The 118,024-nt window shown below is 32.0% G+C and overlaps 3 protein-coding genes and 1 non-coding gene across 6 annotated transcripts; 2 read left to right on the forward strand and 2 right to left on the reverse strand.

Annotated features, from left to right (window-relative positions):
- Positions 1-2,421: 2,421 nt before the first annotated feature.
- On the reverse strand, positions 2,422-28,685 carry LOC118191366 (uncharacterized). Of its 2 annotated transcripts, XR_015042210.1 has the most exons (7): positions 28,388-28,685; positions 21,737-21,857; positions 11,834-13,420; positions 10,694-10,835; positions 9,672-9,803; positions 5,093-5,164; positions 2,808-2,862 (listed from the first exon to the last, which is right to left on the reverse strand). XR_015042210.1 is itself a non-coding variant. In XM_035362172.2 (6 exons), the coding sequence occupies exons 1-6, from the start codon at positions 28,445-28,447 to the stop codon at positions 2,775-2,777; spliced, it is 2,070 nt and encodes a 689-aa protein (XP_035218063.1). In that variant the 5' UTR covers positions 28,448-28,684; the 3' UTR covers positions 2,422-2,774. The 2 variants fall into 2 exon arrangements, 1 of the variants encoding a protein (XP_035218063.1); XM_035362172.2 differs by lacking the exon at positions 9,672-9,803 and having other exon boundaries at positions 2,422-2,862; positions 28,388-28,684.
- A 6,170-nt stretch (positions 28,686-34,855) lies between these two features.
- LOC118191364 (tetraspanin-4-like) lies at positions 34,856-78,228 on the forward strand. Of its 2 annotated transcripts, none has more exons than XM_035362170.2 (7): positions 34,856-34,938; positions 39,518-39,591; positions 43,488-43,679; positions 44,434-44,508; positions 54,879-54,983; positions 58,595-58,747; positions 65,700-78,228. In XM_035362170.2, exons 2-7 carry the CDS (start codon positions 39,535-39,537, stop codon positions 65,841-65,843), a joined length of 726 nt encoding a protein of 241 aa, XP_035218061.1. In that variant the 5' UTR covers positions 34,856-34,938; positions 39,518-39,534; the 3' UTR covers positions 65,844-78,228. The 2 variants fall into 2 exon arrangements, with proteins under 2 accessions (XP_035218061.1, XP_085677028.1); XM_085820902.1 differs by having other exon boundaries at positions 39,533-39,591.
- Positions 78,229-86,396: 8,168 nt separating this feature from the next.
- TRNAS-GCU (transfer RNA serine (anticodon GCU)) lies at positions 86,397-86,478 on the reverse strand. Its single transcript has one exon. It is a non-coding gene; the product is annotated as a tRNA-Ser (tRNA).
- Positions 86,479-95,623: 9,145 nt separating this feature from the next.
- Positions 95,624-100,200, forward strand: LOC118191365 (chitin deacetylase 7-like). Its single transcript, XM_035362171.2, has 4 exons — positions 95,624-95,780; positions 97,424-97,630; positions 98,501-98,834; positions 99,283-100,200. The coding sequence occupies exons 1-4, from the start codon at positions 95,717-95,719 to the stop codon at positions 100,121-100,123; spliced, it is 1,446 nt and encodes a 481-aa protein (XP_035218062.1). The 5' UTR covers positions 95,624-95,716; the 3' UTR covers positions 100,124-100,200.
- The last annotated feature ends 17,824 nt before the right edge of the window (positions 100,201-118,024 follow it).

Genomic DNA, 118,024 nt, shown 5'->3' on the forward strand with positions numbered 1-118,024 from the left:
AAAAAGAGAGATTAATAAATATATACCAAATTCAATTAACATTGAGGAGCTAAAATTTTGAGAGCTAATTTTTTAAAAACTACTCATGTGATTTTTACAAAACTTGGTAGTTTGGCATAATATGAGTTGTAGAATCAAAAAATGCAAAAAACTGGCATGTCATTTCAGAAAAAGTCCTATTTTTTGTCAAAATACCTGTATTAGAACAATGCTGTATACAAATCTAATACATATCCCAAGTGGCGCTTTCGAGACATAAAAAATGCAAGTTGAATTTCATCAATCGAGTAGAGCAGGAGGTATAGTACTGCCCCCTTTTTTTCTTTGTGCAGTATACATCAACTTGAAATAAAATATCAAATAATTAAAAATAAAATTTAAATAAAAAATAAAAATAAAATTCCTGCTGTTAAGAAATTAAGTGATGAACATTTCTATGTAGATTACAGTGATAAAATATCGGTGAAAATATTTTTTTTTTAAACGTAAATCTTACACAATTTATGTTCACAGAATCTTACACAATTTATGTTCCAGAAAACACTGGCAGGCACTGGTACTGGTATGCAGACAATTCTTAATATCATTTGCATTAATTAGAAATGAAAAATATGAGTTTCTGTATGAAGAATCATTATTTTAAAGCAATAAAACTCCATAAGAATATAAATAACATAATTTTAAACTTTGAAAACTCATAAACTAATCCTGTGAAAAATTGTTTGGCTTACCAAATGTTATGAAATTATAAATTAAAGACACTAGTAACACAAAAAATACCACTGTATGGCTTTAAGGGGAGGTTCAAATTACTGTTTGCAGAAATGAAATTGTGCTAGGGGAAATGGATTAATAATGATATGGAAAGTGCTAGAATTGAACTACTGGATTTTAAAAAAATACATATTTCTCTGCTTAGCTTGCCCTGCTCTCTGTACCCCAAAAGTTTCTCATTTTGGACATCAAAAAAATGTTAAAGAGTCTGTTTTTGAAAACCTATCCTTATTCACTCCTAATGCATCTTGTAAAAAGTAAAAAAAGGAACGAAAAAGAATGCTATGAAGTTTAAAAAAAAAAAAAAAAAAGGAAAAAAGAAAAGAAAAAAGAAAGCTACAAAGTTAATTTAAGTTGCAGTTTTAGCAACAAATCTGCTGTTTAATAATCTGCATTTATTATATATACATATATTTAAAAAAAGCACTTATGCAGGCATTAAAAATGATAAATAAACTCAACAAAATCACCTCTTCAATCAAAATATGTTACAACCACAGTATATTTTTTTTAAATCATTTTGTATGTACATACGAGAAAAGCTGTCGTTAAATTAAACCTGCTGAATTTCAAAATTTTGTTCATTTAAATTTAAAACTGAACACATATTATAGGTGATATCAATTAAATATATATGAATTATTAGAATTTTTCATTAAGGGATGTTCATTTAGTCAACATTTAAACTAAAAGACAAAAGAAAGAACTAATCTATCTTGCGACATTACAATCATGAAAAAATAAGTCTTATTTGCATTTCAGAGACAGAATTACACACACACACAAAAAAAAAAACTACACATTTACAATAACATAAAAAAGCACTCTGAAATAACTGATCACATGATAATAAATATACCTCATAAACACATAAAAATACATGGCCAAGTAGCACCAAGATATGTTTCATTAAGAAGAATTAACATTTGGTAGAAACCAAGTAATTCAAAAACAGTTAATTTCTTAAAACAGCCATTAGCTCGAATGGATTTCATTTAATACTAATTTCAATCACACTGAACATCATATATTTTATTATTATTTCTTTTTTGGTCAAAAGCCATCAAAATTTATGTTTCTCAAATCTTTTTTTTTTTTTTTTTTTTTTTTTTTTTTTTCAAACCAACAATACAAATTCATGGCAAAATCACAAAAAGTTTTGGTTGCTTGACACTGAAGAAATTTTTCTTAGCATTTTATTCTTTATCTAAGATCTTATATTATTTAGCATTTCGTTCTTCCTCTAGGATTCTTATTATTTAGCATTTTATTCATCATTTTAGATCTTACATGCTAGCAAATGAATCTTATGTAATAGCATATAAATTTTGAAAGCTTGCATTTAAAATGAAGAAATTGTATTCTCTCATTTTGCAATTAAAAAATAGAAAAAAAAAATTTTAATGTGACTTTTCTAAAAGCTCTAGAAAATATTTCAGTAAAAGTGCAAAATACTTTTCAAAAATGAATAATAAAAGATTCACCTACAGATTCAAACAACAAAATTTGTTAAATGCAACTTATCCTAAAAATCCCTTAAAAAATAAACTGAATACATGGATAACACATTCTTATATGGTCATATGATGCCGTATGGTCTTTTACTGGTCACAGATGCTGAATGAGATGTTATTGGAGAATAGAAAATAATTTGATAAATATATTATTTATTTATATATATATATTTATATTTATGCACAAATATATACAAAATGGAATAGTCTTCTTGTCATGAATAATTGGGCCACAGAAGTGATGCACAAAGAATTTTCGATGTCACCTTCATGAACAATTGGGATACAAAAGTAATACACAAATAATTCTCTAGGTAATAATTTAAAAAATAAACTTGAATTGTGGTGTTTCAAAATACCACAATGAAAGCAAACTTCAACAGAGAGATGATCACAAAAATTGCAAAATTATAAAATATATATTCATATATAAATGAATAGTCTCATATTCCATAGGAATAAGAATGTGCAAAATTTTCACTAGGGTTATTTTTTTAACTTTTTCTTCTTCCTCCTTTCCATTTCTTGCAGCTTTCGTTCTTCTTCTAGATCTTCAAGATAACCAAGTTTCGCACTTTTGGTAAAAAATAAAGAAAACAAGAAGAGGAAAAAATTACCAAAATATATAAATATGAGAAAGAATTTCTAAATATATATACTTTCATCATTATATATTGCTTCATCTTTATATATTACAGTGTTTCAAATAATTTTATGTGAATTACATATGTCCTGAAAAATTATACGTTTAGTATTTTAAAGTTTAGAATTTTAGCTTTACAACTGCAACTTAAAGGATTTGCATGCACAATAATCAAATTATCTAGAACTATAAATAATAGACCAGGGGGTCATAATGTGTATCATATAATCATGTGAAAGGGCTCCTTAGATCAACAAAGTTTAAAACCTACTGCCCTGTACTTGTTTAAAGCCAATTCCTTATTATAATTATTAAGTGCTATACTATTTTATTATTAAAAGCATATATTGTAAGTTGTTGTTTTTAATATCAGTAAAAATGTTATTTTTAATATCAGTCAACTGTGAATGCAAATTAACGTATTTCATTTCTTAAAAATAATAAATAAACCAATTTTTATCCTGAAAATCTACACTTTAGTTAACCTATCATGACATTTTCATTCAGCTATCACACACATTTTATTCATTTACATTTCATTCAAAAACAATCTGATATCTCAAAACATATTTATGAATAAATTTAAAGAATCTGAATGCAGAATTTAAAAGTTTGGATTGTCCAAAAACATGAAATAACAACTTTGCATGAATATTACAGAATGCTTACTGCTGAACAAAAATAGGACAACAATTTTCAACAAAGAAATGCAGAATAATTAATGAATTCTATTATTTAATTAAGCAAAATATGGACAGAGTTTTAGCTGATTTAAAAGGAAACTTCTTAGAACAGTAAATCATATTTTTTCATGCTTTTAAATTCACTAAAAATGTTATTGTTCTCTGTTAGTTAGAAAACAATGAATTCATAAACAATACTTTTAATGTACTATTTAATACTTTGGGGAAAGTATTAATCATGATTAGATATTTTGTTTGCCAAACATTAAACATCAATCCAATAAATAATGCATAATTAGCATTATGATTTAAATAAATAATTAATTCCCCCCTTTTTTAGAATTGTATAGCTATAATACTTCATTTATTTTTGGGTCTCATTACAAAGCATAAGATGAAACTTGTTCAATTTTACTTTGAAAATCAATGCACAATTATTTTGATGCAGTGAGTGTACTAAATTTTAACATTTGGAACATGCCTAGTGTTGCAACAATTTGACATTTTCTGTAACAAACAACGATGCTTTTTAGAGGGAAATTTTTAGAATCACATGATTTCTATACGTGCAGATCACAATCACTAAAAACTACAACAGTTTTTTTTTTTTTTAACCTTGATGTATTTAATTTGAAAGGTAGATGGATATAAGCCATGACTATGCAACAACTTCAATATTTGATGAGCAATTCAATACTTATGATCCGAAATTCTAGCATGGAAAATTCCCTGCATAAAATACATCACGTCAAGGCTAATATTTGCCAGATATTATTTTTAAAACACAATGCGATATGTCTCCTTAAATTGTATTTAATGATACACATGCCAAAAAATGAATTATTTTCAAAGAAAAAAATATTATTCATTATTTAAATTTCCTGTTTTAACTTAATGTTTTTTCTATTACTTTTTCTAATTTTTTAATACTGAATTACACTTTTTACCTTCTCCAAATCATTTACCAATGTTTATACTTTATATCTTGTACTGTTTGTAAGTTTGGAATATAGAAATATTTAAAGTTTGAAAGTTCAAATAACTACCCTTTAATTAGTGCTGCATTTATCCATAAATAAAATTTATTTGAATGACTAAATTAGCTTTTATTACTTAGTTATTAGTTTCAGTTAGATCTTATATCCTGTTAATAAATTAATACACATACACATGTACATTTTGTATGTATGAATACCTATTTTTACATAGCATCTTAATATATAAAAGTGAAACAAATCTAGAATTATTTCATATTAATATTACTTGTAATCACATTTATGTTTTAAAATACCTTACAACAATCAAACCAAATTCTGAAGCAGCAAAAAATCCAACAGTTCAAATAAATATAATGATTACTTTAAATATTTTCCACAGCTCAAAGAGAATGCATTTGATATCCAAATCAAGATTCAAGTATGCCACCTTATGGAAAATGAAAGTAATCAGGCATTTGGAAGCAAGAATAAAAAGCATACCTTCTAACTTCTTCTTTCATCTGTTCAGCAAAGCTGCTCTCTGGGATATCTTCATCATCATCATCAATGTACCTACATTAAGTGATAAAATTTAAAATACAGAAAAGATTTCAAATATATTTAGTACACAGCTAAATTTAGCAGACATTTAATTTTCTTTTCAGAGAGAGAGAATAGAATTAAAATATTTTATAACTTAATACTATTAGGTTGTCATGAAAATAATGCAGGTTTTTAACCTATATCTTTAAAGTATCATAACTCAATTCAAAAACAATTTTATTAATCAAAATAAGCACCAGTCGAATCAATGCATTTTTGGCAACAAGATATAAGTTTATTTATGCTTATAGCATAAAATTCTGGATGCGATAAAGTTGTCAAAGGCGTTTTTGACCTCGTTTGGGTTTTCTGAAGCATTTCTTCTGTGGAGTGTTATTTAGATGTTTGAAAAAGTGGTAATTGGTTGGCGAGAGGTCAGGCGAATATGGGGGAAGAGGGAGAGTCTCGTATCCCAATTTGTTCAATTTCTGTAGGGTCAGTTGCACGACGTGCAGCGGAGCACTGTCATTGAGAAGAACTGGTCGCTTTTTGTTGATCAATGCCGAGCACATGTATTGCAATTTTTGGTGCATTTTGTTGATTTGCTAACAGTATTTATCTGCTGTAATCATTTCGCCCAGATTTAGAAAGCTGTGGTGGATGAGACTGGCCGCAGACCACCAAACAGTCACCATAATTTTCTTTTGGTGCAAATTTGGTTTTGGAAAGTGTTGTGGTTTCTGACCATGGCCCGTCTACTGTGCCGAATGTGACCAGTTGTTACAGAGAATCCACTTTTCATTGCACATAACAATTTGATCAAGAAAAGGATCATTTTTAATGCAGAGAAAAAGAGCAGACGACACTTCAAAACGGCGATTTTTAAAATTTTTGCTCAATTCGTAAGGCACTGACTTTTCGCGCTTCTTTGACTTTTCTATATGATTCAAGTGATCAGAAATTGTTGTTTTGCTTATGCCAAGCTCCTTCGCAAGCTCTCAAACAGTTTTGCATGGGTTTGTTACAACTTAAGTCTTCCAATCACTGTCAACAGCTGAAGAGCGTCCATGATGCTCTTGATCTTCCAGGTCAAATTCTCCATGACAAAACTTTTGGTACCACCGTTGAACTGTAGATTCATTAACACATTTCTCGCCCCATACTTCGTTGACATTTCGAGCCGTTTGTGCTGCACTGTGGCCTACTACTACTGTGGCCAGAAAATCCTGTTTCGACATCTAAACAAAAACACCTAGTAAATATTTTTTTAAATAATTTTGGAACAAAATCATTATTATAGAAATATAGAGCAAAAATAGACCTTTAAAATGATGTATAAACCAGTGTAATTAAAAATATTTTTGTTGCTAAAAATGTACAGGAAAGATAAATAATTGCAAAACCTGCATAATTTTCCGGAAAACCTAATATTAAACGTTCAGCTCTATTTTTTGACATCAGTGAGCATTGCACTTGAGAGAGAGAGAGAGAAAGGGGGAAAGAAACTGAACTCTCAAATATTTATGAAGATAGCATAGCTTCCAGCCTTAAAATATGAAAAACTGGAAGATTTTTCACACAGAAATCGAACTTAAATTTATTTTAGAATGCATGAAACAGGTTACTGAACTATTCATACTATTATCTCGATATAAAGTATATTTATATTTAATTAGATATTTTAAATTATGTCTTTTGGTTTATTTAATTTTGTAAGTCCTTACATTTTGTTATAAGAAAAATACTGAGCAGGGAAGGAAAGCTCTTATTCATCAAAATACTTCTAATATGACGAAAATAAAAAACTAATAATTTATGTACATACTGTATGGATCAACTTGTACCATATAACATTCTATCTTTATAAAAAGTTCTATAAAGGTTTATAATAGATTGAAAAAATTCATAGAAAAATTAAATAAATTATGTCAAAATTCACTAAATATCGGGAAAATGGAATAAACACAAATTTTAAATTTCATTAATTCAATAAATCTCATTTATTGACAGGAAATATTTTCCATCTACTGAGAGACCAGGAGATGTGATGAAAAACGGCGAGTCTCTTACTAAACCCTGGAAAATTGACAGCTTTGAGAAAGGTATCTACAGTCAAAAGTCGTTAATCCGGACTTGTCGGGACTTTGACGATTCCGAATTAACGGTTTTTCCGGATTACAGATCATCAATTTAAATCTGGTAAAATGGCATGCAGAAATTATAAAATTAAATATATGAAACCATAATTTATGAAATAAAGAACAATTATGATCTAAAGGGTATCAAAATTTACAAAAAAAAAAAAAGCTTAATATTTATTTGTTTACTTTATTAAACATTTCTTTCAATGTAAGTTCTTTAAGTTGCTTCATTTTTTATGTGATAATACTTTCTCTTTAATTCTATAAACAGACATAATTTCTTGTTCAGTTACAAAGTTCCGCTGTTCAAGTCCTATAATTGCTGTGTCGAGAATACTGACTAATTTGTCAATTGAAATTTTTTCGTTTTCAATAACCTCTGTGTCACTTTCTTCGCTATCGGAAGCGAATTATAATGACGAGGAATTTAATTTAAATCATATCAAAGACGGAGTACATTGAGATGAAATACTACATTTAGTAAGGAATTATAAGCCAAATAAAATAAAAACATCTGCCCTGAAGATATGGATAGTGCTGACAGATCAACTTCCAGTTCATTGTGCGCCGTGACGTTCCCCCCCCAACACACACACACACGCAGAACAGCGTGAAATTGATAAACAGATTTCGGAATGGGGATATGCCTTTATCCATTTTTTGCAGCAATTCCACTTTTTGTTTAATGGACTTCGAAACATACTTTCGCTTTGTAGATCCTTTACATATTAGTAAATATATATCAGAAATTCTATTTGACATAATCGAAAGTTCAAGCTTACTTTTATAAAATTGCTTTAACAGTCTGCAAAAAATAATAAGCTGGATCAAATTCAAAGATTAAGGAACAACGCAATCTGCAACATTAACTGAATTAGATAATTTTAGCTTAGCTTATACTGTCTGTTATACATTAAACGAGCATTCATAAATGTATTTTGTGCATACGCACACGCATATTCGCAGCCGTAAAGGTCTTACGAATTAAGTCAACGCGACACAACGCGACTCATGCGCAGAAAGTTTGCAGCTTTGAGGTCCGGATTATGGGTGTCCGAATTAACGACTTTTGACTGTATTACAAATTGGGTAAATGAGATTACCATGTTTGATGATTAAGTCTCATAGTACTAAAAATTAACTTTCCAGACACTTAATAACATACACTTTAAAATAGGACTAAGTCAAATAATAAAATTTGAACAGACTTTTATTCTTGAAGAAAGTATTGCCATATTTACTTATGCATTTGTCACCCTAATCCTAGTTCCCCTAGCACTAAGTCCTCAAAATTTTTTCACATAACTTTCCATTTCAAGACCAACAGAAAGCGGGCTTGTCTAAATTTAAAAATGGATTCATCAATATAGTGATTGTTTTCATCTTACTAATTGATTTGCCTCTGGATTTGGGGTACAATTTTTTTTTTTTTAATGATTAAGCAATAATAGTGAAGAGCTTTAACAAAATAAGGATATCTTAATGTTATTGATAATTCCTGAAGATCATTGCATGTGAGAAAACAAATTGAACAGTGCCGAAGACAATGAATGACAACAGTAACACCTGCAAGCTGTAGCAAATGACACAGACATTACTTCCAGCAGCATTAAATGACTTGATGCCTAAGGAGTAGCATAAGATAAGAATAAGAGTAGGTGAAATTCAAGATATAAATAAGTAGAAATCAAAATACCTTGTAAGATATTGTTATGCTAATATTATTGTGTATTCTTATTGGAATGAAAGTTTTCTTTTAAATAAATAATACTGCGATTGTTACCAGTAATTTTGCATAGAATATTTTCTTTTGTTTTGTTCTTACTGTAACTGTGTCCTTTGGAAATTACATGATTTGCACAATTTTCCCTTCTTGATTTTCAAACAATAAAATTAGTAAAAAAAAAGACAACACAAATAAATGAAATTTTTATTTTTTGAAAATTATCTTCTTATTCTATCAAGCAATATGGCAAACACTCCACTAGACTTTGATATCATTGAATTCCATCTCAGTTTATTTAATCACATCATCTAACAGCTTTTGTAAATATTCCAGAGTCCTATCATGGTTACCCCTCCTATTTTTTCTTCAATTTTACTATACTTCTTGTAATCTTCTACAGATCTTTTTTGTAAAAATACTTCATCAAGAATACCTTTGTCTATTGAAATTCTATAACCTTTGACGATCTTTTCTTTCTCCATTCACAGTTTTATGCTTCACTTATGTATTCAAATCCCTGAACAATTCAGAAATAAATTCCAGTCTAATACTCTCCAATACTTTTTCATCACATTCAGCACCATTACAATTACTATAAATAATCAATATGTTTCACCAGTACTATTCAACTCAATAATTTTTCAATTAAAAATGAAAAAAACTTTCATACTTAATATTGCTAATGGTTCATTAAGTTTTTAACACTTCAAACACCATTTTCAGAACTTTTGGGAGACATAATTCAGGGATGACAGCAGAATGTTTTATAAAGGAAAATATTTTCATGAAGTTAGTAAAAATCCTACAAAAATTATAACAATATATGCATTACATTAACATAATAAGCCACATGTATATAACATTTGTCAAATATAAAATAAACTATAACATAATTTTCAATAAGTATAATAAAAATAATTATCAAATTATATGTAAGGTAGGTAATTAAAATATCTCTTGTAAGAAAATAAAATGTCGGTGGGCATATTACAATGAAGAACTAGTAACCATCTATCAGCAATATACACACAGTATAAACATCTAAATTTCATGAACAAAATGCTTTAGAATTCAGCAAATGAATCAATTGATCAGCAAATGCATGACAATTTTCAACATCAATGACATGCATTACTCAGAAGGGAATATCAAAGCATTAAAAAAAAGGGGAGGATAGATAGCTTTTGATAATATTTGTAAAGTTGCTTTAAGTCTAACAACCTTAATGTGCATAAATTTCTCAGCTACTACATTTAAAATTTGATTTTCTATAAGATCAATCCATAAGTTCAAGAAATTTTTAATTTTCAGTGTTTCTGCAGCCAAAGTAAAGTTCCATAAAATAAGCAGACAGAACTTCAGATTGTTTTTATGGCTAACATAAACTACTTTTTAAATTAAAATTTTTATTATTTAAAAGTTTGGTATTTTATGCATCATTTAAAAAATTTATATAGTTTAATTTCTTAAAAATAAAAATTAATGATCCAGAAGACAAACTGCTACCTAGATGATCAAGGTTTTCAAACCTAAATTAGGTAATTGCATTTTAATTAAAGTAATAGTTATATTATGATATGGCTTCAGCAAACCAATTATAATGCTTTAAAAACAACAGCAGAAAGTAAACACCATGTAAAACATTTCTGCTTTTACAATAATTTTCAAGATAATTACACTAAGATACAGTACCTATTGCGATCATAGCCAAATATCTCTTTTATGTATTCAGAATAATTTTCATCATTTTGGGAAGGCCCATCATCTATGAAATCACTCATATCATCATCATCATCTTCATCATCACTTTCAATTCTTCTCTTCGGTGGAGGCTCTAAAAGATAAATTTAAATAAACAATAATACTTTAAAGTTTTAAAACTGTAATAAAATAAAAAATATTTCATAATAACATGCTTCACTCTCTTTCAATGTGCTGGAATCTTCAAATTTTAAGACAGATTAAGTACATAATTAGCTAAATTATTAGAATAAAAACTGACAGTAAAAAAAACCTTTATCTTGCAACAAATTATTTCTTTTTACAAATTCAAAATTTAAGCAATCCTGTAACCCTTTTAAGATTTTTCAAAAATACAGATGTTACTTCAAAACTTTGAATATAATTTAAACTACATAACTAATAATTCAAACTTCAGTTTCAACCTCAGTTCCCATTTCCAGCACACTTTATGAACAATAAAAATATTTTTAATAACAGAAACTGAGGAGCATACTTTCTTCAAAACAATAGAAAATTATAAAAAAAAAAAAATCCCTCAAAATATCCCTCTATTTTGACTCTCAAAGGCAGCTTCATCACAACCCTCCCAAAAAAAATTAAAAGAATGACAGAATCACCACATTCAATTTTTACTATTTTTTAATGGCTTAATGCAAATAACGAAATAAAAAATAAGAAGCAATTAAAATTAAATTCAGAAAATTATTCACATATATATTTTATGTATTACAATGTTGAGTCTCACATTCAACTGCAACTCGAATTCAGAACCTATATTCAAACAATGGGAGTTGAAAAGAATACATCAGAGTTTACGACCATTAATTTCCCTAATGATATGTTTTGATAAGTTAAAACAGCCACTGATAGCAAAATAACCTCCTCAAAATATTTCTAACAACATAAATTCCAAATTGTTATATATTTCTACATTTCTTTTACTTAAATTTTTAATTACTGTGTTTTCATTTATAATTATGCATGCAAGTGGATCTAAAACAGCAGTTTAAACAAGGAAGTATTTTAGCAATGACAGGTAACAGGAATTAACAGGTAATTAATTGAGGTAGCTGGAATTCTCCCACTTACTTGGAGGTCTCTGAGGCTCTAACAACCTTCTTGGTGGATCCAAATATGGATTTTTATGAAACGGTTTCTTTTCAAGACCTTTTTGAGACGAAGCCTTTTGCTTCATGCTGCTCGTTTCCATTCCTGCTTTAGATGCTAAAGGCCTATTAGTTTGCACTTTTGGAACAGTTTTACCATTTACAGGCATCTGTATCTTTTTAGACTCATTTGAAGGCTTGCATTTTTCAGATGCTTTCTTATCACTCACCATATTCTTTACAGGTTGATTCTCTGAGATGTCTTTATTTACATTTAAACCAAATTGAGCAGCAAATTTTTCTTCCAATTCTTTTTTTATCTTCTGTTCTAATTGTTCTCGCAACCTTTGTTCAATACCTTTTGCAATAGCATCTGTATCAATTGTTGGCACTGGCACAGTTTGTTTTACAGGTGAAGAAGAAATAGGAGCTATTTTTGTGCTGTTCTTCTTCTGAAGTATAATTTTCTTTTTAATATCTATATTCTTTTCTCGTACAGGAGATTGACTATACTGCTTTGATGTTGACTTTTGGGAGTTTATCACATTTGACGGACTCTTCTGTAAATTTGCTACTGTATTAGATGATGTTTTCTGTACATTTGGTATTGAATTTGAAAGTATCTTCTGAGAGTTTGATACTATAGTTGATGATGCTTTTTGTGAAACTGATACTTTGTGATTTTTCTCGTGTGATACAGCAGAATTTGTTTTCATAGATGATTGGATTTTATTTATATTTTGATTAACTGGTTTTGTATTTGAAATATGTTTCATACTTTGAGCCTCCTTAACACTTTTAGGATTTTTAAATTTTGGTGGTTCAGGTAATGATTTTGAACCTGGATCCTTTTCAATATGTATCACAACTGGACTCTTTGTGCTACCTTTTCCAGATGAGTTATTTTTAGGTGTAACAGATGACTGCTGACTATTACCATATATTGTAGGTTGTATGCCCTTATTTAACATTTCCTGCCTTCTTTTTTGTTTTGCTAATTCAAGTTCCATAAGTTTCCGTTCCTTTTTTGTCATAAGCCGTTCTTCTTCTTTTTTCTTCACTGGTATTTCAATAGGTTCGTATTGCTTCTTTTCAGCAACTTTTAACAAATCAGCAAAACTCATAGCAGGAGCAGGAGGTCTTGAAAGTCTTTTAACTGCATTATTTTTTTCAGAGCTGAATTTATTAGATGAAATTCTATCATGATATTTTAAAGTGGATTCAGATGAATCTCTATGTCCATTTTGATATTTTTCATCTAAACATGGGTCCTCATCTACCTCAGTTACCTCAGGGTTTTTAGATTTCCGTTTTCTTTTCCTTGGCATCAATTTTTCTCTTTCTTCCATTTCAATACGAGCTTTCATACGCTCCACTTTATTTGCCAAATGCTGCCTTTGAAGCTCGGCTTCTCTCTTCTTTTTGGCTTCAATTTCATCTTCAGTTAATTTTATCTTACTAAAATCATTATCTTTAGTACGTGATGCCATGATTTTGGCCTTTTTACTGTTTTTTGAATTTTGTGCTCTAAGTGCTAGTAGCTGTTCCTTTTGTTTCTGTGCTTCAGCAGCTAATAAAAAAAAGAAATTGTCATATAAAAAGAAAATGTAAAAAGCCAGCAATGATACTCATAATTCAGTTATTTATTTATAAACTGAAAACTACACAAATGAATCAATAGTCTGAGAGACAAAATTACATATTAAAGTCAGAACTGATTAATTTATTACATATTTATCAAGAATATAAAATTTTCATTAAGAATAAAAGTCGGTATTTTTTCTATCACTTGAAAAAAAACTAGACAAGAAATATTCCTATTACTGTCACACAAAGAAAAATAGTATGTTATGTATGTTATATGAATTCCATGTATGTTATATGAATTACTAAATTATGACAAAAACATAATAATGATGATGATCATAAAGATTACAGTTATATCATCAGTGTGCATAACAACACTCTCCAAAAAATGAGAAAACAAATTGATAAAATAGCATTATAATCTATTTTTAAAAATTAATTTCACATTAAGTGGGCTTTATGAATTAAATTTTGTCAACTGAGCAGATTTTTTTAACGAAGTTTTGTTAATTCTTTATCACAGAGAATTTTTCTTTTTTTTTTTTTTTTTTAAATAAAACATTATGTCTAAAGAAGTTAAGAGAAAGATGAATATGAAAGGAATGTATTTTTGAAGAGCAGTACAGGAAAATTCTAATGCAATTATTGCCAAGAACCAGAATTTGATCCTTGGGTTCCCGGTGATGATGTGTCACTTAAGAGAATGCTAAATCCCCTCTACTTTTTTGGGAATGCTATCTGCAGAAATTTATTTTATTTATTGATTGATTTTTGAATTTGTTGGCAAAGGTTATTCTTATATATCTTTGTTATTTGGACTTTAAAATGGCAATATTTTATCTGGGAAGGTTAAAAAGAAAAGAAAGAAAATATATTAAAAGGGTACTTTCTGACAATCAACACTCCTACGCAAAGTTGTTGACTAATTGGCAACTTTATGAGCTACTGAGAAATCCTTTTTTTTGGGGGGGGGGCTACCTTTATAGCTCATATACATTGTTCTGCTCATAAATAATAATAAAATGAAGCATTTTCTGAGAAACAAAAAATTTTACTGCGAATCTTTATAATACCCATCACAAATTATACTGCAACTTTGTGAGAGAAGTAAAGAGTAAATGATAATGGACTAGAACCAATACAAAAAACATAAGCAACAATTACGGAAAATAAATGTCCTTTCTGACTGGAACAATACTGCTCTACTTTTAAATTCTCAAAATCAAAATTGTTAATCACCAAGGCCATGACAACCACTGCAAGACTTGGCTATTGCAGTTCCTTGCTGGGTAGACACCCAGTAGCAAGTGCTGTCCTTTCTTTCAGTCTGGAATATATTAATACTTCATTACTTTATTTTGGAAAAGTAAGAGAAAGTTTGAAGATGCTGCTGCCAACGACATGAGTAGTGGTATAGGAATATGCCAATATACTTGGATCTGAAGCCTTTTGCAGTTTAAAAAACATTGTCATCGAAAATATCGTGGTGAAAAATAAATCACCTACAAATTATCGCACAATGATAACATTCCAGACATGCATTTTTCAGGCTTTAAAAGTTGTAAATGTATATTTGCATAATTATTTATGAGTGGAAAAAGGAATATTTTAAATTTTATATCTCATAATTTTGAAGTAACTAATCTTTTTATTGAAAAAATAAGAAGGGAACTTGAGCATTTAAAAACTGAAAATGAGTAGAAAATGAATGCAACTCAAATTTTCAAAAAAGAATTTAATAGAATTTTAAACTTGCAAAGTCAATAAAAGACCATAAAAAATTAAATCTTTTCTTATAAAGTTCTGCTGATAATTTTCATGAACAATACAGTCTAAAAAAGTTTAGAAAAAGGAAGTGCATGAGATTCCCTCCAGAAAAATTGTTTAATTAATTATCAATTTTTTTTCACATCTGTTAATCTGATATTCTTTTAGTATTTATGTCTTGTTTTGTTTCCATTTATTCTTAAAGTGTCATTAACATTTTCATGTACAGCGTGCAGTCAATCATTTGGATGTAGGTTGGCTAGTTATGACAAAAGCCAGCTACGTAATATTTCAGCAGGGGATTTGAATTTATTGGATTATGCTGAAGCATACTAGGGCTAACGAATGTCAAACGATGTAAGGGGAGGGAGGCTTTGTAGAATACTTTCTTATTAACTACCACATATCCATGTTACACATGAGGAAAATCACAAAAATGTCATGCAACAAGCTCATTCGCTGGGTCAAAATTTCAGTGTTCAACAACTTTACTACTAGGGCACTTGTGGCCAATTCAGCAGGAAATGTTAATGGAAACTAGTTCATTTTTTGCATCAGTCACTGGATGATTCAAAATTAAAATTAGACACAGAAAATTTAAATGCATTAAAAAAAAAAAAAGAAATAACATACAATTGTGAACTCTCTCAGAAATGGTGGTATCTCCCTGACCAGCATTTCTGAGAACAGAAATAAACATAGGTTTTAATCATTATTCAAGATGACTGAATCCACACAAGATTAAAAAGATACAGAATCTTGAATGATTGCTTTAATGAGGATTTCACAATTATTTTTTAAACCATTCATTAAAAAATCAATCACATATTATTTCCAATTCCAAAAAATGTTTTCAAAGCTGTAGATGTTATATATACCACCATTATTCTTTCAGAGGCTATATACAATTCTAAATTTAATTTTGTATATTTTTTCAGATTAATGTACAAGTAGCAGACATTGTCAATGAGAGAAAGATAAAGAAAGACAGTGGTATGGCCATTTGTCGGGGAACTGGTAGCAATGGGGAATCAATGAAACAGATTTCCAAAAGCAGATTTGGACAAAAGTACAGTACTTTCAATCATCCTACCAATTTCATTTATTTGTATACCACTTATTTTTTTCACTTCCTCATATTCATATGCACATTTTGTTATTTACATAAATTAGTTTTATTCTTTAAATGCATTAAATTGAAAAGCAAATTTGCATAATTTTTATATTTAAAGACAAATTTTTAAATTTAATTCGTTAGATTAAAACATGTTTCAGAAAAATTTGTTAATTTCTCTTAACGATCTAAAAGTTTAGAAATTTGGTAAATAAATGCATGTAGCACAATTCTGAAAATACACTGTCTGAAACTTATAGAATCAAAAAAATTACTTAATTTTAAAAATCATGTTCCTCAGATTCAAAATACCGGGTTTTAAAGTTCCCTGCCACTGCAAATATCTGCATGAACAGTTCGTGCTGCCATGTTTAATCATATTTTGTCAAATGATTTTTGGTATTTGAAGGAAACAGACTTGGTTCAAAACACTGTGTTGTGAAATTTGTAAAAAAATATTGTTATCATTAAGTACAAGGTGTCTGAAATGGAATTATCATGCTACCAGATTAGAACCATCATTTACTTCCAGTTCTGCAGCAAAAAGCTATAGAATGCTACCAAATCATATGTATAGCTTTAGGAACTAATGTTGTATCATATGACACAGTGAAAGTTTGTTACCAAAAGTTCAAAAACAATGACTATGGCACTTAAGAAGCAGAGTGCTCTAGCCGACCTAGTTGATGAGGCCATCTGCGAGAACTTGTGAAAGAAGTTCTGTATGCAACCCCTCGAGAGCTTACTAAGGACTTAGACATTAGTGACAAGACCATTAGTCATGCTATACGTTGCATAATCTTGATGTACAAGATCAATTGCTGGGTTCCGCATGAACTGACTTATACAGATAAGGGTAGACATGTTCGGACCTGCACTAATCTGCTTGAATATTAATGCAAGGACAAAATTCTGAACTAGATCATCATTTGTGATGAAAAGTGGATCTGCTTCAATAACACAGGGTGAAAAGGGTGTTAGTCTGAGCCCGGTGAGCCCATCAGCAGCATCGCAAAGCACAATTTGACTAACAAAAAGATCATGCTTTGTATCTGGTGGGATTGCTGTGGTGTTATCCGCAAAGATTACATGAAAAAAGGTAAAACCTTAGACAGCAAAGTGTACAGTGAGATGCTAGTCTGTGCTGCTGCTGCTATCAAGGGAAAACGTCGAACTGAGTTAAGGCGCAAAAAGGTAATATTCCATCACGATAATGCAAGACCACATGTGTCTGCATTCATTGGCTAGACTTTGTACAGACTCGAATGGGATATATTGCCACACCCACCATACAGACCCGACATCGCTCCTTCGGACTTCTACCTTTTTTCACACCTGCAGCCACATCTTGCTCTTGCTATCTTCCATTCTGCGTAAGATGTCCGAAATGAGGTTAATTTGTTTTTGGACTCGTGGTCACGAAGTTTTTGATCTGAAGACTTTGAAAAACTGCCAAAACACTAGCAGAAAATTATAGATTTTAGTTGAGTACTACCCACACTAAAGGTACTACTTTCACGTTTTTTTCCCTAACTTTATTAAGAACGTATTTTAGCGAAAAACTTTCATTACAACCAGATATTTTCCCTTCTCAGCAACAAAATTTGAATTTATGATATCTTCTTTCACCTGTATAATGTGGGAGTTTTGCCTTCTTGATCAAATACTGTGGCCTTCTCAACACCTGTATTATGACTTCCTTTCTTTATTTTTGAGAAGTATCAGAAAACTACAACACTGATGTTAAAAATGAGTAGGATCAGTTCATAAGAAATGATTAAAACTAATATAGAATAATACAATTTTATTGTTTGTTGCTTAGTACTGCTTAAATAAACAACCCTCTCTTTTTGTTCAAATTCTGCATTAAAAATACCAGGTGGCTGAAATTACACCATCCTTCAAAATTTTATTTTACTTTAATACATTATTATGTCATAACACTTACTAAAATTGGAAAATTTGAATATTTAAACAAAGCTGTAAACCATACGTTTTAGAAATGACAATATTTCTCCTTTCGGTCGTGTCTGAATTATCTAGCTGATATCAGGTGTTAAAAAGGTAGCAGCAGATGTCAGTTTTCAGGAAATGAGGAGTACTGGCAATAATATTATATATGATTAAAAGTAATTAACCTAAGAACATTAGCATATTACATGAAAGTAACATTCTTTCATCAAAGAACATTACGCCGAATTCTTGATTATCAGTGTGCGAAACATCGATTTTACAAATTATTCGTTCACTGTCCCTCAAAAAGCAAATCTCCTCAAATTATTAACAAAGGCAAAAAGTTTACATTTTTTTAGAAGAAACTCATATACTTGATGAATTGAATCACAGCCTAAAATGTAGATCCTAAAACATTACATGGCTGGAAAAAAATGAATCCTGAAACTAATCAGGTTGTTTAAATGAAGAAAACAATATTGGGCTTCTTTGAAATAACTTGTGGTGTTTATGATTGGAAAATATAAATGAAGAAAACATGAAGTGCGAATTGAGGGGGGGGGGAAAAAAAACTGAAAGGTTTCAGATTTTAAATTATGTCCAAAGGGGCTTTTTCTTAACATTTTGTGTGTTACCTTTATTTATTAAATATCATGTTCTACGTACTCAAACTATAAAATTCAGTTCAACAGCAATATCGCAAATTAATTTTAAAATGAGAGCATTTCTTTAGAATTTCCGATACAGAGTCTCGCGTGCTTGAGATAAAAATGTTTTTTTTTTCGCACAGTGCTGTCACTACTCACTCTGAAATAGTTTAGTTTTTTAATCAAAAATTTGTTGAAGTGTTACAAAATCTGAAATCGATAATAAAACAAATTACAAATTCCAATTAGGGCTTCCACATGCCCATATTCTATGAAAGATTACATTATTCAAATTTTGACAGCTTTAGGTACCGTTCTTTTATCATAATGCGAGAAACATACATACATTTATGCAGATTCTCAATTATTTAATTTCTTTAAATATAAGACAGGGCGATAATATATGGTGGCAACAATTTGAAAAGTGATATAGCCTTTTAAAGTTTTCGATGCAAAATGCCAAAAAGAAATTAATGGTCCTTCAGGACAAATTGCCCCTTTGGACTAATAAATTTACAGGTTTATTTCAGACCAAGACAGGCGATGCAGTGAGTCAAAACAAAGTAGTTGCAAATAGTGAAACAAGGAAAAGGAAACAGAAACAATGGCTAGATTGGGGTTTTGAAATGTGTAGAAAAGTTGTTAACCTGTATAAGCGATTACGTTAAGTTCAAATTCAGTAGTATGATAACTTTGTTTAATTATCTCATAAGAAGTGTTTGTTCAGTGCCCCATATTGTATGAAAGAATATCAACATGCATCCAGAAAAGGAAAGAAAGAATGCCATAGAACATTTTACACAATAAAAAATTTTAAATAATCTTCATAAAATTTTGACAACTATTTTAATTAAATTCTGTTTTGAAGATAACATAGTATTCTTTGCAAAACCTTCTGCCTACAAATAACTTCTTCATATGGTATTTAATAAACTCTGTGTATGAATATATATATTCAAAAGAGGCAGAGGGCTTTATCAAGATACAAACAAGGCATGGCAATCCAAATATGTTTGGTAAACTCTAGTGGAAACTTCAATTTTTTAATTATTTTCATTTCAAACTGCACACCAACTGTAGAAAATACAAATACTTATTTAGACAACAGATGAAATGCTATTTCCCTTTGTTCACGTGCTGCTAAGCTCATGGCGCACCTTCTGAAGTGACCGGAATGTTCAGCTGTCTCTTATTAATGAAATAGCCTTTAGCGCATAAGTGGAAAGAATTCCAAGAGTTATGCTTGATCTCTCGATGACTCACACGTTCTCGTGCCTGCCAACTCTCCTGCACTAAAGGGGTATTACAACAAAGGTTGTTAGTAGTATAATTAGCCGTAAATGATTTCCTCTCCTATGTTACTTCAACCGATGGATACAACATAGATGTATTGTATAAAGATCCCTCTGTAGCATCTTATCTAGCAATTTTTTTTTCATCATTCTGCAGACTACAGGATATTTAAAAAAATTAAATATGTTTTAAAAAATGAGATACACAGTAAAAAGGAAGGATATAAACTGTTCAGAAGAATATATTAAAAATTTTTCGTATGAAAAACAGTGATTGTGATTCTTCAATGGGTCTCTATACGTAATGATAAAGAAATGAGGAAAGAAATGTGAGCTTCTCATTTTAACATGGAATAATTAAGGTAACACTGCCAGCGAAGACACTGATTTTGTTTTTTAACTCAATACTCAGAATTAAAAGCTGGAAGCATTAGTTTCCTGAAAATTTGCTAATTGCTTTCATCGTGCACACTGATTCTCACTTCTTTTTAAAACAAATATATGCTACTATTAAAGGGGGGAACTTTCATCTTATGCTTGCCAAATGCTGAGAACATGGGTGCAGATAATCAGAAAGTGATATTAGAAGATTAAATTGTACTGTCATAATGAGTATGCTTTGGGATGTTTTCTGCTGCCTCCCCCCTTACACACACATTCACTACAACTGGGCCTGTCGAATTTTCATCCCTTCAGATTACTTTAAAATTTTTTGAACAGCCTGGAATTAAAATCTTTGGAGATAGTTAAATGGCATCTTGATAACTTCTTTTTTAAAGAAAGAATTTTCCAGCTACCGGAGACAGAGGAAAATGGCACAGAACAAAACGGTGTTTATGCGATTCAATGAAATTCTCTTATGCCTTTGTACTGCTTCATTTGGTTTTGTCATTCAATTGTCTGTGCAAAAAAACCACAGACCTTTCAAAATAACCCAAAATAAAGTGTATAAATCCATACGCAAGATATCCACTTGCATGGGTTGGCTGCTCTTGTATGTGAACTCGGAAATACACCAAAAACGTGGCAATTCTGCAGAAGATTGAAATTGAGGGTATGAATAATCACAAACTAAAGAAAATTAAGTTGAATAAATTATTAAAAGTCTTCCCTAGAATTTTAATTAAGAGAATATTTTAATTAGTATTTTCTTTAACTAAAATGTGTTTATTCTTTTCATTTCAAATTTCTTGTCCATCATTTTTGTCATTTTAAGGCTTTATATTTCTAGGATAGCATCAATACTAATTACTCCAGCTGTGGCACTGGCCTAACATTTCACCAACATTTATATATGAGATAAAAAATTATACATGACAATTAAGGTAGTTCTTGTATGAAATATATTTCTCCCTGCTGTACAGTCCCTGTAGTATGTCTCTGTTGTACAGTCCATGTCCTTTCAAGTGGCAAACTACTACTTTAAGTTGCATCTTTGACAAAGATTAAAAATAATACTCACATAAATAACAAAAGTATAGTTATTCTAAAATGATCAATAAACAAACACGGGAGAGGAATATTACCTTTGGCCTCTTCTTCTGCTTTTTTCTTTTCCAAAAACCTTCTAATATTATCAGACTGAACTCCAGACTTGGGAACCTTTTTTGGTGGAGGCAGAAGAGTACTGTATCTTTTGACAGAGGTCTGAAATGTAGAATAATGAGCAAATTCAATAAAACAGTATTCAATAATGAATTCCAATTTTTACTCAAAAGCATAAAATATTTTTGAAAGCGAAATTAAATACAGCAACTGTTTATATTAGCTATTACTTACGCTTCAAAACTTAGCAATATTTATTAAATTAGCTTAAGTAATACCTATTCATGTCATGATGATCTATGTAAATGACTGAGATGAAATTATGAACAATTACTAAAATAAGTAAATATCATAACTTCAGCAGTCCATCTACTTCATAAGGCGAGAAGACTATGACTTCTCATTATGAAAAACAATGTTTAACATTTCTTATTAAGTTTACCATTAGCACAGTGGACCACAAATTCACAAACACTCAAAAATATTTTGAAAAAAGAGGGTGTTGAATTCAAAATTGTGATACAAGTTTTAGATATCGACTGGAATACCGAAGAGAAGAGAAAAGTAGTGTTTGAACTGAAAACAAGGAGGACAAATATCTAGGACATCTGGTAAAATTTCGTTCCATTGGTGCCCAAGTAAAAGTTACGCAGGATTATACCTATTATCATGGTCTTCAAATTATTATACTTCAGAATCAAAAGCATCTAAAAAGCTGCCTTCTGAATCAGCTCTCGATTCTTTGAGACTTAAATCCTCTTGTTCAGTTGATCTACTCATTTTTCAAATAAAAAACACAAAAATATAATGAGCACAGAAACTGAATTTTTTCAAAATATGTTCTAACTAAATTTTTTTCCTAAATCTGCATACTACTCCTGTATAATCAAATTACAAATACTGTGCTGCCATCTGTGAATCTACTTTGTAAATAAAATTGATATGGGCATGATAAAAATTAGAATTCCCATAACTTTTTATTGCAAATGCACAGCCTGTGTGAGAGACAGGCGAAACAGAATTTACTCGATCCGGTTGCCTGTATTAGAGACGGGTGTGATGACTAAGAGGTTAGAAAAGTTTATACCATATGGCTCTGGTAATTATTTTCAGGGCAATTTCCCATATCAACAGTATTTAAACAGAATATTTAATAAGCAGTTTTTATTTGGACTAAATGCTTGCAAGGTCAGCCACTTAAAATAATTGTTTTAGAAAATATACATAAAGTCTGAAATCTGGACACAGCCCTCCTCCCAAAATAACAATAATAATAAATCCCCCTTTAGAAAGTTTTAAGAATGGAGAATATGATAACAAAAGGAAGGTGTATTGTATTTTTCTCTACACTGACTAAGGTTCTGAGACCACCACTTTCAAACATCTGCTGGCTAGGAAGCTGCACCATGACCAACAACAATGCATTGATTGAAGTTGTATTGATGTTGACCAAGATTATATTTTCAGTAGTTGTAGCGTGTGCAGGGCATTTTGCTGCAAAGTGTAGATAAATTCTGCTGCCTAGTACCTCACTAAATTCTAAAAATTTTGCCCCCCCCCCTCAGTGCCTCTCCTAAATTTTAAAAATTCTGCCATCTCTAATTTTTTCAACTTGGTGCTCCTCTAAATTCTAAAATTTTTTCTACCCCTAAATTCTGACACCAGGCATGACCATGCTGTTTGCACCTGTTTTGTCACAGGCTTGGCGAGGGGTTGAAGTTCCAATGAGATAAAAATATTTTATTAGAGACAGTAGCAACACAGTAGCAGTGATCTTGATTATGTTTTGGCCACAAAAGAATTTATTGATGACACTGTGGCCCAGCATGCTACTGGTAATTTCTTTATAATCCAATGTCCTGCCAAAAATACCAATTGTAAAGACAAAAATGCCATGGAAAACATGGAAGATTACTTTGACTATATAACAGATATCTTCTGACAGCTTTATATCGTTCTCAGACAGTTCAATCATGCATATTTCATCATTCGAAATATATTAATTACACAATTGTAATTCTAATATATTTTCAGATTACAAATACATGAATTTAAGTGTTTATTTATCCATTCAAACTATCAGTGTTACAGATCAAAAAGTGAAATATTACAATTGTTAGTTATACTGGAATTCCTTCAAATGTGTTTAGGCAGTATTTCTTTTTGAAAGCCTTTCTGAAGGAAAAGTACTAACAGAACCAATACTACTACCACTGCACTATCACATTCTAATAATATCTGATAAGCTTTGAATACCTATTTAAAGGATTTCATCAAGACAACCAGCTTACATTTATGTTATAAATGTAGGAAATTACAAAAGCTATGCAGCCACTAAGAACTTAAGCCAGTATTCTATAGTTTCAGTGGTTAGAGTAGACTTTAAGGTACCCCTTGTATTATGGCGAAGTTGTTGTTTCATTTATCGCCAAGTTGTTGTTTCATTTATGGTAGCCTGAGTAGTTGAATGTTATGGAAACCCTATTGTGAGGTAATCGGGTGCATGATTCTGGGAAATTTTGAATCATGGGATGTTTCAGAAGTGCTTTTGTGGTGTGTGTTGGTTTATTGTTTAGACGGTAGAATGTAGTAAGATTAATTTGAAGTTTCTGTATGATTTGGAACGAAAAGAGTGTTAATTGACTGGTGTGTAAATGAAGGTTTACTTAGTAGCCATTATAAGTGTCCTGTATGTAGAAAGGATATGCATCTAGTCGACGTAAAAACCAGTTAGATGGATTTGAATGGGTTTGTAGGAAGGAAGATTCAGATAATTTCAGGAAATTTTTGGATGTTGTTAAGAAATTTTTTGTGCCACAGACAAAAGACGAAGGAACTTCTAAATAGGGTAAGTGAATATTTGCTTTTTGTAGTGCTTAAATGTATAACATCTTTTTCCTTTTTTATGTTATTTTATTGTTTGGTTTAAAATTTATTTTATTGAGATTATGTATTTTTTGTTTGCCTATATTGTAGACTTTGGTGCTCCTTTGGCTTTTTAAGTGAAAATATATCGATGTGTACATGGACAAAGTAAAGGGAGTGCGCAATGCAAGTTTGTGCAATTCTGTTTTTTTTTTTTTTTTTTTTTTTTTTTTTTTTTTAAGTGAAAATAGGTCGACATGTACATGGATAAAGTTAAAAGAGTTCGCAATGCCAATTTTGTGCAATTCGGGATTAAGTGAAAATAGGTCGATGTGTACATGGATAAAGTCAAAGGAGTGTGCAATGCCATTTTTGTGCTATTTGAGGTTTTTTTTTTTTAAGTGAAAATAAGTTGATGTGTACATGGATACCGAGTTTGTGCAATTGATTGTTTGTCTTTTATTTTGGCTTTGTGTAGTGGCGATTTTTGGCGCAAAAATTGCCTCTTCGCAAGCCAAAATAAAGAGTCAAAGAATTGCACAAAATCAATATCCATGTATAGCCAAAAATCGCCAAGGGGTACTCTAAACTATACTTTTACCCCGAGTTTGTGCAATTCTTTTGTCTTGTTATTTTGGCTTTGTGTAGCGGCAATTTTTGGCGCTACACAAATCGCAAAAATCGCCATTATGCAAGCCAAAATAATAAGTCAAAGAATTGCACAAACTCGGTATCCATTTACAGCCAAAAATCACCAAGTTTCGCCAAGGGGTACCCTAAAATATACTTTTATCGTTTCAGCCTCTGATAAATCTTAGTGTAACTTACTCTACACAAATGACAAATAAAAATACTTTATTTTAAACATTATTACTTGTTTCATATATAAATTATACATCCCTGTAAAATTTTGTGTTAATTAATACAGTTATCTTACTATTTTACATGTACTATCAAGTCTACCTTTGTCAACTCCCATCAAGATACAAATTTGTTGATACAAATAAGCACATAGTTCTTAAAGTTTGCGTCTTTTGCAACTATCACTGACTGGTTCCTCTGTTACATTTTCCCACCACTGAAGTTTTTGCCAGCTTTAACTTCACTAGCTGTATTATCTTATTTAAATATTTGGGCTGAGCCAAAACATATTTAGGTACGTGTTATTTTGCATTTGAAACTTTAACTGAAACATTTATTAGCCATTTTCTCACGGGTATTGGCCTTTTAATTTTTTTTTACTATATAGCAGACTGACATATTAATAAACAAGGTTTATTTTAAATCTTTATCTGACTTTCTGTTTACTGCAGTTTAAGAGTAGGATGGAACAAGGTTGCTTGTCAGTTCTAGGTATTTACATTTAAAGTAGTGTAGAAGAGTACACAATATCCAAGAAGAAATTTTTAAAAGGATTACTACATCATTTGTACATAACATATATTTTCATTTAGCTATCCAAAGCTAATATTGGCACATGTATTGCTAGAAGTTAATTTTCTAAACAAGCTTGTTATATCAGTTTTTTACAGGTTCCTTCAAATGTAATATATATATTAAAAAAAAGCAAAGTTCCCTTATAAAGTATTTCAAAATGTTCTCCCCCCAGGAAAAAAATCCTTGTCTGCACACATTTAATTAATTAACCAATCATTCTATAACATATTAGATTTAAAATTTCTATTACATCTGTTCTTTATCATTATTTAACTGACAGAAGAAAACTTTCAGATTCTTCAGTTGGAATAATGAGATCTTCTACTCAAACATACAATCACTACAAAAATTATAAGGAAACAAATTTAAGCATCTGTGAATATTGCCTTATAAATGCTTTAAACTTATTTTCCCCTAAAAATCAAAATACAATGTCCTTTGAATAAATATATCACACTTTTAAATTTATTGAAGACAATGAATGCATCACACATAATTAAAAAGAAAGGGAAGCATAATTTCAAAAACAGTACATGACCCATTTTTAAGTCTATCCTGGAAATCTTCATTGCAGAGAGTGGCAACATACATACATGCTTGCTAAGCCTGAGGATAAGAACTTGGAGCTTTTTTGGTCAAGACTTACTTCTTACTTCTCACCTTTGTCTGCCTGTACATGGTTGATATCTGGCATTTTTAATTAATAGCATTTTGAACAATCGTTAGAAGTTTGTGATTCTTAGGCCTTTCTATTGACCTTCTGATGGAGTCTAATAGCGATAAAACATTGCCATAAGTCTTTTGCAGTAATCTGCACAAATGATAAAATAATTTTTACAACTGTAATGCACATCCGACAGATTTTCCAAAGTGTATTAAAACTTAAGACAGCATAAATACATCATTCAAAATAAGTTATAACAAAGTCCTAAGAAGGTTTAAATTACCTTTTTATTAAAACTTTAAATTAAAAAGAATGAACCACTTGTGCATACAAATAACCTCCATCACATGCAAATATTTAAGATAATATAATTTGAAATTCAACTCAATTAACAACTCTCAACATAGTCAGAGATTACGCAAAATGATCTACTTAAGCTGGCTCAAACGATTTAACAGCCCATTTTAACACTGGTTAGAAAAAATAGCTAGAAAGCCAGAACAGGCAGAGCTGGTGATAAGATGTAAATTGCATGTGACATTGCCAAACGTTTTAACGTTAAAAACATTCATATTCTACAATTAATTTGCATTTTGATACGGACCAAGCAAAGAAGTTATAGTAAAGGTTTAAATCACAATTATTAGGGGTAAAGTGCAGAATCACCTACTTATTTGTTTGGCACTTTTTACAAGAGTAAGAAGAATTGGATTTTTGTCAATTTTCTTTGACTTTTTAAGTGAAAATAGGTCAATGTGTACATGGATAAAGTCGAGGGAGTGCGCAATGCCATTTTTTGTGCAATTCTGGAATATTTTTTTAAGTGAAAATAGGCCGATGTGTACATGGATACCAAGTATGTGCAATTCTTAAAAACGTGCCAAGCAGTGGGTGATTCTGCACTTTTCCATAATTGGTTAATTAACATAAAATACCTTATACTAGTCCCCACCTACCTTCACTTTTCCCTACATGATTACTTATCAAATATTAAGGTCTGAAAGACTATGAATGAGATCTTAAATTCTCAAATCGAAAAGCTTGAGCCAACTCTTCCAAATCTCATTTAAGTTACTATTAATGCTTATGCCTGAAATTACATTTTCCATTGTATTTAAACTCCATATCGCACCTTCGAACAATATTTTTTTTCAAGATTTTCTTTCTCTCACTTCTTCCTCCAGATTCTCGGAAGGAAAAATAGTTTAGCAGAGAATACTTTAAGCTGAAGAAATATGCACGAAAAAGAATGACCTTTTAAAATTCACGTTTCCTTTTAATCTCTTTATTTCAGTATCGCGTTGGATGAAAGAGTGCGTAAAATCGAAGAATTTTAATAAGTTCTACCTGCAAGCATTCCTACATCGTTAAAATAATTAGGCACATCAGACGTCACCAAAACCCTTTTCCAAATCTGTATCTAATGTTATTAATTTAATTTAACTTGAAAAGCAAATTCATCATTCAAAATGAATTATTTTAAAATCTGTAGAACTAAAAATACCGTTTTGTTAGTGGAATATTACAGATTTTGGCTAAAAATCTGACACATGTAATGACATAATTGTGGCCGATTTAAAAGTTTTCAAGGTATAATTACATAACACAATTCTTCACTTTAGAAAAGCATTGTCTCCAGAGTTCAAGTAAAATATAAATTTTTTACCTCATGTTTTGCCTCTTCTCTATTATAATCAGCAACATCTAACAGTTCTTTAAAATCCATCTAACATATGAATGATTATGTATTCATGTGAAGTAATCAAGTTATTCTTAAAATTCTTGATTTCAGGAATTATATCTATTGTACCTTAGATCTAAAAAAATATGACATATAGCTTCAATCTCCATGAAATGCATTAAAAATATATTACAATGTTTCAAATTCATTGGCTACGTTTACGTATGCTTAAGCATACTTAACGAGAACTAGAAAATTCATTTACACTTCCATTACTTGCGGTTGCCATTCTACGCACAGCAACTCTGTAACCAACACCTGGTAACAATATTATTTGTAAAATATACTTTTGCTTAATTTCTCATATTAAATAGCAAATTTATTGATGATAAAATTCTATCCAGCCTATTTTTAATTTTCAAGCGGAATGTGCCAGTTAAACCAAAGTAAATGTGATAGATAACACCACATTATTTTTAAAGAAATGGCATCAATCAAAATAGTTTGCATTTTTGTTTGTTTTGATTTCAGTTTTTTCTTTAGTACGTAAATCCTTTATTTGTTATTTAATATATTTTTGTAATTCTTCAAATCTCTACTTCATTGGCATGTAAAAAATCTTTCATTCAGGATTAATATATTTTAAACGAATCAGTATTTTACTGCGTTGAGATAATGCATAGTGTAAGACTTTTTTTTCTTAAAAAAAAGACATGTAATGCAGCAGGCTGGATCAAATTTAGTATTATAGATTCTAATATATTAACATGTATCAAGTAAGATTTTAAATTTGCGTTTTAATTGTGAAAACTAATTGAACTTTTGTTGGTTGTTAAATACGCAGAAATACTGATAACATAATGACAAAATAAAATAAATCTTATCGTTAAGTGCTCTTAGAAAAGTAATTAAACGTAGACAAATATGTTTAGTTCAATATTATGAATTTCAATGTATGTATTAAAAATTTAGTGTCATAAACATTTAATAAATTATATAATATGAGTGTATAGTGTAATACAAATAAAGTGAGGTTATCATAATTTAAAAAATATATATACAAATTAATTGTCAGCCCAAAACAGTAAATAAAAATGAAATACTGTTAAATGCATATTTTACTTTAATTTAGCCTTTCCTCCTTTTCAGAAGAGTAAATTTTCTTTGTGAACTTTTTGTTTTTTAGTCGTTAGTTAAATTCACTCACTAAATACTTTAATGCTGGGGCTGCCGTTGAGGTAACTTTCCATTCCCCATCCTTTTTTTTTTTTTTTTTTTTTTTTAATACAACTATGATTGCTGGCAAAGCTAATCATTCACTTAAATGATTTTCAAAGATGTCTCTAAGTAGTAATCAAGAATAGTGGAACAGTATAAGATTTCTGAGTGCTTCTTTATTAAAGCATTTATAACATAATCTTTTAGCAACATTTGAATTTTTTCATATTTAAAAGTAAGCAATGAAGTTCTGTAATTTTGGTGACAAACTGTGGTATTTTCTTCAATAAGGGACTATCAATCTCAATTCTGCACGAATTTAAAAAACGTGGTTTTATTGTGGATAAAAGATAATAATCATGTATAACAATACTGTTTTTATCAGTGTCTAAATTTTCATTTTTATATATCTGATTTTACTTTGAAAGTGCATCTATATTTTAATTGTAATCATTTGTACATATAGAAAATTATGCAGATTAATTGTACCTTTTTCATCAAAGCAGGGCCCACTTCAGTCAGTTGCCAGATTTAATTCTTGTATTTTTAACCTGCAATTGATTTGGTTTTCAGTCTGTTTTTATTACAATATTTTCTGCAAGATGTATTGATTCAGAGTTTCTTTTTCCTGTACAACGTGTACAATTGTTAGCTTAATCAGCTAGAAAAGAAATTATAATTTTTTGTGATATTTGTAACTTTCAACATATTTGATTTTCATACTCACTTTAGAATATTGTTCTTTCATTAATTAGTTTCTCATAATGTTGACCACTTTCAGCTGTCCAGTAATTGTGATTCTTCATGGCATTGTTCATTCTTTCGTAGCCTTTCCCCCCTCTAAAATGCTATTTATATTTAACTTCCCATTAACTAAAAAAAAAGCAGTAATTCTTTTCCTGAGAACAGAAGTTTTGCATGCTGTGCAAAAGTGAGAAATTGACCTCCAAATGAAAATATTTATTAGTAAGCAAAGTATTTGAGGATAGAATGTGAAAAGTTACGGGAAAAAAAGGTGGTCTTCGTACCAGTAATTGGTTGTGGTAATCATTTGGTATCACTTTTAATTAGTTTTTTTGTTTTGTAGATGACACTATTAAAATGCTGTTTTTAATTTCAAACATTGATAAAAATAACATGAGAAAGAAATGATTAAAACGAATTATTTTTAGTGCCTCTATCTAAACAATAAGTAACCACCTAAAAGTGATAGATTGAATACTGTGTGATTACCTTGATTTCACAGTTCCAGGAATCTTTTTCTTAATGTTTTGTACTTCCTATACTATTGAGCTAAAGAACGTTCATCAGATGGTTCAACAGACAGTTAAATGTGAATAAAAACATAGTTATTGATTGGAGCAGTTATATGAGAAGAGTTTATAACTTGTTTTTGATCAAACACTTGAAAGGTAAAATTTATGCTCCTGAAAAAATCTTCAAGGTAGATGTCAAGAAAGTGAAGCATAACAATGGGTTTAAGGAGGAATCTGGAGTAGGGGACAAATGATTTTTGTAAATGTCAGATAGGTACTAAAATTCTAACGGAGATAGTAAAAGAACATATACTTGAGGGAAATACAGTATACAGTCAAAAGTCGTTAATTCGGACACCTATAATCCGGACCTCAAAGCTAAAAACTTTCTGCACAGGCGTTTTACGCGTGCGTGTAAGACCTTGACTACACTACTGCGCATATGCGTGTGTGCAAGTGCAGAATACGTTTTCGCCTGCGCGTTTAATGTATAACGGACAGTGTAAGCTAAAATTATCTAATTATCTATTTCAGTTAATGATTGCGTTGTTCCTTAATCTTCGAATTGGATCCCGCTTATTATTTTTTGCAGACTCTAAGAGCAATTTTATAAAAGTAAACTTGAACTTTCGATTATGTCAAATAGAATTTCCGATGCTGGAACTTCCAAAGGATCTACAAAACGAAAGTATGTTTTGATGTCCAACAAACAAAAAGTGAAATTGGTGCAAAAAATGGATAAAGACATGAAGAATGTGACAGAGATGTTAGTGAAAACGAAAAAATTTCGATTGACAAGTTAGTCGGTATTCTCGGCACAGCAATTAACGGGACTTGAACAGCGGAACTTTGTAACTGAACAAGAAATTATGTCTGTTTATAGAATTAAAGAGAAAGTATTATCACATAAAACGAAGCAACTTAAACAACTTACATTGAAAGAAATGTTTAATAAAGTAAACAAATAAATATTAAGCTTTTTTTTTTTTTTTTTTTTTTTTTTTGTAAATTTTGATACCCTTTAGATCATAATTGTTCTTTATTTCATAAATTACGGTTTAATATTTTTAATTTTAGAATTTCTGCATGCCATCTTACGAGATTTAAACTGATGATCTATAATCCGGAAAAATCGATAATCCGGAATCGCCGAAGTCCCGACGAGTCCGGATTAACGACTTTTGACTGTATTTGGATTGCTGGCAAGCTTCAATGTGGAGCATTAGTTAAGGCCAGCTTTTCAACAACTTACAGTGAATCATAAGTACAACTTTGTAGATCTAGCATCTGGCAAAAAAACACAGAAAACAATTATAACGAAACACAACATGCAGAAGAATAGTTTGTGAGCACTGGATTCAAATTTAGAATTTATATGATAGCATTATGTAAGACAAGAGAAAATATTTGATTAATGTAAAAACAGAAACTAATTATGGCTTCCACAAAGATAAAAAATATTATCTTTTCCCTGACACACATTGTGATTTTTCATTTTCTTAAGGTTGCTGTAGTATTTTCTAATTTTCGCCAAATTAATTTTGAATCTGGCCAAATTTCACCAAAGTATATCTAGTGGCTGCTTTAATAAGAAAGTTTTGAAAGTATAAGATCAATATCAATTTGTGCATAGTTGTGAGTAAACATGGCTGGTGCTAGGCATTTTACTTCTGCCTGGTGCAATCTGTGCAACTTATTAATTCCACCTCTCAGGCTATCCCTAAATTCTAAAAATTTTTCCATCCTTAAATTCTGATGCCTGATGTAGCATTGCTAACCCTTATATAAGAACAGGATTTCAACACCTAACTTTTTTTTTTAAGTGCTTCTTGCTATAACTCTATATGAACACTAGTTTTATTCAGCCTTCTTACTCTTCCAGAATTAGTATGGTATTACTTGCACAGTATGATACTTGGATTTCTTCTGCAATATGATATTTATGCTCTTTTGCCAAAACATCGAAGCACCTAGAAGGAAATTTGCAATTGTGATGAAATTTGGTATGCAAAAACATCTTGATCGAACATGCAAATGATCAAAGTTTCAAGGCAAATGAACAGGAATTGGGATCATAGCGCACATTTCTAGTGCGCAATTCGCAAAGTATAAAATCAGTAACAGAGGCGGAAAATTTATATTTTCTGTTGCTGCCATTGTATTTCCGTAAAGATGCCATTACTACGATATTCGAAGATCTTACAGACACCTAAATAACTTCGAACGTGGCTGCATTGTAGGGTTGTGTGAAGCTGGTGGTCATACCGAGTAATAGGTCGCCACCTGCAGCATATTGACACTGCTGTGCTAAGATGTTGGTAGCAATGGTTGCTATAAGAAAATTGCCGACAAAATGAAGGCTCTGGAATGCAAAGGAGCACAAATACGAGGCAAGATAAGATGATTATTCGCGAGGCCCGAACCTCTACAACAGTATTGTCGACTATTCAACTCACTACAGCCATGTCTATACTTCCCGTATACCGTCCACCATCTTACAGCGCTTGTCTGAGGTGGGATTACGCTCACAGAGGCCTTTTAGACGTTTGCATTTGACCTCACAAAATGGGCGGAGTCATCTGGAGTGGTGTTGCAACTGATCATCATGGCTGCCATCAGACTGCCAGCAGATGACCACCGTGTTCATGTCTGGAGAGAACACGGTTGGCGGTCCCAATCAGCCTTCGTTTTACAAAGGCATACAGCCATAACCCCTGGTGTGATGGTGTGGGGTGCTATTTCTTATGACAGTAGGTCATCTTTAGTCATCCTTTGTACATTTTTAACAGCTCAACGATATGTTGATACCTTTCTGTGGCCGGTTACATTACTATTCATGGCACGCCATCCTGGGGCCATTTTCCAAGAAGTTAATGCCAGACCACATACTACTCGCATATCTCTAGACTGTCTCCATGCGGTTGATATTTTTCCTTGGCCAGCAAGGTCACCAGACCTTTCACCAATCGAGCATGTCTGGGATATGGTGGGCCGCCAGATTCGGGCACCACAAAATTTTGCAGATCTGGAGCGACAACTGATGAATGCCTAGCAGAATGTGTCACAGGATGACATTAGGAACCTCTACCACTCCTTACCTCGATGAATTCAAGTATACTTTGTTGCCAGGGGCGGTTTGACCAACTACTAATTTGAAAACTCAATGAGTGATTGTGAGCCGTGAGCAGGTACTATGACCTTGATTTTTTAAGCATTTTATTAGCTGTGTATGAGCTATACACATATTCAGTTTCATCAAAAACAACCACTTCCTTCATGGTGCTTCGATTTTTTTGCAAAAGAGTGTATTTTTTATGCTAAATTTTTAAGAAGTTTTAATTTTATGTTGATTAATAATATTAGCTGTTTTTCTAGTAAACTTGTAAAATTCTTTCAATTGCATTTTAGCATTTAAGTAAAATATTTGTATTAGGACTAGTACAAATTTCACATGTAATCCGTTAGAAAACGTCTGTAAATGCATTAACAAAACTTCCACATTTTGAACTTTATGAGAAAATTTGAAGCTCTTTTCTATCATAGGACAACACGTGTGAAACGGTTTTCTTCAAAAAGATGCATGCATCAACCTGATACATTCAATGAGAAAATATAATTTTGTCATTAGCATATTTCAACTGTGATAAAAATTTTCGAAGTGTAAGAAATTTTAGGTTCAGTAAGCAACAACAAGGTTAGATTCAATAAACAAAAACAACAATTGAGAAAATACAGTAATGTACTTTTTATTCAGAATACTTACTTTGAAGAACACTGTTACAAGAGATAAGAACATGTATAATCTTGAATGTAGAATAAAATTTTGTTCTTATACTCTTCTAACTATACTAATGATTAGTTCTTATGCTAATCATTCTCTAAAAAGATTATTTTTTTGTTATATATGTATTCTATGCTCTTGAATAGAATAATTAAAGCCGTTCTAGTATTTATTAATAAGATCTTGCTTTACTTCCAGTTTTTATTTGTTATTTAAGTGGAACTTGGTGCTCATGAAAAAGACATGATGATGTCCTAGTCTTTTATATTGCAGTATTAAGAGTGAGTTTTCTTGTTTTTTTTTTTTTATTATTATTATTTAATTATTGAATAAAGAATATCAAACTAGTGCTTATTAAAGAGAATGTATTAAGTGAAAGCCAGAAATTTTTTAAATGTTCATGATAAATATCTAAAACCATAAATTCTGAGGTTTCATTACATTTTATTGAATAATACAGTCAAAAGTCGTTAATTCGGACACCCATAATCCGGAATGATCTATAATCCGGACCTCAAAGCTACAAACTTTCTGCACATGAGTCACGTTCACGCATGCGCACGGGCGTTTACGAAAGCGCGTAAGACCCTTACGGCTGCGAATATGTTTGTGCGCATGCACGTTTAATGTGTAACGGAGTTATACGCTAAGCTAAAGTTATCTAATTCAGTTAATGTTGCAGATTGCGTTGTTCCTTAATCTTCGAATTGGATCCGTCTTATTATTTTTTGCAGACTGTTAGAGCAATTTTATAAAAGTAAGCTTGAACTTTCGATTATGTCAAATAGAATTTCCGATATATATTTACTACAAAGCGAAAGTATGTTTTGAAATCTGAAATCTGTTTATCAATTTCACGCTGCTGTGCGGCAGAGGGGGGGGGGCAGAAACCTCATTATTAGATTATAATAAATTAGAAAGATTATGTCAAATAGAATTTCCGATATATATTTACTAATATGTAATTTGTATCTACAAAGCGAAAGTATGTTTTGAAATCCGAAATCTGTTTATCAATTTCACGTGGGGAATTGGAAGTTGATCTGTCAGCACTATCCTTATCTTCAGGGCAGATGTTTTTATTTTATTTGGTTTATAATTCCGTACTAAGTGTAGTATTTCATCTCGATGTACTCGGTCTTTGATTTAAATCAAGTTCCTCGTCATTATAATTCGCTTCCAATAGTGAAGAAAGTGACCCAGAGGTTATTGAAAACGAAAACATTTCGATTGACAAATTAGTCGGTATTCTCGACACAGCAATTATAGAACTTGAACAATGGAACTTTCTAACTGAACAAGAAATTATGTCTGTTTAATAGAATTAAAGAGAAAGTATTATCACATGAAACGAAGCAACTTACATTGAAGGAAATGTTTAATAAAGTAAACAAATAAATATTAAGCTTTTTCTTTTTGTAAATTTTGATACCCTTTAGATCATAATTGTTCTTTATTTCATAAATTACGGTTTCATATTTTTAATTTTGTAATTTCTGCATGCCATCTTACCAGATTTAAACTGATGATCTATAATCTGGAAAAATCGATAATCCGGAATCACCGAAGTCCCGACGAGTCCGGATTAACGACTTTTGACTGTATAATTTTTAAATAATAATTATTTTTATATTTAGCATAGGCTTAGTTAAATACAAACTTTCATCAAAAGAGATAGCAAATTTCTTCAGTTTTAGGAAATAACATACATATTAATAGAACAGTGGTTATAAAAAAAAAACTTTATCATTTATGTTAAAACACTAGCTCTGTTATATGTTCCCATCCAACATGATAAATATGGGGAAGAAATAAGCAAAATTTGCAGTAAAATCCAGGCGAGAAGTATATGGATAAGTGTGTGATGAAAGTGCTGTATTCTTATTCTCTTACTAAATATAAAGTTGGTTATAAATAGAAGATATAAAGGTATTAAGTTAGTTATAAATGGAAGTAACTTTATGCTAAGTATGAATATAATTATCTATAGAATCAAATTCCTTTGATATGTCCATATTCGCTTATGAGTTTGTAATGCTACCGGAGCTTCATTCTATAACAAGGGAACAAATGTTATTAAATTCAAAATAGGTGCAGTGTTTATTCCATATGCTTCAATCTTTTAAAAATTCATTAGTGCTTGAAGCAGTTCTATTGATCTAATTTTTCACGCTACAAAAATAGGATTGAAATACAAGGCAATGTATTACTTATATACCTCTCTGTAATCAAAATCTGTGTGATTGAGTAAGGAATGTGCAGAAAGCATTTCCTCTTTACATTTTAGTAAAATTAATCAAAGATTTTTCAGTTATATAAAAAGCATCCACTTTATTGAAAATTTTTGTTTTAATTTGTAATTAAATAGTTTTAAGGTTGATCTTTACATTATGGTAACTTGGCGATTTTTTGGCGAAAATTTGGCAACCAACTCTCCTACAGCAACCCTCTATTTTTTTTTTCCCCGCCGCCATTTTGTCTTGACGAAGTAAAGACATGTTTCTTTTCTTTTTATCTACTGAACACTTCTTCCAACAATCTACTAGCCGAATTACACTTATGCTAGAAATTTTATCAAACAAAACTGCTTAATCATGACAAATATTCACTGCAAAATTGGGAAAAAGTGCACAATACCATACTCCTTACACGTTTTTCAAAATAACACATACGCATAAACCATGTACACACCGACTTATTTTTACTTAAAAAAACATCCCAGAATTGCACAAAAATGGCATCGCGCACACTCTTCACTATATCCATGTACACTGCTTTTTTCTCATAAATTAGAAAAATTTCACGAAAATACATGACAATTTTCTCAATCTTTAAATCCGGTAAAAAGAACATATATGAAATTACCTGATCGCGAAAAAGTATTTACCCTTTACAAATATGAACATTTCCACATATAAAATAACAAAAATATCCAAAAACTTTTACCTCTAAATCATCTATTACATTATACACGTCACCAACGAATTCATACTGCAAACATTACAAATACTTAGTATCAAATATTTAAATTATTTCCATGCACGTTTATTTCAACTTAAACATATACCAAATTCCTACAAACATAAAATTCACAAAATAACTATCATTTAATTAAAATATCACTAAACCATGTACACGTCGACTTATTTTTACTTAAAAAAACATCCCAGAATTGCACAAAAATGGCATTGCGCACACTCTTCACTATATCCATGTACACTGCTTTTTTCTCATAAATTAGAAAAATTTCACGAAAATACATGACAATTTTCTCAATCTTTAAACCCGGTAAAAAGAACATATATGAAATTACCTGATCGCGAAAAAGTATTTACCCTTTACAAATATGAACATTTCCACATATAAAATAAATAAAATATCCAAAAACTTTTACCTCTAAATCATCTATTACATTATACACGTCACCAACGAATTCATACCGCAAGCATTACAAATACTTAGTATCAAATATTTAAATTATTTCCATGCACGTTTACTTCAACTAAAACGTATACCAAATTCCTACAAACATAAAATTCACAAAATAACTATCATTTCATTAAAATATAATTAAATTCAAAAACACTACTTAAAATATAAATGAGCACATACATTAAATTAATAAAAATTAGCTTACAATCCTAATTACTTTAAACTAAATCATTGCTAATAACAATTTTCCCAATAATACCAAATTCCTTTCCACCTTACATTTAGAGCAATGCATAAAAATAATATCCTCAAATAATTAAAAATACTAACTTACCTAATCTTCTTCAGAATCTTGATTACGTGGCGGATACACTTTTCTAATTCATTCAATAAAATTATTGAAAGATTTTTTTCTGCGAATTTTTCCTCCATACTTCCTCCGCTAAATAAAAAGCAAACTTCTCTTTATCACAATGCCTAAATACCCATTTCGAATTTACTTTAGTTAGGGCCGTGGGATCCAAAAATTAAACAACACTGTTTCACACAACACAGAATAAAGCTAAATACAAAATTTCCACATTTTTTCCCGATTTCCCCCCTTTTCCGTTTAAAGAACCGTAATTCATCCATTAATATCACATGACATATCCCATGATCTCTCATTTCCCTCACGCAAAATAATGCGTAATCGGAACTGAGTACCAAAGTCCCAGGTAGTAACCTTTATCGCCTCCAAAATGTCGCCAAACTACCAGTTACCATATTGTAAAGATCAACCGTTTTAAATATAAATAAACTATTATTATGAATCAGTTTAATGGAATAAATAATTGCAAGTATGTAGAAAAGAAGTGCTTTGCAATGTCTATCTGTAAAAGATTGTGAATAGAAAGCTGAGTTATTAAACTATGCCATAGTTCATTAGTAAAAATAAATAAATAAATTTATAAGGTTCTTTTTTATTATTTTCAATTAATTGTTTACCAGATTTTTCCTCACATGAGCTTAAGTTAAAAAATATTTGAGCTTAAGAAAAAGAATTTTTTTTTTTTTTTTTTAATTCTTGTATAAAATACTGGCATTTTAGTAACATTTTATGAAAGTTGAATGAATGAAATTTTTAGGGAAATGAAATTTATATATAGATGTTTATGTAATGTTATGTTTAGATTATATTTTTAAACCTTATAAATTAAGGAGATTTTCAAAAGACCTTTGTTATATAGTTAATCCAAGGTCAATCTGAATTCTTTAGAACTAACATTAGTCTTCTGTCACAGCAATGTCTGTCTTATTTTAAAAGGTTTAAATTTCTGAACTTCAGTAGGATTCAGATAAATATTTGATACATTTTATTTTCTGTGTATATTTTTGAAGATGATGATGTTAGTTTTTATTGATATATTTTTTATTTTCTATAATTAGATCCTTTTTACTTAGCTATGTCAAGTTTGAGTTGTATTCGTCAAGCATTATGCTGTGTGAATTTGTTATTCTGGGTAAGTATCTAAGATTAGTTAATGAATGTTACTATTTTATTTACCGATTACTGAAGTAAATGAGTTTAGTTTGAAATATTAAGGTATATTTAATAAGTTTAATAAATATTTAATAAAGAATAAATCTCTTACTAATTCCTGTTCAGATTTTAGTAATTTGCATTATTAAATAACAATAACCTGATCCCTGTTCACAATTTTTTCTTCAAGACCTGATTATTCAGTGAGATAATTGAAATATAATTGCTTAAATATTGAGTTTCATTAGAAAACAGAGACTATATAGTAGTTAGGAGAACCAGCTGCAGTACTAAAGGGTTCCGGTTTGAATCTCGGAGAAGGCATAGATGTAAATTGTCTGTAATAGGAGGTAATGGTAGCTACCTATTAGGTGCTTTCATAATTAAATGACCACCCATTTTGGCCTTAGTACTGGCAAAAGCCTAAAAATGGCTAGTGCCCACAATAAAAAATAAATAAATAAAATAAGAAAATAGATGTTTTGATTATTCATTCAACTAATCAATATTGATAACTGGGTACCTGTGTATGTATTAGTGCAATCACCTTAGTAGAAGTCAGCAAATATTCAGAATGTTCCAAACTCTGGCAACCATACACATAACCATTTGTCTGGCAATCATGCTCATAACAATTCTTCAGTCAAGAAACGCCGTCATTTTTGTATGAGTACTTTTTGTTGTATTTCAAATTCCAGTGGTTTTTATAAACAAACTATGATATATTTTGCCTTAGTTTTAAAATATGATCTTGTGGAATTTACCAGCAATGGAAAAACTGGTGCAATGACGAGTTTGTGCAATTCTCTGATGTTTTTTTTAAGTGAAAATAGACCGATGTGTACATGGACCAGGACTGAGAAGAGAAGGGCTAGCTCATAGAGCTTTTCTTCCCTAAAGCAGAAAGTGAGTCGTGATGACACTGAGTGCGCAGATGCAATTCACAGCTTGAAAATTAGCGTTTTTGAACTAGCATTTGAAATGAGGTGTGTGTGAAAGATAACTATAATTTGGAAGAGACAATGTTACTGCTTTATGCATTTTAGACTGAACCATTAAAAAATTTAATAATACTTACTCAATTTAAAAATAATAGATAAAATGTGCTACTCTTTTAACATAAAGTTCCGTGGATTTTTTAAAATTTTTATTTGCAGGTTTTTTATTTAATGCATGTTTATTTCTAATCATTTCTTTATCTGCATGTTAACTGAGAGAATTTTACTGCTTCTAAGATAACTATAATAGCAGCTATTTAAATTTACTCAAAAAACAATTTTACATTGACATAGTTTTAAACATATATGACATATATGGCAACATTTCTGCTAACCTACGTTTGATTTTTTGCCTAATTGTAAATTTTACATTGTTATAATTCTCTTCTGATTCAATATAATAATAGATATTTTTTAAATAATTCTGTAATTTATACTTATATATTACAATTAAATAAATGTATGTAAGATTGTTACCTTAATTTTGACAAAATAGCTTTACTCAAAGTACCTAATACAGTTATTTAATTTTTCAAAAGTGTGAGTAAAGGAAGCAAGTCTTTTTATGCCAATTATTTTGATGTTTTATACTATTATATTTTATCTAGAATGCTAATCTAGCACAAAATCTAATCAATAATTAGTTACAAAGGATACAATAAGAACAACTTTAACAAGTACTTAACAAAATTAGTTTGTTAAATACTTGTTATTCTTGTTAGTACTATGTTGGTACTATTCATAATACCGAAGATATTATCGATTAACTCATAGATTCTTCTCAATCTCTATTTAAAACCTCTTTAATAATATCAAAATTTAAAACATTTCCATCTTCTAACACAAATCCTTTATCTAAAACGTGGTTTCTCAGTAATTTGAGGCAGAGCGCGAAATGAGACCTCTGATTAAAACAAACTGCACATTTTGAAAAGAACCGAGAACTTGGTCCAGTTTAGAGTCATAGCAGAGCTTTTAATCTATATGCATTTCGTTGAAACTGAGAACGCATATTTTTTCTACAGAATACAAATATTCGCCTCTTTCCTTTTTTAGAGTAAGAACATCACTTTGAATTCTTGGACTACACTAAAATTTAGCGTGTTCATTTCTTTAATTTGCTAATACTAGGTAAAGATATTCCAATTTTTTTCTTAATTTTTTTTTCTTTCCCAAAATCATAGCTTTAAGATGACAGAGCTCTTATGACAATGCAACGTGAAATATCTTCACTAGTCCACCTGATTTTTTCCTTCTTTTTCAGTAGTACATTAATCTGCGTCTTTATAAAAATAGGCTTTAGACATTTTTTCATATTCTCGGATTTGTGCTCCCCCCCCCCCGAAAAAAAAATTTCGAGATTTTAATTTCTGATACCAATTTCTGTCTATATGTCATCCACCTTCTTTGCCACTGAACAAACATTCTAAAATTTTTCTTTTCTCTATTTTTCAATACTTTAATACAATTTTCTAAGGATATTATTTTGTTCTTCAAATTATCAATGTATTCTTGTTTATCCTTAAATATTCAGGGCATTCAGGAATATCTACATTTTCATTTGTGAGTTTTATTTCAAAATCATTAAAATTTGATTTATTATTGTCATCATCAATTTCGATTTATTATTGTCATCATAATTTACTTTCGGCACAGCATTCTATTTCAACAGTTTCTTTTTGTGGCTATCCAAACAAGCGATTTTTCATATCATCTTCATAAACACTGCATAGAAAATGTTCGCTGCAGATTTTTCCGCTCTTCACATTAATAGAATCTTGTCTTTGACATTTGTGTATCCATTCTTTCGTCAAAAGCAAAATCTCATTTGGATCCTTTGGTCCCATGAAATAAAATATCTCATCCTTTCGTACTTCTTAAGTGCTATGGCACGTTACTACAGCGCAAAAAGCCATATTACGTAAACGGTACTTTACAATATAAAATTTTAAATAAAAACTGACTAAAATTACATATATATAAATTATTTTAAATATATACATTATTAGAAAACAGATATATATATGATTAAAATTAAGTTGGGATATGTAATCTCTAGAAAATCGTCTTGCAGCTGAATGAAACTACAGTTTTAAATGCAGGAAATCAGAACAGGTGGCATCACAGTGACGTCAGATTACTGCCTGTTAAGTCCCCCCATTAGGCTCGCATTGGCGAGGAGTCGAACAAAGAAATGAGCTAGCCCTTTCTATTTATCCCTGTACATGGACACCAAGTTTGGGCAATTCTTTGATTTGCTATTTTGGTTTTGTGTATTGCCCATCATAAAACTGTACTTTGCTGGCCAATTTTTGCGAATCAGCACCTTAAAATATATTTTTACCAGAAGTGGTAATTGGTTCGAGAACAGTCATCTGCCATTTACAGGCAGATTTATATACTGCTGGAATAAGGAATTAATGAGTGGTTTTTCATTGCTTCAAACCTATTCTTAAAGATATCCGCTATGTAATTTCCGCCAGAAGGAAAAGAATAAAAACCTATTTACAAGCAGTTTTATAAATAAATCCATGATATTTATCATGGAAAATAATTTATAAAACTGTTATATTTATAGAACTAAATAGAACTGTTCTATATTTGTAGAACTAAAATTAAAATATATACCTAATATCATGCATGATATGAAATAAATAACTTTCTCTGATCTGAAATTACCATTCTTTTTCTTCAAAAGATTGCTGATTTGTAACAAGGTGATTTGGATAATACTAGAGTGTGTTGTCTTTTGAATACGTTTTAGGATTGGGCGGGAGGGGGGAGGCAGATAATTAGAAAGAACCAAATTTTTTTAGTATAAAAGTATAAAGATTTAAATGCATAAACAAATAACTGTTTATTTATGTATTTATTTAAGGTCCTTGGTTGTGGTATGTTAGGAGTAGGCATCTGGCTACATCTGGCATATCAAGGTTATTCCAAATTGCTTTTGACTCACCAGATGTTGAGTGGTGACAGCTTGGCTATAGTGGCTGGAGTTCTGACATTTTTACTTGGATTTTTAGGCTGCTGTGGCTCTTGGTTTCAAAGTAAATGTCTTCTAAGAATGGTGGGTATTATCAACTTCATTTTAGATTGCATTAATTTTTTTTTCGGTTCAATAAGATTTCTAATATTTGGCATTTTTAATCTTAAGAAGCCCATCATTATTTCTTTTTTATGATGAGGAGATACTATTAGATGCTTAATTAAAACTCTGACCTTTCAGTGATCTTTAGCTGTTTTTATTGTTACAGTATATTTTTAATTTGTTTAAAAATTTCTTTTTACTTTTATTTCAATGCTGTTGAGTATTTTTATGTATGTTATGCATGTAATATACCAAGGTGTATTATCTAAAAATTGTAAGAAAATTATTTTTCTTTTTATGTACTAATTATCAGTAGTATTCATTGAGTGTATGTATTTAATACTTTACCCAATCATGTAGGTGTGTTAGCAAGGTTGTATCTCTCTTGCATTTCCTTGCATGATTTCTTTTTAACATCTGTTCTTTAAAATTATTTTGTAGTTTTTAAAATTTATTATCAACAATATTATAAATTTCTTAAAATTTCTCTCTTCAGTGTTTCTGAGCGAGTATGCTGAAAGGTATGCGTGCAGCTTTTTCATACTGAGAATTAAAAACCTCACAGAAAGCTGTTTCTTAAATATAAAGTTGTTTTAATTGATTAATATAATAGTATATGATATTATAGCTTGATTATTTTAACTATCTACTTATATTACTGATAGCTGTTGTTTTATACATTATATCTGTATGTGTTAGTTTAATTTGACCATTTGTTTTCATATTTTTTCAGTATTTTATAATGGTCATACTCATTCTTTTGCTCGAATTTACTGCAGGAACTCTTGGTTTCATTTATAGAAAACATGTAAGTATAACTGTTTCAGAATCATCAAGCATTTTTTTAGCTGACTGTAATGCATTCTAAGTTTATTGCATGGATTTTGCAATAAAAATGTGAATACCTAAAAAGTATGAATATATATATATATTTGTGTGTGTATTTTTACAACTTATTCATACCCCTCAGTGAATATGCCCATATTATTTGTTTCTTCTTAATGTAAGATATTTTATTGAGTTTCATTGTTAATTTATAAATTTATTTGACTTATCTATATTAAGGAAGCCTTGTTTTGTATAAAACTTAAAATATATGTTTTTTACTAAAAGAATGAGAAAAGTACCTTTTTAAATAAACTTTTGTAAGAGATGGCTTATAAATTGAATCTCTACATTGGGTGTATTTTTTAGCTTATTTCACTATTTCATTGCAATACTGCTCATATATTTTTTTTTTTAAGAGGTTAAGTTTCTTCAAAAATGTGCTTAGCATTTGATTTATGTCCTGGTAATTTCTTTGCAATATTTTTGTGTCATTTTTAAAGGTATTGCAGTAGCTTTTACCTATGTAATAATTATCATCTTAATATCATCAGTAAAGTTGTCCTCAGGTAAGACAATTTCAAAGCACTTGCTATTATTATTCATTTCCACATCTTTGTCACTCAAGTCATTATCATTCTCCCTTTTTTTAGTCCAAAGGGATTTGAATCCCGAAGGACTATTAGTTTCGTTTTGGCATTTTGCGTCGGACTCATAAATGTCGGTTCACTTTTCAAACTGTTGCCACAAAATGTTAGAGTCCTGCATTATATTTGAAGAAATTAAATAATGAAAAATCTGCATAAATGTATGTATATTTCTCGTATTGTGATAAAACAACGGTACATAGAGTCATCGAATTTTGAATAACGTAATCCTCCAACGAATATGAGCATGTGGAAGACCAAATTTGAAATTTGTTTTATGATCGATTTCCTATTTTTTAAAACTTTGACAAATTTTTGATTAACAAACTCAAGGATTTCAAAGCGAGCAATGGCAACGTTGTGCAGAAAAAACATTTTTATCTCCAGCGCGTGAGTCTCTGTATCGGAAATTCTAAAGATATGCTCGTTTTAAAACTATTTTGCGATATTGCTGTTGCACTGGATCTTATGGTTTAAGTGCGAGGAACATGATATTTAATAAAGAAAGGTAACACACAAAATGTTAAAAAAACGCCCCTTTGGACGTAATTTAAAATCTGAAACATTTCAGATTTTTTTTTTTTTTTTTTTTTTTGTTATCATCTGTTTTTAATCTGCTAGATGTCAGAGAAAATGTCATTTTACCTTTAATAAAGTTATTTTTGTGGACAGATATCCTCTTAAATCACAATTATAATAAAATGTACATGCACAAAACTTAACACATGTAATTACAGAATGCAACACAAAAGTGCTTCCATATTAATAGTCACCATTTCATGCTACAGTTGCAGATGATTGAATATTCTAAATAAAATAATGATTTTTCTGTAGGAATTGTGAATGAGGTTTGACTAAAGGAATAATGATTACGTCATTTCTTTACACATGCAATAAAAGTTCAACTATCCTGAAAGCTTAGGGCATGCTGAATTCTTCATAATTGAATGCATAAAAAATGAAATTTTGGTAGAAAAGTCAAATGACTAGAAGAAATTTCCAATGTAAAATTATAGTTATCATTGTATTTGTTTTAACTTTAATATCAAAAGCCTATGTTTAAAGTTAGAGTAGAGGTTTTTAGAAGGAAATGTATTTCAGACTTCCAGGAGTGTAGGAAAAATCTGCATCACTTGCGAAAAACTCAAAAAGTGTGCAAATAATGTTTCATGTGCGTGTTTTATGTAAAGACATGTAAAATATGTTCATGTTTATGTTACAATAAAATAAACTTGTAAGATTAATTTTATGCTGTTTTATTAGGATTAATAAATTATTTACACTTAATTACTCTGAAAAATGGAATATTTAACAAAATGTAGAAGAAAGATATTGCAACGTAAATTCTACATAATTGCAGCCATATTACATGTACTTAGATGTGTATATGCTTATTTAAGGATCACTACAGTATTTAGTAGATCCTCCACAAACTGCAACGACAGCCTTTCAGTGGTCCGACATACAAGATATCAACTTTAGAATATAAATAACCCTGTGTCATTTCATGCAACCAAACCCTAATAATGCTTTTCTGCAGTTTAATCGTAAGGCCTGTCTACACGTAGCGATTTTCTCGGCCGACTTAGCTGGCCGACAATATCTAAGATAGCTCGCCTGTCCACACGGAACGATTTTCTCATTAGTACAGGAATTCACTCAGCCAATCACCATGAAAGGAAGTGTTCCTGCCCTCTACAGCGTCACACTGTCTACGATTTGTAAACAAAGTCTTACGGTGTTGTCAGATAGTCAAAATAATGGATGACTTTTTTAAATTGCTACTATAGATACAGCTACAATTTTAAACTTAGCTACTGCAACAGAAGGGGGAGAAGAAAATGTGTTTGGACCAGAAATTGGGTCAAACGACGAGAAATTCATGGTGCCTTCATAATACCCTGCTCCGGGAGTTGCATATTGAAGACACAATACAATTCGGAAACTATTTGTTGATGATTCCGCATGATTTTGATTTTTTGCTAAATTTAGTTTGCAGCAAAATTTTTAAAAAATGTGCTTTTCCTTTGTGTACTGTGTACATTTTATTTTATTTATTTATTTTTAAATTTCATTTTCTGGCACTCCTATTTGTGCACTTGAATCTTGAAATAATAAAATAACCATGTTTCAGAAAAAATAAGTAACTACTGTGCTTTAAATCAAAATCTTTATTAATGAATAAATAGACAATATGAATATCAAACCAGTATGAGTAAAAAATAGTATTAAAGAATAAAGATTGCTACATTACAAAGCAATAGTGTAATTTCAGTTCAAAAATTTCATATAAGAAATATCATAAGGGTGCAAAGTTTTAAGTAGTATATTTATTGAACATTAAAAAACTAATATCAGCATAATTAAATAACTAACACAGTCTGAAAACTATGATCATATGACTCTATCAGTTAATCAGCTAATAAAATGTACAATATTGTATTAAATTGGGCTGTAATTTGTTTTCGCAAAACTCAATTAATACAAAACTGAGTTTGTGACTTTTGACTTTCTTTTGACCAGTAGATCTAAAACACGTGCCAATGGCCATTCGAAAAATAAAAAGAAAGACGTTAAAATTCAATAAACACCACGCCCGTAGGCGAAAAAATAAAAAGTGACTTTTAAGCCATGGAGTTCGAATTTAGTAATGGAGAAAAGAAATAAAGAGTTCTTGCTGGTGCAGAAAGTCCAAAATTAAGGTGGGGGATTGAACCCACGATCTCGATGTGTGGAGAAAATCTGCTCTGTTCTTGATTACTGAGCTATGATCGCTTGTGTAGAAGGTGTCGGAAAAGCTATGTACTTCGTCACCTGATTAACTCCCATTTTCGGCAAAGTCAATGAGTCTCTGCACTGCTTTAAATTTTTGATTTAAATCGGCCCGTAATTTCTCGACTGGAGATTTTGCTTTCTGAATTTTTTCAATAAGTGCGACCACAGTTTCAAGCAGTTTCTGAATATTTTCATCTAGTACCCATGACATTGCGTCATTAACAGATTTTGGAACATTTCTTCGGGAAGTTAAAATAATTTTCACCCCGAATAGAAAATATTTGAATATATAAAGTAATGGGGAAGACAAAGCTTACCAAAATAAGAGAATCCCTTAATTTTTTATTTTTAAAATTTACATAACTCGTGTCCCACAACACAACATTTTCTCTCTAGAAATCTATTAGTTGAAAAATGTGAGTTTCGCTCCAATGAAATGCAGCCATGTTTATTATTACAAATGAGGAGAAAAGCACGTGATCATTCAAAGCAAACTTATCGACTAGAGACTCCGATTTTATCGTGCGCTAGTGAGAAGTGAACACCAGTTCTGAAATCACGGCAGAGAACATGACCGATTTTTGGTGCATGCACAGATCTTTAAAATTGTTGCTCTACTAGAAAGTTGGCCGAGAAAATCGCTTCCTTTAGTAACAGGCTTCTTAACAGCAATTTTTTTACCCATTACTTGCCAGCAGTTTTCACTGGGATTCAGATCAGAACTACACTGGTGTGCAAAAATTAAGGACGAGACGGTTTTTTCAATATAACTTTGTACAAAAGCTTTCCAAATCAACACATTTAATACCGTAACATCCCCAATACATAAGGACATGAGTAATGTAAGCAACACTTACTAAAAGAGAAATCAGAGGGATAAAAAGAAGCTTTATTGAAAAAGTAGCATGGAGCGCAATGCGACTGAAGGCCGAAACATCCCTGTGATGGGTGTCCAGCAAGAAACATCTGGTCTTTAATAGGGGATATGATCTCATCTGACTGCTAGGCAGGTCTCACAGCATCTGCCCATGCTGAGAATGAGGGTGTCAATGAGTTGTTGAGGCATTGCTGCCCATTCGTCTTGCAGCGCCAATCGAAACTCCGGAATCGTTACTGGTGGTAAGATACGAGCTGCCAAGCGTCTGCCTAGAAAATCCCATACATGCTCAAATAGATTGAGATCCGGAGATCGTGCCGGCCAATCCATACGTTCAATATCCTCACTCTCTAAGAGCTGTTCGGCAGCTACTGTGCAATGACATGGTGCATTGTCGTCCATGAAAAGGAACTGCGGACCCATAGCGCCTCTAAAAAGACGCACATATGGAAGAAGAATCTTGTTGCAATAACGGGTCCCGTTGACTGAACCTGCGTCGAAGATGTGAAGGTCTGTAGGACTACCAAGCATGATGCCTCCCCAAACGAGAACACCGGCACCTCCATACCTGTCCCTTTCAATGATGTTCGAGGGATGATTGTGGCTTCCCCGCTCTCTCCAGATGAGTATGCGATGAGAATCGCTACTCAGACTGAATCTGCTCTCATCTGTAAAGAGTACTCGTCCCCATTCATTGTCTCTCCAATTCCGGTGTTCTCGGCAACACAGAGAACGCCTTCTCCAATGGGCAGGCGTTAGAGATACACACCGTACAGGGCGGCGTGCAAACAGACCACCACCGTGCAGTCTTCTGGCCACAGTAAAACGCGATATCGGCCGTCCAGCCTCCTGTGTCTAGCGATTTCTCCCGCCGTCTGCCGCCTGTTTCTTCTGGCCTGTAAGGCAATATACCAGTCATCTGCAGGTGTGGTTCCTCGTGGACGACCACTACTAAACCCCCAGATAGCTGTTCCTGTAGTTTGAAATTGTCTCCAAAGTCGTGAAACGATGCTGTGAGCAATTCCGAACTCTGCAGCCACACTTGTCACACTGCGGCCTTCCTCCAACTTCCCAATGATTCGACCTCGGGTAAAAGCATCCAGATGTCGTCTAACAGATTGATTATTCGCCATTTCTCGCTGAGGCAGCAACTCGGTGTGATTTTAACTGCTATACGGCGTGCAATCTCTTTGCCAGAAATACTGATCTTACACCAACAACATGCTTTATACTACTCAGACACTCCCCCATTACGTCTACCTGCATATCTGCGCATGTGCTACCATACATCACCTTACTTAATCTCCTGATTGGTCTTTCTGTCCGCTCTGCCTCTTTGTTCAGCTGATATGCTAATTTTTCGACTTCGTCCTTAATTTTTGTTGACCAGTGTATTCTCAGGCTACTCCAAAATGTTAAGACCAGATTTTGTCACACAGGTTCACACCTAAAGGAGGGAAATAGGGGGGAAATTACTTTTGTAATAACCGTTAAACTGTGGAGATGAAAACACTAAATGAGGCAGAAAAGTCATGTATGAATAATTTAGATCATACTTACCAATTTTGTTATGCAACAGAGTGCAAAGTCCTGTTAAAAAATGCAATTTCTATCACCTTTAAAATTATCTTGAATTAACTAGTTTTAAACAATCTTCCAAGATCTGGATATAAACTGATGCATTTTAGGTTCCAGTTATAAATTTTCGGCAGCCAGTGCCTTTGCTGAGTGTGCATTCCCAAATAATTTGGTGTGTTATGGATTTCATATTAGACAACATGCAATCTGGATGCTAAGCCTCACTTTTACAACTTCAAACATGCTACAGTCAAAAGTCGGTAATTCGGACACCCATAATCCGGAATGATCTATAATCCGGACCTCAAAGCTAAAAACTTTCTGCGCATAGGCGTTTACGTGTGCGCATAAGATCTTTATGGCTGCGCATATGCGTGTGCGCAAACGCAGAATACGTTTTCGCGTGCGTGTTTAATGTATAATGGACGGTATAAGCTAAAATTATCTAATTATCTATTTCAGTTATGTTGATGATTGCGTTGTTCCTTAATCTTCGAATTGGATCCGACTTATTATTTTTTGCAGACTGTAAGAGCAATTTTATAAAAGTAAACTTGAACTTTCGATTATGTCAAATAGAATTTCCGATGCTGGAGCTCCCAAAGGACCTACAAAATGAAAGTATGTTTCGATGTCCATCAAACAAAAAGTGGAATTGCTGCAAAAAATGGATAAAGATATGAAGAAGGTGACAGAGCGGTTAGTGAAAACGAAAAAATTTCGATTGACAAGTTAGTCGGTATTCTCGGCACAGCAATTACGGGACTTGAACAGCGGAACTTTGTAACTGAACAAGAAATTATGTCTGTTTATAGAATTAAAGAGAAAGTATTATCACATAAAACGAAGCAACTTAAACAACTTACATTGAAAGAAATGTTTAATAAAGTAAACAAATAAATATTAAGCTTTTTTTTTTTTTTTTTTTTTTTTTTTTTTTTTTTTTTTTTTGTAAATTTTGATACCCTTTAGATCATAATTGTTCTTTATTTCATAAATTACGGTTTCATATTTTTAATTTTAGAATTTCTGCATGCCATCTTACGAGATTTAAACTGATGATCTATAATCCGGATTCCCCGAAGTCCCGACGAGTCCGGATTAACGACTTTTGACTGTATTTACTGTCTGATCCATGTAGGTTGAATTTAGATTTATCTGAAAAAGTTACTGAGTCCCACTAAACATACTCTTTTGCTTGAGAATGTCACTTCTGCATTATTGTTTTCGTAAGTAAAGGCTTTTTCTTGTGTCAGTATGCATGCAGACTGCATTCTGCTAAGTGTTTTTTGATAGTTCGTGCAATTAACACCACAGTCTTTCTCAAATTCAACTTTTAAATCAGCAGTACTTCTATAACGATTATGAAGAGATATCCATTTTAGGTATCAGTCATCAGATTTTATGGTCAGCTTCTTTCAGTCTGATCCATCCCTTCTCTCAACCATTTTCATGCTCCAATTTAATCACTATCAAAAATGTTGATTGATTTCAGCCAATTTTTTTAACAATCACATGTGTCGAATGTCCTTCTTTATCTAAAGCAACTGCCACACAGTTTTTTCCCCCTTTCATCAATTGACCATACGGAGCCATTCTTTCAATGCTTAAAGAACAAGGTGAATGACTGTTTTTCCTCACTGTTTATAGAAATTGGATTATACAATACATTGGAAGCACTGTATAATGCAATATGAATATGAAATGATCTCATATCTTACTTTGCAGCAAGTAAGATAATTTTATGTGAACGAAATAATGTGTTAACATTACAAAATATTAATTTTTCTAGGTGATGTAGATTTTTTTTTTTTTAAAGTAAGATAATTTTATGTGAACAAAATAATGTGTTAACATTACAAAATATTAATTTTTCTAGATGTAGATTTTTTTTTGTCTGCTACTGTATTTCATAGTCCTTAAACATACAAAAGTACAAAACATCTTACCCAATTATAAAATCCCATTGATATTAAAAGTTAGTGGCAGTGTTGCCAAACTTTTGCCAAAAAGTTTTTTGTTTCTTCTTACTCTTATATATCTCACTCTCAAAGTTTGTTCTTCAGAATCTTTGTTTTCTAATCATTTGAAATCATTTACCTTTGACAGAGGATTTTCTCCCATGATTATTGATAAAGCCTTTAAAAACTTTTCATCTTACCATCAAAGAAGACATTCCACTTTTAGAAATAATGTTAATAATCGTGGCATCATTCCTTGCAATCTTTAGGGGAATTCAACTTTGTCAGTGTATTTTTAGATATACAGTCAAAAGTCTTTAATCCGGACATCCATAATCCGGAATGATCTATAATCTGGACATCAAAGCTACAAACTTTCTGTGTATGCGTTTACGCATAATGAGTCTACACATGTGCGTTTAACCCTCTGAGCGTTACGGGTTTAGCCCTGAAATTTCAAAGTTCCTCAAAATGTCATGAATAAGTGATATTTTCTTGATTTTAATTAAAAAATGACTCTTTCATTTTGTACCTTGATTCCTTTTCTTCCAATATACATCCAAACTGAAATCAGATACATTAAAAACTAGCAGAAATTTTCATGTATAATGAATGAATGTGGAAGGCAACCTTCTGTACAGAATTTTCCAGCCATAACGCTGAGAGAGTTAATGTATAACGGACAGTATAAAATAAGCTAAAATTATCTAATTATCTATTTCAGTTAATGTTGCAGATTGCGTTGTTCCTTAATCTTCTAATTGGGCCCAGATTATTATTTTTTGCAGGCTGTTAGAGCAATTTTATAAAAGTAAGCTTGAACTTTCGATTATGTCAAAAAGAATTTCCAATTCTGGAGCAGCCAAAGGATCTACAAAGTGAAAGCATGTTTCGATGTCCATCAAACAAAAAGTGGAATTGCTGCAAAAAAAATGGATAAAGGCATATCCTTTGTTTCTCTAACCATTCTGAAATCTGTTTATCAATTTCACACTGCTCTGCGGGGGGGGGGACGTCGCGGCACGCAATGAACTGGAAGTTGATCTGTCAGCACTATCCTTATCTTCAGGGCAGATGTTTTTATTTTATTCGGCTTATAATTCGTTCATCTCGATGTACTCCTTCTTTGATATGATTTAAATCAAATTCCTCGTCATTATAAATATCATGAATACACATCAAAAAGTTTTCTGGTTGCAATTTTCTAATTTCGACTATGTGTAATGTATGCTTTACGCATGCGCGCGTTGAAAGAAATGTTTAATAAATAAAACAAATAAATATTAAGCTTCTTTTTTTTGTAAATTTTGATACCCTTTAGATCATAATTGCTCTTTATTTCATAAATTATGGTTTCATATTTTTAATTTTATAATTTCTGCATGCCATCTTACCAGATTTAAACTGATGCTCTATAATCCGGAAAAACCATTAATTCGGAATCGCTGAAGTCCCGACAAGTCCGGATTAAAGACTTTTGACTGTATCAACCAAACGAGCATTACAATTTCATGTCAAGGAGCACAAATCTTATATGAAAAGGAAATACAAACAAATCTTCGATAGCTAATCATAGTTGGAAACTTAATCGCAATTCTGAGTTTAGGTCTACAAAAATTATTCATGATGTTTCTTCAGTTGGTGATTTGGATTTCCTTGAAGTTTTTCACATTAAAAAAGATTTTTTTAGGTAATGACATTAATTTCAATCCAACCCTTCCTGGTGCTTTTAAATTTCTAATATCTTAATTTTTCGTATTTCATTGCCATTTCACTTCTAAAAAAAATTAGAAGAGGCACTTATGTCTGATCATTGCCATCTAAACTGATAGAATTTTATTTAAAATTTGCAGGTTATATTTTGCATAATCTTAAGTAACTTTTTTTCTCTAGTTAAGCTGAAACAAAGCAATGTATTTCATTTTTATTCTAAAACTGTTCCATTTTAGAAAGAAAATAAAATACTAAGATTTTATCCTGGAGGAATGGCAGCAAAGCTGGGAAATATTTCATCATTTTCCTTATAAGTGATAAATCTGAACTGGTTTGCCTTTTTTCAAAAATTATTTCAAAAGCCAAATAATCGTTGTGTGATTTACAGTAATATATCTAAATTAAGAGGCACCAAAAGCTGAGCTGGTATTTTTGTAAGTCTAATGAAATAATACAAATAAAATCGGAAATACTTTTTCTCTATGATTTCCTCTTGCTCTTTTTTTTTTTTTTTTTTTTTTTTAACTAATGTTTTAGATCTTTCTGCATTTGCAGTGTCATGTATTTACATAAACTAATTAATACTTGATGCATATTCTAAAAATATTATTCTTAAGAATTGCCTCTGGCATTTACATATATTTTCTTTCGTAAGAATTCTTTTGTTATTTTTATGTATTTCAATGTGTTAGTATACATACAAAGCAGTTAATGTTTTTTTCTTATAGAATAAATTTTAAAAAATTACAGTTTTTAGTTTTTGATAGAAATTTGAAATTTAAATATTAATTATGGATTTCAGGTTGGAGATGTTTTACAAGATGAACTGCTGTTGGGTATACAAAACCGATATACTACTGATAATGAACATGGTTTGAGAGAAATTTGGGATCATATTCAAGATGAAGTAATGAATTGGATTTTTAGTTGATTCTTTTCTAAGTAATTTAATGTATTTAAATGTAAAACTTTTATTTTTATTATGTTAGCCTATCCTAGTACATAAAGTTGTTGCACCTAGTACTTAAAATAGTGAATTCACCTTATGTGGTATTCTATGAAATATCATTTAGATAAAAGTAAGAAAACAATTACTATAACCAATTCTTATAGAGCATAAATTTATATTGTGAAATACTTAATAGTTTGTGCTACTCGAATTTATCAATTAAAACTACTGGTATTCGTAATGCATATATCAAATTTGTAATGCATATATGCAAGAGAATTCCTTCTGATGAATTGTATAACTGAGAAACATTTCTTGATATAGAAAACTATAAAGTTACCTTTAAAAGAAATTTTAGCACTAAAAGAAGTTTTAATATTACAGTATCTATATTCTGAATGTGCATTGTGTACTTAAATTCTGATAACTCAGAAATTCTGGATTAGTTATGAAAATACACGTATGGTGCAAAATATAGTAAAGATATTATTTTTCAGGCACAGATATGTTTATTCTAAAAATAACTGTTAGGAACAAACATTTCTAATTGAGCCTAGAGCAGTGGTTTCTAACTTTTTCCTCCTTGCAAAACCCTTTTAAAATCTAAAAGAAATTGTCGAATCCTGTGGGTGGTCATTAGTAACAGGTAAGAAAACAATAAAATTTGGTAGAGCATTTATTTTCCATGTTGCACAATAATTATGGTAAGAAACGAAAACATAATCATAAAACATCTAGGTACAAAAATGAATTAATATATAAGGTATTTTCTCATACCTTCGTGTTGTTCGTGTTCTTCAGGCTCTTTCTGCATATCTTCGTGGTTAACAGTAGCACACTTGACATGTATTTAAGAGATGTGTGTTCAAGTCCCAGTGAGGGCATTGCTCATTTTTCACATCTGTTGCTTCAAAATATTCTATTGACTCTACAGTGGTGCCCAAATAAAAAAGGTGGTGCCAGGATTTGGCGAATGGATCCCCTAATCCCCAGTTCCTCTATTCTTTCTAAGGTATTTTCTCTTTCCTTTCTATATGCTTTATGGTGTAATTGTAGCACACTTAGCGCATATTCGAGAGGTCCAAGTTCAAGTTCCAGCAAGTACTGCTTATTTTTCACGTCTCCTGCTTCAAAACATGCCAGTGATTCTACAAATAAATACTAAAATGATAGCTGCAAGAAAAATAAATACAAAATTATTCAACAAACCAACTAGTTCTTAGTTGAGGATACATTAAATTTGAAAACCTCTTAATGGGGTATTTGTGATTTCTGATGGAAAAAAAGCAATTCAGAGTTTAGCTCAATGTCTGGTAGTTTCAATCTTAGATCAGGTTTTTAACTTAAGTAAGCTGTTTGTGCATTTATCTTTCAGGTAAGTAAGTATATGTTAAAACATATACTTTCTCACATAGATATATTGTGCAAGAGTGGCTTTTAAAAGTAGTTTTTAGAGAGCTGTCACAGGATAACTCAATACTTTTTTCTTTTTTTCAGTTAAGTTACAGAGGCTTCTAAGCTTACATTTCCTTGAAAAGGATTATGTATCCAGTTGGTTTATAGCGATATAGTATATCTATTTGGAAAATATTCATCAGAAGTTAATTGAAGATGTTTCAGATTGTCACATATATTTAGTTTAATGTTTTCATCAAGTTTATCTGATTTGAAAGCTGCTGAGAGAACCAAAACATTCGTACTCATTCATTTGCAGACATTGTATCAAAAAGTTAAACGTTTTTAGCATGGCTTCAGTTCTATCATGTACACTAAAAATGGTGACACCTGTGCCTTTTAATACCATATTTAGTTCAATAAAAAATGCTTAAACCTCAGACTTCAATTCAAATAAGTGCAGCCTATCAGTAGCCAAACGGTAAAGTCTCTGAACAGTGGTAGTTCTGATCTGGGTTTTTGATTCCATGCGAACGGCTGGTTGCATGGCTGTTTTCCCCATGTGTAAGATTTTTACAAGCCAGTTTCCCTTAGAAAATCCTCCACAAAGGCATCCCTTTAGGCAGATAGCTCTTGTGTGCTTTGCCATAATTAAATAAGCTAATCTAACAGGCATATCAAAATTTTGCCACAGGAAAGCCATCTAACTTCTAAGTAGTAAGGAAATATAAAAGCTTCTAAAGTCCTCACAAAGTGCATGGAATAGATGGCAGTGCAATTTTATAAAGTTTAATATTTTTACAGCATCATTTATAGTAGTAGATAATTCTGCAAGAATGTGCTTACATGTCAGTGCTTGTCTATGAATGCAGCAGTGAATCCATTCATTTTTCTTATTGAGCTTCTTTAGTGGCACCACAAAAACACAAAATTTTCCTGTCGCTGATTTTGCATCATTTGTTTACATATCCACATACTAAGACCAGTTTATTCCATTTTCTGCAAAATAAATTTTGACCATATCGAAAATTGCGTCTTGAGTTGCGTAGGTTGTTAAAAGTTTTTGCGAATAGTGCGTCTTTTTGAATGGAATTCTTAAAAATATATTTAAGATTGACAAGCAATACGGCAGCATTTATTACATTGGTTGACTCATTAAGCTGGATCGCAAAATAATTAAATTTTATTGAATTTATTTACTTTATAATATCTTTTGTTCCAGTTAAATTTTCTGTCATTGTATGTGTCTGTAAAGATCTTAAAATTATGTAGCTAATTTGAAATGATGCCTCAAGGGTTATTTTACTATCTTTATTTGAAGTAGACAGGAAAGAAGAGCCACTTTATTTTCTATTATTTAAAGTGTTGCCCATTCTCTCTTTCAGATTGCTTGGTTTGGTATCATCAATTCATTAAATTTGTATAAAATATGATATAAATAAAAAAACAAATTTAAAATTGGGACTTCAAGGTGCTCATGTTCAAGCGGAGGACTACATGTATGAAAGATTAGGCCTAGGCGCCATCGTTTTTCCACGTTGGGAGGAACATACGTACATGCATACAGATTCTTCATTATTTATTTATTTATTGTTAAATAATACATGGTGATAACATTCGGCATCGACAGTCTGAGGTGATTTGGTTAAAAAATATGATATGGTTAAAAAGTGAGTTTTGATGCTAATAACATTTCTGGTATTTGAAAAAAACAGAGAGAACAAGAAAGAGAAATATTTTTGTTTGAATAATTTTATTCTGTTTTATATACTTTACATATTTAGCAAGTTTATTATTAAAATATATTTTTTTAATTTTAAAATTAAAAAAAAAAAAAAAAAATGTTTTTGCTTTGCTTGTTTTTCCACTTTTTGGTCATATGGCTCGCTTGTGCTGGCTAGGAGGATCGGGGCTGTGCCCTATAATGATGATGATAATGTTACCCCAGTATGTTCAGGATTTATTGCCCATTTCATTTACAATAAAATTATTTTAATTATTTTCTTGAAAATATTTCATCTTAAAAATTGAATTTTCTACCATATTAATTCAAAATAAGCAGTATTTATTGCTTCGAAAGATACTGCACTACTATCAATACCTTGCATAGCATTTAATAATTACTTAGTATTTTCTATAAATTATGTGAAAGTAAATTTATATTTTCTTTGTAGTTTATGTGTTGTGGTGTAAAAGGATATCAAGATTGGTTTCATGTATCAGCTTGGCCAGATAAAGAATGGGTTCCTTCTAGTTGCTGCCTTCCAAAATTTTCTAATCTGACCTCATGTGGGAAAATGGAAGATGCTTCATATTTCTACCAATCAGTAAGTTTTATTCTCATCACTAAAAAATTTAGATGGGAGAAATCATTTTTATTTGCCTTTTGAAAACAAAAAAAATTTCTTTGTAATGCAATAAATTTATGAATTTTAATATTTTTCAAAATAGTGTTTTATGTATGGAAAAAATACTTCAGGATGATGGCCATGAATTAGGCAGTTAAATTGTTTGTTGTAATTAAGAGCCGTTTGTCACATAGTCTTCCATGAGAGTGGATAATCAATTTATTATAGTTTTTAAAAATATAACTGGTGATATTATTATCCAGTGCCATGGACAACTATATAGAATGTGTTTTACTTATTGCTGCAAAGTTTATTTCTAATGATTAGTACTTTTCATTTATTTAAAATTAATTTTTTTAGTTATTAAGTAAAAATAACGGCTTTAATTTAATTTAAGAAAATTATGGTAGTATTTTTTTGCTAATGCCTTATTATTCCAACTTATGTTTGTGTTATGCATTATTTGTCTCTAAATGTTATGAGTCACAATCATAAGCTATGCATTTCTATATAGCTTGCAATTTGTTAATGATTCCATATGCCTGTATGCATTTGTAGGGTTATTACCTATAACAGCACACAGAATGATCATGTGCATCATATTTGCAATACATTGTCATAACGCACGGATAGTAAGCTTATAGTATACACATTGATAGTATATTGCTTAAATTACCACTTATTCTTATCTTTTAAATAAATTATAATAAAAATCCTTTAAATGAACTCGTGTTTTAAATGATACAGTCAGTAAAACACAAGCTAAAGACAACTAAAAGAAACTACAGTTTCAGGCAGTACTGCTAAAATGTCTGAGTAGTTAACAGTCCTAAGGAAAAATTTTACATGTGCATGAGAAATCAGAGGCATTTTTCATGCAATCATGAAACTTCAGGGAAGATCTTGGAAGTATCGAAAAGAAAGAAAGTGTGATAGACCTTTTTCTGATAATAGAAGGAATAGATACTGAGATTCATCAATGGAATAGCAAAAGTATATGAAGAACACTGCGTGTCATTTGCTAGAGCAGACATATATAATCCAAAAGATTTTAAAAATACATTTTATTTTGGCTGGTGGTGTGGTATATATAAGTTTTTTTAGGTGAAAATTTTAAATAAAATACATTATTACTATAGTTTTTATTATTATTCAAAATTAACAGTAGAACAGTTAAATATTTTATATATAAATAATTATAACAATCAAATAATAGTATATTTACTATAATAAGTGTGATATTTGTTTCTCTTTTCTGTTTAGTTTTTTCCTCAGTACTTGTGTTTGCCCATCGTAATTGATATTGTAGGTTTTCATCAATTAAGGACATCCATGATTTATGTTTTGTTATTCTATTTAAAAAAGATAATTCACAGACATAAGTTGATCCAAAAGCACTAACAGCTTTTTGTGCCAGATTTCTCAAATGAAACAAATTTCCTTTTGTTATTTATTTATGTCTTATAAAATTCAGCTTTAAATTCTGCTGCTTCAAAAATGTGCTTCAGTTCGTCATTACACTGTAAATCCATTACCATAATATTTAGTGTCCCAAAACAAGACCCGATCATATGTTAGTCTTTGCTGCTAAAGATATGCTATGGCTTATTTTCGGGGAATGTCTTATTTTTCATGCACAATAGTTAACATTTGTTCATCTTCAAGAAACATATCATTTCTTCAGGTTCAAAAATACATTTATTCAGATTCAAGAAATGCATTTATTAACATTCAAGAAACATTCAAAAAGGAACAAAATAATTTATCATTACACAGCTATGTCATAGCTCAAGATATAGAATTCCAGCCTGATTTTTCCCAACTTCATTTCCTCTATGACCATTAGCCCTAGGATGTTATTTTGAACAATGTTGTTGTCCTGAACTGAGCTCTTTTTGTTCATGTAGCTTGCTTGTAGACCATTGGCAATGCAACTGCCTGTTATTTTTTCCTATGCATTCTTCACTCAATTAACGCCGTTTTGTAGCTTAAACTTTGCAAAGTTTCCTTATTGATTTCTCTCCATTTTCATTATAGTCATTGATTTCCATGTGCAAATGATCTTTAAATGGCTTGTTTATGGATATATCAAGAGTTTGGAAATATGCAGTCATTCCTGTGGGAATCATTATATGATCAATTTTTCTTCCTGTAAGAAATTTCGAAATTTCTTCGTAGTTTTAGCATGGTGATTGCTGGTAAAATTTCACACTATCGTACCTCTTTTGGATACCTCCCAAAATAAATCAACTCACTTTCATATTGCTGCTTGTGTGCACCAAGTTGTTTCAGTCTCAAGAACATAAATACCTGAAACACATTTGATTCCCTCTTTCTTGCTCTTTCAGATGATAAGAAGGGGGTATATATATAATGTGTGCACTTTCGTAACCAATGGAGGGAATGTATATCACAGAGGCACCCCTCTGATCAGAGGTAATTTGAGAGCCCTGAGCCATAAACACTGCACTTTCATCCATAGCCATCATTTCAAGAGTTTGTATTTAGAGAAGTCGATGCCATCAATGAAACAGTTGAATGCAAGTGCTTGTTTAATCACTTCCGTATCTTCCAATTTGAACAGTGTTGTCAATCTTCTTAGAGGCAGTTCATATCGCTGAAAGAAGTCATCCACTCACTGTTGTGATTCTTTGCATTCATCTGGAAATATGTTGTGGTGCCATTTCAAGGGTAAATGTTTGAATATCAGCCCTGCGAACAATCAAACACTTTGCTCTTTTGTCAACAATCCATTCACAGATGATGTGTTCTAATTCAGGAAATAGTAGATGCCTATCTGATCCACAAAAATGCTTTGTGGCATTTTCCTCTTCGACCTATTCACTGCGGTTATTGTACTATGATCACCATTTTTGGATCATTCTTATATCCAACTTCTACTATTTGCAGAAAACTGTATGATCCTTGGAGTTGTCCACAATTCCTTAATGAAATTCCTCTTTTTTCCTGCACTCATTTTACCTTAGTATCAAAATTTATTATTAAATCAAGTGCTAAATGTTCAATGCTAATGCAGTGTACTGTACAGAAGATTCCAATTTGTCACAACCACATCCATTTGTTTCAAATGTGCATGTATGTTGCATCTGCACTTGGTTATTCGGCAAAATGCCGTCCATCTGGCTGATGATCTTAACTGGAGATTATTTTAAGAATAGGGCTTATATTTTACCATGAAAAATCACACTAGGGCTTACTTTTTGATTAGGTCTTATTTTTGGAAAATCGCAAATAGCTTCATTTGAAGATTTTGCAGAGCCGATCCAGTATCTGTGTGGAAGAAAATTGAATATATATAAAATATTTTATTGTGTTTGCTAAAATTGCTAAATTGACTGTCAAACTGAAAAAATAAGTTTTATTTTTTTAACATATTTGGAATTATTATGATATTCCGAATTTTAAAATTCTTTCATTAATGGCACATTATTTTTAATTTAAATTCAAATAACAGCTTCTTTTAAAATGTTTCATCTGGTTAAAAACATCGATTTTAAAATTACCTTTCCCTGGTAAAAGTATATTTAATTGATTAAGTTTTCTGTTTCCACTAAAAAGCATAAATCCAACATCCACTCATCATTGCTTAAGTGTGGCACTGGTTTTCGCTTCCCATTTATAAACAAATCAGTTTCCTGACATATAAAAATCACTGTAAACATATTCCCCAACCTATCCACCTGACATGACTGAAATATATAATGTCACCATAGTCAGTATTTAATTCTATTAGAAATTCTTTACACTGTTTATGCAAAACTGCATGTGATCAAATGTGACCACTTGCATAATATAATTCATCAATAATACTTCAGCACACAAGTTTTGTTGATAAATCTAATAATGGATAATTATTAAATCTTTTGTTTTAATGCCATTTGTTTCTAATTTATTTAGTAGTAATTTTACAGCTCCCTTATCTTTACTAATCATAACTGCCCTGCCATCATTTGATACTCCAGAAATAATTTCTAGATGCAAGTTGTTTTTGTATAAACATTTTTCGAGGGCCTGAAAAATATCTTCCCCTATTATAATGTGTATCAAACTGATTAGGTTTAATATTTCTTCAGTTACTTGAACTAGTTCATAAATTCCATGAACGAATACTACAAGATGAACTGTAGTCGAAATATTTGTACTGATCCAGTGCCAAAGCGTAATATTTGAAATCTCGAATTAGATTGCACAGATTTGTGACAATATTATTTGAAAAGTTAGTAATTTGATGACATACTGTTTACCAAGATAAACTAATGTTTAAAAATAATTTACTTTTATCAGCTACAACATCTTTTGCAACTGCTTCTAAAAATTCTCTTAAAAATTCACCATCTGAAAAAACTGTTTAACTTTTTTAGCAGTAAAGATAGAAAATGAAATAACTTGCCATCGCAATATTAGATGGCTTTTGTAATACTGAACTAAACATTGTTTTTTTTTATCTTTTAATTGCGATTTAATTTCTGTCAGTTTTGGTTCTTTTATATCTTCTCCAGTGTCATATAAGATCTATGTTTTATTTTATGATGTCTTTTCACATGGTATTCTTTTAACACAGTGACTGTTTCTTGACAAATTAAATGTTTAGAATAATAAAACAGTGCTTTCTTCCTATTTGAAGCTTAGAATAATAAAAGAGTACCTCTTCCCATTGTCCCCTGTTTTCACCAAAAGTTGTCTTTTGTACTCGAAAGATTTACTAAAGGCATGGAGCAGTAAATCTAATTGTACATGTGCATCAGGGCTGAAAATATCAAACATGATCGCTCCAGCCTTGTCCTTATAGCTTTTTGAATCAATCAGAAGACGTAGCATCACAGCTCCAACATGCTTCTGTTGACAGGTACCATCATTGCCCATGTTGTTTTTACTCAGAAGAGTTGGAACATATTTCTTAATTTTTGCTGTGTTAACAGAAGATATTAAGTTATAAATTTCATGAATTCTGCCATAGGCTGCATGCTGTCTGCAGGCCTCGTGTTGGCCATCTTTATGCTATATTAAGGGAATGGTGCCAGCACTTTAAAGGACAGTTGTCTTTGACATATGATAAACATTATGTGTTGCACTAGTGTAGTGGTAAGAAGCTTAAATTTCATGTGGACCAAAATTTGTGTTAAAACAAAGTTAAAAGGTTTTTCTAACAAAGCAAAATTTTTTAAACTAAATTTTATTTGCCGAAAATTTATCAAAACATGCATAAACATGAATAATAATGAAAAAATTTAAATTTTTGACATAATTATTTTCTGCCTGAAATCTAAAAGTTGGGGTCTAGAAAAAATTTCTTTTGGTACACTCTGTAATCCAAACATATTAACTTCTCACTAAATTTTTAGACTGGTATTTATTTCAGATAGCTCTAATGCATTAAAATAACCACTAAATAATTTACTTTTAACTTAAAATAAATAAAATATTAAAATTTTCCAATGGCACATAACTTGAGAATAAATAATGACAACTTATTAACATTTCTTTTTACTTGCTAAATTTTCTTTGACACATAGAAAAAATACATTTTTTTCTATGCGTAAGACATACAAAACTATTTGTATGTAAATAACTTTAATAATAAAAGACATACAAAACTATTTGTATGTAAATAATTTTGTATGTCTTTTATTTTTTACTAAATGTTTCAACTGCAACAAATCATGCCATTTTAATTTGTATGAAATGGTAACTTTGGAGTAAACTATTTTCATCATAAATTGTAGGTGTTCCTTGACCAATCTGGCTCTTTTCATAGACGTATCAATTTTCAACTATGACAAAATTTGGCACTTATGAAGGTATTCTTAAACAAAGTGATTATTTTAATTGCAAACACTCGTAACTTAGGGTATTTTATCTTTTGACAAGTTTGAAAAAAGGTTAATAGAATTTGTATTTCCAAAGCTTTGAATAAGATTTATATAATAGTGTGAATAAATTAGCTCTATTTTTAAATTTGCTGGGTATATTAGTCATATCTGTTTCTAAATATAATGGGAAATTGGATTCCAAATCATTGAATTCTTAAACTTTTTCTCCAAATTTTTGTCATAATAATGCTAATTAATTTATGGGAAATATATTCACTGAGTGTGTAAAATTGCTTCAGGGACAGCATTTATCCCACAGGGTGCCAGTTTGAAACCACTGCACTAAAGTATTGTTACAGATGCTGAGCAAATTCAGCAAAATCCTTTATAACAATAGAGAAAATTTGCTTGAGAAAGCTGTGCAGAGATAATTCATTGGAGTGTTAAATATGATGGAGAAAGTTAAAAAATATTATCAAGAAAAGCTTTAGACTTTTACAAGAAAGTTAATGTATATTTGATATTCAGCTGGAATAAATATATAAATAATAATAATAAATATTTTGGGGGTATAATAAATCATTGCTGTTATAGAATCTTTGGCTGATTCATAAATATCTGTGATAATGATAAGCCACCAGCCTTAATGTGTCCCAGCAGTTCATAATGTTAACTAGGTGCTCTTCTGTTATCGGGACTGGATTCTGGAATGTATGTGCACATCTGTATGTTTGTATGTTTGTGCGTGTACACATGTATGCATATACATGCTTATATACATGCATACATGAACACATACATCTATACAAACATATATTTCTGAATCCGATCCTGATAACAGATGAGTACCATTAACTTATATTACCAATGTCTGCAACAATTATAGTTTTAAAGTACTTCATGACAAAAATTTTTATTCAAATGCATTACAAAGTCATTTTGTACATACATTTAAAATGCAAGTGATACATGTAAGTATTGAAGAGGTATTTGCAGCCATTAGAAATAATATGAATAATTATTTTACATAAAGGTTACATTTATTTACTGTTATCAAGCAGTTTTTAAAATGTATTAATTTTTTTCCTTTCCCTTTTCAGGGCTGTTACCCTAGAATACATTCATGGCTTATGGAAAGATTATATGTAGTGGGCATCATCAGTTTAGTCTTTGCTTTTGTTCAGTTATTTGGAATAATATCAGCTTTATTCATTGTATGTTCTATGACTTCCAAAAGAAGATAATTTTTTGATTCTACAATGACAGTGGTACTATTGAATTTCCTCCTCCCCAAAAATGGTTTATTGAGCATTTTGCTATGCACCATGACAAAGTAAAAGATCTTGGAATTATTCAAATACATTTCCTGTGTAAAATGCTGAAGCAAAAGAAAGAAGTCTTTCACAAGATTTTTTTTATATCTCTTAAAGTGCAAAGAAGCCCTGTATTGTTAGGTAAATGGTTAGGTAAAAGTATGTCCATAAACATATCTGTGTTTTCACATGTGCCTATATCTAGACTGCCTTTTAAGCCTTATGTACTGTATTATTGCTGACAAAATCCTTTATGAATAGTATAATTTTAATTTTTTGTATTACATTAAAAAATGTATTAGTCTCATGCACAATATTTGAAGTTGATACTTTCTGAAGCTGTCAGAATTAAAAGCTCTTTACTCAGAACTCATTTTTGCATACAGAAATTCAGATTAATACAAAATCGTAATTTAAATTAATGGAGTTTAATGAAAAAAAATTGTGTACTCTTCAATTTGATTGTATTTATATATTAATACATATTTTGTTTGAATAATATTATTTTATTGAAAAGTCAGATTTAAGTAGCAAAAACAAATTTTATTTTTAAAAAATACATTGTTATTGTAAATAGTATATTTTTATGCATTTGTAATTACCATATATAATTTTCATGTTTTTGCTATGTGTAAATTAGTGTACTTGCCATAAAAAAACTGCATTTTAGGTGCCTTTATTCAGGAAAAGTATATTTCAGGGTACCCCTTGGCATAAATGAAACAACTGGGCAATAATGCAAGGGGTACCCTAAAATATAGACTACCCCTTTATTCTCTTATGTATCATTTCAACATTTTTCAAATAGTTTGATACATATTTTAAAAACTATTTAAAAACTAGATATTGTCATTTCAAAAAAATTGGAGAGGCTTCTGAATGCATTATATTGTATTCTGATGTGGAAATGATGCATATAGTGCCTTTATATATATATATATATATAAGGTACTGCCTATACAAAAAAAAAATTGCATTTTTTAAGAAACTTACCGATTGAGCAGTATATATTTTTTTTTTTTTTTTTTGTGTGTGTGTGTATATATATATATATATATATATATGTATATCTTTCTATTTCACTGGTATTTATACAAAACAAATTATGAAATGTAAGGGAAAGTGGCAACTAAAACAGTATGGGAAATATTGTCAGAAAATCACATTTCACAGTATATTGTCTCTAATTTAGTAATTGTGATATGTTATCCTACCCACCAATTAAATAAAAGTGAACAATTCCAGGGAGACAGTGAATAATATCTGTGTGTCATTATAAACTTTGCATGCATAAACTTTGTAAGTCCAAAAGAATGAAGTTCCATCATTGTAAGTGCATACTTTATTTCTAGAACATAAGGTAATTATTATTTTTTCATCAAATTTTTATAATGGTACAAATTTTTTAAAATGTGTATTTGTTGCGTTTCCAGAATATGAGTTACTTTTTTTTTTTTTTTTTTTTTTTTTTTTTTTTTTGTTGTTGTCTGTTTTTGCTGATGCAGTACATGTTTATTCCTAAATATACCATTACATTAGTTATTATACTTTTCTCTGGAATTGTCTTTTGTTCATTTTTATTATTTTTTATGTATTTTTGTTATTATTTTTACTGGGTATACATTGTTGACATATTTGCTTGCAGACTTTCAGAATTTTCAATGATGAATTGCTTTATAGCAGTGGTTCCCCATCTGTAGAGTATCTGGAGGGCAAGATAAAGTTTTATTGGGGGGGAAATCACCACTCAGTCAGCTGCCAGTGTGTAAACAATGAACAAAAATTTTCAAGAAAGTGGGGAACATAGAAATGTTTGGGAACCCCTGCTTTATAGTACAGTCAAAAGTCTTTAATTCGGACTCATGGGGACTTCAGGGATTCTGGATTATGGATCAGTTTAAATCTGGTAAGATGGCATGCAGAAGTTATAAAATTAAAAATATGAAACCATAATTTAAGAAATAAAGAGCAATTGTGATCTAAAGGGTATCAAAATTTACAAAAAAAAAAAGCTTAATATTTATTTGTTTATTTTATTAAACATTTCTTTAAACGCGCACATGCGTAAAGCATACGTTACGCATAGTAAAAATTAGAAAATTGCAACCAGAAAACTATTTGATGTGTATTCGTGATATTTATAATGACGAGGAATTTGATTTAAATCATATCAAAGACGGAGTACATCCAGATGAAATACTACACTTAGTAAGGAATTATAAGCCAAATAAAATAAAAACCTCTGCCCTGAAGATAAGGATAGTGCTGACAGATCAACTTCCAGTTCATTGTGCACCGTGACTGAAAAATCTACCTTCTTGCTCACTAGCCGAATTGTTGTTTTTGTATATAAACATGACTTTTAATTATAAATTTTCTTAACTCTTTTAACTGTATTTGGTGTTTTATGTTTTTGCATATTCTACAATTTTTAATGAAGATGTTTTGAGTTTTTATGTATTTTGCCTTGCTGCAAAGTGAGAACTGAATTAATTGAATGAGGAATATATGTATAATAAAATTCAAGGAAATAAATTTAAATGGAATGAAGTGTATAATTTAATAGGGCATACAAGTCAGTCGTGGTGTCCACATCAATTTTTTTTTAATTAGAATGCATGAAAACATGCGTACTTTTTAAAGTTGCAATATACAAATCATATGTTTCCTATATTCATAGAAATGATTAACTCGAAATGAAAAGTCTGATGCATATGAAATGGCTTCAGCTTCTTATTTTTTTCTGCAAGTTGATGCACAGTAATAAAAACTATCACACCTTCCTTTCAAGTGTTACGTTTTTTACTGTGAAAAAGTTTTAATAATTCATCTTTCAATAATATAATATTAATACTGTCTTCAAATATTTACTGTTAAATTTGATATAATTTTGTAATGTTGCTCAACTATTCTTAGGCCGTTAAAAAAAAAGTCAGTTTCAGTAGTGCAGCTGAATGAATATTCATTTCCAGATGTTTTGAGTTCAAGTTTTTAATGGAATAAAAATTTTACCAGTTTGTTGACTACATTTGACATCAACTTGATATTATTTGATAGATGCATTTAGCTTGTCTTCATAAACATTATGAATTGTAAACTGTGAGAGAATTTTATATAATATCTAAATTATGCTAAATTTAAATACTGGAATAATGCTGTATTTATTATTATTTTAAGGCCATATTTTTATACACTAGATATTTTAATGAAGAGAGCAATAATCAAATATTTATTTATATACAGTACATTTATTTCCATATAGTACATTTATTTCCATACAGTTTGTACAGCATATTGGGAAAATATTTATTTCTCTATATGCTGTAAAACAATTTGTTCTGTGTTTTAAATATTTGCATTGTCTTTTCAAGAAGATGTGTGTGTGTATCTACCTATAAGTTGAGGATTTCCAATTTATTTGCTGTATTATTATTATTATTATTGTTAAGTTTACAGCTGTGTAGCAGACAAATTTATGCACACAGCAATTATAATCCATTGGAGTGTACATTTATATATGCTGGCATTGTTTCCTCATGGATTATTATTAATGTATATTTTTTATGTGGAAGAGAAAATATTTAGAAAGTATTATTATACTTTCATAGTATATTTAGTTAACTTGGTGTAATGCTGTTGCAAATGATTTATTGCACTCTGTGCATTTTAATGGCTGATAATAATATCATTCTTAAGAATGTATGTTGTTTTTATTTTTGATTTGTTTTTAGATGTGTTGATTTATAATCGTTATTATTACTTCCTAAGTGTATGTATGTAAGGGTAAAAAGTGTTCTGTTTGTAGTGTACTGTATTTTTTAAGTGTTTAACACCTCTGTTGGTGTTACGATGTTTATGTATTGAAGCATATTTTAACTAAAGTTCAGAATATTAATTTTATAAATATTTTCACATTTCTTTGCTATGCTTAGAATATCCTTTGCTATTTGGATGTATAGGTGTGATAATTCACAGTTTTGATGTGTAACATTGTAGCTATCTTCAGGTATTATTTATTCATTGATGTTTCACAACGTTTATTCTGAAAGTCTTTAGAATTTGTATTAAAATAAGTAAGTATCAAAATATTTCCCATTACATTTTCCTTCCTACCAAATACAGGGCCTCATTAAGCTACTTTGGGATAGCTGGCGTAACCTCTTTCAGAGGCCCTCAGTGCTCACTTTTCTTGCTTTTATAAGGGTGTAAGTTCTTTACTTTTGTTCTGTTAAACTAAGTGTTGAGGAACCTAATGAACTGCTAAGCAGGTGACGGAGGACGGGGACGCCTGGCGTATAACATAGGTAAACAGGCATATGTCCCACGTCCTCCACTATCTCGAAGAAGCAACTCGCTGGAGCCCCGTGAGGCTGCACCGGGAGTTTACATGGCCATACAGATGCTAGATGTCGGGTAGTTTTTACATAGGACGTTGTTAATAACACAAAGTAACTTAAAAAAGAATATAAAGGATAGCATTAAAATACTAAAACACTCATATAAGCTGAAACACATAGATATACAAAATTAAACGTAAAAGCATAAAAACATACTCGTTATTACGTAACATAAAGACATAAAAACACACGCGAGAATACATACCATGACACATAGAATACATATGGAAACACGTAGAGCACATAAATGCAAATATTACACACAGAAGAAACATATGAGACGTAGTAACGTGTGCGTAAAGCAGTAGCGCTGTGCGGAAATATGCTCAGTTCACATAATACATAATGTACATACTTTCATTAGGGGCTTCTGTTGCATGAATTACATATTTCGTTGCATACACTACATTCGTGCATTGTACGGATATTATATATTTCGATTTACGATAACACATCATTCCATTGGGTGCCCAGTGCTTTACACTGATAAACATGTCAGTAACATTATTTCTGCAAGTTGGTGGCTATTGAAAGCAGATGTTAACACGAGGCTTGAAATTGAATGTGGAATGTGTATTACAGAATGTGTACTACAGAATGTGTACATACTGCGAATATCTAATCGTTGAGTACATTGTCTGCAGTACCATGCTACTGTGGCAAATGTCTTGCCCTAGGGCATTGATTTGCTGTACAACTGCGCAGATACTCCTTATAGCTGGCGGGTGTTTGATTATGAAACGATAGTAAAGTGTTCTATCATTCGTTGGATGTGGTAAGTGGTGGTTTGTTGTTAGACCGCAGTCAAATAAGCAAACAATTGCTAAAGTCCAACAACAGAAATGTAAACTCAAGAAGGCTTAATTACCCTTTATTCATTCAGAATAAGATTAACAGTTGGCCCCCCTTCTTAGGGCATACAGCAAAGCCTCCACTTGGACTTCAATTCAAAATTTAAGAAATAAGAACTAACTAATGACTAACTAAAGAGAATTAACTGAAGCTAACACAATTCTAAACTAGTTAACCTGAAATATTAAATTAACCACTGAACTATCAAAAGGCTCATAATACGGCAAAGCTGAATAACAGCTTTAGAGTCATAATGCAAAAGCAAATGTGTGCTTCTCAGGAATCGTAGTTCTCTCTGTCCAAGTCAGTTGAACTTGACTTAAATAATAGTCTTGTTTTCATTTGCATTTAACACTATTCTAAAAACTCATTCTGGTAGGGAGTTGTAAGTTGAAGCTAGAAAAAATGGGAAAGAGGCATAAACTTAAAATAACTGTCATAAAATTAAAATATTCCTTGCAGGAAGGGGAATCCTTGCAGGATTATGGGAAATATGTGACCAAAAAAGGGGACTAACCAAAATCAAGGTCCTAGCATGGCCATAGGTTTTAATCAAGTCATGGATGAATACAATTCTCATCCTTTCAAAGTGATTGTTAAATTACTGTTGCTCGCCATTCTTCTTTTGGGTTGCTGTTCAGCAGATTCCCTACTGGTCGTCATAACACTTTCAGATGAGGCAAATCTTTGCCAACAAATATTTTCCTTGGCTCTGTTAAATAAAGACATTATATGGAGTTGAATCTGGGATAGTATAGGTATAATGACTAAGAGCTTGAGCCTCTAAATTTCCTAGAAACTGAATGTTTATCTGCTGAATGAATTGCTGCATATTTATGATGCAGTGAATTTCCTCACAGTCCAGTTTCTGATTATCTTATTCTTACTTTTTTTAGTCAAACATTCTATGACAGTTCACCAGTACATGCAGTGCCTTTTCTTTAATTTTCTCACATCAGTCAGTCAGTCTCCATGAGTTCTTCACATGCATATCCACTTAGGGGAGGTACAACATTTTAAATTAATTAGTTTAACCTTCATGAAATAGTATGAATATTCAATATGAATATTCATAATTAGTTTAACCTTCATGAGATGATCTTCAGCAGGAAAAATATGTACAGCAGGCATTTGTGAATTTATGGCTTATAGATCATATTTATAAAGACAAGCTTCATTATCTAATATGATGTTAAAATTACTTTTTAATGCTTTAGTCCTAGTCTTATACATGTAAGAGGTATACGGCCGGTTGCGGCCTTTACCAATATAAATTTTCACAATCCACTTGGGAACCTAAAAGAAAGAAAAATAAAATCTGAGAAACTGCATGTCTGCAACGACAGGCACAATTACGTCCATTTTTGTTCAGACCAAAAATGCTGGAGAATGGGCAAGGCCCGAACTCATGATGACAGGAACTGCAGAGTCGTGGGTTAAACCCATTCGGCTGCTAATTACTTCAGATAAGCATGGCATTTTTACCTTCAGACAGTAATGGCATTAATCTTCTGCGAATTTGATCATCATCATAGCTGCTTGAATGGCTGCTTTTAATGTATCTGCTACTGTTTTAGCTGATTTTATTTTAACTATTGAGTGATATTACTGTACTTCAAAAGTTCATTATTTTCTCGTCTCGTACCCAAGAAATTGCTTTATTGAGATTATCAGGAGGAGGAGTTATTTTTCCCTTTATCATTGTAAGAAATTTTCGGGAGGTTCTGATTTGCAGGTTTATTTTCATTAATTTTCATCAGAGAGAATTATTTTAATTCAGAAACTTTTGGCTCTGGTTTTGTATTTTTCTTTTCAAAACTTTTCTTGTGAATGCTACATCCTCTGTAGCTGCTGACATGGTTTCTATTGCAAAATATACACTTTAGTTTCTCTTCTGGATTTAACTGACATTGATTACCACATTTACAGCAGCGTTCTGAATTGTTTCAGCATAACTGTGAATGTCTGAACTCCTGACATCAGAAGCACTGAATTGGTCTCTTCCTTGGCGAAAACTTCTTGATGGGAACATTAAAGGTGAACATGTTATTCAGGTTGATAGCTTCTTCCTTAACTGAAGCTGGGAAAATTTTAAGAAATAACTCTGATAGGTTTCTCGCTCTGGAGAAGGAAGGAGTGGAACGGAACGTTTTGCTCTAGTAGTAGTTTACTCGTGGTTCTGTAATCCTTAATGTTTTTAGTGTAGATGAAGATTGATTTATATTCCTGCATACAGTTTTTTCTTAAAAAGTTTCTTCTATTTCTAACCAATCCACTGCATCATGTTGAAATATAATTGGCAGGAGCGTTTCTTCAGAGTTTGCTCTTCCTACATCATTATCCACTGGTTGGTTTTGTAGAGCTTGAAATCAATTCTTCTGTGCTACTCCCATTGATTCAGGAATTTCTGGTATTTTAGCAGTCTTTTTAGGTGATATCCATTCTTTGCCGTTTTTTTTCATCTGCAGTTGGCTCTTCAGTACGAAGTTTTTTCGTTACCGACTGACCAGCATTTGAGGCATTTTGTAATTACTCTTATGCCATTATCAGCTCCATGTCTTTTGATAATTGCTTTTAATTCTCTATCAAAGGCTTCCTATTGTTCCTTAGTGCAAGTACTTCCGTTTCATTGTTGAACATGTTAGTGGATGTTTTTACCCTTGCCTTTCTTCTGGACTGTCAGGCTTTTCATGAACTCTTCAGGTTGTGAAAAATTGTCTGAAAAGTTTAGAAAATCAGAATATTAAGGAACCACAGACCTTACGTGCAATATATATGGCTGCTTACTGTGCTTATTGAATGTTTACCATTGAATTTTGAAGCATTTTAGCAGAAGATTATTCAAACCTATTTTTGTTCAATAGCTAGATTATGAGAAATCTAACATCTCTAGAGTTTCCTATTGAAGAAATATTCTTCATGAAAATTAAGTTTTTTTATCAAAAATATTAGCTTCTGATTCAATATTTAAAATGTCTTCAATCTGTGCATAACTTCATGATTATCTTCTTTTAATGTTTTGTCCTTGAGCATGGTATTTCATCAATTGCAGCAGCAGCTAGTTGGCTAGAGTGATCTCATTCTCTTACAAAAAATTAACACACTTATTGTTGCTTGAAAAGAAGGAGATTTTTCCTAAAGCAACATGCAAATGCTTAAGACACTAGCCATCACATAGTCCAACTTAAACCTATTGCATAAAATACTCCAAATTGGGTTCTATAGTTTTTCAAAATGAAGTGTCAGTTGAGTAGAAAAAAAGGAAGAGCACCTTCTTGATGAATTGCAGCTGTTAAATGATTCTTGCTTGTAGTCTGTTCAGTGCTTGCACTCCACTTTCTGCCACATAAACAGTTCCATGCATAGAAGTCTTAAAACTTTTAGAATGACCTGCATGTTATGTATAGCACAGTATAATACTTTTTATATATCAGTACAGTCATCAAGATAGTCATCTTGAAATAAACTTCAGTGATATTAAAAGGCCTACTATTTTGGGGGACATTTAAAATTAAATTCTCTTCCCATGACAGCTGGAAAGCCTCTCTAACAGGGTTCCTTCTCCCTTTCCCTATCCCTGTGTTTTTATTGTTATCATGTTTGTTTCTATACTTTTATAAGGAAGGAATATATGAAAATGTTGTTTTTAATTATATCTCAGAAAAATCAATAAATATTTCAGTTTTATTTTGTTCTCCCCTCCTTCCAAGTATCTTTGATTGTGCTGAACTTTCCCATTGAGCAGATCTGTATTTTTACAGGTCTTAAGTCTTGTAGATAGGAAATATTGAAAGATATTCATATAGTGGATCATATGTAATGATAAATCATTCCCCAGTCATAGTTCAAACCTTTGTTCTAATATTTAATATTATTTTAATATAACTGATATGTTGAAGGGGTTTACCCCCTCCATTTAAATTTCTCCTTTTTTTTTTTTTTTTTTTTTTTTTTTTTGAGAGAGAGAGAGAGAGAAAGAAGAGTTTTGTTTCAGGTAATGAAAAACATTTTGGCATAAGCTTTGAAATGAAACATCTTATTGTGCACCTAGTCTTTTAAAAACTCTAGCTTTTTTGTTAGTATTATGATGGTCTGCATTGATACTGCTTATTATCATATAAAATTGATTCCCTTTATTAATTTAGCTATAATAAGGTTGTATTTCCTAATATTTGCTTGTATTGGGATTGTTATTATTATTTTTTTTTGGTACAATTTTGTTGTGATATTTTAATTGTATTTTAAAACAGAGGTTGTAATTAGTGTGCCATTTGTTTATATATGTATATATTCATTTATTCTTCATATGAAGGAGTGTTTATTCAAGAACTATTTTTTCATGGAATTTTAGTATTTGTCTAGATGTATCTTATTTTTGGGGGGTAACTGAGAAAATTATCTCTCAGGATTGTCTGTTTTTAGCCAATAAAGTGGTGATTTAAAAGCAGTTAAAAGGAAATAAAAGAGTTACTTATTAATTAGATATTGCAAATTAGTACGGTATAGTTAAATCAACAAGTATTTAAATATTTTGGTTCTTTAAAGTGGGCATCGTTGGTAAAAATTGTCTGCTATTTTAATCGTGGAAGTTCCGACAAAATATTAGATCTTATTTATTAAAATAAAGATTTTGTCTTATATAAATGAAAGAAAACGTGTGCAGTACACACTAAAAGAATAATTGGGATATGCATTTGGTAAAATGTACTTCATGCAGTGATTAATAGAGACTCTGAAATCATTAATTTATTTTGCCCATTTTATTTATGTAATGGTATTTAATTATTCCTCTTGGTGCCTTTATTGAAAGAGTATATGTATTTTACTGAATAAGGTCTTGAAATCATTACTTTTAAAAGTGACAGCTGTCAACTGTACGGTATTAATACCATAAATATGAGATATTTGTATATGTAAACTATTATATGAAGATTTATAATGAAGATTTCATATATTGCTACTTTAAAGCAAAAATAAGTTTGGAATTTTTCATTGTAGTTTTTAGATATTATCATTTAAAAAATTCATATTTAATAAAGCAGTGTACTGCATGTCTGATTAATGAATATTTATAATCAGTAAAATAAGCTGTGTAATTATAATTTTATGTTTATAATGAAAAATGTTAAAATATCTCCAAATGATTTCATACAAACTCCATTTGTATGACTATTTATGAAGCATACAGTAGTGCCTCATGTAACAAATGCAGTCTGTTATAGGATGGTGTTCATTATGCAGGATGCTGTTTTTCATAGGTTGTTATGGTATTGCTGTTAACCTAGTTTATTATTTATAGAAATTTTTATTAATTTATTATATATAGAATCTCATAGCTTTTCAATTCAGTTTAGTCTGATTTCTCTCAGTCATCTGTTGGAGGCAGGAAACTCAGCTGTCCTTAAACTTTTTGTACATCCATCTTTAAATTTTTACAAGACTGAAATTTCAAAAAGTTGTCTAATGTGGTTTGCTTTTTTAGGAGTATCTAAAGTAATTGCATGGCATTGTCATTGAGCTGATCTGCCACTCTGTTCATCTTATATAACATTAGTTGAGACCTTGACCTCTTCCCTTTTCTTAGGTTATTTGAATATGGTAAAACCATAAGGGCTATCTGCCTGAAAGGAGAGATGTCTTTATAGAGGGCTTATTTAAAGAAACTGGCTGGTATTTATGTTACACATGAGGAAAATTACAAAAGCTAACTATGCAGCCAGCCCATTTGCCTCGGTTCCAACCCGAAAATAATTATCACTATTCAGCAGTCTTAACCACACAGCCACTGGTGGGTCCCTCTTTTTTTTTTTTTTTTTTTTTTTTGTTGTTGTTGTTGTTGTTGTAGGTATTGGTCTTTTTGATTTTTTCTAATCCTCCCTGGAAAAGTTTTCCCTTTGACCTTCCTCATATTGAAGGAGGGCTTGCAGTTGTTCAGTAGTAAACTCATTTCAGTGGTAAACAGCTTAACTGTTGAGAAGACGCCTTCCTTATATATTTTTTTAATATTAAAATGGCTGTTTTGTTTCTTCTCTCTCTTCGTGTCCAGTGCTGTGGAAACCATCTCTTCCACCCTGGATATTGATAAATCTGCAAGCTAAGTTTATTGTCCTTTTGAGAGATAAGAGCCATTATGAAGCAACAAGCACTTTCAGTAGCAAGACTAGATTAAATATTTTTCATACTTGATGCAAAGACTTCCACAGTCATTTTTTTAAGAATGATTGAATCAAGCTTTAAGGCAGAACAGATTTAATATCCTGCAGTTTCCTTTTATAGATTCTCTGAGTGATAAACTTACTTAGATTTCAGATTCAGATCTCCATTTGCATTAAATGAAAAGAAAAATGTTTTATAGGCTTAAAGCAAATTTTTGTTCTTTTCTGGTTTAGTAGATTCTAATTGGGCAACATTTTTCGGAAGAGACCAGTTTTGCCATCCAAGCTGTATTATATTGAGTTCATAATTTGGGTTATTGTCTAGCTAGTGGTTCATTTTGTGGGACTGTTCATCATGCAAGGTACCACTGTAATTTCATTTTTATAATTTGTTTACTGCAAGAACTTCAAATTTTTTGAGTCAATGATTATGCTTGCTGTAATTAATTTTTTCAGTTTATTTATTCATTTTAATGTTGTTGAAAATAATAGCTAAATTTTATTTTCAAATTAAGAGTTAAAATGATACTTAGAATGACATTTTTATAATATATATTTATTAGTGCATTTGGAACTTATCAGCTATGATTGCTAGACATTATCTTCATGACACTTCTGCTTTAACAGCATTTAACTGCATATCATTTAACATAACCTGCAGTTCATTTAACTGCATATTCATAATATTGTATCTTATGTTAATGAAATAGTACTTATGTAATTTAAAATATTGTGTCTTATGATTGAAGAATTTTTATATGTGTATTTTTGTAATTTACCAAGAAATCTTATACATATATAATATTTTTTGAAAATTTGTAAAATTTCTGTCAAATTAATATTTTTATATATGAACTCAAAAATATTTTTTGAATGAAACTAATTCTGTATTAAAAATACTTAATATTAAAATGGCTGTTTTGTTTCTTCTCTCTCTTTCCTGTTAAAAATAGGATGATTCAGATATGCCCTCTTGTGCAGTGTTAGAAAGAACCAATCAGAGAACATTTAATTACATATCAAAATACAAGACATAAAATGGACTTTCCAGTGAAATACAACTATGGGAACTTGCCCACTACCTATTTGCTCACAGTAATTAGTCACATGTATTCATGTTTCAGACCAATGTGAAGTGATGGGAAAGGGGCTGAAAATGGTGCTTGTGGAACATAATGTCTCTTCTCAGATTATAGACCACCAATCCCACAACTTCATCGTTCATGCCCTTGCTGAATAACTGTAAATGCCATAGAAGTTGCAGTGTGGCTATTCACAATCAGACATTATTTGATCCATTTTTCATTATTTCTGTACCCATACCCAGTAGGAAAAGAATGATTTTATGACCCTTTGTAATAGTACTTTATATTGGTCACTAAAAGACACTTAACTTTTTTATTTAGGGCGGGGGATTGTTGTTGTTCTTTATCTTTCAAGGATCAGACTTAAATGCCTAATATTAATTTGATTGTATTTTCCATCAGTTTTTTATGCAGTAGTTTCCTTCTCTCATTTTAACCTATTCCTTATTGTAGGATACTCGGTTTCAAATTGAAACCATTATGAAAAGTGTAAATTTATATATTTAATGTGCGTAATTCATCTATATGCACACTTTGCACAAAAAGAATGAGCCAGTTCTATATCTCCCGTTTTACTGGGCTGATTGACAACATTTAACTTGCATTTTTCGTGTTGCGAAAACGCAACTTGGGATATATATTAGATTTATATCTAACCTTATTCTAACATAGGTATTTTGATGCAAAATCGGACTTTTCTGAAATGGCATACCAATTTTTTTCCCATATTTCGATCCTACGGCTCAAATTATGCCAAACTGACAAGTTTTGTAAAAATCGCACAAGCAGGTTTTAAAACATTAGCTTACAAAATTTTAATTCCTCAAGGTTAATTGAATTTCATGTGTACTGTTTAATAATATCTTTTTTTTTTATTAAACTTAAGATTCACAGATATTTTCAGATTTGTTTTTAAAATTCGTATTTTTGAGTAATTTTTTAAAAATTTTCAGTAAATTTTTTTTAATTATAAACTATAGAATGTTTATCATCACCTTAAAGTAGATGTATTTCTAGGCATACCTGCAAAAAATTATAAATGTTTATTGAAAATTTTTCAAGATGTACATAAATGTATACATTGACGTATTTTGAAATTTGACATCTTTGTTAGCAATAATGATAGCAAATGTGGTTTACGCACTTTATTAAAATTATTTGAAACAAAGAACGATGCTTGTGCACTGTAAAAGGGAAAGGAAAGTAGGTATCTTAAATTTAAAATTTCGCTTGATTAAGTAAATTATTCTTGGCGCAGACTAAAAAAGTGCTCCGAGATAAATTTTCTAATTTCTCAGTAAATTTCTCACTAAAATTTTTCAAATTTAATATTAGGCATAATTTGAGTTCTAGAATCAAAACATGGAAAAGAATCGGCATATCATTTTAAGAAAAATCCGATTTTGTATCAAAATACCTATGTTAGAACATATATATGTATACGATGTATAAATCTAATACAGTCAAAAGTCTTTAATCCGGACTTGTCGGGACTTCGGCAATTCTGGATTATAGATCATCAGTTTAAATCTGGTAAGATGGCATGCAGAAATTATACAATTAAAAATATGAAATAAAGAGCAATTGTGATCTAAAAGGTATCAAAATTTACATTAAAAAAAAGCTTAATATTTATTTGTTTACTTTATTAAACATTTCTTTCAACGCGCGCATGCGTAAAGCATACATTACGCATAGTCGAAATTAGAAAATTGCAACCAGAAAACTATTTGATGTGTATTCGTGATATTTGTAATGATTAGGAAATTGATTTAAATCATATCGGAGCTCATCGAGATGAAACACTACTTTTAGTAAGGAATTATAAGCTGAATAAAATATAAACATCTGCACTGAAGATGAGGATAGTGCTGACAGATGAACTTCCAGTTCATTGCGCGCCGTGACGTTTCCCCCTTCCCCACCCCGCAGAGCAGCGTGAAATTGATAAACAGATTTCGGAAATGTTAGAGAAACAAATCACCTCTCTGTCACTTTCTTCATGCCTTTATACATTTTTGCAGCAATTCCACTTTTTGTTTAATGGACATCGAAACATGCTTTCGCTGTGTGGATACTTTGGCAGCTCCAGAATCGGAAATTCAATTTGACATAATCGAAAGTTCAAGCTTACTTTTATAAAATTGTCCTAACAGTCTGCAAAAAAAAATTATAAGCCGGATCCAATTCGAAGATTAAGGAACAACGCAATCTGCAACATTAACTGAAATAGATAATTTTAGCTTAGCTTATACCGTCCGTTATACATTAAACGCGTATGGCATGCGTAAAGGTATTGTGCGCATGCGTAAACGCATTCACGTTTTCGAAACATGAAAAACGCAATTTCCACAAGGGCTGCTGTCTGGAATAGCCCATAACCATTCCTGTTGTTTGTACCTGTATCTTACAAAGGTTTGATATGATACCTCTAAAATGTTGTATTACAGTACATTTCTATAAGATAAAGGTTTGGAATCCGGATTAACATCGTTTGCACTGAAATGTATGTGCCTGCCTTGCAGTTTGCATGTATGTAGTATATGCTTCTTTGTGGATTGAGCAATTTAAATCATGACAGTGTTGTATTAGATTATTTGAAGATGGCAAAATACATGAGGGCTGTCTTCATAAAGGATGGGTAGCTCATATGATGAAATGTTAAGATAAAGTGGATTATACTCACATTATACATAGGAAAAAACATAAAAATACTCAGCCAGCTAGCTTATTCAACTGAGTTCGAACTACTAGTATTCAATAGTCTTAACTGAGGGCCCACTCATAAGGCCTAGAGCAGTATAAAAAGTTTCAGTATGGCTAAACAGAAAGGGGGTGAGCGTTTTATGTTCAAGTTTTTGTATCTTTAGAATACTTTCAGATCGCCAAGAGATAGCCATTGTACTGTCTCATTAAATAAACATTCTGTAGAAAGATAAAAAGTAGTAATTCATTTGATAAAATCAAGAATGCTAAAGATGTTATGGTATATGTATAAAGGATAGATGATGATGTCCGCTTTTTCATAACAGTTAGAAGAAGGCGTTATTTCGACACCTGTCTAAATTTGATTGCAGTTTATTTATTTACAAACTTACTTTTAAAGCAAACCAAGAGAAAGAAATCAATTTTGCATTTATTATTGTGTAACTTTCTCAGATATTCATTTCTACATTTTCGTTTTCGGGCAGTACCACCCGAAAAGTTAAAGAATCCCCCCCCCTTTTTTTCCTTGGTTCATTAAATTTCTCTGTGTCTTCATTTTCTGTGTATAAAATGAATTGGTTTCAAAACATTTAATCGGCATGAATTCGGGGAAATAATATATTGAAGTTTTCTAGAATGGGCATTAGTAAATTATTCATTCTGACGTAATTCTGTAGAAATTTATTGCATACTTTTACACTTATTATTTTACAACTTAAAGCACTGAAATATTGCTTTAACCCATTAACCGCCAAAACTGCAAGGAATGTTTCTTTTCTCGTGAAAATAATAACAAATATTAAATTAAGCATTTATAACATAAATTTACATTGAAAATAAAAAAAAGTGCTCTTACCTGTGGAAAAAGCGGGTGTTGCGTTCGTGCAACGTCAGCGGAATGAGACTACGGATGTACTCGTGTGATGTTTCTTTTGATTGGAGCGCAGGATTACTTTTTAGCTGTATAACGTTTTATAAATATATAAATCACTTTACTTGTAATTAATTTAATATTAAAATATACATGTTATTTCTTTTGCAAATACAGATCATTTCATTTGAAAGATTCAAGCATGAAAAGCTTGATTACAATCAGGGTGTAAAGCTACATTACATACTTTGCATCTATAAACAGTCTGGCTATGGTACTCTTCACTACAAAGTCTTTTGTTATCAACGGACTTTACGATAAAATGTCTACCATTTCCATGCAATGGTTTTTGAATGCTGAATTTACTAGGTCTTCCTGTTGTTGATCTATTTCTAATTCTACACTCTCAATAGGAGTTTTCAAAAGGAATAATGCATTCTCGCGTCTGAAATCTAAAACAGACTTTATATTTCTAGTAGTAAAAAGTGGTGATATTTAGTAAGTTTAGATACGGTCTCACCTCATATAATTTATCAGTATTGTCAATTTGACTATTGTCAAATGCAAATTCTGCTTCATATTCCTGTACTGCAAACGTGATATCAATTCTCGTACAACAGGAATAGAAATGTCCTTATCAAAAGAACAATACATTTTTTTCTTGAGGTGAAAAATGATATCCTATAAGCAATAATATTCCAATAAATCTTCTCATGTAGGCTTCAGATGCAATAAATTCTGAGCTTTTCTCTTTTTTTTTTTTTTTTTCCTGAGCGTATATATTTGTCTGTTCAACGAGAAGAGAGTAAATGTCTAAACCAAAAAGAAAATCGAAAATCTGTGCACTAGTTTTACCTTTATGTTTTGTCTTTTATAATTTCTCTTCTATCTATTTCTTCATGTTCTTCCTGAGACATAACTAACAGTTAATTTTTTTATCCACTTCAAGATTTCAGTCTTCTGCATTTTAAACTTTTTAGTATGACTATAACTGCTTTTAGAAGGCTGAAACTTACTTCTTACGTGAATTTCAACTTCCCCCAGCAGTATCATTTGGTAAACTATCATTATCATTATTTAAAACATTGCCATTCCTTTCTTCTTCGTCACTAGCCTCTGAAATTTCTGGGGGAACAACAACAATATCAGTTTCATTGTGGTCATTATTAACATTATTATCATCTGTTTCTTCATCAAAAAATCTTTGAAGGGCTTCTTCTAATGAAAGATACCTCATTCTAGGCATTTTTAAACAACCAGAACATCGAAAGGAATGACTGATAAAGGAGATTGACTACCCGTTTCCTGCTGACGTTGCGTCAGCGCAACACCTGTTTTCTCTTCCTTCCCAACACAAATATAAACATCTGACTGATGTAATGTTCTGATAAACGATTGACTAAAAATAAATCACTCATAAACACGGCGATTCTTTCGTTAAATATTTTCAGCAAAAATACCCGGTCGAAAATTTTGCTTAAAGTATGAGATTAATTATTATAAACAAAATGATTGTTGAAGGCAAATATTTTTTTACAGAAATTATCTTCATGATATTCCCTACACAAAATCATCTGCTGGTATAAAATATCTTGGGTGATTATATTTATATACGCATTTATTTTGACCATTGTGTCAACGCAAAACCAGCGGCTAATGGGTTAACTTTCTGCTGATCTTTAAACGTACTTAAGTTTATGTTTGCAAACTTATTTCACGCGAAACACGAAGTTTATTCCATAGCCAGATTATTTTTGCCAATTGTCTCTAAACTCAAATGTGAAATTTTCTCCAGGAAGTGTATAGAAACAGTAAAATATTATCTTTTTAGTAAATGTTTCGAAATGCTTATTTTCATTAACCATAATGATTCATAACATAAATAAAACATTTACTTCCAAGTTTCAAATTCCGCATCGTTAGTATTTGGAAATGTCATGCTTTATCTTAAAATATAATACTACGTGTTTCACACCTCAAGTTGTTGTTAATACCACAATACACTCCCAGGGTGAATTCCACATGCTGTGTGATAATGTGATCGCAATGTGTAGTTTCATTTGATTTCATTATTTCAACATGGCAAAGTATGCAAGCATTAACTATCTAGAAGGCATATAGGTTAGATAAGGTTAGCTTATTTGAATGTGATAAAGCATACGAGGGTAATGTGCTTAGGGAAGGAGCTGTCATTGTGTGAAGAATTTCTATGGAAAACTAGCTCTTATTCTCGTTACGTGGAAAAAAGCAACCGTGCAACCAGCCCGTTTGCTTTGGATCGAACTCTCAGTATCTTGTAAGTCTTCTCTCTTAAGACCAACGTCTTTTTTTTTTCGTTAATGATCTGTCAAAGGATAAATTCATTCAGAAACCAGAAAATTTTGTCAATAATTGTTAATCTCTATAAATACAATGTAAATTGTTCCTAAAATGGAGCTTTTATTTGTTATGTAAAAATTTAAAATAGTAATTATTATAATCTAAAAACTTAGATTATGTCTATCATCTCGGAGAAAAGTTTGTAGAAAGTATTAGAATTTTCAGAATGAAAAACGTGAAAGTCAGCTGTGCTCTTGCTGGGATTCGAATTCCGAGTCTTCCATCTGTCACCTGAAACGTGCTAATTACCTAACCAGAAGAAGATGCATGGGGTAATACAAAAATTCCTTTACATTCATTCTCCTCCACTTAAACGTCGAATTATGAGAGGTGCCATGACGAATTATCGTCTACCGTATTTTATTTTGGAACATTACTGTGGTAACTTTTTTAATTTTTAAAAAGCAGAGAACTAGAACCCAGTTCCCAGCTAACAATTTACACCACAAGATCATGTTGTGAGAAAAGTGAAGATTCCTTAGAAGTTTATCACTAATTTTTTAAAGAAAAGTAAAACACGATTAAAAAATAATAAAAATAAAATTCCTTTATAAATATGTGAAATACGACTTAGAAACATCTTTTATTTGTTGTAAGAAAACTTCGAATGTTCATGAAAATTATCATTTGAATGTAGTAGTAATTAAATTATCAGTTGGATACATTATTTAAGAAGACAAATAAATATTTAAATTACTAAAATATGTGTTTATTGCTATAAAATCTTTGAGGCTGTTAGTAACAGACTGATTAAATTCTTCTAAAGATAAAATGTTTAATTTAAGCTTTGCCCGAATGTCAACACTCTTGATTCTTCTACTATCAGTTTCCAAAGACATCAATCATCATGCGTACATGTTTTATTTTGCCAGAATTTGATTTTACATGTTGTGAAGAACATCTACTGTGAGTTAATTAATTCCTTTTTTAAAACGAATATCTTATTTTATAAAGTAACAAAACTTTCAAAGCTTCTTTACTGGGAATTTATATATTTTCGTCATCTTCAGAATAAGTAAAAATAGGGTGTAAAAGCTGTAATTATTGCATGTTAAAATATAAAATAATTGAAAGAAATAGTTATAAAGACAAAAATTAAAGACTTGAAAAAGAAAGCAGAAATAGAACACATAAAATCGCATTTTCTGATTGAAAATCTTTCCAATGAAAGAAGAATAAAATTTAAGACAGAACTTACAGAACATATATAACTTATATAGAGAGAACATATATAAAAGTGCTTAGCTTTATAAAGCGAAATATATATGAAATCAAGCTGAGTAAAAATAACATTTTTTGAAAAAAGTAAAGCACAAACGTCAACGTCCTGCTGAAAAACCTCATATGGATGATGAGGATATTTCGCCAAAAGAAAAGCCTTCGTTTAATAATTAAGTCTTGTTTTAATAATTTCTGTTAGCTGCATAGGTTCCCCCCGTTACTTTTTAATCTGGATAATATTATATTTAACTTGGTAAACGACGGGCAAGTTTCATTTACAATTTCATTGAATAATACTCATCTACATGTGCTGCCATCTGCTAAAGCAATAGGAAACTAAAAACAAGATTTGAACTTATAATCTAATGTTAATGCAATCATTTACTAAACGGATAGAAGATCAAAGAATTCTATAAAATTATACATTTTAAAATATCAGAAGTTTTAGAAATAAGCTACAACATAAAAGTAGGTTTATTATATTTATTTAATAACTGTTATCCTGAAGACTGTTTTATAAAAACTAGCTGCAAGTATTTTATACAGTCGAAAAATCTATATTTGAAGCACCGTATATTTTTACGACTATATTTAAGAGGTGCTTAAAATGTCGTTTAAGATGAGAAACTAGGTAATCATCACGATTTGTTTTTCAACGCATAACGTTATAAAAAAGGGATCAAATGTTATTAAGAAAAAGTAAATTTTACCCACGCCAATGCTTCTTTTCCAATACGTATCTTAATATAAAATGACCAGACTAATACATGAAATAAAATAATAAAAAGTAAATCGTGTCTGCAAAATAACGCAGTTTCCGACGAGGATGGGATTCGAACCCACGCGGGCAGAGCCCAATGGATTAGCAGTCCATCGCCTTAACCACTCGGCCACCTCGTCCTTGTACTAAGTCGAGAAATAAATTGGTAAAAACTTATTCCTTCTATTTTGGTCTTGGAATGTCATCATGAAAACTTAAAATCCACCAAAATGGTGTATTTATGAATCCCAGGTTATATACGAATAAAATTTTTTAATAATTAAATATTTTCTGAGCTTAGTGAAATAAAGTAAAAGTTGTGTTACATGGTGACTCAACATTTTATGTCTGTCGGAAGCTCTTTTACATTAAGAAATACTTATGGGAATTTATTAAATGAAGGAAAAAAAAATTCTTTCTACTTACATTTTTGTGGGAGGGATGAGGAATGGTTACTCTTGCATGTTCAGCGCTGCTATAGTAGAGCCGGCGCTAGAGCCGAAGACATCGCAGGATTTACGTATAAGCTGCACAAGCTATAGCTTAGAGCCTCCACTTCCTTGCCGCCCCCAAATTAAAATATAGTATGAATATAGTATTAAAATTTATTATAACAGACTTATATATGGCCCCATATCTCAAATAGCTTAGGGCCTTATCAAGTCCCAGCTCTGGCCAAAGAATATGTCCGTGCAACCTGTATGGGCTGCCTCGGGTTGCAGAATTTAGGGATGACCTGAAATATGCCTGAGCTTAAATCAATGCTTAAATTGCAAAGAAGCCTGGCTCCAGTACTTTCAGTTTTTTTTTTTTTTTTTTTTTAGATAAACTGCAATACTACCCGAAGCGTACTGAAGCCCCTCCAGCAGCTCTTTTTATGAGAAGGGGCAAAGTCCTAAATATTTTTAATTCATTGCAAGTACTTTTTATTCAATTTGTCATATGTAAGTACTTAGTGAGCAGAGCTTAAATTGCGCCGGAGCCCGGCTCCGGTCCTTTTCAGTTTTCGAGATAAATTATAATTTCAGCCGGAGCGCACCGGAATCCTAAATAAAAGGGCTCAGGCACTTCTTTTATATAAGTGAACCACAATTTTAGCACATAAATCTTGTTCTAATTGTAAACATGCCTTAAAAATCCGATTCTAACTTCTGAATGCAGGCTTGTTTTTCCCTCGCACTTAAGCCTTGCACAGAGGTTGAGACTTTTAAAGAAAGGATACCAGGACTACTTTTTCTTCTAATTGCTTTGGCAAACATGATGGAGTCTTGAGTAAGAACAGAGAGTTTACTAAAAACTATGTTCCTAAAAGTGTAGAAGATACAACACAAGTGGAAAGGGTTTAACTACCCTTTATTCTTCACAGTTTACAGCTACTCCTGCAATTCGGGACATAAAGACCAGCATTTATGGTCTGAAACGTAAAAAAATAAGAACTGCAAACTAACTAAATTTAAATAAGAGCTAAACTCAAATACTTTACAAAGACTAGTAACGCGAAGATTTGCCTTATAAACCTTACATATAAACCTTACAGAATGCGGGAAAACTGCAATACGTCTTCAGAATCAAGAGGACTAAATTTTGGCCTTAAAAAGCTGAGAGCAACTGACTGAAAAGCTCGCGTGAAAAAAGGTGGCGAGAAGTCTCCCTCTCTAACTCCTTCTTGGACATCGCTGGTAGTTCTTGAGGCATCAACCGCTAGAAGTTTTGACCTCTAGTTTGCGCTGTGCTCTGAGGCCTTTGGGAAAAAAAAAAAAAAAAAATCTGAAATGTTTCAGATTTTAAATTACGTCCAAAGGGGCGTTTTTTTAACGTTTTGAGTGTTACCTTTATTTATTAAATATCATGTTCTTTGCACTTAAACCATAAAATTCAGTTCAAGAGCAATATCGCAAAATAATGTTAAATTAAGCATATCTTTAGAATTTCCGATATACACAGTCTCGCGAGCTGGAGATAAAAGTATTTTTTTTCTATATAACGTTGCCATTTCTCGCTTTTAAAGCATTGAGTTTGTAAATCAAAAATTCGTTAAAGTTTTACAAAATATAAAATCTATAATAAAACAAATTCCAAATTTGGGATTTCAGATGCCCATATTCGCAGTAGGATTTCGTCATTCAAAATTCGATGGCTCTATGTACCATTGTTTTATCACAATGCGAGAAATAGACAATCATTTATGCAGATATTTCATTATTTAATTTCTTCAAATATAATGCAGGACTCTAACATTTTGTGGCAACAGTTTGAAAAGTGAACCGACGTTTAAAAAACATGAAAATGTTATTTGCTATATGTAAAAAGCATAATGAAGTTGAAACTTAATAGACATAGATGAAGTAAATTATGTATCGAGAAACTGTATTCTTGCGATGAGGACTTGAAAGTTATTGCCAAGTTTAAAATGCGTTAATACTAGAATAATGAAAATGCGTTGAGAGTAACAATATGGGTTGAAGTAAGGTACAATAAAGTCCTATTCCCGCTTTGTAGAATTCAAAACAGAAGTCCTAATACTTTCCAGTTAAATCACAGTCTCTAGTCTAATATTTGTTGCTTTGATGAGATTCATTCTATGAGCAGGGAGAAAATGAACTTATTGCACTTTTGGCCTTCGTTGGCGAAGTTTAATATGCAGAGTTATGATGAATAGTACGAGGACGCTTTAATGGATGCACAATTGTTGTATCATAGTTTGCGAGTTGTGCTTTATGATGATGTTCTGAACTTTGTACACTTCTGAAGAAATTATACGCGGTCATCAGTAAATAATCTCCCTTCTTGGCTAAAAGCCACAGCTTAAATCCTTAACAGTTTGCAAGCTCAGTTTGCATACTAAAACTAACCGCGTTTATTCTGACCGTAAGCGGAAAACAAGAGGGGACAGTAAAGTTTTAAAATAAAATAAACGTTAGTAAAATTTAAAATTCTTACAAGGAAATGTCAAAGGCTTATTCTCCAGGATATGCAATGACTTTATAATAGCGGGTAAATTTTGTATTCCCTCAAAGAACTAAAAGTGATATCCTGGTCAAGCACGTTCCATGCTAGTGAGTTCCTATTGCAGCACGGCCCACCAGCAGCCGAGCGGTAAAGTCGCTGAACACTGGTAGTTCGGTCCGAGGTTCGAATCCCGCGAACAGGCTGGCTGCATGGGTGTTTTCGTGGTTTTTCCCATGTGTAACGTGTATACGAGCCAGTTTCCCTTATAAAGTCCTCCACGAAGGCATCCCTTCCCTTAGGCAGATAGCCCTAGTGTGCTTTGCCATAATTAAATACACCAACACCAACACCTATTGCAGAGCTCCTGAAGACTTTCTGAATGATGTAACCAAACTGGGGGGGGGAGGGGACCACTACTGTCACTTGTACAGAGAAGCCTTATGTTTATTCTGACGTTGTATCCAGGAAATTTTATTCAGTAAAAGTATTCGGGAAGAATTTCTGCTTGACATTTAGAATTATATCAGCAGGGCATCGCGCTTGAACTCTTCCCTCTTTATTTTCAAAGCCACACTTTTTGGTTAAATTTCTTTTCATATCCTCATACTGTTTCTGGAATTCTCACTATTCACCTTAGTGGAGCTTTAATCGTTTTATCTTTTTTCCTTGGTGTGCTGCAAAAAAAGATTGTCATTCTTTGGAATAGTACATTCTAAGTATAATCATGGCTTAAACTCTTTGACGGAGATCGGCTGAGCTGCTTTTAGCAAGTAAGTGGAATTTTAGTTCCAATGGATGCCCCAAATAAGTCAAGGTCCGATACTTTTTTTTTTTTTCTATTTAGCTATTTAAAATTAATTTAATAATTTATTAGATTTCTCTTTATCTCTTTACATTTTTCTTAATTTAAATTTATTATTTAATTAATAAATTAAATTAAATTAATTAAATTGATATTAATCCTTATTTAAATTTATTATTTAATTATTAGCTATTATTTTCTAATTTTAGAAATTAAGGCCTGTTAGTGAGTATGAAATAAAAATTTTACTAATCATTGAGCATTTTCTTGTATTTGGGGGGAGCGGTAATCTTAAAAAAGTACCCGGGCAGCCAATGGGATAGGAACGGCCCTGAAGATTTTATTTTAGTTATAAATCAATATTAAAAATTAATTCTAACTTCTGAATGCAGAGCTGTCTCTTTTGAATTTTTGTTTCTCTTTTGAATTTTCTCTCTTTATTTTCACAATTAAATTTCCTTCCATACTCTCTAACCTTATTAGTGACGCTTTAATTGTTTTACTTTATTTCATAGATGGGCTGGAAAAGGATGATCTTTGTTTTTATCATCCCGTGAAATAGTACATTATACTATACATGCAGATGAAATTCAGCTGGAACATGGCTCGGCTGTTTATCAATTTTTTAGTAAAGTTTTAATTCCAGCTCCAAATAGAAGACAAGATCCAGGTTTTTTTTTTTTTTTTTTTTTTGTTCGTTCTTGTTCGTCAACTATTTATCATTCATTCGATTTTATTTATTAATTTTTATGTACGTCTTTACATTTTATTGATTTTAAATTACAATTATTTTATTATTTTAATTATTAATTTTTTATCCCGAAGGGCGTTAGCCCAGACTGGCTGTTAATTTCGTTTTGGCGTTTTGCGTTGATTCACTATGAACGGCGAATCACTTTTTAAATTCTTGCCGACAAATATTAGAGGCCTTAAATTTAAAGAAATTAAATAATGGATAATCTGCATGAATGTATATATCTTTCTCGTATTGTGTTAAAACAGCGGTACCTACAGCCATAAGATTTTGAATAACGTACGTCTCCATCCGAATATGGGCATCTGAAAGCCCAAATTTGGGTTCTGGAATTTGTTTTATTATCTATTTCCTATTTTGTAAAGCATTCATGAGTTTTTGATTAAGGAACTCAACAATTTCAAAGCGAGCAATGGCAACACTGAAAGGAAGAAAAAAATTCATTTTTATCTCCAGCGCGCGAGATTGTGTATCGGAAATACTAGAGATATGCTTTTTTAAATATTTTGCAATATTGATGTTGAATTCAATTTTATGGTTTAAGAGCCAAGAACATGATAATTCGAAATAAATAAAGGTAACACACAAAACGTTAAAAAAGCCCCTTTGGACGTAATATAAAATATGAAAGCTTTAATTTTTTTTTTTTAATTTTATTTTTGTGTACCTCTCCTGAAGACTTTCCACAGGGCTGCGGCACTTCTAAATTTATAAATTAAACGCTTCTAAAGCTTTCAGCGAGCTGCAAAAATCTAAAAGTAGGAGATTTGCATGAATTGAAATGAAAGAGCATTAAAAGATGGAAAAAAAAAAATTGGTAACTCAAATGATGCGAAATGACATTAAAATCAAGTTAAATCCATGCTTATGCTGGCGTTAATTTCAGAGAAATGCTATGGATGCATTTCGAGAAACTTTGTTACCAGCCTTAGAAAGCAAAATATTCGACACAGAATTAGTAGTGTTTTTTCATCGAATATTTTTGCTCCTGAAGCAAAGAAATCTGTATTGATTATCTCATTTATCAAAATATCATAAACTATTATTTTTCAAATTAATCTCCTGTTTACCTAAGTTTAAAACTCTTGATATCCACAGTTTCCAACTGTAGTTTTATAGTACTCTGACATTTTCTATTTTTAAATTTAATAACGGTTTTCTTGAAGACTGTTTTACAAGACTTAGTAGTATATATTTTTATTTTGTTGATAGTTTATTTCTCGTAAACGGCAGGTTGAGTTAATAACCATTTATAAGATATTTCTCTCGTCTTCCTAGCGTGCCTTCGTGGTGTAGTGGTTCTGCACACTGGGCTGGTAATCCAGAGGTCCGTGGTTCGATTCCCGGAGAAGGCGATTGCTATTTTTTCATCTTGCCTGCTTCCTTTAAAATCCTAAGGTCTCTACACAATAAAAAATTTCTGAAATATTCAGAGTTTTTTACATATGTTTCGAAGTTCTAATGAAAAGGCAATTTATTACTCAGCTATCACCTGTATGTATTTGGAATAAAGAGTAATCATATCTGAATTTTCAAGTATTTGGACAATTCTTGCCAAATATTTGAGTTTCTATATTTAGAGTACTCATACATTATTTGCCAATTTCTATAAAAATAACTGCAAAGAGTACCCAATACAAAATATGTCATTCTATTGATCGCAAGTGGGCAGAAGTAATATTCATTTTAGAAGTGTAGCAGAATATTACTCAAGATGGCAATTCAAAGAAAATACAGACTAAAGTATATCACTTTACTAAGAGAAAAGTCTTAGAAATGATGTGAACGCTTTAGAGTGTTATAAAACACCATTGCAAGTGGGAGCTTTTTAATATGTTGCTTGCAATAGAGCTTAATTTCTAAATTTAAAAATCCACGAATCATTGTACTTCAGGACCAATAAATAAAATAATAATTAAAAATCTGTAAAGCAATCATTCATATTTTATAGAATACAGCTGATATTTGTTATTAACTTGCTAAATTTGCTCCTTTAAACGCGATCGAGTGCAACAGAAAATCCGAAATTTTTATAAGAAATCTGTTACATTTGTGTAATCTATTATATTTATTGTGTTATCTATTATATACGAACGAAAAAAAAAGAAATGTAAAAATTCTGAGGTCTGCCAATGTGTTGCTAAGTCATATATATATTTCATTTTGGGTGTATGTTTTGTGATTAGCGCCGATTCCAAAGACTTACTTTAATTATTAAAAGGAATGATAAATAATAAAATTTTGAGCTGATATTTTGAACCTATTTCTTAACAATTAAATGTCAGAATGTATCATATTTGTCTAAAACTCCGAAAACACCGACTTAAGGCTCGATGCTTTTCGTATGTAGCCACACTACGTTAATTATAAGAATATTAATTTGATTATAATTACCTAAGTTCATTAAAATATATTTATTTATTGTTGCTTCAAATGACCGAGCACTCTCAAATAATGCATTCATCAGAAATGTCGATACGTCGATCATTTACCTGTCTCACTCCGAAAGCTTTGCCCAAGGTGCACCACAGGGAACGACAGATTTCTCATATGCGAGAACGTTTAGTCCCATTTTTGACGTAGGGCATCCCGGGAAGCGGATCCGGCGATCCTCTACCTCTCTTCTCCTATCAGCAAACCTTTCGAAGGAATTTCAGGCTCACCGGTATTTTAAGTGCATCCATGTCACACAAATACTTTGCACTTACAAGTATCTGAATCTTCTTCGTTCGGGGTTCGACGCCTGGAACAATGATATGACAGCCAACAATGATAATCACTATATCAATCTGTAGATACATTAGGTTATTTCGATGCTGAGAGATGTGAAAAATAAGCAATGCCCTAGCCGGGACTCGTGGAGCATGGAGCGCAATGCGACTGAAGGCCGAAACATCCCTGTGATGGGTGTCCAGCAAGAAACATCCAGTCTTTAATAGGGGATATGATCTCCCCTGTCTGCTAGGCAGGTTTCACAGCGTCTGCCCATGCTGAGAATGAGGGTATCCATGAGTTGTTGAGGCATTGCTGCCCATTCGTCTTGCAGCGCCAATCGAAGCTCCGGAATCGTTACTGGTGGTAAGGTACGAGCTGCCAAGCGTCTGCCTAGAAAATCCCATACATGCTCGATGGGATTGAGATCCGGAGATCGTGCCGGCCAATCCATACGTTCAATATCCTCACTCTCTAAGAGCTGTTCGGTAGCTACTGTGCGATGACATGGTGCATTGTCGTCCATGAAAAGGAACTGCGGACCCATAGCGCCTCTAAAAAGACGCACATATGGAAGAAGAATCTCGTTACAATAACGGGTCCCGTTGACTGAACCTGCGTCGAAGATGTGAAGGTCTGTAAGACTACCAAGCATGATGCCTCCCCAAACCGCCACCTCCATACCTGTCCCTTTCAATGATGTTCGAGGGATGATTGCGGCTTCCCCGCTCTCTCCAGATGAGTATGCGATGAGAATCGCTACTCAGACTGAATCTGCTCTCATCTGTAAAGAGTACTCGTCCCCATTCATTGTCTCTCCAATTCCGGTGTTCCCGGCACCACAGAGAACGCCTTCTCCGATGGGCAGGCGTTAGAGGTACACACCGTACAGGGCGTCGTGCAAACAGACTACCACCGTGCAGTCTTCTGGCCACGGTAAAACGCGATATCGGTCGTCCAGTCGCCTGTGTCGTGTGTCTAGCGATTTCTCCCGCTGTCTGCCGCCTGTTTCTTCTGGCCTGTAAGGCAATATACCGGTCATCTGCGGGTGTGGTTCCTCGTGGACGACCACTACTAAACCCCCGGATAGCTGTTCCTGTAGTTTGAAATTGTCTCCAAAGTCGTGAAACGATGCTGTGAGCAATTCCGAACTCTGCAGCCACACTTGTCACACTGCGGCCTTCCTCCAACTTCCCAATGATTCGACCTCGGGTAAAAGCATCCAGATGTCGTCTAACAGATTGATTATTCGCCATTTCTCGCTGAGGCAGCAACTCGGTGTGATTTTAACTGCTATACGGCGTGCAATCTCTTTGCCAGAAATACTGATCTTACACCGACAACATGCTTTATACTACTCAGACACTCCCCCATTACGTCTACCTGCATATCTGCGCATGTGTTACCGTACATCACCTTACTTAATCTCCTGAATGGTCTTTCTGTCCGCTCTGCCTCTTCGTTCAGCTGATATGCTAATTTTTCGACTTCGTCCTTAATTTTTGCACACCAGTGTATGTTGTATGATCTTAAATTCACTTAGTGCGAAATCAAGTTATTCTACTCATCAGTGCGAAATCGAGTTATATAATCAATCTTTCTTTAGTAAATAAATTATATCGTATAGTTTCCTGTGAAGAAGACGTTAAATAATTCTCTTCACAAAGTTCGTGTAAAATTTTATATCACGAAAAATAAAAGCGTGAACTTCCAAATAACGAAATCCATTATTCAAACTACATTGTCAAAAATATAAGCAAATATAAGCGATTACCTTTATACATTTATCAAAGTCGCTCCACGCTTTTATTATTTTCAATATAAAATTGTAGATGAATTTTGCAAAGAGAAATATTTAATGTCTTTTTTCCATTAAACCCTGTGATAAATTATTTTTCTCCTTTTAGTTCATTGATGATTTTATGAGTTTTTAATGAAAGCTTATTAAAATTTTTTTATATATTTCTATTTTACATGAATTTGTACTTCTAATGGATCCTTATCAGGCTAGTATTAAAAGAAGATGTAGCCTGTGTTACGTCTGCTTTGCATATAACTGAAATTTGGTGAAGCTCTCAACCTGAAAGCTTCTGACGTTCTACGGAGTATAAAAAGCTAGTATTCAAAGCGATTCTTTAGTTTAAATCTTATTTTCTGTGCAATGATTTCTGGAATATTTGGTGTACTTCTGGCTCTTTGTGGGGCGTTTCTTGTGGATGCTGCTGGTGAGTACTATTTGTAACTTGTTCGGAAAATTTTGGTTTTTTTATTTACTAAATTTAGTGTCAATGAACTTGGATTTAATTTCATTTGTAAGTTTTGAAATATTCCTTTGCATTAGAACGTATTTATATTTTAAAATGCAATTTCTGAATTTTATCCTACTTATGCAAGTTTCCGCATTTTACTTATTCTTGTGTATTTTATTACTTGCTTAGCTTGGTCACAAATTTTTTTATTCATGAATAATATTTTAGATTATCTCGTATTGTTGGTCTAATGCAGCGTAAACAGAAATTCCTTTAAAACTTGAGGGAAAAATAAGCATTCTCTTTCTCAACCGTTAAATTCAAATTTGCAGCTGACTTTCTTTATTTAGGAAATATTTTCGAAATAAGATTCCCTATAAATGAACTTAGTTCTATACTCTTTAAAATGTGTTTTAATTAATGTCTCTGTAAGATTACAAGCTGTTCAGTCTATTATTGGAAACTGACTAAAATTTTATCACATTGCCGAGTTAAGTCTTGATCTATAATTTGCTGTACTTCCGTTGTCTAGTGATAATCCTACTGAGAATTGACGTCAGTTTTTCTGTAATAAGTAGCCCACCAGCAGCTGAACGATAAAATCAATGAACACTTAATTCAACCCTAGTTCAAATCCCAACAGAGTGAGTTGATATCGTCTCTTTTGCCCTTTTCTCGTTTTTGAAGGTGAACGAGAGCTCGTTTCGCTTAAAACGCCTTCCACGACGATATCCTTCCCTTTAGACAGGTAATCCCAGTTTACTTTATCACAATCTACATTGTAGCACTTCTCCATTTAGTTAGATGTCAGTCGTAAGCTTTGCCATAACCTTACCATTCCTATAATTAGGAGTACTCCGTCGTTACATTGATCTTCAAGTACTTTTATGCATTGTAGAAACTTGGGCTTAAATTCACCAAAGAATTGCACTTCATTTTCTGTGCTTTACGTATAAATGTGATAATCTTGCCCTTGAAATCGTCGATAATTCTTAGATAAAGCTGCTAAAATAATATTAGGTCGTCTCCGAATTAAATACGATGTTTATGTAGCCTTGAACACCTACTTAAAATACTTCCAAAACATCCTATCAATGCAATTTGAGAGATGCTAAATTTCTGAGCAAACATTCGCTTTCTGACTTTATGCGATCATGTCCTTATTCTTCTTCGATACCTGAAACTTTTGAGCAGAGTTTTGTCTTCTGAAAACCTTAACTATGACCAAATCCTTGTTCTTAACAATTGATAAATCTGAATCGCTGTAATTTCAATAGAAAATATGCATTTGGAAGTTGTATTGATGTAAGAAAACCTGTGAAACGTATGCCTTTACTAGTCAGAAATTCAACTGACTCGACTTCTGCTTAAGTTTATATGCCCGTGTGGAGGACTAGATATAAACACATTTACTAAATATGCTAAGATATTCTCCTAAGCTAGTATACACATATGGGATATTTATTGGTATAAGTGGCTTGTCTTTAAGTATATTGGTGCAGAAACTCTAATGGAAAATTTTATACCGTTGTATAAACTGTCTTTGTGAAATTTCTGTGGAGAAAAAAAAAGTCTAGTATGCTTGGGTAAGCTAATCGACTTCTTCCCTCTTATCAAAGGAAGTGACAGGTTTCGTAAGAAGCATGTATTCCAGTGCCCCATGGAATATGGAATCTTTGCCAATCCTCACAACTGCCGCAGATTCTACACTTGTAACGGCTTCGTTCCTTACGACACTCCTTGCCCCAATCCCCTGTATTTCGACGATGCGAGAAAGATCTGCACATACAAAACGAAAGATCTGCAGTGCGGACCTGTTGCTGTCAGTAAGTATTGTGAAGTTTTTTATGAAGATTTCTTACATATTTAATGTCCAGTATGCATTTGTTAAACTTTCAAAACTTTTCGATGAGCTTTCAAAAGTAAACTTGAGTAAAGCTGAACGCTGTTGCTTATTAGATTCTGAACACTCGAGGGTGTGCAGAACTCGTATAGTTTAAATTTTCCTAGTAATCCTTATCACTCGGTTGGCGGTAATTAGTTTACCATGTTAACTTTGTTTTAATTTTCATCTAAACGCACTTCATTGTCTTTTTATAAGCTAAATTGCTTGAAAGCTGTAAAATACCCTGTGAAAATCTTAAACTTGAGCCTGTGATAATCTTAAACGTTTTTTACTTAAAGAGATTTTAACGGAATTTCCGTATTCATCACATGAAAATGCTTCAATTTTCTATTTTGAATGCGATTTTTCTAATTTCATATAGTGCTGAAAGAAATTTTAACAATGCATTTGCATATTACCGACCGTTCATGCCAATTGTAATCTTCTACAATCGTAAGGCTACCAATTAACTCCCAGGCCATGCAAAGTTTTTACATGCACAATGAAACTAAATCTGAATTTGTTATGTTCACTAATGAGATCAGCTCGCATTCATTGAGCGCAAATGAACACGGATCGCATTAGATTTACAACTGACGGGTAATCGCAGGTGTTTGGGGAAAAAATTGCTTAATTTAGTAATCGCCAAAGGATCAAGTAATTGTTGATCCTTGTAAACTTCTAGTTCGACTGTCGTTTCATCTCGGCCTAGTTTGTTAGGTAATACCTCGTTCAGTGAATCTTTCTCTATTTCAAAAGCTAAACAATTTCAAACTTGCTCGTTTCTTAACCTTATTTTAATTTCTTTCAGCTACTACTGAACCTACCACTGTAGATCCTGAAGCTGTTCCAAGCTGTGACTCGAGGAACTGTCGTCTTCCAGATTGCTTTTGTAGTGAAGATGGTACCCTCATTCCCGGCAATCTGCGTCCTCAAGACACACCTCAAATGATTATTTTAGCTTTCAGTGGTGCTTTGAATATCTTGAATGCAGAACCCTTCGGTTACCTCTTAAATGAGACTAGGCTCAATCCAAATGGGTGTCCCATTAGAGGAACTTTCTTTGTTCCTCATGAATATACCAGCTATTACTACGTCCAAAAACTTTATGGCCAAGGACACGAGATAGCTATGCAGACTATCAGGTAAGATACTTTCAGCAGCAATTCTTTCAACCTTTCATTTCACTATCAAGATGTAAATTTGCAGTTTGCGTTTAAACTCATAAAATAATTAGTCGTAAAATGCTAAGCTAAAAACCTTGATTTAAGAACTATGTAAACTTCTTTCAATAAGTCTTGATTTCCTGATGTATATTATTCGCTCCATTTTCATAAAGTCTTCAGAGCTATTCTCGTAAACTAGTCTTGCAATATTTAACATATTTCTACCTCTAAACGGTTTGAAAGTGAACTATACTGCACTTAAATTTACTACTGTTTAGCTATATTATTCTTTCGATCAGTACCAATTCTCAAAAGTATTCCTTTTAGTCTAGAAATCACTTTGCTGTGTATTTCAAAAACTAAACTTTTGACACACCAGTTCCCTCCAATTAAATTTAGTTTCTTAAATTCGTAATTTCCTTTCTAGTAATCGTCAACCAGAAGAATTTTGGCCCCAAGCGAGTTATAACGACTGGGTTGAAGAAGTGATTGGCATGAGAGATATTCTGCATAATTTAGCCAATGTTTCCGATGGCGATCTCCTTGGCATGAGAGCACCTTTCATGAAACCTGGTGGCAATAACATGTTTTCTATGATTTACGAATATGGCCTGGACTACGATTCATCGCTCGCAGCCCCCGAATCCGAAGTTCCATTATGGCCTTACACCTTGGACTACCGTCATCCTCATAAATGTCTTTCAGAGAACTGTCCCACTCGTTCGTTTCCTGGTATATGGGAGTTTCCTTTGAACACGTATACTGCTTCCGATGGTACAACATCATCTTGTGTTTATTTGGACAACTGTATTTTTCCGGAGGATGCGGAGGTAATATTTGATTTCTTAAGCTATAACTTTTACAGACATTACGAAACCAATAGAGCCCCTTTCGTCCTAAACTTCCACGTGAACTGGGTCACCAAAGAGGAAAAGGTAACAGCTTTGGATGTGTTCATAGATCATGTGCTAGAAAACTACCCGGATGTTTGGTTCGTAACTATGCAGCAAGCTCTCGACTGGATCCGAAACCCTGTGCCATTGGAGCACGCCAAAAGCTTCGAAGCCTGGAAATGTCCTAGAGTCCGAATGCCAGGCTGTAATATTCCTCGAACTTGCCGTTTGAAGCTGGAAGATGGAGTTCGAGAGGATGTCCGTTATTTGCAGCTATGTGGAAAATGTCCTGCGAAATATCCTTGGTTAGGTAATATTAGAGGCACCAAAGAAGGCAAGAAAGTCCAGGAACTTGTTCAGAGAGCCACGTCTTAAATTGTTAAACGATGTTATTTGTTTTTGTTATAAAAATGTTAAGTTATCGAAAATTTAAATAAATCTCTTTGAACGCATATAGTTTGTTTTTAATTGTGTTGATGTACAACCCATCTACAACTTCCAAGAAATTTTCTAAAATGGTAATCTTAAAATGATAAGCATATCTTCGTATAAATATATTGGTGCTCAATTCTCGCGGCATTTCTCAGAATTCAACAGCTGTTAAACTCTGATAAAATTGCTTCATTCATGCGAAAATCTTCGCTTTTCAAAATGCTTAGAAAGGTTAAACTAGACAAGTCTGAAATAAGTTGCGTTAACTCTTGCGCATTAAAAACAGATTGTAAACTTCAAACTTCTTTAACACTTCAAATAACAAACGATACAATTGACTTTAACATCAGATTGTGTTTCTGTGCTTGAAACTTCAGTTGTAATGATTAAACATCCTAAAGTTGCTTACAAGGATTAATTGCTACATTTCACATGTAAGACACAAATGGAAGCAAATTTTATCTCTGGTTAGATTTTCTGCACAAGAACTACTTTTCCTGTGTTTATTAAATATATTTAGTGCACTTATTAAAATTCGGAATACTTGAATCTAAACTAAAGCTTCACAGAGAAAGGAATTTGGTACTTTATCTAAATCTTTGCATGTACATCTTAACTGAAACTAGTCTACAAATATTCCGTGAAGTAAATTTTCTTCGACATTTGAATCTTCATTTCGCAAAGAGGTTACGAAAATAGTATGTTTAAGCATTAAACACATTTCAGTTTCGTTTTGCTAGAGTGTATTGGCGCTAAACAGATACAATATGGTTTTATATTTCAAATAAAGATGTTATTCAACAATGTACAAGGGAATAGTGAAAGTTTGATAGCTTGTTTCAAATAAAACTGATGTCTGTCCATCTTACTAGATGAAATGAAACTAAACATGCAGCAAGGGGCGTTTACTCCATAATGGTAGTTCGGCCGAGAGATCGGCTAGATGTGGTTCTTAATGCTGTGGAAGAAGCAATTACTTAAAACGGTAAATTAGTTTAGCACAATTTAAAGTATTTCCTTGAGTATTTTGTATGGATTGGTGAGTTTCCAGTAAATACATGAAATCGCTCAGTGTGGTTGGTTTTATTGTGTATTCCTCAGCTTCAAGACTTTTGCAGTCTCGATGATCTTTGCCATAACATGGTGCAATCAAACATGCAGCTGTATTTCAGATGAAGATTGTGACCTTTAAATAAAGTTAATTGGTTTAGAGCATTTCTAGAAAATTGAATTACAGAAAGAACTTTCTAGGCAAACGTTCCTAAAGCAGTGCCTTCGGAAATAACTTTTAGTAAAATTGACCCATTTTCTCATTACAAATAGAGCAAACCACACGAAAAGGCCCATAGTCGGTACATGAACCTGGATCGAAATACTAGTCGCCTTTTCAAGGAAACTTGGCATTTAATAAGCTTTCTGAATATAGGCTGCACTTTGGTGGCTATCATTTTCTTTTGGTTCTTTGTATGGGTTGGTGATAAATGCGTTTCTGAATATTTAGTTACCCTTTGTATTTGCTTTGTCAGACTGTTGAGGTAAAACTATTTTTGTTTGAGTCTGTTAATGACAAGGGGTTAAAGATGCTCCAGATACTTGTATTGCATTTCGGTTTCAATTACTCTTGGGTGGCTATACGGGCTAGTTGCATTGCGCTTTCGTAGTCTATCCTATAACATAAGCGAAAATTGCTTAGTTACTACGAGTATTTAAACTTCAAATGAGTTCTCGAAGGATTTTTCGATACTTGAATTATGATTATTATTCTGACTTGGTATAGCGGCAGTATTGGCAGAGTAAATTGATGTCGCTGAATACTGGAGTTCGACAAGTTTCGACCCCAGCCGAACAGGCTGTCTGTATGTTTGGTTCTGGCGGTTTTTCTTGCGTAACAAGAGTACGATCCTGTTTCTTTAGGAAGTCCTTCCATTTAAGTAGATAGCCCTCATGTGCTCTGTCGTAGTCCAATAACCGAACTTCGTATAAATCAAATAATTCATTAGTCTAAATTATGCTTTCACAATATCCAGTCGGCAATTGTCTAGCGAACTCCAATCTGCATTTATCTGCAAAATGCCTTTCGGGAGAAACTAGAGAAATTATGACCCTCTTTCCTTCAGAGGGCAAAACTCTAATCATTAAAGTAGATTACTCCCATTAGGAATTAGAATAATTAAGGCCTAAACAAATGACATGTAAATGCGTTATTAAATTGAGAAACAAAATTTAAAGAAAACTCACTACCCACCTATTAAACTTTCAAGAGTTTCGTTAAAAGTTTTATTTGATAACTTCATGTGGTTGCAAAAATTCTGTTCTAGGGGGGAACATTCCGCTGAAATATTTCACTTAATTTCTACTTTTTAAGTTAATGTGAAATATTCAGGTTTCATAACTGGTTTTTGATTCAAATTTAGTGTAAATTCTACTTCAAGTATACGCTGAAAAGCTTAAAATTAAATGATTCGATTTTATGAAACTTAGCTTTAATTGATCTAATTATATTTCAGAAGTTACCAAAACTAATAAGCTGAGGGTCTGCTAAATTGCTAGAACAAATGTCGGTTACAGCATTAAAGATAAGATTGAATGCATGTATTTTAGGGTATTTGTTCTCTTCGTATCTTCCAGGTAATTTTTTGACAAGATATCACCAATAGGATTTTAAGAAATTTTGTGTATAACTTCTAACTCCGCGAGAGATTCTGTAAATTGGAATTTTTTGTGACAATTAAATGCTTAGCTGCTAAGATTGAAAAGAGTCGTGAGAAATGCTTAGCTGCTAAGGTTGAAAAGAGTCGTGAGAAATGCTTAGCTGCTAAGGTTGAAAAGAATCGGGAGAAATGCTTAGCTGAAGGTTGAAAAGAGTCGTGAGAAAACTGATACTTTGAAACATCAAAAGAAATGAAAATAATTGCCGGTGAGAAAATTTTACGTATGAAATAGAAAACGGATAAGAATTGCTGAAATGTTGCTAGATCTTGTTACCAAAAGAACTCTTGGCTTCAGAACTTATCGGCAAGAACATTTCAGCCAATACAGAAAGTAAATACCATATTTACAAATAGCTGAACTATTTATTCTTCAGGTGGAAGTTGTTTTCGTTCAAGCAACACAAAGTGTGCCTGTTTCTAGGAGATGGAGTTCTGAAGAAAATCTGGCTGCCATTTATTTTACTCGAAGCCATCACGTAGATGGTTTCCTAGACATTCAAATCTGGACTAAATTGCTGCGCTTTCCAGCTTCAAATCCTTGGTTTCTGGTTGGTCTAGTTTCCCGAAAGAAACACCTCAATGCTTTAACTATAGAGTTAACTAACGATAAGAATTTTTCCTCTTTGAAATTATTCTTTAAACTAATGCGTCACTGATTAATTTGTAGAGAAGGGCTGTTGTTCGTTCCGGGTTTTTTCCTGTGATTAGATTATTTGAACAAAAAAGCAAGAAAAACTTAATAATTATATAATATAAAACAAGCTAGTTTCTCTTGGTAAAGTCCCTGAAGAAGGCATTTTTATTCTTGAACATATCTCATTTCCTTTTGAAATTGTGAAGACTCGAAATGCAATCCTGGGATTTAAAATGGTCGCGTATATTCTTTTCTTAAAATTTGAACAATAACAATGGACCAAAATATGGAATTTGGCTTTTGAAGTCGTGCTTTGGTCAATTTTGAAATGAGTTTCCGTGATACTATCCATAGGTTCATATGCTTCTGATTAAAAAGGAAATTTAGGTTTTGAACGTTTCATAAATTGATAACAAATGATATATTAAACGGTTATCTGAGAAGTTCTTTAAATCCTGCAAGGTGCGCATAATTCAGAAAAGCTAAAATTAATAAATGATATGTCCTGTTATAGAGCAACATGCGCTAAGCATTTTTCGCAAGAGATATGTATACACCAACTTGATATCTACAGCGAAAAATGTTCTTTCGTTATCAGCTTATTTAGACTGCGTTATGAATTTTCGAAGTGTAAGAAAATTATCTAAAGTGAGTTATTTCAATAATGAAGAGCAAAATGGAAGACTGTTAAAAAGCTCTTTATTGATGCTACTTTACGCATATGATTAAACTCTTATAAGGCGGTTACAGACTCGTATTTTCAAAGTCTAGTTGATCAGTGCATCAAAATGCTAATACAGTGTATCACTTGCACAAGCCTTTGAGGATACTTTCTTAAACGAACTAAAGTAATTAAACAAATTTGGATTTTACTGTGAATATTTTAAACACGAGAAATTTTGACTGTCCATATGAAATGGAGGATTGCGCGAAGAAAAAGATATAAAATAGTTACGGGTTAAAAATTTCAAACAATATATACGCTCTAAAATTTTCTGTTAATTGCCATGAAATGATTATAAAACCAGTTTTAATTCTGCTAAATATTAAAGAATGAAGCTGCGTGAAATGTATTTAAATTCCTTTTATTAAAATGAATTTCTGTAAATGTTTTTAAAACTACAAATTATTGGGTTAATGATTTACCTAATATATTTATTTGTGAAAGATTTTGTAAATTCTGGGTTTGTCATTCGCTTATAGCATATCCAGGCCTTTTCCAGTTGTACTGCAGTAAGTTAATGAGAATGGTTTCAAAAATTGCGCTAATTAATGAGTATTTTAGATTGATGTTTCAAGATATATTAAAATCTTTTTTGTAAAATGCTTCATGGGCTTGATTTTAATTGCATTTGAGACGTATGAAAAGGGGTACTTTTCTGTTAACAGACGAAATTCGAATCTAAATACAAACGTTGGCGCGAAATCTAACTAGATGGCGGCAAATCTAACTATACTGAAAGCTTAAAGAAAAGAATGTTTCATTAAATACAGAATAAATACAAAAAGTAAAGATAAATACAGAATACATTTTGTTGGACTAATTTTAGATTACACAGGATGCATAAAAATGTTTTCGTATAACATTGCAGAAACATTTTTTTTCACGTAATGGCTTCCAGATTGATTTGGTTTTATGTGATTACGGCAAAGCCTCAAGGGCTATCTGCTTAAGGGGAGGGATGCTTTCATGCAAGACTTTCTAAAGGAAATTGGCTTCTATACACGTTACACACGAGGAAAACCACAAATGCTCATGCAGCCAGCCCGTTCGCAGGATTCGAACCGCAGACCGAACCATCAAGTGTTCAGCGACTTTACCGCTCGGCCGCTGGTGGGCCAATCGCCTACATGAAATTGGTGAAGCAGGAATTTCAATTATGGAGATCAGGGCCACTTCAGCGTTTATTTGCCATTTTTCATTATCAAAATTCGAATCTTTTAATGAAAGTCAGAGAAAATTTATTTAGTGAAAATTCAGATCAACCTTTATGTTATTGTCAAGAACGAAGAGGTTTGTTAAAAGCTTAGAGATGTAATTTAGTGGCTGAGATGGGCACACTGGTATTTAATGACGGCATTAAAGTGTCTATATGTACGTATCGAGCCATAAAAAGAAGATACTTTGTAAAGCGTGTCAATAAATCAATAATATAGAACGACTCTGCTTTCCAGCTGCACAGTTATTCGAAAAATTCTCTGTATAAAAGATTATGGCTCCAATATAATATTCCTAAATATCTTGAAACTTCTTCAGTCGCGAAATTTGAACTTCTTTGAATATTTGCAGGGGGGGTTGAATATAGCTGCTTAGTAAGAAGGGTGGCTTCGAGGATTACTTTTAAACGAAACTGGTTCTGTCTACGTCATGTATGGAGAAAAAGCACGGAAACGTCCATGCAGCCACACCGTTGGTTAGAATTCGAACCCAGTTTGATTCTAGTTACTAGTGTTTTGACGTTTTTTAATCGCTCAGCCACTAATAAACCACGCAGGGAGAATTGAAGAAATTTCTATAAAGGTTGTAAAAGAAAACTGACAGCACCTTTACTTAAAGCTGGTCAAATCAATGCGTTTAAGATTTAAAACTTTCATATTTACAAAATGAGTGCAACAAAATATTAATGATTAAATTTTTTAACTTATTTTCTTTTTTACGGTAGGTGGCCAAAAATTTTGTCTTTCTTAAATCCTTGTTTTTGATTAATTTAATTTTTATGTCTAATGTTAAAGTACAAAGAGAGAAGTTTAAATTTCTGTTTAAAACTGCAAGATTTCTTAAAGTGACAGATTCCTTTTGTGATCCACAGTATTATTCTCTATTTTGCCTTACAGTATTTATTATTTCATTCCTTTGAAGTGTGTAGTTAAGGTCTCCCGAGGAGTAGCCAAGAGGTAAAGTCGCTGAACATTAGTAGCTTAGTCCAGGGTCAGTATCCCAAAGACCGAGCTGTTTGCATGGGCGTTTTTGGAGTTTTCCCCACGTTTGACGTATATATGAGCCAGTTTACTTTAAAAATTCCTTAACGAAGGCATGCTTACCCTTAGTCAAATAGCCCTCGAGTGCTTTGCCATAATCGAATAATTCAATCGACCACCAGGGGCCGAGTGGTTCAAGACCGGTGACTACTGGGTTCCAACCAGGCGAGCGGGCTGGCTACACAGTGATGGTCTTCGCCATGTGTAGCCATTTCTCTTACAGAGTTCTCCACAAAAGCGTTCAACCTTAAGCCGATAAACTTCTTGTTTTTTCATATTCAAATAATTTAACTTAGATTGTTTGATTTAACTTAAGTTTGTTGTGTTTGTTTGATTTAACTTAAGTGTGTTGTCGCGTTTCTCACCCACCTTGAAGATAGTACATTCCATTGTTGTTTGCTTATTAATAATAACGTATTTCTTCGCGTGCTTTTTCACCTAGCGTTTAACACCAGACTGTGAAAATTATAAAAATAACCACTAGAATTCCCCTTCCTCAGTGCTTTCAGAAAACAAGCTTCCCTAAATTGCAAAATGGGTTCGTTCGCGAAATAATCGTTTTTATCTCTCTAACAACCAGTGAAGATCACGTCGAAAATTTCCCTTGTATTTTACGAACTTTACGCCAGGAAAATATAAAAATCGACCGTTCACCTCTACGCAAACACGAACTAACTACGTTTTCTCTGAATCATCAGCACATTCACTTTCTATAATTCTATCTAGAGAAATTGAGACTTAAAGTGTAGCAGAGACAATAATGAGAACGGGTGAGCTTGAGTTTATAGTAGAAATAAAGATCACTTATTAGTCTTAATATTAACTTATTAGGCATTGTAATGTTAATATGCATTCTTATTAGAATGTAGGTTTCTTTTAAAGAAATATTGTGATAGTTTAGTTATTTGTAGTATATCCACGGCTATTTTTAATTTGTTATGTTCTTGTTGTAACCGCATCCTTAGGAAATTGAATGATTTGTATAATTTTCCCCTCTCGATTTTCGGACGATAAAATTAATAAAACAAAATCTGATGTGTACACCGCATGAATTCCTTCAACGGAATATTAAATTATATGCATTTTTTTCTTGCATTTCATTTAAACTTATTGGATTGAATCAAATCTACTTCGCCGACAGCGCATAAACCACAATGGAATAAATGCATTCTTTAAAATTCACTCTAGTATTTGTTTACCATAGCGACACTCTGGCGCTAGGTTCACTTAACAGTATTATATTTCGTTCATATTATAACTCATAATGCACAAAATTTATATCATTTAAAGAATAGAATTGTCTAATCGTTGCCACATGTTCTGTTGAAATACTATAATAAAGCTAACAAAACAAAACAAAACAAAACAAAAAACAGTTTTTCACAGACGATTGAGTATTTCTCATTCAATTAATTAGGTTCTCACTTTGCAAGAAGGCAAAAATACATAAAAACTCAAAATATCTATATTAAAAATTACGAAGTAAATTTTAAACACTTATTTCCTCGAAAAAATTCCAGAAAGGATTAAGCATGATTTAATTGGCAATAATAAATGAAGGCGTTATCTTTGTTGTTGCGAAGCTAAGTTTCTTTAGATTGGCAACAAATCCACTAGTCTGCTGTTTCAAATGTAAACAATGAACGGCCGCCATAAAAAAAAAAGGCTTGGTGGCACTTAAACAACTTTAAAATTGTTGATAATTCTAAAAATATTGCATACAGATTTACTAAAGGCATAAAAACCTTAACCGGAAGATAAAAACAACATATTTCAATCATTTTTAAAGGAAAAATGTACAATTTACAAACGTATAGGAGTAAAGAAAGTGAGATTACTGAGCCGGGTAACAGAGTGGATATATATATAAATATATTTATATACGTTTGGTGCGGCCGATTGCAACCAAAATACGAGGTGCACATCTACATGTTATAGAAGTCCTATATACAAAATTGTAACCTTCTGAGGCTACTCGTTTTTGAGTTATGCGAGATACGTACGTACGTACGTTCGTACAGACACCACGAAAAATTCTTTTCAGAATTAATTTTAAAGCAGTTTTATAATGTTTTTGGAGGAAACGAGTCTTTTATTCTGTTCTTACGTACAGATATCACACAAAAACATCGTTAAATTGCATTCGATAGCGGTCAAAATGGATATTTTCGTTGAAATATGCTGCCTGAAACTTTTCGCGATTACAATACTTCCTTTTTACTTCGTAGGAAAAATAAACATATAACTTCTTATACTTACATTCGAAAAGATAAATGAGGAGGTTTACTCAAGTATTCGGATCTTTTTAAAAATAGTTATTGAAGTTAATATATCGTCATAAGAAACCAAATTAGCAGCAAGATATTTTTTGCCGCTCAAGAAATTTTCTGAAGTCAAGGACCTGCTTCAAGTTACTTAAATCACTCGAAATAACTTTTTCATTTGCTTTTCAAGAAGCAAAAAAGGAAAAGAAGAATCCCCTCTTGCTTTCGACTTATTTAAAGCTATTTAAAACGTGCGGATTAGAGTGCTTTGTCGATAATTCATGTGCAAAGAGTAATTCCAAAGAACTAACAAGACTCATTCCAATCAACGTCTTTAAGATCTGGAAAACTTTTGATGTTAATGCGTTTTGAGTGTGTTTCGCATAATCTCGTGAGACAGTTTTAATTAGAATTTAATTAGCTTTGTGTTTTCATCCGAAATCTTAATTTTAATTGAACGCTGCGAGTGCTCGTTATGTTTGCATGCAAATCGGGTTTCCGAGGAAAGCAATGTTGAATTAGTGTCCAAAATTATCTAATCTACAATGTAGTGAAGTAGAGAAATAAATTAATGAAATTGAATTCGAAACACTCATCACAAAGAGTTTAATTTTGATAAAGAACTTTTGACTGTAGTTTAACATCTAAATACTGGTTTTGAATGCCTTTAAGCATTTTGATTGCTTTCTTTTTTTATGTAGAGTTAAGCCCAGTTGATTGATATTCTTTGACAATTGCTTCTCTTTCTAGTTTCTTTTCTTTCTAGTTTCAGATTTATTATAACATAATAAACGGATCAGTATACTTTGAAAATTCCTTAATTATACGCAGGAAATTCGGTTAAATCTAAAATGGTGCTGCACTACCAAAAGTTTTAGTACAATACCTCTTAGCTATACGTATGATATTTACTACATTTGAAATATCTTTAAAGAACTACAGGGGTTGGACAAAAATATGGAAACACCTTTAAAAAAACATGTTTCTTTGCTTAATATATTGTAGGAAACCCGTTGGCATCCAAAACAGCTTGCAGTCTTCTCGGAATGGATAAATACAGTTCCTGTATGTTTGCCAAGGGAATATTATACCATTCTTCCTGCAAAACGGTGGCAAGTTCAGATAACGATGCTGGCGGTGGATAACGAGAACGCACTTTCCGTTCCAATGTAGACAACAAAGGTTCGATAATATTCAGGTCTGGTGACTGTGGTGGCCAGGGGAGATGGGACAACTCATCCTCGTGCTCAGAAAACCAGTCCTGGACAATGTGAGCTGTGTGAACAGGGGCTTTGTCGTCTTGGAAGACACCATCACCATCGGGGAACAAAGTTTGTACCATGGGATGAACTTGATCGGCCAAAATGTTCACATAAGTCTTGACAGTCATGCGCCCTGACACACTTATCATGGGGCTAGCAAAGAACCACGATATGGCTGCCCAAACCATAACAGAACCCCCGCCATGTTTCACTCTTGGCAACAAGCAGTCTGTATTATAGGCTTGAGATGGCGTTCTCCAGACGTAAACTCGGCCAGAAGGAAACAATGTGAAAGAAGACTCGTCAGACCATATTACTCGCTTCCACTGCTCCATAGTCCAGGCTTTATGACTTAAACACCACCTTTTCCTATATGGGCATTAGCATCACTGATGAGTGGCTTCTCAATTGCAGCAGGGCGAGCAATTCCCTGTTTATGAAGCTCCCTTCTAATTGTTTTGGTACTCACAGTGTTGGGTAACACAACATTCATTTCAGCAGTAACTTTTGCAGCTGTGAACTTCTTGTTTTTCGTCACAATTGCCCTTAATGATCGTCTGTCACGATCACTCAGGACACACTTTAGTCCGCGCTGTGATTTAGCAGATGATGTTTTTCCGCTTTTCAAATATGCGGAATAAATCTTCGATACAGTACCTCTTGAAACACTAAACACCTCGGCTACCTTGCTTACGAAGCACCTACCATACGTTCTCCAACAATTTGCCCACGTTCGAAGTCTGTTAACTCTGGCATAACGCAATGACAACCTCACATAACAGTACTCCGACAACAACTGAACTGTTTAGCACATTTACGAAGTTGTATAGGTGGCGTCAGTAGTCAAAAACGCCAGCGCCACCTAAATATTTCATTAAAATCAATCTTTCTTTTCAAACATGCATTTCACAAGGTGTTTCCATATTTTTGTCCATTCACTGTATATATATCATATCACCTTACCCACTCTTTATTTTGCAACCGTTAGTCGTAGACATGCATTTACAAACATAAAAATGTTTTAAATAACACAAATGTTCATGTTTTGGCATTTTTAAATTTATAAAAATCAGTTTTGAGGGAGAAGGTACTGTCACGTAGGACTTAAGGGAAATTAGCTAATATCTCACGAGGAAAACTATGAAAATGTCCATGCAGCAACCCCTTTTGGTGGCTTGTGACTCCAAGTGGAACTACCAGAGTTCAGATATTTTAACGTTTGCTGCTGACCGATTTGTAAGAAAGAATTTTTACATGTGTGGCCCTTGCATTTGATGTTGAGTAAATCAAGAGTTTGTGTGAAATCTTCCGGTGGTGAGATATATGCTAGTGATCATAAACTATAGGTTTCGGGGTTTTTTTTATTGAAAAGGTGACAATATCCCGTTGATTGGTAGAGATAGTTGGATTCCATTTGCTGTTTGCGCATTTTATGGCAGCTCGGAGAAGGTCTTCCAGCGGGTTAAATTGATATACTTTCCAAGCGTTTGGGAGTCTGTTTACGTATATAGGAAGGCAGTATGGCTGTAGCATGCACACAAAGTTTGCTGTATTGTCCGTTAGGTGTTGAGTTAGTTGATAGGTCGCTGTTTTAATTTTTCGGTGATTAATCTGTAGAGAGTTGAAAGTGATTTTAAAATTGTTGGTGATTGCTTGCGCTGTTGAGTGGGGGTCTGGGTCATAATCCCGACAAGCCGGAATCCCGACTGTCCAAAACCCCGACAGGGCCGAAATCCCGACAACCCAAAGTCCCGACACGGTCGAAATTCCGACAGGGTCAAAATCCCGACAAGCCAGAATCCCGACAGGGTCAGAATCCCGAGTGTCCAGAATCGAGACAGGGTCAAAATCCCGACAAGTTAATATGTAAATACAAACACTCAATTTAGCTTAATAAAATACAATTTTTAACTAACTATTACATATTACTAATTAAAAGTTTAAATCAAAAAATCATAAAAATTATGTCATTACTTAAAATAATTTTTAACAAATTGAAATGACCGTTAAAATTTGAAATGAAGATTTATAAAATTCTTTTTATTAAGAAAAAGAAAACATCACTTACACATGCAAACGACATACTTACAGTGACACATTGTGAGCGATAGCACGAAGATATTCCATCACAGGTCGATTATCACGATCGTCCACAACAGTCATAATTCTCCTTTCTCTGTCATCATCTACATTCCTACGTTTTGGTTGTTGTTCTCCGCGAAGAATGCATTCAACTTGGTATTCCACATGCTCTTGTTCTTTTTGAAATCCTTCTATGATGTTATAAACGCCAACATGGCCCGTCCAATTAAGGTCTCCCATCTTCTGTGCCAATCCTCGACAGCATTTTGAGTGCGCGGAGCATTTATAGCTGCCTTTTCTAGATCACTAATGATTCTAGATGGCCTCAGTTCAATATTATTTTCTTCAGCGAAATCAATTAAATCTTGGAATAATGTTTTGTAATTTTCTTCAGATTTGGTAGTCATCAAAGCATATACTAGTTGCAGCTGTGGAAGTATGTTAAGGGGTCATTAGGCCTTATTGGGATTTCGCCCGTGTCGGTATTTTGACCCTGTCGGGATATTGGACAATCGGGATTTCGACCCTGTCGGGATTTTGGTTTATCGGGATTTCGACCCTGTCGGGATTTTGGCTTGTCGGGATTCCGTCTGTCGGGATTCTGGCTTGTCGGGATTTCGGCTGTCGGGATTATGTCCAGATACCGTTGAGGGGATATTTAGTTAGTTTTGCTGTTTCACACTTTTGATTTAGAATTTGTATGCTCTTCTCGCATTTATTTTCTGTAGTTCTGCTTGGTGCGCAGGACAAGAGATGATCGAGGGTGGGTGTGCGCAATTGAAGTTGGTTCCATAATTTTTGTTACTTATCCAGCAGTTGATGCAATATGGAGTGTGCGCTGTGCAATTAGAGACATGTTGGCTTCCTCCGCAGAAAGAACAGAGCGAGCTGAATTTACGTCTTATGCGCAAAACTTTGGCATTTATCGTATCTTCATATCCCTGTGTATGAATTTTCCGCTGTTCCTTGATATACAAACAAATAACTACAAAGAACGTCAAAATGACGTGTAGGGTTTGTTTGCAGTTTTTGTTCGGTTAGTAAAGAAAGATGGCTTTCTCCGCTTTTCGTTGTTGATATATCTGTACATTTCTTATATACAGCTGGGAAATTCTTCTTTCATATTGTTTGTGTTTTTATACTGGAGGTATAAATGTTCCACTTTTGTTGATTGCAACGTGGTTATCATTTGTGGAGAGTCTTCAGTATCCGAGCATATGTTGCTATGAACGAGACTGTTTAGAGATGTCATTATTGACGGGAGGCGAAGGGCTGAGCACTACTAATTGTTATAGTGTATATAAAAAGCAGTGTGTGCTGTAATGAATTATCACTGAATATCCAATTGAGGATGCGAAAGCAGAATAATGGCTAAGCAGGTGAGGTTTACATACAGAGTATACTAAACAAAATGGTTGCAAGTATAAAAAATACAGTTAGAATATTAAAAGCACCTATGTTAAAAAAGCTTTAAAGCTACTTAAACATGCAAATTAAATATAAACATAATAAAAACACTGAAAATGCTTTGCCAACTGAGCTTCTAATAATCCAGCAAAATGAAATGTTTAAATGCTGTTTATATAACTGATGCTGTTTATTATGCAAAAAATGATACAAAATCAAAGTGAAAAACCACTTAATACTACAAAAATGGGACTTTTACTATAAGAGTGAATAATGGATTGCATAATCACTAATTCGATGGGGTATTCAAACAGAGCTCCAATTTGGTAGGAGTGGGACTAATTAGTATATCCAACTGAATCAGATACCTCGAAATGCTGGCTACACTGTAAAATTTGCCAGGAATCCGAAAAAGTGCAGAAATGAGTGTATTTAATTAATTAGTATAGCATTAGTTAATATGTTATAACTTAAGTGACTGAGGAAATTGAGAAAATAAAATAGATTAATTAAATTAACTAATTAGAGGAGTAAAAAGGAAATATTATATGTGAATGGTTAGAGGGAGACATCGATTGATTTAAAATTGGTTTGGGGATGTTACTTCAGCCAGGGAGTGAGAAAATTAAGAAATAAATGTAAATAAATGCGATTAAAAGTTAAATGAGAATTAGGAGGAGCACCAGCCAAATATAGGTATCAAAAGATATGGGATAAAGTAAAGTGTACTCTCGATTATCTAAGCTGGTGCCAGAGAAGCAGGTAACGGACAAGCTTGTCCGTTTTGCATAAGTGACAAACTCGGACAATCCAGACTGTAAATTTTCATGCATATTATATGAGTTTATGTCCATCTAAAATCATTAATTTTATTTTGTTTTTGAGGACGTTTAAATATTTGTTGAATTTCACTGAGTATTTTTCGAAGTGCTATCTTAATATTATATTCGAATACCTTTTGATCGACGTAGTACAGCAGAGTTTCAGCAGAAGTCGCTGCTGTCTCGTCACTGATGTAATTGTCAGCATCTTCTCCGCTTGTATTTTCAGCATCATTCTCTGCCTTTTCTTTTCATGTGACACTTGCAACGATACTGGTATCTCTCGAGCATTAAAAGCTCGGCTCAGCCGTATCGCCATCGAACTATTCCTCGATGTTTTCTGCATCGAAATTTTCAATTTTTTGACATACAACTTCAGTTACTGACTTCACATTTTCACAATTAAAAAAATCTGCATATACAGAACGAATTGCGAAGGCATTACCACATTACCACACATGAATAATCTGCAAAAAGGATAATCGATAGTAAATTGTACTATGCTAAAAAAATAAAATAAAATATTATTCTAGAATAAGTTAGAATAAGAATTCGTTAAGATTTTTTTTTTTGGCTATCTCTGAGCATCGCAATTAACATTCTGCTCTTGGACTTACTTTTACGAATACATTTATTTTTGTCTTTTTAGCTTTATTATTAAGCATTGCTTTCTTCGCACTTAGACCACATATATTCAAAAGCGAAATTCCAAAATTTTTAAAAGTAGCACAGCATCTTATGTTTAGAATTCCCGATGCGGTATTAAATGTTAGCATATATTTTTCTATTTTTTACACTCTTTGGTAAGTTCATTATATAAATATTCAGTTTTCGCAGTAAAATGGCTAACAAAAAATTATTTTTGTCTTTTTAATATTAAAATTTTATGCTTTAACGTCATTTATTAAATGTCACGTACTTCGCACTTACGCCTGATAAAATTTAATTCAACTGCAAAAATCAGAAAATATTTAAAAATAGCATATCTTTATAATTCCCAATGTTGTTAAAACTTGCCATTCCTATTTTTATATTCGCTGTGTTATTTCTTTAAAAACAAACCGCTCACTTGGCCGTCACCTAAAATTGTTATAAAAGAGAAAAACTATATAATGAATTTTAATATATCCAGTGTAATTTTATAATAATATTAAATATTTCTAGTTAGATATGTCATGATTTTAACACATGTTTATTTAAATCATTCGCATTAAAAATGGAAAAAATATTCTTAAGAACTATGTTTATTGCTTTCAAATCTCTTTACTATTCAGTAACCCTGCAGATTAAATTTGAAAGTATTACTGAATGGCAACACGCTGGCGAGTGCAAGATAAAAGCAGTTTATTTCCGACTGCAACAATACATTGCTTCCATAGAGCCGAGTTTGTTAATTAAAGCTGTCCGAATGGCAACAGTCTCGCGCTGGAGATAAAAAAGTTTTATTTCGAATGGTGTGGCCAATACTCGCTTTCAGTTCGTTGAGTTTGTTAGTAAAAAGTACAGTAAAGTTTTCAAAAACATGAAATAATAATAAAACAAATTCGAAATTTAAAATCGAGCTTCCAGTTTCATATTTTCGGGTGGAGGACAACATTATTCAAAATTTGATGGCTCTAGGTACCGTCATTTTTTTTTTGCAATGTTTTTTCGCATTCCAGTAGGGTACTTTTGTGTTAACAAACCCCTTTAGCGAAGTTGGGAGCTTTGTTTTTGTAGACGATAAGCTAAAGGTTCTTTATCCGGTGCAAGTTGGAAATTTTCGTGATTTTTTTTTAATAGAAGGTTCCCAAAATTCCCCCCCTTTTAATAAAAGATTCCCAAGCTAGGAGTCAAATTTTATTAATATATCAAAAGAAAGCCAACTTTAGCAGTTCAAATACAATTTTTAGTTATTAAATAATTATAAAACACATTTAAAGAATAAAACACGTTTTTCTTAAAATTCTTTTAATTTAAATTTTTCGCTCTAGTCCTCTAGTTCTCAAAAATTTGTTTTTGCTTAAAAAGAATCAGAGAAATAAACATCATCGCGCACTATTTCCTATATGCATCTCATCGTTTCTCTCTTCAGCGTTTTTATGTTAAAATACTGTACACGTGCAGAAATTTTACCGAAATCTCTTGCACCTCTGGCAGATTTCACAATAGCATAGTTTAAAATCGAACTGAAGTAAAAAATATCACGATTTGTCCGTAAAATTCGTTGGAACTTTGAATACAACAAAAAGAACGTATAGGAAAATGACGATGTTTCATAACTGAAAAATGGTTATGCGCATGGCTGCCAGAGTTTGGCACATTCTGAAAATTTGACTCTATTTTTCTAATGTTTGGTGGCAACAACTTGAAAAGTGATACACCGTTTACAGTGATTCGACGAAAAATGTTAAAACGAAATTAACAGCCTTTCAGGGCTAATGCTTTTTGGGCTAAAACAAAAAAGAGGCAATGCAGATATGCATTTACTCTAATTGTTCTGAAGTAAAATAAATAGAAATAAAAATATTGTTGCGTTTTTCTTTTCTGACACCTGTTGTTACACAATTTTCTTCCTTCACGTTCGCACGGGGTTCGTATAGATTTGGAGTGAATAGTGACGACACTTGATGAAGTATCGAAACACACTTTATTTGCCAGTATTGTCATGACAGCTCCAAAACACGTTTTACAGTCGTCGATGAACACGCTGACACGATCGGCGACACAGCCTTCAGGTTATCAGGCTATCACGGTGGAGACAGCTTCACTGCAAAGCACCAGAGTACAGCTTCCGACTCTGCTCGGTCGCTCTTGGAACTCCACGTACTCCCGAGACTCTCCACGCTACAACTCGCGATGCACTCGACGACACACAGAGCACAGCTCCAGACTTTTCGGTTCAGTCGTTCCCGGAGCTCAACACGCTCTCTCGACAATGCACTAACCACCATACACTACGAGACTCATTCGTGCACTCGGCACTCGCTGCCCGGTTGTCAACTCGGATCCACTCCGCAGGGATTGACTCCCTAGACGAGACACCAACTCGATACTCTAGAGGAGGCACACACTGACTGCGGACCAGCAGCGTTTACATAGGTTTTGACTGGTGTTTGAGAAAATTCTGGGCTAAACTGGTAAGAATTCATTCCAGAAGGTTCTCCATCCGTCCATGGCATATCGCCAATTTTGTCGCCAAATGGGCGATTTCTCGCTAAATGTGGCTACCCTACCTTCCTTCCTATTTATGGCAAACCTAAAACTGCTTTGCGGGGAAGCCATCTTACCGCGCCTGTACATTTCGTAAAAATATGAAATAAAAAGTAATTCGAACTGTTTCTTATCTGAACGAAAGAAAAAGAGATAACAATCTAATTCGTCTTCAAAAAGTCAGGAATAGCTTCTAGAGCTGCCAGTTAGGTTAGGTTAATTGAATACAGCTTACTGGTACTGTCTGCACTTGGTTATTGGAAGGCGGTTCTTTCGTTCCATTTATTAGACTGTATTTTCTGAAATATTATGTTGAGTTAGCTCTGTATCTATAGAAATTTATTTCGAAATTCCATAAAGTTAAATAACCTCTTTTAATCAAGTACTATTAACACTATTAACACTGTCAAAATATATTATTTCGGAAGTAGTTTAGAATCGATGATCTTGTAATAGAACATATTCCAAGGGGATTCGCCGTTTACATTAAAG

This window comes from Stegodyphus dumicola, chromosome 7, assembly GCF_044657685.1.
Source record: "Stegodyphus dumicola isolate Sdum_Otavi_A_Nest chromosome 7, ASM4465768v1".
Lineage (NCBI taxonomy): Eukaryota > Metazoa > Arthropoda > Arachnida > Araneae > Eresidae > Stegodyphus > Stegodyphus dumicola.

Bases quoted from the DNA above. Each gene is read 5' to 3' on its own strand.
- LOC118191365 (XM_035362171.2), top strand. From the start codon at position 95,717: ATGATTTCTGGAATATTTGGTGTACTTCTGGCTCTTTGTGGGGCGTTT. The intron at 95,781-97,423 runs GTGAGTACTATT...CTCTTATCAAAG, and splicing joins GTTTCTTGTGGATGCTGCTG to GAAGTGACAGGTTTCGTAAG. The intron at 97,631-98,500 runs GTAAGTATTGTG...AATTTCTTTCAG, and splicing joins GTGCGGACCTGTTGCTGTCA to CTACTACTGAACCTACCACT.
- LOC118191366 (XM_035362172.2), bottom strand. From the start codon at position 28,447: ATGGATTTTAAAGAACTGTTAGATGTTGCTGATTATAATAGAGAAGAG. The intron at 13,421-21,736 runs GTAATATTCCTC...TTTTTTTATTAG, and splicing joins AGCAGAAGAAGAGGCCAAAG to CTGCTGAAGCACAGAAACAA. The intron at 2,863-5,092 runs GTATGCTTTTTA...TTTTACCAAAAG, and splicing joins ATGAAAGAAGAAGTTAGAAG to TGCGAAACTTGGTTATCTTG.
- LOC118191364 (XM_035362170.2), top strand. From the start codon at position 39,535: ATGTCAAGTTTGAGTTGTATTCGTCAAGCATTATGCTGTGTGAATTTG. The intron at 39,592-43,487 runs GTAAGTATCTAA...TATTTATTTAAG, and splicing joins GTGTGAATTTGTTATTCTGG to GTCCTTGGTTGTGGTATGTT. The intron at 54,984-58,594 runs GTAATGAATTGG...TTTTCTTTGTAG, and splicing joins GGGATCATATTCAAGATGAA to TTTATGTGTTGTGGTGTAAA.